Source organism: Astatotilapia calliptera, chromosome 9 (genome assembly GCF_964374335.1).
Source record: "Astatotilapia calliptera chromosome 9, fAstCal68.1, whole genome shotgun sequence".
In the NCBI taxonomy this organism is placed as follows: Eukaryota; Metazoa; Chordata; class Actinopteri; order Cichliformes; family Cichlidae; genus Astatotilapia; species Astatotilapia calliptera.
Window position 1 is genome coordinate 10,997,243 of NC_137430.1, and position 144,179 is coordinate 11,141,421.

The 144,179-nt window shown below is 41.6% G+C and overlaps 1 protein-coding gene across 2 annotated transcripts; it reads left to right on the forward strand.

Annotated features, from left to right (window-relative positions):
- The first annotated feature begins 23,476 nt into the window (after positions 1-23,476).
- On the forward strand, positions 23,477-99,051 carry mmp16a (matrix metallopeptidase 16a (membrane-inserted)). Of its 2 annotated transcripts, XM_026179200.2 has the most exons (11): positions 23,477-23,999; positions 44,823-44,971; positions 46,174-46,188; positions 46,471-46,593; positions 52,679-52,983; positions 72,319-72,480; positions 76,772-76,983; positions 88,754-88,892; positions 94,037-94,187; positions 94,738-94,853; positions 97,273-99,051. In XM_026179200.2, the coding sequence occupies exons 1-11, from the start codon at positions 23,874-23,876 to the stop codon at positions 97,605-97,607; spliced, it is 1,833 nt and encodes a 610-aa protein (XP_026034985.1). In that variant the 5' UTR covers positions 23,477-23,873; the 3' UTR covers positions 97,608-99,051. The 2 variants fall into 2 exon arrangements, with proteins under 2 accessions (XP_026034985.1, XP_026034986.1); XM_026179201.2 differs by lacking the exon at positions 46,174-46,188.
- Positions 99,052-144,179: the final 45,128 nt, after the last annotated feature.

Consider the following 144,179-nt stretch of genomic DNA (forward strand, 5'->3'; position numbering starts at 1 on the left):
ATCGCCATGGTGATTCCACTTTAGAAACATGAGCAGGTAGAAATGGAAGCTGCAGCCTGACTGCTCATCAGTTTGTTATCTGTTGAAGTTCAGGCTCTGGTTGCCGGTTTGGGAACAGCATGCACTCAGTTTTAGCATAACTATGGGTTCTTGGCTAGCTTAGCATTAGCATGCTGACTGTGCAGATGGCTGCAAAGAGCCAAAGTTGCATTAGCAGCATAATGTAGTTACGTCTATTTCAGTTTAAACTTCATCATCGTGCTTTCATCATTTTGTGTAATAAAAATCAAATTAATATCCATCTCCACACTGTAGAAATTTGGCTAATAAACTGAGAGGTGAAGTATTTAGCGTGTTATAATCACTATTTCCTCTGCTTTTTCCAGTTCAGTATCACCAGTGTATTTTCTTTAATAAATACATACATTGCAGGAAACATGTTGAGAAAGTCCAGAGGAACTGCATCCAGGAGTTGACTGAGCAGTGCTCCTTCGAGGCCAGATTCTTGGCCTCGGTTTAAAGTTGCATGTTGTCGAGTGAGACGAAAAAGCTGTGCGGGACTATTTTTCCCTGAGAACCTGGGACGTACAGACTGTGAGGGAGGATATGTTGTGCGGATGACCTGTAATCCAATCCAAGCTCCTCGGTTCCTCCCTGATGGGATTCCTTCGATGGGCCTCTTGTTGTTTTTGTTTCTGACAACATGCTGAAACACATTTCATCTCCACAATGAGCGACCCCCCTTTACAGGATCATCCAAATCAAATCAAATCAAATCACTTTTATTGTCACATCACATGTGCAGGCACACTGGCACAGCACATGCGAGTGAAATTCTTGTGTGCGAGCCCCACAAGCAACAGAGATGTGCAAACACAACAACACAAACGAGCAAAATACAAGAATGGCCAACCTGAAACTAATAAATATATGTACAATATATAATAGTGTATGCATTTCTGGATGTGTATGCTAAATATTTTCCTACGTGTGTGTGTGTGTGTGTGTGTGTGTGTGTGTGTGTGTGTGTGTGTGTGTATACACATTTTTACAAATTAAATAGTAAAAAAAAAAAAAATAATAATAATAATAATAATAATAAAATATATAAAATATACAGAGTTGAATATGTGCAAAACAAGTGGCATTTATATACAGTGTGGAGTGCATAATGTTGAAGTTCCAGTAGTGAAGCTGAGGTGTCTATGACGTGTTCAGCAGTCTGATGGCCTGATGGAAGAAGCTGTCTCTCAGTCTGCTGGTACGGGACCGGATGCTGCAGAACCTCCTTCCTGATGGAAGCAGTCTGAACAGTTTATGGCTGGGGTGACTGGAGTCCTTGATGATCCTCCCCGCTTTCCTCAGGCACCGCTTCCTGTAGATGTCTTGGAGGGAGGGAAGCTCACCTCCAATTATCTGTTCAGAGCACCGCACTACTCGCTGGAGAGCTTTGCAGTTGTAGGCGGTGCTGTTGCCATACCAGGTGGTGATGCATCCAGTGAGGATGCTCTCAATGGCACAGTGATAGAAGGTCCTGAGGATGCGAGGGCTCATGCCGAATCTTTTCAGTCTCCTGAGAAAGAAGAGGCGCTGCTGCGCCTTCTTCACTGTTTTGTTTGTGTGTACTGACCACGTAAGATCCTCAGCCAGATGTACTCCAAGGAACCGGAAGCTGCTCACTCTCTCCACAGCAGCGCCGTTGATGGTGATGGGGGTGTGCACTTCTCTGCACCTCCGGAAGTCCACTATCAACTCCTTTGTCTTTGCGACGTTGAGGGTGAGATGGTTGTCTTGACACCAGTGGGTCAGGGCGCTGACCTCCTCCCTGTAAGCCGTCTCATCACCGTTGGTGATAAGACCCACCACTGTAGTGTCGTCCGCAAACTTCACAATGATGTTGGAGCTGTTAGTGGCTGTGCAGTCGTAGGTGTAGAGTGAGTACAGGAGAGGGCTCAGTACACACCCCTGTGGAGCACCAGTGTTCAGTGTGATGGGGGATGAGGTGATGCTGCCCAGTCTGACCACCTGGCGTCTGTCAGACAGGAAGCTAAGGATCCAGCTGCAGAGGGAGCTGCTCAGTCCTAGATCCTGCAGTTTCCTGTCCAGCTTCGAGGGAACGATGGTATTGAATGCTGAGCTGTAATCTACAAACAGCATCCTCACATACGTGTCTCTCTTCTCCAGGTGTGACAGGGCAGTGTGTAGTGTCAGGGCTATGGCATCATCAGTGGACCTGTTGTGGCGGTATGCAAACTGTAGAGGGTCCAGTGAGTCGGGTAGTGCAGAGCAGATGAAGTCCCTGACCAGCTTCTCGAAGCATTTGCTTACGATGGGGGTCAGGGCTACAGGTCGCCAGTCGTTCAATGAGGAGATGGTGGAGGATTTGGGTACAGGGACGACGGTGGCCATTTTGAAGCAGGCTGGGACTACAGACAGAGAGAGGGAAAGGTTGAAGATGTGCGTGAACACTCCAGCCAGCTGAGCCGCGCATGACTTGAGGACGCGGCCGGGAATCCCGTCCGGACCAGTAGCTTTGCGCGCGTTCACCTTCCTGAAGCACTTCCGCACATCCTCCTCAGACACAGTGTGCGCACTGACGTCATCCGCGGTGCGCACACTGTCCGGTCTCATGGTGTTCGCTGTGTCGAATCTAGCGTAGAATACATTTAGATCCTCACACAGAATGTTGTCGTGATGCTCCAGAGCCAGTTGCCCTTGTTCAAAGGAGAACATGCATTTTCAGCGAAGCTGTCTCATGTGGTGAACAAACCACAGGCTTTACAATAACAAGCTGTATCGACTGAGCTACATGGAGCAAGAGTGTTCGTAGCTGTGTGTTTGATTATACTGTTATTAGCCTTTCACACCATAAATGAACAGAAGTAGAAAAAGGCTCTGATCTTGTATTTAAGGCCAGGAATGAGAATGAAGAATCAGAACAAGATAGAGAGCCTTATGAGATAGCAAAAAGTTAAATATTCCTGGAGCTCTAAATATCTTCCTTGAGCAGCCTCTGTGTTGACATTCTGAAAATGTTCAGTATGAATTGCAAATATTACAGTCATGCATTCACACTTCACAAATTCACCTAGAAGCCTGATTAAACAACCACTCAAACAGTTAGTCATCACATCTAACCTAGAAAATGATATAATGTAATTATACAGTGACACACACCGTGTAACATTTACTCCTCTGTGAGATTTAGTTTGTAGCCTGCTTAGGGAGGAAGGTTTAAAAGTTTAAAACCTTCTCTCATGTATATGGATGAATTATTGTGCAATACTAAGGGCTAAAATTTAATAAAGCACTATTAACACAAACACAAAACCCAGGGAATGAAACGGTAAGTACTAATGCACAGTACTGCATTTCTCTATGTGAAGTCTTGAATATTAAGGTGGAGCGCCATATGACAGATTCGGAATTTCACCATTAATTTATTATAAGCCTGTGGGAAGAACTGTGGCACCAGTTTGAAAAAGTGCATGCAACTCCTTCAGAGCTGTTTGCTGAAACAGGTAAATCTCATAAACTCAATTCTCCGTGTAAACCTAGAGTCTTTTCGTGTGCAAGTAGCGCCTGTAGAAAGCACCGTGTGGCATGTTTATCTTCAAGTTTCTTTGGTAAAACTTTCATTTCAAAAGGACACAGTGGAGGTTCTGAACCTAACTGCTTACCCTACTAGACACAGCACTAAGTTTCTCATTGATGTTGCCCCCCACCGCCCAAACCCACTCTTCTTTGCCTTGCAGCAGATTCTTCATGAAAAAGTAGGATGCACAGCTAAAGCTTCCTTCGCCTGCAACGGCTCCATCTGGGCGCCAAATGACAAGTGGGTGGAGAGAGGGGGAAAGCGAGAGAGAGAGAAAGAGAGAGAGAGAAAGTGTGTAAAGTGACCAGAGGTCCTCCCCGATGTCAGCCCTGTAACAGAGACAGATTGCAGTGGGAGGGACACGTCCCATTTCTGAGTGTGAGTAACACTGAAAGCAGATGACAGCATGATCTCAATCAAAGAGGCTGTCAGGGATGAAGAGATGAGCAGAGAGACTCAGAGCCAAAGATCCCAATGTAACACCAGACACACGGAAAAAACAAAGTGTTTGTTTCTATTTTTTTGGATCCCTGTGAATGTGGTTCATCTGACAGCTCCTTTTGCCTTGACATCGACGTGAAACTCTGTGTACTGTACTGATCTGGCAGCTGTTGCTATCATAGTTCTGTGCTTTTCAAAAGAAGATGCCATTGTTTTTGGACACTTTTCTTTCTTCTTTTCTTTGTGAAAACTGTCTAAACCTTGAACACTTTAAAGATTGTGTTTTCCAAGGCAGCTGTTGACTGACACTTGAGATCTCATGTTGCTAGGTAACATGCTGTTGGCTTGTTAGTGTGCTACTGACTGAAGCGTGTCAGACTCTGTAGCCTGTGAGTGTCACAGGAGCACTAGCTGACAAGTTTAAACTGAGCGGCAGCCTTAAGGACTGGAAAAACGAAGCTGGGGTGGAAGTGCAACATAAACTGCAGTTTCAATATTGACCACACGAGCCTGTCTCCAAAAGTGAGACGATCCATGACAAATTCCATGTGTCCATCTGGCAGGCTTCTCCCCACTTGAGCAGTTTTGAGGATAGTTTCACAGGTTGAAATTATGTTTAGTGGGTGAAATTATTTAGGCTGTTTTGTGATCAATTTGGCATTTTTTAAACATAAATGTAAAAGTGATGTGGAAACCCAAGAATCCATGTTTTACACCCAATTAGACATCATGACCTTAAAGATAGACGCACCCACTCAAAAGTCTGCTTTCCTACGGTTAAGGTTTTATTAGTGAGAAACAGTCTTTAGTGAGTTTTAGTGAGTGAGTTAGTGAGAAACTCAAGTTTAAAGTAAAAACAACACAAATAAAATGAACTCTTCCTGATATAAAAGCAAAAGAATAAAAATGTTTTTTTCAAACGTGTCTAATGTTGGAGAGGTCCTGATGTGAAACGGCAGTTTATTCCACAATTTGGGAGCACCATCTGCAAACAGCCGATCTCTGTGCTTGAATCTGGACCACGGGACAGCCTTTGCCTTTGCAGAGCTGATCTCAGTAATCTAGAGGAAATGTGCAAACTTAAAAGATCAGAGAGATGAGAAAGCGTTAACTCTTGCGGCATCAAAAAATAAAATAATTAAAATTTTAAAATTTTAAAGACTGTCAGCTAGTGAAGTGTAAGCTCACATGGGGCATGTATAGTTTCATACGTGCGTGCCAGTTAATAACCGGGCTGCAGCGGCTATGCTGGTGAAATATGACATAAAAGACCAGGTTACATATGTGGGCAGGGGTACAATTAATATACTGCATTGTTTTTTTATATTGAAGGAAATTACAGATTACATCTTTTTACACCAAAGCCATACAAATTCTGCTACTGCTGCTGATCTGACCACATATGTTGTGGAAATACACACAAAAAATGTGTTCATTTGAAGAAAAACACAGCTTCAATCCTGGATTTTAGTACCTGTGTCCAGTTTGACTCTGTGTTTGCATGTTTTTGAGCTTATGACCTTTTGTATCACAGGCACCCACGCATCCCCTGAAGCACCACTAGAGCAATTATGCTGTTGCCACTTGGAACATACACCCTGCAGCTGGCTAAAGAGCTCACCAGCCGCCTAGACAAATTGCAAACGACCCAATCAGATAATCCAATTGCACCTGGCTGTCCAAACGACTGGCTGGGCTGGCTGAACGGTTATTAGCCATTGATTACAGCTCACACAGATTGGCAATCATAGCTTCAGATAAAACTTTAAGCTGTCATGTGCTGGAAGCCCATACTGGGGTGACGTGGATAATAATGCAGACAGCAATGTGGGGCAAAGATAGTATGATAGCAAGCTGATGGCAGCAGCTGCTTGGCTCCGCATCAGGCCACCAGTGGCGGATGACATGGACTGGATTAAAAGAAAACAGAATGGGAGCTATTGAGCATTGTTTGCTCTTGTAATGGGGATTAATGATGATGACGATCTCAGCGGGCCTTATAAGTCCATCAAGTGTGCACACAGAAAAGTCCAGACTCACACAGATTTGCAATATCCTCACATGCCTCAACAAAGAGGCCAATAGGAGATGCATATTGCTTAAATGAGAACTATTCCTGCTCTCATTAGGAAGTAAATAATAAAAATCTAAAAACCACAGTGTTGGATCGGGACATGGCATCCCCAGGGGTGGATCAGCCCTCTTCAAAAACAGACAGTAGCTGTGGTTGTCTGCAGATGTTTCCATACATTCTAATCTCCAGAGGTGGGACCAAGTCATTGTTTTGCAAGTCTCAAGTAAGTCTCAAGTCTTTATCCTCAAGTCTCAAGTCAAGTCTCAAGTAATGTCAGGCAAGTCAGAGTCGAGTCTCAAGTCACTGGTGTAAGAGTCCGAGTCAAGTCACAAGTCTGAAATTTAGAATTTCAAGTCCTTTCGAGTCATTCAAAAAAACGAAAAAAAGCATGTTGCAGTTATGCTAAATGTAAATATTAGACCATGTAATTTTTTAATCTGTGTTTTTCTCAACACATGACAAAATAGTGAACTTAGAAAATATACACAAATTGTGAAATTGCACCTCTTTAAAATGCAGCTCAATTAAACCTAGCTCCAAGAATAATTTTCACCGACAGTTCTGAGATAAGCTGCATGTTATTCTTGGATGCGGTTGTAGGACCGGCTTTAAAATCGCATGACAAAAATATCATACACATTAAAAAAAAACTGCATCACCAACGTAGCCTGGACAACATTTGCTAGTTAGATGAAGTCAGCTATCTCATCGTAGCATATTTATATGCATATTTATAATCATACGGTTCTTGGAGTGAGTGCATACACTCGTGAAGTTTAGTAACTTCAGGTCACTGCAACAAGCCCAGGTACAGTTTACCGACGGATGGGTGCAGGACCTTGAAATGCACCGTGTAGAACGAAAGACCATCGTACGTATCATAAGTTTACCAGTCTCACAAATCGTCTTCATAAATATACATTCCTTAACCGTTTATTAATAGGACCTTTGAGCTCAACGGTAATTAATTAGCAGTGGAAATAATTTCTGGTAGCATCACAGAAATGTAGCAGTGACAATAATATTGTATGCTGTAATCGTACTGGGCAATTAGTGATACAAAAAACCTGTTTTATCCTGTGAATAAAAGTATATGTTTTTGTCAATGTACCATAATAACAGAAGCGAAACGCAATATTGTGTCAGGACAATTCACTATTTATGCACAATAAATAAAGGAGCATAGCGCGACCATTTCTGTTCAGCGCCAGACTTGCTTGTAACCTATATCACTAATTATGTTATGAAAATGACGCATTAACTACAACAGCAGACTGACCTTTGTGTAAATGCTTGGAGCAGACTAACCTGTGAGCTGGAGTGTTCTGGGACGTTATATTTGATCTTTGAATGGCTGCAATCCAGGCCACCCGTCGCCTCTTTGTTACTTCGGAAACATGGCTCGAACAATTTCTCTTCAACGACGTAATCCGATAACAACCGATCTCTTTACCCGTCGGCTTCCCGTGGCTGTCATGCGACCGGCTATTGCAGTTAATAATACAACAGCTTCTTGCCATTTTTGTGTTTCTTTTTATCGCTGTGTGACTGATTTCAATTGAAAGCCTGCGTGCGCTAGTACCTCTTGCCACGAGTTCCCAGAATCCTTTGCGGTTCTACCCGTGAATGACGTCACATTTTCAATCTCTATATAATATGCATGTTAAATTTTATATTTGGGGTGAAATATCAAGTCTTTTCAAGTAAACCGGTTCAAGTCCAATTCAAGTCCCAGGTCATTGGTGTAAAAGTCCAAGTCAAGTCACAAGTCTTAGAACGTTTTTTCAAGTCAAGTCTAAAGTCATAAAATTAATGACTCGAGTCTGACTCGAGTCCAAGTCATGTGACTCGAGTCCACACCTCTGCTAATCTCCCTTTTCCTTTCTGTGGACTTAAATAAGAAACAGCTCAAACTTCGAGCCTCCGTCTGCACGCAGAGGCCCACCGCTCGATCGGTTGACTGCACATTTGTTTATCCAGCGGACACCTTCCAGCATCAAGTGTTTCAATACATGGATAATGTAATATTTGCAGATATCTTCAGCTGCCTGCTTCAGACAGGTCTGACCTTTAAAATTAATATATCTTCTTATCGTGAATATGTTTTCGATAGATTTGTTTGCTGCTACAGAGAACACAAACAAGAAGCCTGAATTTATTTGCGGTGACATTTTGATGTGCCCCTGCCTCCACGCTGTGAGCTGCCCATCAAGGGGAGCTCATTATCCTCCAGGGGAAGATTGCTGACCCACACCACGCATTTGAGACAACCCAAACTGAGAGTTAAAAGTCTGCTTTCCCACCTGTGGTAAACCTCTATGGAGTTACATAATGAAAGATTTACAGTGTGAAATCGACTGTCTGTCTGCGTGTAAACACATGGTTTAGCCCGACACCAGCATCTCTCCTATCTGCCCTTCAAAAACAATCCTGTTATTTATCCATATCTAGTGAAAGGGAATGACGTTGAAACTCTACTTTTCGGAGTCTGTGGAGTTGCGTAATTAAACACCGGAGATGTGTTTCATCTTAAAATTTCATCCTCTTCTCCCGGATGATTGTGTTAATGAGCTCTCTTAAGCGTTTACAGCAATTAGCCTTAATGTATCATACTCATGTGTATGCAGCACCTGAAGATCACACTAGCTGTATATGACTTAGAATTAAAGGTCAATTTATTGCAAATATCAAAGGATGTGACCTATAACAGCCTTGGTGCAGGAATCCAACTGGTGCAGCACACACATACGGAGGTTGTACATCATCCTCACCCCAGTTGGCAGTTTGGTTTATGGTTCTGGTTTATGAGTCAGGGTCAAAAGCAGCAGGTGAGCTTCCTGTGATGCCGTCACATGTGTGTGTAGGAAGGGTTGCCAGGAAATGACATGTTGTCCGGGGGGTGAGGCTGCCAGGTTGTTCCCTGACAAGCACGTACACTTTGTCAGTTTGTTTGTGCATGTATCTGTAAAGCTCCCATATGTTTCTTAATACGATCCCTGCCCTTCTTTTTATTCATGTCCGCTCCATATGGACCCTGATCTCAGGTACTTAAATGTTGTGGAGGCCATTGAAGGGCGTTTAAATTAATAGTGAGTTTTTGTCTATGCAGAGACCAACTGGCACATGATTTTTGATGATTTACCGCAGTTAATTGCTGTATTATCAGAAACAGGTTGCATGCAATTACCATCCTCTTCCCATTCAATTGCAGACTGGTATCAACCTGGCTCCGTCTTATGACAACAGGTATTCATGACAGTGTTGGTGTGCTTGACAATGATAACTTTTTCTTATTGGATCAAACCGATATAAACAGTGTGAACTATGAGTACATCATTCGCAGTTGAAATGTGATAAACGACAATATTGTATATGTCCTTGCAATAGTCTGCAATGCAATAGTCAGTTATCATGCTTTCTTATTTTTACTTCAGATGCTAACAGATAAAATTCATTTCCAGCTTGAAGTGATTTGAAACAGCTGTAGATTGGCAGTCTTATGTCCAGTTTAATGTCTGAGCTGCAGGTGCACTCTTTAAAAGAGGCATTTTTTAACGAGGTTACATTATTTGGTGTTAACAAGCGCAGCAAGCCCACCTCTTTTCCTCTGAACGCTCCCAGTTGTGTTTCGTGCTGCACCGTACAAAAGACGGAAACGTTCTTGCATTTGCTGCCCAGTGAAACATGATTCCTCTGTCTGCTCACCAGAACTCCCAGTTCACTCAGCCTAATAGCAAGACTCGTTTCCCTTAATGATCGCAATCTGAAAGTCCTTCTGTCTTCAGTTCATATCAGCTATACTGTACGTCTGTGGCCTTCCTCATGAAGAGTTTGTTAACCGCTGAAGCAGATGTGCGTTTAGAAGCCCAGGGCTTTTTTTTGCTTGCAATTAACATTTTTAAAGGCCTCTAATGTCATAACCCTTTTGTTTAAATATGGTCATTCATCTGAGAAGCATCTGCGGGATAATGGTTTACCCCACGGCATATTTCAGCTCATGCTTATTCTTGGCCTAGGGCTAATTTACCCTATCATGTTTTTTGGTTGTTGTTGGTTTTTTTTGTTTTGCTTTTTTCATTTACATACATTAGATGTACTGTTAAAACTTGTACCTGCAGCTGTGCACAGTGTCCACTGAAGCAGGGTTAAATTGTAAGAAAACCAACAGTATCAGCAGCAAATTAATTGTAGGCACTGAATACGACTGTCATTTTTATAATACTATTGATAAAACTTGTTGCCTCAGGATTGAGCTTAACAATAGCTAGATCAAAGCTGCTATGATCACAATTTTTTTTATATTACATAAACAATTTTTCACTCAGTGCTGTAGGTCCCATCACCATTTTAGCTCCTTTCAGCCTCTTATTCTGTTCTGCAGATGGAAAATTCCAGACTACCTGTAGGCCTCAAAGGAAAGACATACTGCACAGTTTTAGTGACAGAGGTAAAGCAGTTAATTGACTGATGTAGGAACAACACAGACATAGAATTTCTCCTTGGAAGCTGGTGGAAATGAGGCTATAAGAACGTAAATGTTAGACTTGAAACACAATTCAAAAGAAATAACATTGTAGCTCTGTGTCAGCAAGCTGTTTAAAATGGACACCTAGCTAAATCTATAAGTAATATACAACAACAAGTTGATGTTATTGCTGTTAATTGCTTGTCGTGCCTGCTGCAGTTCGGGTTAAAATGGTTATTGATTCAGTTGAGGCAGTTCTAAAGAAACAGCTTGCACTGATGGATTTTCAGAGGCAAAAAACTCCAAATGATGCAGAAATTAACACGAAATTTGTTGAGAATCTCAGCAAAATTGTAACTTGCGGTAAAGTACAGTGGATACCGATGAAGAACACTTTTGTTGTAGACAAATGTCTAGGATGCTCTGAGGCTGCTCTTTTCTGTGCAGCCTCCAGGATTCTACTGACGCATCAAAACAAAAAAAGGTGTTTTACGGGAAAATGTCAAAATATAACTTGTGCATGAAATGACTGACATTATTTGAAAAGTCATTTCTCCACTAAGGCAAGAGCTAATACGGAATAAGTGATTGTAGTGTGATCGTAGTCATTTGTCTGTTAATCAGCAAGTCAAGACTCGGTGAAGATGTGGAGGATGTGCAAAGGAACAAACTATTCAATTTTAGGGACATTAGCTGTGGTGTAGAACGCGCTTTCTGAGTTACCTTTATTAAGTTTAATGCAGACTGGAGCAGACAAAGCTGGTTCAAACTTTCAGTGTGAGTAGTACTGTTAAAAATAAAGTCATTTTTTTCCCCTCCCTTGAGCTGAATGGACAAAAAAACTTGCTGACTGTTAAGTCTTGTACTTCACACTTCACGACCCCAGCCAGTCTGAGCCAACAACTGAAACATTCGAAAAATCTTATGGGGCCCAGACTGGCCCCAAGCTTAATCAGCAGTCCGAAGGGTCTAGGTGTTCACTGTTCAGCCTGTTCAGTCCACAGACCACAGTCACACTTAGAATAAGAATAAAGCTCATCTAACATAACGTAGCAATAATTCATATGCTAACTGCGAATGCTCTGGGCTTACCCAGTTCTGTAGGCTACAGTCACTCCTAAAGTGGCCCTGTGTGACATGCTGCTTTGCCCAGAGCAAAAACCCAATTTAGTGCTTGGAGATGACCGACACGAGGACCGCTTTAGGAAACTATAATCAATCATAATTACTCACAGTAGCGTGGTGAGTGCCTTGCTCAACTTTCATGCAGTCACAGTTCTCTAACTGCTGAACTTGCTTTAATCCAGCAGTTGTTTTGTGCTGGACAACAGGCTGGGAATATCATCCAAAGTCACAGCCAGCATATATACTGTATTAACTGGAAATCAAGAATGTAGTGACCAGTGTTGTGCAATCCACATTATGTCTTGTGCAGTGCAAATATGCTTAAAGTGATTTAAGTGATGAAGTGAAAACAATGTCCAGAATGTCCAGTGTGTGTGTGTAAGAACTGTATGTGTGGGTCAGTACTGTGTGGTGGTGTGATTGAGAGACCGTATCGCCTGCGGGAAGAAGCTCCTCCTCAGTCTCTCTGTGTTGGTCTTCAGGGAGCGGAATCGCTTTCCTGACCTCAACAGAGAGAACAGTCCATTGTTGGGATGGCTGAGGTCCTTCACGATCCTCCTGGCCTTGGTCCAGCACCGCCTGCTGTAGATTGAGTGCAGGTCAGGGAGCTCGGAGCGGATGGTGCGCTCAGCTGACCGCACAACCCTCTGTAGAGCTCATCTGTCCTGCATGGTGCTGTTCCCGAACCAGGTTAAGATGTTCCCCGCCAGGATGCTCTCTATGGTGCACGAGTAAAAGTTCCTGAGCACCTTGGAGGGCAGTTGGAAGTCTCTCAAGCATCTGAGGTGGTAGAGACGCTGACGGGCCTTTTTCACCACGGTGTTGATGTGACAGGACCATGACAGGTCCTGCGTGATGTGAACTCCGAGGTATTTGAAGCTGTCCACTCTCTCCACTGGGCACTCGTTGATGACGGGGGTCTGGTAGTTCCTCTCCTGCTTAGTGCTGAAGTCCACTATCAGCTCCTTTGTCTTACTGACGTTTAGAAGGAGGTTGTTCCTCCGGCACCAGTTCTCCAGATTCCTAATCTCCTTCACGTAGGCCGTCTCATTGTTATCAGAGATCAGGCCCACCACGACGGTGTCGTCAGCAAACTTGATGATGGTGGTGGAGCTGGTAGTGGCCACACAGTCATATGTGTACAAAGAGTACAGCAGGGGGCTCAGAACACACCCCTGGGGGGCTCCAGTGCTGAGAGTGGTGGAGGCTGAGACACGTCCGCCCATCCTTACTGCCTGTGGTCTGCCAGTTAGGAAGTTGGAGATCCACTGACACATAGATGAGCTGAGTCCCAGATGCTCCAGCTTGGTGGTGAGTGTGGAGGGAATTATGGTATTAAATGCAGAGCTGTAGTCTATGAAGAGCATTTTAACATAATTCCCCCTTCTAGTGTCCAAGTGAGTGAGTGATGTGTGGAGGAGATGAGAGATGGCATCGTCTGTGGAACGATTTGGACGGTAAGCGAACTGTAGTGGGTCCAGTGTGTCTGGTAGTGAAGAAATGATGAAGTCTCTGACCAGGCGTTCAAAGCACTTCATCACTACTGAGGTGAGGGCTACAGGGCGATAGTCATTGAGAGAAGCAGGGTGGAGTTTCTTCGGGACAGGAACAATGATGGACTCTTTGAAGCATGTGGGGATCACCGACTGAGATAAAGAGATGTTGAATATCTCAGTGAACACAGGAGCTAGCTGGTATGCGCAGTCTCTGAGGATACGACCTGGGATGCCGTCTGGTCCTGCTGCTTTCCTGGTGTTCACTCTCTTGAAGGCTCTCCTTACTTCATGCTCGGAGATGACGAGCACGTTTCCGGTGCTGGCAGTATCTTCCTGTCTGCAGCCGTTAGCACCGCTAGCACTAGCATTGTTGGAGTCCTTAGCTGCAGCCTCGAAGCGAGCATAGAAAGTGTTCAGCTCGTCTGCCAGAGTCACGGCCGCGTTCGTCATACTGGTTGTTTGACGTTTTTCTTGGTTTGACCTGCAGACAGAAACGGGCTAAAAAGGAGAACAATCTGTACTACTTTTACAACACATTTTATAACGTTTTATAATACGGCAACAAATAAACAACTACAACATTCTCTGGGGGGTGGATACCTCATACATACTACATACTCTAACTCCCCCACCTAAACTGTTGAAGCTGGAGGGTGGTCTCTGAAAGTATAACTAACCACACCTAGTTCTCTTTTCATATTTGCAATAATAATTGTCAGTTTATTTCAAGACAGCCTTACTAGTCTTGAAATATTACTACTTTAAGTACTAAGCTAAAGTTAGCTGCTAAGCTACTGTTAGCTACTCTGACAGTAGCATAAGCTAACAGCATGTAGTTTAGGTTAATAACTGCAACAGGTCCTAAATATAACTTATTAAGGGGAAAAAATGTTTTACTTTCCTTGCAGTCCTACAGCAGTAGAGCCTGAAAAATGTAAATATTTTCTACACTCATTTGGTTCATTTTATTTATTTCAAATATTCTGATTTCCTGTCCTCACCGAACCCTTATTTTTAAAAAAATCCTCGAACCCTGGTGGAAACACAGCACTCTTGTTTAATTTTCTGGGGCATTTTTCTCTGCTTCTTCATTATAACATATCAAAAGTAAACAAAAAACTCTATCAATAAATAATGTATACAATTCTTTTTTGTTGTGTCTATACAAAACACATTCATTGGTGCTGTTTGCAATATTAATGGCTCAGTATGAGAATAAATATATTAACATTTTTTTGTAGCAATGATGAGAAGCAATACAACTCTGGCCATTTATGACAACACTACGCCAATAACTGGTTACAGTTAACATTCAAGCTGGAAACATTGGGAAACACCCCGGTTCTGTTCACAGTTAATAAAATCTACCGACAATAACAGAGGCTTAATCTGTTAGATGTTGTTCTTGTTTCATATGTTCCCATTAGTGTCAAAAAAGATGTTAAAGCAGGGCTTCCTTGTAATTTATAGGGCAGGCTTGGCCATCTCCAGGCCTCGAGGTGTCCTGCAGGTTTTAGATCTCACACCTGAATCAAATGATTAGTTCATTACCAGCCTTTGGAGAACGTCAAGACATGAGGAGGTCATTTAGCCATTTAAATCAGCTGTGATGATCAAGGACACATCTAAAACCTGCAGGACACCAGCCCTCCAAGCCTGGGTTTGGACACCACTGTTATAGGGTTTTACCATATGAACATGCAGTTTTCTTTGGTCTTCAGTCAAACCTCATTATATCCACTTTCAAAACAACAAGATGGCAACAGCTAAAAGGCTCAGCTCAAGGCTTTACAAGGTCCATCTTACTGTCGCCAAATTTACAGTCATCTTTTAAAATTTACTGACCACAGAACACAAACTAAATATGTTTTTCATATACCACCATTACGTTAATCCAGGAAATATGAAGTGGCCTTTGCCTTCTTGAGTGTTATGCTTCTGTTCCAGTTTTTGACACTGAACTTATTAACAGCTCTGTTATGATGTAAGTCTGCCTCAGTCCCAAAAGAGCACGTTTGACAAAGACATTTTGGCTACTCAGAGCATGTTTGCCAACTGCACCAACTGACCCACTTCCAATTTTATGGTGAAAATAGGTTTGAGGTTTTTGGCCCATGGGTGGCTGCGCAGTTGGAATTATTGCCCCATAGAAGAATTATGAAAACACTCGGTGCAGGGCAGGTACAGGATTTCAGAGCTGCTGTAACCACAACCAATCACAAGGGAAAATCTCCCCAAAGCCATTTTTGTGCTGTGTGTGCATTGTAAGCTTCCAGTGCTGGGACTTTGAAGATTACAGTGTCTAGCCTTATCAGATCCAAAAATAATTTTTTAAGTACTGTTTAAAGTTAGTCTTCAAGGACAATTTAAAGTGGGAACCCCAAGGTTAGGTGCAGTAAGAGCCTACTACATTTTACAATATTTAGACCCTTGTTACATTTGCCATTACTGGAAGTGGAAATTGGCAAATGTTACTAAAGAACATGATGCACTTAAATTCAAACTCATGACTGTTTCTAGAAGTAAGACGTGCTACATCTGAGCACTAACATTTGCACCAATTTCACTGTCACTTAGCGAGTAGTTTGCAAGTATTTACCCTCTGTGCCAACTACTGGTCACTATGACAACCCTACTATCATCCCTGTATATGACTGTTAGCATCCTCCAGCAGCCACTCACCATCTGATCATGAAATATAAATGTTATTATTTTTTCTGGTATGTTTTTCCAACATTTTTCCATGGTGAGGTTGCTAGCCCCACGCCCAATCCTCCTTTCTCATCCTGGACTTGGAACCAGGCAATGGCGGTATGGGAGTGTACATCAGTGAAAACATTCTAGATTAAAGGTATGGATGTCCTGTGTCCATTTTTTGGTAAACTGGATAAATATAATGTATAGATGTGCTGTCTGTACTTCACAGATTAAAAGGTAATTTGAAAGTTCTTAGATAATGGCAATGAAGTCACAGCCCCAACTTGCGTTGAAACATTAAGTCCACACACAGCGTGCAGTGTGTGCTATCCCATGCTTTGATTTTCACAGCCCTCCTCCACACCTTCTCTTTCTGTCTCTCTCTCACTCTCTCTTCTATCTCCATGTCCCTTTCACTGGGGTTTATGCTTTTATCAGTTTAGACTGCCAGGATTCAAAGCCAAAAAAATCATTGTCCTCCCAACTGACTCACTGCCAAATCTACTGACCACCCTACGACTAAATAGTTGATCTCATTCATAGATATCCATCAGGTTATGGTTTTTGAGTCAACTGGTGAAGCATGCTGCACACATGCACATATTTCATATGTCTTAATACAGATCGCTGGAGCCCTATCATTTCTTGGTGGTGTGAAGCTGACTGCATGACTACATTTATTATGCAAATATCCAGTCTGTTTTAGCGATGGCAATGTGTGGGCTGTAATCGGGTTATTTTTATACCAAGCTGACCCATTTCTACTGTTTGCCTGTGTCCAAAGTTTAAACAAGCCAGTGCCCAGCTCTGATGGAGCCACATGGCACGGATAGTAACATCACGGCTGGGTTAATGGAGATCAGCTGTCTGCCTTATGTCAAAACTTCCTAGAAGGAGGTGCAATCACATCATTGATGGGCTACGACTGGAGCCAAGGACCCAGATGTACTGCTTTCCTGTGTCATTTGCTCTTGAATGTCGATCTAGGCCATAATTTGCAATGGTAAAATTAGAGGTTTGGTGAGCATAATGTGCAATGTTCTGTGCAACTTCCTATGTAGGCATGCTGCCTACGTTTGTCTCACCAGAAATTTCTAACTGTATCTTTTTTTCACGGGGGTGGGGGAATTATTGCTCATAAAACTAAGCTTTCAAGTAAATTAAGGCTCTTTGTGGATTTCGAAATATCTATCTATCTATCTATCTATCTATCTATCTATCTATATATATATATATATATATATATATATATATATATATATATATATATACACACACATATACACTAGGGGTGCAACGATACACAAAATTCACGGTTTGGTTCAGTTCGATACTTTGGTGTCACGGTTCAATATTTTTTCGATACAAAAAAATGTTCATGCCTTTTTAATTTGTCATTTATTAAAATTATAAATATATATATTGACTCAAAAGTACAGTTTTTAAATTTAATGTTGCTGAAACAAGAAAATAATGAAAAAAATAAATCTATCTGATCGAGAAATCACTCATCTCTGGAAAAGAGAGTTTAATTTCGTTTAGCGTTGAGGCAGTTGCCATGTTGCAACGAGCTCTCACTTGCGCTGCGCTTAGTGGATCTGCGCTCGACAGTGCAGCCTAGGCGGAGTAGTCGAACGCAGATCCACTGAGCGCTCAACACAGACAGCATCGTCAGAAGAAAAGTTGATCAAATAAATTTAAAATTTTGTATTGTTCGATATATATGCATACCGAACCGAAAACACTGTATCGAACGGTTCAATACCGATACGAGTATTGTTGCACCCCATATCTCTGCTAATTAATGCTAAGTAACAGCCTAATAAAATACAAGCCTTTCACTCAAAACTGAGTTTATAAAAAAATCACCATACACTTGTTATGCTTCATTGTGCTTAGGCCTCAGTCATGACATCAGAATCAGAATACTTTATTGATCCCTAGGGGAAATAATTTCAGTCAGGAACCCCCTGGAAACTTCCAGTCTCTAGGGAAAAATAAATGTTCCCGATGGAACTGGGTCGTGGTCGCTGGAATTTGTTGGCAGTCGCTGAATGCAATCAGTTGGTTGTGGGTGTTGCACCAAAAACCTGTTTATGATTGCTTTGGCCACTGGAAAACTGCAACATTTGACCATGGTTTACATGGAAGATGCTGATTTGTCTACGAACACTTTCTAGCTAATCACCAAGTACGAGCATCCTAGAATATTTCCTTTGATTGTTGGGTTTTCGCTGGGCTTTACATGAAGGTGACAAAACCAATGTACAGTTAACATGCATTTATTCACACACCTGCCACAACTATAAGGCAACACAGCAGCTTAGACAAAAACAGCAGCTGTATTTTATGGTTGTAATGTGAGATGCATGAGATACTCTAAGATTAAATGAAGTAATGCTGACATTTGTTTATGAGTCGGATCAGTTTTCATTCAAAAGAAAAGTAACTGTGAGAAACACCCCAAAATGATTCTGGGTTCAGACACTAGTAAATTGGTCCAACTGTGAAATAGACTGTTGTTGGAACACATGAGTTATTTCTCACTGGAGAAGTTTTCCTTCTACTTGGCTTCAGTACCATATGATAACATAGTAATCAATTTGAGAACTTGTTGAAGAGTCGAGTCCACGCTGTGCTAGGCTGACCCAGAGTTTCATCTGGAGAGGGGATAGGAGCCAGTGTGATCCCACCCAACATCAGGAAGCACATCACAAATTAAACATGTCATGAATCCCAACAAAGTGAGGGAAATACCTGTTTCAAATTACATTTTGCTGATGAACTGTGGTCTATTTAACGTCTTGGCCAATTATCCAATGTGGAAGTGTAATGGGATTACTTATCCCCAAAGGAGATTAGAAACTCTTTAATTACCAACTACTGCTCTCTCTTCATCATATCTCTTTAAAAATTATTATTATTGTTATTTTGTTCCTTGAAAAAGGGAGACAGACGGGCAGCTTTAAATTCATGCTGCCAGGAGATCCAGGAGGTCTGACTGGGAGCAGATGCAGCAGTTATGAGACATAGTCGTGTTTGCATAGGGAGGCTTTGAGGAGCCTGGCAGGGCTTTGCGCTGGTGGGAGGACCAGTTGGAAAGGGCCAGAACCTTTCAAATAGGGTATTCAGGATTATTGAGTGAGAGAGGAAGTCATTAAGGAGTGGAGAGGAAGAGAGACGTGAGTGCGAAAGAGTTAGCCAAAAGAGAGAGGAAGTGTGGATGAGCGAATGATTTCAACCATCCAACAAACTTCTAGATGAGCACAAGGAGGACAAAGAAAAGACTTCATATTTTTAACACGGTAAAAATCATTGTAAATTTGCATCGTTACAAAGTGAGCATGAAATGAGGAAGTTATTTAACTCCCACAAAGAATGAGTGACAGAGCAGTTCAGCAGGGTTGTGCTTGTGCAGTTTATTCAGCATCGACTATCACATGCAATAAAAATTACACGTCTTCACTGATTACACGAGTGGTTTTGAGTTGTGGAACATACAGTCAATATATTCTAGGAAAAACATGTATTCATACTGTTAGTAAATGACACCACAATGGCCAACGAGAGAAGTTGTTTTTGTGCTAATAACTGCACAGTGGATTTATGAATGGAAAATGTTCAAATTGAGTTCAGTTGAACTCATAATTTGCCATTCATCTTTAGCAATTTTGTCACAGCCCTGGATTTTCAAAAAGAGGTGGATCCTATATGAACAGAAAAAGATAAACACATGTCTGCTACCCAAGAAAGGACCCAGATACTGTGGAAAGCCACTGAGTTCAAGTTCCACTGTCTGTGCTCTAAAGATCGCTTGTATTAGTTTAAAGCCTCGGTAAAAGAAGCCTCGACTGGTTACTTTGTTATTATCAACAACTGCATTTTGACACCTCTTTCTTCTTTACTGTATTTTTCTGTCAGAGGCAGTGATTACTGCCTTCATTACTAAATGAAGTTAAATGAAGTTAACCTCTAGCCCACTGAATGCAATACCATATTATACTATAACTATAACTATACGTATACTATAGTAGTAACTATGGTTTTTGGTGATGCCAGGGTGTGCTGTGATCTTATTCTAGAGAGGTTTTTACCAAACAACAAACTGAAAAAAAGAAAAAGAATATGGGAAGGAATAAAATAACGACACGTTTAAGTCAGAGCTTGGGAGGTCGTCTTCTGAGGGTTTGCAAGATAGATCATCACCTTAATTAATTTCATTGACTGAGGTTTCTTCTTTTGTTCTGTAGGGTTTTCATCAGATTCCTCTCCGCTGTCCTGTGGTGTCCAACAAGGCTCAGTTCTTGGGCCTTTGCTGTCCTGTATATGTCATGATAAAAAGAAGGCACATCTTCTGTCAGTTCTAAGGTTTCTAACATTGTTGTGGATTAATTTTTAGCCCACTCTACAGCTTTGGTTTGGTTTGCAGGACATTATTTTTGCACAGTTCTAACAAGGTCCTTCCACAGCATTTAAGTCAGAATGAGGTCTGGATTTTGACTGGGCCTTTGCAACAACTTCATCCTTTTTTGGGGGGTAATTCTGTTTTATCTTTGCTGATGATCATTTTCCAGTTGCACCTTCAAGTTTGGACAAAGCTTTAACTGTCAGATTTAGCTAGGATGTTGGCTCTACATTCGACTTTATAATACTGTGGTGAACAGAGGAGCCTCTGGAGTGAGAACGGGCTGTCTGAGGAGTTCATGGCTGACTCAATAACTGCAAGGTGCCTAGGTGGCCTTTTTCTGTTGCCTTTGAAGTACTCATTATCAAAAATTTAGATAGATATTTAGCTTTATTTTTCATCAAAGTCATTGCAGCTTATCTCCTATCTTGGCTTCTAGAATGCCTTAATTTTATGATTTACCATTTTTTATGGCCTACCGCTGAAAAGACGGAGGTTCAGATGAACATAACAAACCTCAGAAAACTGAGACTAGAGCTTTAAATGTGCAGCTAAAGATGCTCGTGTATGCCTTCATATTGTTGTTTATCAACAATCGTAGTATGCTTTTACTCTCTTAGGCAGTCTTGTGGGTTATTTTAAATACTTCCTCACGTTCAGGATCCAGTTTAATATTTTTATTCATGCACACAGAGCATTGTAGTATTGTCTTTTACCCTCAGACAAATATGCTAAATTTGCTGTTTGTCCCACACACCTGCTAAAAGACTTGGTTTCATGGATTCTTTTAAATGGAAGATAAAAACATATCTGTTTAGACATGGGACAGCCTGGTGGCATAGTGGTTGATACTGTTAGTACTGCCTTAAAGCAAGAAGGTTCTGGGTTAGAATCCACTCTGTCTTTTGTGTGGCGTTCTGGTGTCCTTCCACAGTCCAAACACATGAATTAAGTGGGGTTAGGTTAACTGCTGATTCTAAATTGGCCCTGAATGGTTGTTTGTCTCTCTGTGTTAGTCCTGTGACAGATTAGCGACCTATCCACTTTGTAACCCGCCTCTCACCCTGTGACAACTGGGCTACACTCCAGTCCCCTCATCACACTGAATTGGATAAATGGAAGAAAATGGATGGATGGATGTTTAGACACGTGTGGCAGATTTGTTTTTTTTGGGGGTTTTTTCCATGTATTTATGTACTTTGTGTACTGTTTTGAAATAAAATGTTACATTTAAGTGTTTTTCAATGCATATTTTTTCATCTCTGGATTGATTTTTATTACATTTTATGCTTTGTAATCACACTGTGACATCTGGCCAAATGTGCTCTACATAATTATGATTACATAAATATATTATGTTATCTTTATCTAAATAGGAGCTATACTTTTTATGATTTTATGCGACCTGTAGAGACTTTAAGTACTCTGAGTCAGCTCGTCTTTTTTTTAACATTCTCTTTTTTATTGCCACTAGCTAATTCTTCCTGGAATTTGTGAGTCACATTAGGCATCTACCATAACTGTGCATCTAATTTTATCTTTACCTGGTAATTTCACTGCTTTCCAGGAAGCTGCTTTTTTTAAAATTTCATAATATACATGCATGCTTTCATGATGTTTCTACAAGTTATTAAACAAGACGTCTGTCTGTAAATTAATAATCGTCATCTCTAAAGTTTGCAAATTAAAGCTTGTTACATTAATTTTAAAATACTCTACTGGGTGTCTACATTCTCATCACTGACGAGGCATCCTAACCACTTCAGAACAGAGCTGTGCAAAAGAAGAATCAATAATTCATGAGTCCGAGCTTCACCTTGTTAGACACACAATAAATTTTACCCTTTCCTATGAGCTGACACAGTGCTCCAAAGTGTTTGTCATTTCCTGTCCAGATACAATAAACTTACATCTGCAAACTATAATTAATACTTCCTCCATGAAGTGTAATAAGCAAGATGATGTTTTTTTTTAAGAGTTAGCGTGACATGATGCCCTGCAGAACTCACGTGGATCACACGGGGTTCAAGCCAAACTGTGCCTGTTCTGACGCTCCTAGTGTTTTTCAAAACTTTAAATGGAGTTTTATCCATTTAGTGTGAGAATTTGTCCCAGGATAAAGCTGGAGTGTGTGTGCAAAGTCAACTCTCATTAATAGCCTAATAGTGTGGCTCACCTACCTTTTTCTGTGGCACACATGCTGCTTGTTCCTCGTCCCCTGGTGTTAGTTTAAGTAGAAAATCATTGACCTGGGTCATTATGCCTGCCCCTTCTTTATTATACGAGGAGATTAAACAGAGGCTCTTTAATGTGGCACTTTTTGTGTATTAGTGAGGACCCAAGTGCCATTGCAAAAGCAATATAACTCTGTTTACCAATAATAAATGACACAGATTTGTCACAGTCTTTTATTAATGCAAAGATGAGACTTTGATGAAAGGTTTCTTTGTAAAAGGAGCGCTCTTAAACCGTGAACACATCACTTTCTCTACGGTGACAACACTCCTGATGGCATCATTACCTTATACTGGAAGCCAAGTTGACACACAGGAGATATCGGAGTAGGATTACACACCCACACTGAGGGTGGTGGTTGAACACTGAGCCTGTCATCGCCCTCTATTGGCAAAGGAGGGTTTAAAACATGGATACAGAAATCCCATACGCATGGGCACAGGAGCACATTACATGTAGCTTGGCTGTGGCTGATAGAAATCATAAAAATAAGAATGTAAATCTAAATATACATAGCAGTATAGGGAGAAGGTATTAAAAACGATATAAAAACCATGTAAACATTTTATTATTTTTAAAATATATTTAACTTGCACTTTTATGCTACTCAGTTTAATATTTACATAATAAAAGCTTATGGGGCATTTATGAACAGTCACAATTTTCTACTCGTCTCAAGTTATGAAATAAAGTTGGTTATATTAGCACAATAATAAGCTGTCCCTGCTTGTTGCCATGTGAAAAATGCCATGGAGCCAAATACGGAAGCCTGCGTGTTTATTTACCCAAAGAGAAGAACAATAGCAGAATACGCTGAGTGGGAAAATAGCGCTTCTTACGTTTGTGTCAAACTGCACTGGCAGGATGAGGACTGTTATGTTTTTATCTGGGATTTTGATGAGGATGGGGATGGGAGGGGGCGCTCGTGCCAGTGTGCACATGCGCATTCGGTGGGAAACACGATTGAAAACGGGCAGCTATGCCGCGCGGTGCAGAAAACGGGCTGGACGCGTCCGCTTGGAACAACGGCCGGTGTACCGGAGGACTGACCCGGGGACTGTGGGACCAGGAGGCGCCTGAGAGGCGTTAACAGCGATTCTTTCCCCGGGGATAACCTCCTCCCGAAACCGCGGCGAAAGCAGCGGGTGCAAGGGCTCGACGAATCCGCTCCTTCGCCCATTTCACTCCCCCGTCCTCTGCTTTCGGCACCGCAAGAGAGACAGCGAGACATCAGCGATGTTGCTGCCAAATGTGTAGGATTTATTCCCGCTGCCCATTTCTCTGTGTCGCCTGTAAATAAAACTGAGCGCAGACAATAAGCTCCAACAGCGGGTGTCACTATGGTTTTATTGGCGCTCCGCAGTAGGAGATGTCTTAATAGCTGCTGTATGGGGACGTTATGCTTGCAGTTGTTGCTGTGGATTTTATGTGCCGTGAACGGAGAGGAGCAGTCTTTCAGTGTAGAGGTAAGAGGACTGATTTGTTGACATCCAAGAGATTTTCCCGCACAACAACAGCTTCACGGTTTTTGTTAAATTAAACTGTTATTTTTATCCTCATTTAAAAGAATGATAATAATAATAAAGTGTTAGAGTTGCTCTGTAACTCCAGTCCCTTGTGCTGATGTTTCACCGACCACAACAACAGAGCCTTTGTGAGATGCCCAGCTGGCTTGTAGTTCTACCCAGTTCGTTAGCCGCTTTTAGACAGTTTCCCAAGGAATGTGCATTTCTGAATGGAAGTGCAGGTATTGTTAGAGGGTTTCAAAGCTTTATTTCCCTCCCCAGCTTGTGCTTGTTTGTGTTCTCAGAGTGCTGAAACATTGAATTTTGGATTGAAACAAAATGTGGGCTACCTTAATGTAAAAAAAAAACAAAAAAAAAAACCACACACAAACAAAATAACATTTCCACTCTTATCTAGGTATGTAAACAATGCATAACCCTATGATTTTAAAAACTGAGCCAGCATGAGCAACGATGTCAGAAGTCAATGGGCAGACATTCAGAGTGGGTATGTGCGAGATTATTGTGTTTTAGTGGTTTTACTGCATTCGCATACCCCGTGTCTGCAAAAACAAACAAAAAAACAAACAAACTCAGGTCTAAGGCTTCACTCTGCAGGAAGGAGATCTTATGGGGTCACAGAGAACAATGTGGGCAGCCAGATGAGAATTTAACAAAGCAGGGAAGGTTCCTTCACAAAGGCAGCTTGTATTCTGAAACGACCGCCCGGCTTAATGGGTAGTTGAACGTCTTCAGGCTACAAGTGTTGTGCCAATGAACTCTGAGACTCAGACTTTTAAAAAGAATCTCTCCAACTTCTGCTAGTGTTTCTTTCAAGATGGTGTGCAACTTAATCTGTGGCTTTTGCCGTGCACGTCTGCCCCTTTTACATCCAGAGAAGGCTGTGACACTGCGCTCAGCAGCCCCTTTCCTGTCTGTCTCTCTCACACATGCACACACATGCAAACAGGAGCCGCTGCACAGGATCATCCTGGCATGTGTACTGACAGTGACTCGAGTCCCACATCCACATTTCCACATGATTTGCAAGCTGGGCATGCCAGAGGCAGAGAGGCAGCACTGACCTGATCTCTGGTAAAAAAATAAAAATAATAATAATAACCCGTGCTGCTCGGTACCATTTAACCTGGTGAAAAACGCATTATTAGCGTTAACATCATCGTTCTCTCGCAGAGCGTTCCCTTCTCCCACGTCGTCCACCTCCACTTGAATCTTATTATCCACCTCCAGCCCTTGCATCTGTTGTTTCTTTGTGTCACTGAATTGTGAATGTGCTCAGCGGTCGTGGCTCTCTTTTTCTTTTTTGTCTTTTTTCAAAGTCTCTCAACTTTAATAAGTCATTCTCAGGAAGCCAAATGGTCTGGAGCTGATTAACTTTGACAACCTACAAATAAATGCAACAGCACCAGTGTGCATATTAATGCAAAGTACCTCAAGATGAGCCCCTGCTGTGCCTGTCAGGTAAAGATGCCAGCGAGCTCACAAGCGTGCTTACAGTAGTTTGATATCTATGATTTCTGTGTTTTCATGCACGTGTGGAGGACTGAAAAAGCCTCCACACGTTCTCATTCATTTGCTAGTGAAAAGTGGGCTTTCTGCTGTAATGCGAGACATTTTCTGGTCCCTAATTTAGCTGTCGTCTTTGTCACAAATGAGACGAGAGAGGCGTCGAGGCTGCCGAAAGTTGCACTCTGCTATGCACAACAACAACAAGTTTGATTTAAGCATCAGGTGGGCTTTAAACTGACAAGTTGCTTCAATTGGGAATGCCCGGCATGGGAGAAAAGAGCAATGAATGAGGCTTAAAGAAAAACCCCCAAAAGAAAGTGTTTAATTTGATCCTAAGGGGTATTCAAAGAAAAGCAAAGTCACAGTAAAGCACATGCTGTGCAGTCCCACTCCAGGCTGGTAGAATTTGGCTGCAGTTTCGCAATCTTTCTAAACAGTTTCTGTTTGGAGACTGTGCTGCTTTCACTGGAGCCACTCGCTCAGCTGTTAGGGCTGTGTTTACTCCTACACCAAGTGTTCTAGAGAGTAGACACAGATGAGTATTTCCTCTAATTAACAGGTGTGGTTTGAGGTGGGAGGTCATCCTGAGCCTGCCCTGTGATTACTGGTCAGACTGCGGTCTTTTAGAAAACCTCACCCTTTTGGATGGAGCCTTTGCTGCCGACCTTCCTGGATTTGTCTTCACAGACAAAGTGGCTGTAATGCTGTCATTCCCCCACTTGTTTCTCCTGTTTCCTCTTGCTTTGGATGACATTTTCACAGGAAGGACAGCCTGTCACTCGGTGATAAGAGTAATTAATAGGAACGTGTAACACCTCACTTCAGCACTATACATGGCTACTGCAGAAAGATTTCTGAAAGCTCTTCAGCTTTCGTCCATTCGATTGTCTCCCCTGAAGTAATTCTCTCTGCAAATTGGACAGCGCCATTAACAATGGCTCAGGCTCGACTTAATTTTGTTTATCTCCTTGTGAGTATTATTTTCTGTTTCAGTCCAGATTGATTTTACATGGATGAGCCAACGTTTTTTGTGCGACAGCCAATAAAGTAAATGCTTTCTCTGCGAGGCGTCATGCTGTAGGTGGGCCTTGCAGGCAGTTGATTTATCTCAGGTTATTTTTATCATTAGCTCTTACATAATTCAGAGTAATTAAAACAGAGAGATTTCCCCCCTATCCCTGTTTGACAATATCAGACAGTTAGAGGGAGAAATGTAACTTAATATTTTATAAGCGTTTTCTCCACTTAGTGTCACAAATGCAGAGACATGCCGAGCTGTGCTCGGCCACGCTCCAAGTTTGTCTGAAGTAGAGATGCACAGATCGATGGGCCAGTCGGCTGTTTTCAGCTGATTGGCCATGATGGATGACTGGCTGATCAGCCTCTGGTGTATCTGATTTCATGCTGATCTTCTAACACACATACCAAAATGTAACTACACTGGAGATACTCATTTCAAGGAAATGTATGATTCCATTTTACACTGTTATACTTCCAAGATCACCTCCTACCCTTAAACCCCCCTTAAATGACTATGTATAGTTGTGGTACTCTTGTCTTCTGCTAGCTGTACCTGACACAGTTTGGCCTTGAAATAATTTTCCTTCCTTTTCTTTCCTAAAGTTGAAAGTAGCTGTCTGTATAGTCTCACAGATGTTTCATCAATCTGTCACTTCGCAGTTAATCGTGTATTCTTCTTCTGTTCTGTTGTTTAATAGTGGTCGGTAAATAAAGCCTCTATATGCTTTACCACTACCTTTTAGTGGCAGTGCTTAGCATGCTACCAGGTAAAGTAAATGTATATCATTTAAACAAAAAATAGTTGCATAAAGTAGCTAGTTTTCTTACAACTCGATGCTTATTCAGATAATCAAAAATCATCTTAGCTAGGGATACACCAATACCGATACTGGTATCGGGTATCGGGGCCGATACTGTAAAATGTGTGTGTACTCATACTCGTAAAAGTTAACCGATACCATGAACCGATACTAACTTATTTCGTTAATCAGAGGGTGGCTTGTCATTTTTGTTGTAGTTTTCTAGATTGGCCACTAGGGGGACATCCTGCATTAAACAGGCACAGGGTTAGACGAGTCAGACTGGCAGCTCCAGATAAAAAAAGAGAAACTGGAGGCTGCTGTAGCTAGGCTAAACAAAATGTCAGCAGTGTGGACTGGGAACAGCCAACTTTAACTCAGGTTTTGGAAAAGCGATGAAAAATGTCAAGAGAAAATCCACGGGCAGTTAAAATAACAGAGGCTCTGACTCATTTTATCGCTCTGGATGACCAGCCAATGCCAGTCGTGGAAAACATAGGATTCTTCTCAGCATACCCGAGCTGCGATATGAAATTCCCAGCCGCCCACACATCAGGGAGATAATGGTGCCAAAACTTTCTAAAGAGGTAAAGACAAGCAGTGTGTGCGCGATGTCAGTCCTCGGTTTAACGGCAGAGTGGACTGATGATCCACGGGCAGATGGGGAGTTCGTCAATGCCAAATACTTTCGTTATTTTGTTTGTTTGTTTACAATATGGACACTCTGCAACAACTTTAAAGTTTATTTTATTCTCAAACCTAATTTGTATTTATTTTATTCCAAACAGAAGTGTTTATTTATTATTCCGAAAGCTCGAGACAGTGCCAATAGTTCAGTGATATTTTGTTAAATTTCAATTTGGAGACTCTGCAATAATTTAACAGAAGTGCTTATTTGTCACTTGAAATTTTTTTGTGGTCATTTTTATTAATATATTATTTATCGGCAGAGAATAAAATAAAACCTGTCTTCCAATTCATTGCATTTGTGTGTGTGTGTGTGTGTGTGTGTGTGTGTGTGTGTGTGGTAGAAGTATCGGTTTTTGTACTCTGTATTGGCAAGTACTCAGATCCAAGTATCGGTATCGTATTGGTTTGAAAAAATTGGTATCGTTGCATCCCTAATGTTAGCAACATGGCATGCAAGCCCCTGAGCCAACTTTAACATGGTATGCTGGAAGATATATCCATGACACAAAGTGCAGTATCTAAAAGGACTTTGTCTGGGTTCCTTATAATGCTAATGCTAACGTTGAAGCCAGAAGTTTGCCAGTGTAGCATGTGTTGATTCCTAATTTTCTTTGCTAATCTACATATTTTTGTTATTTAACCACTGTGAGATTAATAATCTGTTTAGTTTCACAGTACATTTTCAGTTGAATTATACTGTACAATAAAGCTGTAATATGGAGCACTACAAATAGTCACTCATTTATTATGTACATAACATAAGTTTCCACTGGAGAAGCCTTACAAAGATGATTATGTGTCCTGTCAGTTACAGGAAGAAAAGCAGAATTTTGCCGAAACACTGGAACAACTTTAAGAGAAAAGTGTGTCTGAAACATTTCCTAAGTGTTTGTTTTTCCTCTGGAATTTGAATACTTTGAATATGTTTATATGAATATAAATATGTTATTATGTTATAAAAACATGACCATATATATTTCCATCTGTGTCCAAAGATGGCCGAATCACTCAAAATGTTAATTGTATTGCTTGCAGGTATTTCTGTGATCTGTGATTTACATTTGAGATTCTCTTGGAGCACAACAACACCGATGTGCACCCACTAAAGCCTCGTGAGCGTCACGCTGCCTTGGTTACACTCAGTGTTTCACTGGGAGGCATCAGGTGCAGAGCTGCGCTCTGAGTGTTTGAAGTGTTTGAATCATGCCACTGTGCAACTAGAGACAAAGACAAGTTGCTTAGTCAAAGATAATCTACTGTAAAACAAAGACAGCGCAAAGTTGTACTCCCATCTGTTAACACATCCTTTCTCAGATGGATGAATGAATTAATAAAAGGTGGTTTGGCTAGACTCTGCTGACTGTCGGCTGTGATTATTAACTCCAACCAAGAGTTCTGTCAGCTCGCTCTGTTTGCTCACCTGTTAGTGAGGAATCGTGAAAGAGCCGATCATCATCAATCATAAGGCAGAACCGAACTTTGATCTTTTGTTGCACAGTAATGGACCGGCCATAAGTGTAAAACAGAAGCATACACTTTACATCTTTGTAACAAATATAAACGCTTGTTAGCTTAGCATAATTGAAAAATGAAGATGGCTTGCTTTGTTCTGTCCAAAACTATAAATGCATCAATCAGCATCAATAAACATCTGTATTTACATGTATATTAATTATCCTACAAACTTGAACTGGAATGTATTGTTATACCTAGAGCTGGGCGATATAAGATTTTTTCATATCACGATATGTTTTTTTCATTTCAGGCGATAACGATATCTATCACGATATAAGCCAAATAACTATATTTGTAAGATTTAAATGTGCCGTTGCTCACAAGTAAAATGTGAAATAATCAGCAGCTTGTTTTTATTTAAATATTTATTTCCCATAATAAGTTCAACAGGGTAGATGTACTTAAGGAACATGAGACTTTTTCAGATAAATAAAGGCAAATATTGCAAACTACACAAAAGGCAGCCGCTAAAGCGTTTAAGTTTCAAAATAGAACAAACGAAACAAACTAAATTGTCAATTCCACTTAGAAACAAAATATTAATTCTAAAAATAAATCTTAGTTCGTTTTACAGAAGAACAGACAAAATTGACTAACTTTTGTCAATATCAAATAAACTGAGAACTAAAAGGAAATTCTCAATCTCTCCTTGTTGTATAGCTGAGCTTTTCAAACAGTTTTAACAGTTACTTTAGTCTGACAAAAGCCGAATGACGAATTAGCGCTTCCAGTCAGAGACTGAGGCTACGTCCACACGTACACGGGTATTTTTGAAAACGGAGATTTTCCGTTTTCGTTTTAAAAAATAATCCCGTCCACACATAAAGGCAGAAATGAAGGAAAACGCTGCTATGAACATGCCAAAGCAGCAGGTGGCGCTAGATTCCTAACCGTGCAGAAATGTTGGCCAATCAGAAGTCTAGAAGCCTCGGTGGGAAAAAGTAAACAAAGCTGCGGCATAGAAGCAGAACCGAGTCGTATGTGTGGAGGGACAGTAACTGTGTGTATATGTAAGCATTTAAACACTGCAGAGAGTAGAATTAACAGTAACAGTATTGTAGAAATTCATTTCACTGAAACAATAACGTGGCGCACAGTGTGACGTCAAAAAATGCGCACACCTTTGACGCTGCGTTTTCTCCGTTTTTCTAGTCCACACGTAAATGCAAAAACTGAGTTTTCAAAAATCTTCGTTTTCAGTGACCAAAAACGCCGTTTACGTGTGGACGAAAGGTGCAAACGCATAGAAAAATCTGCGTTTTCAAAAATACCCGGGTACGTGTGGACGTAGCGCATGCACCAGTTTATTGTATTTCCAGACTTGCTTTCGGCACAATTTACAGTGCACGCTACTCTGTTTTTTGTCAGACTTGAAATAGCCGAAATACCTTCACACTACGGAACTTCTATGGCTCTTCCGTTCGACAATCTCTCCGGCATTGGAACCATCATCAGTTTTCTCTTCGGTCACGCTCGGTTGATTTTTCTAGTCGGCGCACTCATTTCCTCCATTACCCGGGCGGTACGGTGGCTGGCTGCTTCCCAAACAAATACACATGTGCGGCTTGGCACTTGTGCTGTACGTAACAAGTCACGTGACGTGACGCTGCGGCTGTGATTGGTTCGGCTCTGCGCTACGTAATTTGGATTGGCTGTTCTTTTTTTTTTTTAAGTGGACAAGAGCGGCGAGGTCTATCGCGATAGTTTAATTTCTCTATCGAGAAAAAGTTATATCGCGATACATATCGTTATCGTTCTATCGCCCAGCTCTAGTTATACCTATGCAGTGATTAAATTTTTTTTAATACCAACTTGCTAGTTTAACATTTAACAACATGGCTGTTCTGAATCAGCTTCAAATTCAGGTCAGACTACATGAATTGAGCCTGATTATGACCTGCAACAAACAAAGTAGGGTGTTGCTTTGCATCAGGAATGAAAGTGCAACTTGATCATTTTGTATTTCATAGTGTGTCACAGCAAGTGAAAGTCAGACCTGCAATCAGAGGAAGTAGCTTCTTACAAGTTTTCAGAGTCTTCGATGGCAGTTCCTTCAAGTCTGTGACTGAACTGACCGATGTGGTGATTGGCATTGGTGTTGGAGCTGAAATTGAGCACATCCAGTGTCACTTTGTTTTCTGCAAATCTCTAGCTAGAGTCTCCTTCCTGATGACCATCGCACGTGTCCTCAAAGACAGCGCGCACAGAAGGTCACAGAAAGGAAAGATTTTCAGATACACATCCCCCCCCCCCCCCTAATTATAAAGGGCAAAAATGTTGTGCAGTCTGGGCTAGGCATTATGCTAATCAAAGCTTATTGTCTTCTGTATTTAGCGTAATTTTTAAATGGTCACAAAACAAGAATGGGATGAGAAGTTCTCATCCAACTGTGGCAACAAAATCATGCTTGACAAACTATCCCTTGAGTAAGTTTACAATAATTAAATAAACTATTACTGTGTTATATTCTTTACATAGCTATGTAGGCAGTGTAGCTGCTTTCAGCACTGGGCTAAAGCCAAGCTCAAGTGCTGCCCAGTGCAAACTACTCAGTGCTGTTGTCACTGTGTGAGGAATGGGAGAGCTTCATCCCCACATCTCAGCTCATGTTACCAGTTGGCATGCTCAGCCCCTGAGTGGCATCTGAATAATGGAAAACAATTGATGCGAACGTGTGTGGATGACACACCATGTGCCTGTGTGTCCTGCAGGTCATAGAGAGAATTTATGTTTTAATATAACACCATACACTAGAAAACAGTGTTAACAGACCTCATTTGCTATTTTTGGTGATAATCGTTCACTGTGTGTTTTTTTTTTTTTTCTTTTTTTTCTTTTTTTTTTATTTCCCAGAAATTGCTTGGCACTCAAACAGTGTGCTTAGTACTTTGGTGTGTTTTTCCTTGACTTTACAGTTAATGAAGACTGAATGTTTCTATACTTTCCCTGCGCCACGGTGGTTATCAGCACTGATATTAACAACTTAACTACACAGTTCTCCAAAATAGCCCCCAATTGAAAATGCATCACGTCCTTTTGCGGCACAGGCTTCGTGTTCCATCAGTGGCTGGGCTGGCTATTCCTTAACAATTTATCTTTAACAAAGTCAATATTAAATTGTTGCTTTTGTTTCCCTGCAGCCGTATTTTCCTCCTACATACAGTACACTTAGTGTGCATGAGCTCACCTCCTGTGTCTGAGTGCACGCAGGCATATTTATGAGTGTATTTATATTGGTGCGCTTCGCCCTCGTTTCTCACTGAGGAATCATATGGATTACACACACACACACACACACACACACACACACACACACACACACACACACACCATTTCTTGACGTCATTTGGCTTTGGTAAGAGAGCAGATTTGTGAGCCACTGGGGTGTCTGTGTCAGTCTGTTCACCCAATCCTGGAGAAATACAACAACACCTGCACAGACGTAAATGATTCATAATCATGCACACGTACACAAGCAGACACACACACACACGCACGCACACCTGACTTTCTCTGAGCAGCCACTTGTTATTATATTTTGTTCAGAATTTTTCCCTGCATGTCAGTCTCCTTCTTTCTAAGACACGTCTTTGGTCACAGCTTACTGAGCTGTTAAATCTTTAATGTCACTAACAACAGCAACATTAGATGATGCCAATGGGGCATCACGTGTAAGTCTGTCAATTAGGCTTTTGACAAACGCTCAGGGGTGTGTTGGGGTGTGTGTGTACATATAAACGTACGCATAGTTTTGTGAGTCATGACAACTGTTTCAATCTGTTCCTGCGTGCATGTAATCACATTTCACTGTGTTTAAATTAGCGATTGGGCTTCATCGCAGAAATTAATGTACTTTGAAACCTGAATATCAAACAGCCTCATGGAGGTTTTTGTCTTTTAGGATTGATGTCATACTGCAGCTCCTGTCACATGCCATAATCTTGATGTTTCTTGCTGTCATTTTTCATTATCTTAAGTCATTAAAATACTTTGACAAGCTCCCAAAAGATTATCCACTTAAAGCCCGCTGTTCTGATCAGTATGTATGATCAGACTCTGACATTTTTCCATGACATTTTTGTGACATTTCATCCTAATGGGGCCACTGAGAGGGTGGACATGGCATGCATAAAGCCATTGTGTGTTTGTGTGCGTGTGTGTGTAGGCACTAGGGGCTAAATGTGCTGCAGCGCCCTGCTAAGCCTCTGCAGTCATCGCATCGCATTGGGGTCATGAGGTGCAGACGATGGTTTTGGTTTCATTAAAAGTCAGGTTGATTCTTTTTTCCCTCGTTTAAATTTTACAGTATGAATTTCAGTACGGCACTTTGAATCATGTGGGTATGTGGTTATTTGTGTGGGCAGGAAAAGGCTGCGGTTGCCTTGACGACCCTGGCATACTCGCAGTGGTCCGGCATGTAACCGATGAATAATTCAGGGCGGTCAGAGGTGGCAGGCTTCCCCAGAAGGCTGGGATCTTGTTCCCACAAGTCACCTGTGCTGAGAGATGATCACTTCTAGCAGCTCTGCTCCAACTTGCAGCACAGATTGAGCCACTTCATACCATCATCACTGGGTATACTCACAGGACATTTTGATGTAATGTCTCTACTCTGCTAAAATTTTATTAATGAATCAAGTGGCTGGATGTGCTCAACAGTAATGCTTGGGCACAGGCTTTCTTAACAGTTGCAGCTGAAATCATTTTAAAAAAAGTACATTCATTCTCCTTTTTAAAGTGTAGAGTAATTGGTCAGCGTGTTATTTGTAGTGTAGAAAAGGCTCTGGGCAAGGTCTTCCAATACTGTTTTTCTGTCCTAGCAGGGAGCTAATTGAATTCTGTCAGCATGCCGGGGTGTAAATCATTCACATTAGACGAGCAGAATAGAAAATAGAAGGACTTTCAGTGTCTGAGGCCACAACTGACAGGTGCTGCCCTTTAACAGGTTGTATTTCTGTCTCGGCAACAATTTAACTGACACACAGAGTTCCATTCTGCTAATGCAGCTACCTATTTGTGAAAAGACGGGTTGGCCATTTCTTGACAGCTAGATCTCAGTTTGATCACAGTTTCGACATGTGGACCTCCTGAATAATTAAAGACTAGTTCAGCCACCAGAAAAATTGTTTAATTATAAAATCTAATTTAAAAATAGCACTACCACATTTTAAAAAGTATCTTCAAGCTGAGGCATACTCTGTGTCTATCCATGGGCCAGACAGAGGTGAAGGCTTTTAAGTTCTGTTCACACAGACTGGTTGGAGACTAGCTGACGACCACTGGTTGCAACAAGAGAAAAATGAATATTCTCTCACTAGTTGCAAATGGTTCATGGCAGCTGCTGTGAATTTGACTGCTAGAGCCTCGATTATGCAGGCCTAGAGATTGGTCAGCAATGCTATGGTAACCACCTGTCGCTAGGAAAAAAAAAAGTGACTGATTGACAAGTGGTTGGTGAAGGTTGCTGCCAGCCGCTAGCAGGAAATTAGTGGCAAAGCGATATTGGGTGTAATACCTAAATTCTCCTTACAGTGTCTTTGACTGTTAGCAGGTGGCTACGATTGCCATTTCTTTGCATAGAAGACTGCAGACTGAAAACTATAACCCCAAACTGGAAACCGAGACCACTTGTCTTCAAAGTAAAAGTTGCACTTTTTGAAATGTGTTGATTGTGTTGATGTGTTGACCTCCAGAGTAAAGTTGTGCCTCAGAGATCTGAGGCACAACTTTACTCTGGAGGTAGATATTCTCCATTGGCAGGAGGGTGCAGACCGGTCTCTAGGCCTGTGTAATGAAGGCTAAACACATAATCAGAGAACAGTAGTTATATCCAGTAACAGCTGTTTTCCACGAGTAACTTTTAGTAACCATTTCTCTGCAACTCTCACTCCCATGTGGACACACTTGATGAGCACAATCACTCAGCTAAATTCTAATGCGCTTGTGCACTTTATTAATGCTTAATAACAACATTTTCACAGCTACTGATCATAAAATAAAATTACTAAATGTTTCTTCGTGGTATGTTCTAGATGGATGTCATGCTTGTATCACCAAATAGTAAAAGTAAGTGACCAAGGAAATGCGTTACTTAGCCTACAGAAAAAAAGATAAAATTAATATAAGTGATGTCCCACTGCATTGTAAGAAATGCTCAGCACGTTCTTGCTTCGATTAACATATTCTGGCTCTATCACTGTCTGTATATAATAGAATATCATTTCTTATAAATCTCCAGCAACAGCATGTGCACTCAGCCTGACAAAGCTCAATTAAAATATGATGAACAGTTGATCTCTTCTGTTCCATCATGCCTGTGAAATTTCTCACAAGCTTGTAAACAAACTCTCTGGCGTTCGCTGAGGGTCTGTTACAAGCCTGCTCCAAGTAGGAGTGTAATTCAGAGATTTGCAGACAGGCTGAGAAAATGTTGCTGTCCCTTTATCACAGGGACTAAGGTTGAGAAGCAGAAAAACCTACAGAAAGTTAGAATACCATGAAATCCACGTGGGCCATATCTGTAAATTGTTCATGAGACAAAATCAACAACAACAAAAACAATTGTATTGCACACTAACTGTAGCTATTCTACAGCCCTCATCCTCTGACTGAAGCTCACAGTGAACAGCTAATGCAAATGTGGTCTCCAACATAGGTCACATGCCGTCTCTGTAACCTGAGGGGACCAAGCCCCTATCAGTTGATCAGTCACAAATGCCAACATCAGCAGCTGCTGTGTGATGGCGGTGTGTTGCCATGACGACCGGGCTTCCTGAGCCACATCTCATCCATAATGGAGTGATCCCGTCGCCTTACAAGGTGGCCTTTTGATGGCACCCATCGGCTAATTAGCCCGCCTTCTGCTCGTTAAGTCACAGGCCAAGTCAGCTCGTTGGAAGGTGGTCTGATGAGACGAAGTTCACCTCGGTTCAGCACTCGTGTCGAACATCTGGATGTCTGAACCTCTCCTGAATGCTGCCCAAATTCACCTGAGATGGCTTTACTAATGATAATACAAGTTTTAGTCTCTGTTTGAGACAATTCTCTAACTGAAAAGTGTAGTTGAAAGTAGTTGAATGAGAGGCGTAGAGAAACAGGTAAAGGTGTAAAATGGGACAGAAGAGGCTTTTTAGGGCAACTTTGAGGATGGAAATTTGAAACCGTGAGATGTGTGTGTGTGTGTGTGTGTGTGTGTGGATTTCTTTTCCTCATAATGTGACAAGGGTGAAAAAGAAATGCACTTACCGTGAAGAAGTGTGCAGGCAGGTTAGGGGAGGCCAGGTTCTTCTCACATCTGAAGCATGAGAGAAATCTACTTCAAAGTAAAGTGAAATCAAGTGTGGAGAACCCAAAAATAGACACTGATGCATTTCAGAGATTTTAGCCTCTGTCAGGGCACTGCTGGTTGACTCCTTATCCTTCCACTTCAAGAGGGACTTGATTTGTGAAGAAGTTTAACCTCATTATAGCGCTTCTGCTGCCTTCTGCTTTCAGGGTGCGCTCAGTTAGAGCGGCACGATTAATCGTTAGAAAATCGCGATCTCAATTCATACTTATGTCCGATCTCATTTCCAAATGACAACGATTTAAAAAAAAGAAAGAAAAAAGACGATGACAATTGTACCACATTTTGATCTGGGACGTAATCTGCATGAAAACAAGCGCTCACAAATGACAAGGGCGGAGCCTTATACCACGTGATAAAGAAGCTGGCTGCTAAAATTGGCAGGGAAAAAAACAACGGAGAGCATGTCAGGGATGACGAGAAAGTGACAGGAGAAAATCCGTCCGGTCAACCACCCAAACATCAATAACGGGAACCGTATACAGCGCTTCCCTATGCACGTCGAACTTCCGCAGGCACAAAGAAATTACGGAGGCTATCACTTATCACCTGACTAAAGATATGGCTCCCATCAACACTGCAAAATGAAGGATTTAGGAAAATGATCAATACCCTAGACAAACGCTACACAGTGCCGTCCCGCAACTATTTTTCTATTGTTGCGCTACCTGCTCTATACACGCAGTGTCGAGCAACGATGGAGACGGAATTTCAAGCAGTTCAACATTTTGCGGCAACAACAAAATGTGAGACATTTGTTGTTTTTATGTTTATTTATTGTTTTTATGTTTAGTTTCAACTGTTACGAAGTTGATGTGCAGTTAATAAATGCAATAAATATTTATACTGGAAAAGAAAATCGTGAGAGAATCGTGATCTCAATTCTAAGCCAAAAAATCGTGATTCTCATTTTATGCAAAATCGTGCAGCCCTACGCTCAGTACTTAAAGAACAATGCTTGGCTGGTTTGGAGTGAGTGCTCAAATTGATCGACCAGGTATGATGATTAATTCCAGTTAGTTTGTGGTGAAAACTGTGAAATTATCACCACAGTGCACCTCTTGAGCTTTGTAACTTGGAGCTGTCACAGCTGGGGCACGAGTGCACGATCGTGCCGGTTTTACATTGTACATACCGGTACATTGGCACCTTAAAGCTGCCAAATCAAACATGCCGAGCTAGCCGTGACGGTGTCCCCTTGTTAAGGGGAGCAGCCATAAGTGGCTTGTTTGCTAAAAGTATCATCTTTTGCCAGGATAAACTTGACTCTGATCAGTCACGAGGTCCAGTCCAATAACCTAAATTAGCTGATTAGCACAGAGTTGTAATAGAGGTGGTAATTAGCTGTACACACCACTTTAAACAGTTTAGTTTAAGACATTTTAACATAGGGATCTAATATGAGAATTGACTTTGTGTTTACGCCCCCTTTGCGCTGATTCTAAAACTGTTAGTTTGATCTCTCTCCAAACAATATTGACCGAACCAGCAGCAAAAGAAGATCCAAACTAAGCTTCACATAAACATTGTCATGGACTCCCTCTTACTTTTGCTGTTTTGCTTCCACCACAATAAAATCACACTTCATGCACAGCTCTCTCTCTCTTTCTCAGTGTACTTCAAGAACAGTTTCCCGTCTATCCCCGAAATATGTTTTCTGCATTATTCGCTTGCTTGTTACGCACAAGACTACCGTTGTTTACAGCGCTGTCGGCCAATGTTTTTTTTTTCCTTTTACTTACTTCCGAAATGAAAACCTAATTTCTGCCGTTCAATAAACTTCTGAACAAATTTAAACTTTTTAAAATTATACAAAATGCAAAACGCTTAGCCGTGTCTCTAATAAAACCTCTGTAACTTCAGAGGTAATGTTCATAAGTTGATTAATGATTTTCTTTCGTTTTTGATGTACTGCAGAATATTTTTATAAAATTCCAGGCCAGGAAAATCACCATGTTTTTCTGTGATTTATCTTCAGCTACTTTGACACAAAGGCATCTGCTGTGATGCTCACACCTTTGATAAAGTCTCGAAAGTGTCAGCTTCCTTTTTATAGATACAAAAATATGTAAATGTCCTGATCTGAATTATAATATTTCTGACTGTCTGAGGCAAAATTTCCCAGATTCAAATCGATTTGAATCAAATCGAATCGTGGATCGAATCGATTCAGGATCTCGTGAATCTGAATCGAATTGATTCTAGAAATCAGTGACGATACCCAGCCCTACTCCTGAGCTCAGAAGGTAGGGCATGTCAGCTCCTGATCGGAAAGTTGGTGGTCTGATTCCTGGCTCCCCAAGTCTGCATGCCTGGGAAGTTACTAACCCCAAGTTTCTAACCGATGCATCCATTCGATGTGAATGTGTGTGAATGGCAGATAGAAAGCACTTAAAGCATAGAAGAAAGTGCTTGTGTGAATGGGTGAGTGTGGCATGTTGGAGAGTAGGAAAGCTCTATATAAGAATCAATCCATTTACCATTTACTCTCTTTTGGAGACGGCAACAACAGACCTCTAGGGGAACTGGGCTCCTTTTCTTTTTATTAGCTATTTGGACATTTTTAGTCGTAAAAGATATCTTGCTTTGTGCAAAAAATAACAAAAAAATCCAAGTTGAAAGGTGTATTTATCACAATTCAGAACTGTTCCATCAGTGCTCCAAATATTTCTTTGGATTCTTTGTAGCTGCCCTTTCTTGAGCTCCCTTTGCAAACACTAAAAGCGTATGAAGTAAAAAGTGTTGATGCTTTGATCTGGGAGCTGAATTACTGATGTGTTCATGGTTTTACCATCTCCTGCTCATTTGTCCTGGGCTCTATTTCTATCTGCAATCCCTGTGACTACAGAAAGTACGGTTACTGTTCTGTGTCCCTGTTATTACACTGACAAGAAATCCAAATTGCAACTTTATTGAACCAAACCATCTACGTTCACAAGCTCCCTCGTTATCCATTTTGCAGAGAGCAGGACGGGGAAGAATTTCTGTCTTATTGAATAAAGGATGCTGTCGAAGTGGAGCCTCCTGCTCTCAGGAACCCTTGCATCGGCAGAACCCCGGGAACCATAGATCACAAAGGGAAAGAGTAAATCGATGAGGATGAGAAGTGGGCAGCAGCAGAGAGGGAGGATAATGAAAGAAAACAGAAAGAGATAAGGACAGATGGGAGAGTGAAATGTAGAAAAAGTAAAGTGCTCGGCACTGATTCAGCAGAACACGTCTTTAGATCTTCAGTTTTTTCTCTCTCTGATTATAAGATCTCCATCGTGAAGGTTGTAAAAGTCAACTCTGAATGAACGAATGGACATAATACTCACGGTTTATTATAGCTTCAAATTCTGCAATATTGGAAATACTGGAAATAATTTATACTTGTGCTTCCTCCATCTTTAACCTCTCTCCCAACGGAGTCACATAAAGTTTGGCACGATGACGGAATTAAAGATCAAAGCCTTGGATTGAATCTTTGAACGTGTGCAGTTTTAATAAATGTGAGCCTTGAGCTCGTGCTTCTCTTTGATTCCTGCGTTGCAGCGTGTGGATTTTGGTCCTGAAACTGCAACTGTCGCAACTTTTTTTGTTTGACTGTGGAAGTTTCTGGTTTTCCGCGTGAACGACGACACGAGGAAATGCGAGCAAAAGCGGCGGTTTGAGGAAAAGCTTTGAAGTAATCTGAGCTTTTTTTTAAAAACTACAACAAACAGTTTGGAGTGTTTTTAGCTTAATGAATGAGACTCTATGAAAACCATCCTGGTGATGTCAAAGCGACGTATCAAGAGTATAAGTTCTAAAAAGAAGTGAGGCTGCGTTTTGAAGCGGATGTCCAGAGATTAGAGGAAGTGGACATGAACCAATAGCCCTTATTTTGGTTATTCTGCCAAACGTTGCAGTAGCAGAGACACAATGACCGAAATGACTCAGCTGACTGTTTTTGCTGTCAATGCGGAAATTTTCATTGGAATTACCGGCCGCCCTCTGCTGCTATATTCATCCTTTTGTGCTGTCGTGCTGTTTCCCCACGGTGGTGTACATAAAGAACCGGTATGACAGCTACACCCTCCACATCCTGCCACCATGTTTCATTCTCATATGGGACGTCGAACAACCCTTCACCCCTCCTGCGCGCTCGAACTGGCACCATCCAATATCCCCTCAATGTTTGAGTGGTAGACAGCGACAGCCGCAATAACTCAAAGCACAAACACATCACTTAGTTCTTGCATCCCAAAAAAAAAGCGAGTTTTCTTTGCAGCCTTTAATTTACATAATCGTCACGTAGCTCTGTAAACATCGATGACATCCGCACACCAAGTGTTGGTCACAAATTGACAGTTTCTTTAAGTTCATGAACATCTCAGTTTCAGAAGTAAATATTTCCTCTGGGAAAACGAATACACTGGCCTCCCTAGCCTCTTTTTATCTCAGGAGGAAATATATGCCCAAAATTTTTCAAAACCCATCCAGCCAATTGAAGCTGGCGTCGAATTAAAATATCTCTCTGCTGATGAAATCAGGTTTTACAGTAGTCTCTTAGAACTGCAGAAGAAAAAGAAAAAGCGTTCTGCTACAAATATGCAGTGCCACGTCTGAACTTGTGTGCTTTTCATCTGTATCGTCTATTTTTTCCCTTTCCTCTCTCCCTTTTCCCTCTGAAAGCACTAGGGCAGTGGTTATAGGACAGAGCCAAAGTTTGGTTACCAAAGGGAAAAAAAAAAGAGGAGATGAGAGGGAGGCATAGAGATGATTACAGGACAAGAAGAATTAAAGCAGACATTGGAAGGAAAAGAGAGTGCCATGAGGTGGAGAAGATGTGGGCATAGAAAGAGAAGAGAAGATCTTACAGTGTTTGGTACTCGTGAAGTCTGCTGGGAAACGCAATGGAGTAACTGTAACAAGTGGCTTGATGTGTAGTCAGATTTGCAGATTTATTTATTCATTTATTTTAACTAAAGTTGAATCTAGTAAATCTGACACACATTGTAATGTTATCACCCACCCACTCACAGCGAGAGGGGGACGAGGAGAGTGCGGCTGCAGGATGGGCACGAAAAGCACCAAAGCGTGCAGTAAAGAAAGGGAAGAAAGAAAATACACAAAGAGAGGTTTGGGGTTTACAGGCAGGTACTTGGAAGTGTGAATCATGACACAGGTGTAACATTTTGGCATCTGCCAAAGTGATGAGAGTGGAGTTTGATACTGTAAGTCATTGATGCAGAGTTTGAGTCTCTTCATGAAGGTCTCAGTAGATGTGCCAGTCACAACACAAACTACAGAGAGAAAGTCTCGCTTATTCTAGAGTTAAGACTTCAATGAGAAGCCGCTTTTTTAAATGTTATTTATATTCCAATGTAATATAGACATATTAGTAACTGGGTTTGTCATTGGCACTGTTAATATTTTCCTTTCATCAAACAATTTCAGGGTAGAGAAAGTAGAAAGTTTAGAAATGCTGTTTTGCTGGCTAGTTCTGATCTTACTGAAAGAATGTGTCTTTATCTCAAGTGTAATTAACAATGTATGAAGTTACTTTAATAATTAAATAGAAAACATAATTTCCACATATTTTGTCAATATAATTCTTAGCTTTATTCTCATAAATTACTAAAGGAAAAGTCTGGGATTCAGAATAACTGGCTGTGTGGAAAGAAAAGAAAGTTATTTTTCCAGGTCACCTTTTTATGAAAGAACTTAATCCTGTGTTGCGAGAAACAATATGGTATATATAGTAAGGCTGGTAATTAAGTTGGCAGCAGTTAGCTTAGCTTAGCATAAAGACTAGCAGGTTTAGAAGTCTGGCTTTGCCTGAAAGGATCAAGCTGCCTTAAAACAAAGCAGGTTATATATAAAATGTTAAAGAGTGAGCTTTAGGCAGGCTGGTGGACATGTATTGTTAAATACAGCAGGGCTCCAACCAGCTCATTAGAAATGAAAAAACAATAAAGAAATCACTTAAAAATTGGCTGAAAGTTCAGTACAGATCTCCTGTCTCCACAAACATATCAGAATCATAATCAGCATACTTTATTATTCTATAAGAAAATTATGTGGGTTAGAGTTGCTCATATATTAAAGAGATGTAGCTGCCCTGTTACACTGGCATGCACCACCCTTTAGCTTCGCCCTTGCTTTGGACTGGAGTGGGCATTAATTTTCCCAAAAGGTGGGACTGTTTGGAGGGCCACACTGATAAGCTAATATAAGTTAATTATTATTTATTGGTGCAGCCACTCACAGCAGTCCCAATTTCTCATGTGGCCCTTTGGGATAATTAATTGCCCACCCCTAGAGTCTGGACAAACATGGGCATTATCTGGATCTGAAGTCAAGCTAGGCTAATCACCCTTCAGTTGCACAATCACCTAATGGAGAAGCTTTATGTAGTTCTTTAAAAGAAATGTATTTCAATGATCTTGCTCGTTCTTCCTGCTCATAAGATGCTTTGTTAATTACCAGTAGGAATCCCCATGTTTGCATGAACTATTTATGAAATCACTCACATTCTCAGCTAGGATCTGCTTTGTGCAGTTGCCACCACACTTACCCACAATGCTCAGGCACCTGGGCATCCTCCCGGTGTCATGATTTTTTTATTTAGTGTCCTCATTTGCACATTAGCTGAGTGACATGTTCAGTTCTTCTCACCTTCTGAACAGTCATACATATCAGCTTGTTTGCACCGCTGCTACAAACAGCATATACAATAAGTTTCAAAAGAGCTCATTGTTACTGCTTGGATGTGGAGCGCAGTCACCGTAAACGAAGCTATAGACTCGCATTTCTTGCTTTTTATTGCATTCTCCTCTCGCTCTCGCACTCTGGGCTTTCCTCCCTGTTTAGTAAATTTCATTCTCAGTGTGTATGCTATCCTGAGCAGCGGGCCTGAAGCAGCTTGAAAACACTGTGCACGAGAACGGCGCTCAGGTTTCACAGCACAGAGTTGCTGAAAGAGAAATAAGAAGGTCTGAGGCAAACACGCGGCAGTTCTGAGTTCACTGGATATTTGAGATTCCGGGCCAACGTTGTGTTGTTTCACTTTCCCCGCTCTTCAAGCAAAACAATTTAACCCTCGTTTTGCTGTTGGCTTTGTGTTCTGATATGCAGCAGTTAGCTAATCCCACATTTGGCATTTTTACGATGAGGACTGAGTGTATACAGAGAGGCTGAGACTATCCAAATCCCTAAAGCCTCTTCTGTGGGGACGCCCGGCCGATTCCCGCTTCTCCTGCTTGGTCCAAAGATCTGAGCAATGATTCCCTCTGGCTGGATTTTATAGGGACACTCAAAGCTTTATTACACCAAAGCCCTTTCCAGACAAGTAAAATGACATGATAACGGATGACATTCTGCACTATAGACTGGTATGGAGATTTCTCTCTCTCTCTACTTATGCCCTTTTACAAATGTCTTTTCAGATGTGTCCTTAGACCAGTTACTAGCTGATCTTTGCTCTGTGTAGCTTAATGCGGAGTTTTATCTTGATGACATTTAAATGTTGTTCTAGGTCGTATGGAGTGTGCTTTCTGCTTAAAATGCTTCTCATGCACAGGAAAAAAAACAAACTACACCATAAATTTACTTGTAGGAACTCTGGACTCGCACTTCAGCACTAGCAGCTCTGCGCTGCTCAGCTGGACAGTTTGCGGGTGAAGTGTCTTGCCACAGCGGAGGCGGTTAATGAGCTTTATAGCTGTTGGAAGAGCCAAGCTGGATATTTCCCCACCTTTTCAAACTTTATACTCAAGCTAAGCTGCCTCCTGTCTTCAAATGTCTATTTATGATTTTGAGATCATGTTTAGCTCCTGTCCAAAAATCAGTCTTTGCAGATTATTCCTTGGAGTTTACAGTGATGTCTAACCTTTTTCCTCCTTGTTTCCTTGTTTATAGGCATGGCTCCAGAGGTATGGCTACCTCCCTCCTGCAGACCCCAGAATGTCAGTGCTGCGTTCTGCCCGAGTCATGCAGTCTGCTATCGCTGCCATGCAGCGCCGCTACGGCCTAAATGTCACAGGCACGCTGGACAGCAACACTATAGAGTGAGTCACACACACCTTTAAAAATACCCTTAAAGACACCACAGTATGAATTATGCACAAGGTTCACGATGGGTTTATTCCCAAAATAAGAAAACACGGGTAAGAATACAACAGGAAGCGGCTGAGTGTGAAATTACAGCTACAGAGAAACCGTGGTGTTTGCTTTGGTCATTTTTTGTATTCGCCTGAATACAAGTAATTACTTGGGATATGTTGAATTGCTTATGTGGCTTTTAAAAAGAGAGAGATGTGGATCTCAGATTGATTTTTATGATTTGATGAATAGTCTCAGACTAAAAATCTAAATTTGCTGAGGGCCTCGGGCATACTGTAGGTAGATGTTTTATTAATTTGAGGAGGGAAAACACACTGCGAACTGTGTTGCTTGTGTTTCTTTTTTGTAGGACTCACAGTTCAAGTGAACTAGACATTTTCAAAAATGGAGGTACAGGCTGTTTGTGTTTCTTTTCGCCCCGTCTTACATTTTTAAGGCGACCAGAGTCGTTTTGCCAGACGCAAAGTTGGCGTAACGTAGACTAAGTGGGGCTTATTAATGTGATCAAAGAGGGTTTTTGCAAGAGTACACCTCCGATGTCAGATCAAAGACTTCACAATGTTTTAGTATTGATAGACAGTGGAAGAAACAGAAGAGCTGCGACTCTGGTTGGCTTTGTCCTCATTTGAACAGTCCAACCTCAGCCCAGCAGCTACAAGCAATCAAGCAGGTCATGTTGGTTTGGATTTTCTTTCTTTTTAATGGAAAGACTCATTGTTATATTATATTTTGTCTGCACACAGGAGTGTAGTGGAGTGAAAACCCACCTGGGGCTCTCATAAGTCTTTAAAGAGATGTTTTTAAATTATTCATCTGTATGAGAGCGGCAGTGGCACGAGGACACAGATCATCTGTGTTTTTAAAGCAGCCCTGGATTTACCCGGGTTTAACCTCGCCGCATTATACCTGCAAATCACTAAAACAGTGCTCGCTGACATTTGTGCGCACCAACAGCGAAATACCATCCATGCCACACGCAGCAAAAGAGCTCACATTGGTCACTGAACTGTGATGTGGCGATGTGGTGGCCAGCTATGTGAATGCAGACTAACAGCTATCCAACCGCTGGGCTGAAACAGAGTGAAATGTGATGAGCTAACAGTGCCTGTTTCTTTTTCCCCCCTTCTGCTTCTCTCGATTAATGTAGGGATAACACGATAAGGTGAGGCACCTTTTTTTTGTACATTTAAATACATGTAGTTTTACACTGTGTGGGTGTTACGATGAAGTACGTGTGTTCTGTTATCAACACGTTGTCATCTTTGCATTTCGTTTACATATAAATGTTCAAAAATTACATCATATTGAATTATTTTGCACATCTGTTCTGTGTGACACTGGCTCAGAGTTGGCTCCTGTGAGCCAGTGACATCACTGTGTCAGGGTGGGGGAGGTAATGTGCTGCTGCCGATATAACTTTTTTCCTCCCCGCCTTTCTCCACAGGTGGATGAAGAAGCCCCGATGCGGGGTTCCTGACCAAATAGGGGGTGTGTCCAGGTTAAGTGTCAGGAAACGACGGTACGCCCTCACGGGACAGAAGTGGCAACACAAACATATCACATACAGGTGGGTGGATTCAGCTTTTCTTTTGTTTTCAAGGCATTTCAGTGCTACCTAGCACTACAGCATGTTCAGAAAACCCCAGAAACACACCCCAAACTGCGAGGAGACCCCAATCACCCGAGCAGCCGTGTGGGAGACATAGAGATAGGAAGAAAGAATACTTTTTTCTTCAGTAGCTCCTTTATTTCCGAGTCGTTTGAGCTTTTGACCTGTCCCTGCCTGTAAGCTTTATAGCAGGGCTGTCAAACATAAGGCCTGTGGGCCAGAATCATTCTAGCAAAGACTCCAATCCAGCCCATAAGATTTTCCCTCTGCTAAAGACTTCCCACATGCCCATTCATGGTACATCAATGTAATTAAGTGACAGATTATTAACTGACAGATGTTTTTTCACTAACTACCAAAGAAATTTCTGTGTTTTGGTTTTTTTAGTTTTGTTTTTCTTTTAGAAAAGCCTACAGAAAAAAAGGGGACATTTTCTTTGGATTAACCAAAATCTGTGTAATAATTACAGGACAGTCTGGGCAATGAGCTGCCAGATCCTTCTTACACATTCATTTCTTGCAGTTAAAGCCCAAAGAGTCACGCTGACAGATGTCTTACCCCTACTCTAGCAGCTTCTTTATCATGTGCAAAAACTGTTTCTTGTATTGAGACAGGCTGTATGTGGCCAACCAAGTAAAATCACTTTGACATCCCTGATTTCACTTCCTCATTTCCACTGAAAGAAGCACAATATTTGAACTTGCGTAATGGACGCGAACCTACAAAAGCAAAGGTCAAGTAAAGTTCCACGTCACTCAGAGCCTTAAACATCACATTAACAGCAGCACAGGCCGTGTCCATCAAACCTCTCACTGCCGGAGCCGTCTCGCTCCTGACAGAACATGTAGCACAAATGCAAAAAGAGTGTACGCGCACTGGTGACCTCACCGATTTCATAATTCACCAGCGCCTTTTCTGACATCCCGCTACATGAGTAATAATGTACAGGACAGCTTTCTGTGGTTATATAATTTTTCTCTGCTAAGATGTAGTGAGTAGCCCAGATTCTGTAATATTTCATGTGTGTTATACTGTTGCTTGCCTCAGCTTCGTGTTTTATGGACAATCCTCAAGTGCTGTTCTTGTTTTTTCAGTTATTATTCTAGATTTTTAAAAATGTTTTGCATAAGCGGTAATTCCTGCTAAATATAATGTATGGCTCAGTGGCCTCGAATAACCTTTTCTTTTTTTGAGATTGAGTTGAAATTGAGCACGTGGTTCATTTGCAGCACCACTGATAAGAAACCAAACCAATGAGGCGGATCGATGCAGAGTGGAGGAGGAGAAGGGTGGAAATGAGGAGAGAGGAAAGAGAAGAGAACAGGAGAAGCAGATTCAGAGAGAAAGACATGAGCTGAGAGGAGGAGGAGGAAACCCTTGTGGAAGGCAGAGGGTACTCTCTGACAGATTAGGGTTATGTAAATGAATGGGAGCATTTTGAGTGTGTGTATTTGTGTGTGCATATATATTTATATATATGTGTGTGTGTGTGTGTGTGTGTGTGTGTGTGTGTGTGTGTGTGTGTGTGTGTGTGTGTGTGATGTGTACATAGATGTGGCCTCTAGTCAGTTGTCAGATGTGCCTTCAGCTGCTCCTTTTATGTCAGATTGCAATGGAGGTAGTTGGAGAATGCAATCGTCTAACGACTCTTTTAATCTGCTTAAATGTTCTTTATGTAGTGTTAGAACGGGTCACCTCATTTAAATCTGATTCAAGTATCAAAATCTTGTCAGTAATTTAAGAAATGCTGCTATGCATTCGTGTCAGAATAAGAAGCAACATCTTTCCTTCTCAGTTTGAAGAAAAAACGTTTTCAAGTATAACTGAGGTTCACCGATGGACGGTGGTAAACATAAAATTGTGCTAACTGCAAGGGAACTTGTAAGGTTAGGTGCTGAAAGCTATGAGTCACAGTGACGGTAACGGTTATCCAAAGCACCTTATGCCCATAAATTATTAGGATGCTGACTTTTAGGAATATTGTACCTCAGTCATAAAACATGTTCTCAGAGTTCTCAAGAGTCGCAGATCTTTAAAATTCAAATCAAAGTAAACACAAAAATTAGCCAGTAGACTTAAACTGTTTTTATGTTTCGTATGACGATGGTAAAGAAAGTAAAAGCATACATGAAAATGTGATTAGCATTAGCTAGCTAGAACACTTCTGAGTGTTTGATACAGAGGTTTTGTCTATATATATAAAATGCTGGAATAAACATTTCCCCACTTATAAAACATAATATAACATAATATGTTATAACCTCGAATCTTTTTGCGAATCTTTACCATTCTTCTCTGCACGCCTTCCAGAGCTTTGTCAAGTTGGGCCAGTATTCGCACAGTATTTATACTTCCTGAAATATTTGATAGGTTCAAGCCAGAGCTGTGACTTGGCCACTTTATGTTTATGTTAACCGTTGGCCCAAAGATATTATGCAGTGCCATCTGACTGTGGTAATGCCTGGAAGTGTAAAAGCTGAATATGAAATTGGGTCATCTAACAGCTGTCAAAGGCTGCACATGTGCCGTCATTGTTAATTACCCAATGATTTGTTGAGTAAAAAGAAATGTAAAATTAGACTGACTAACAAGGAAGTTAGTAAGAACATCCCTAGTCACTAAGCCCCTTAGTCAATGTCTTGACTGTGTGTTGAGGGTCATTGCCTTGATGGAAGAACTTTCTGCTCAGTCTAAGATCATGAGTGCTCAGGTGACATAATGAATTTTAAAAACACACACCCAACAACATGATGCTGCCACCGCCGTGCTGCACTGCACGGATGGTACTGTGCAGAGGATGAGCGCTGGCTTAATTCATCATATATAATATCAAACTTAAAACTGCATCTAAACCATTCAATCCCAGATCAGGTGCTCTTGTTGCACACAGTCACTGGACTCCCAGGTGTCTTTTGCGAAAGGAACAGGCGCTACCTCAAAACAAACACTATCTCTACAGACACTACAGTTAAACTGTAGCAATCTAACTAAAAAGTGGATATCTTGTTCTTGTTTCTCCCCGAAGAACCTCTGCCTTTCTGTTACAGGCTTCAAGCATTTAAAATAGTCCTGAAAAAAATAACACTGACATTTGGAAAGTATAACAAATGCATGCAAGCCCCAGGTGTGTGCTGGTCTCGGTGTAGCCACATACAGTACTTTCTGTGGGGAGGCACTAATTAGCTTTGGCATCCCTACTGTTTTCCCTGCATGCAGGTACTATTACAGCACATGAGTTGCATTCGGAGTCATTATCACCTCGCAGTATGGAGTTTAATATGTGGTGTGGCCTCAGAGCAGGCAGGGATTATTTCCATTTGTTATTGTGCAGCTTCGCCCTGCATGTGTTACCCTCTTTATCTGGCTTGTCCTTAAAATAGGACACATACAGAGGGTTGGGTCACAGGCTCGTATGAAAACCATCTTTTTTTTATTCCTTGAGTGGCCTCAGTTGTTGATAAGGCCTTTCAGAGAGAACAGGACAAGGGCATGTATTCACACAGAACCCTGGTGGTGCTACAGTGTTTATGTGTTACTTTTAATAACAGGGAAGACGTTTGTACCTTTGTGACTCTCTCTGGGTCAGCTGATATTGATTCAAAAGACGGACTGTTTCCCTGTCTTTATCACGTTTGTACTTCAGTCTGCTTTACATAAGCCCTTTAAAAGACAAAGTGGCTATTCATGATGCCACTTTAAGTGGTCTCAATTAGGTAGGAATAGTTAGCTAATGCCACTTCTAGATGATGTTCAAGATTATCTCTGGAATTTAAGGCTTTGTCAGCTCCCAGGTTAAGATAACAGCATTTAGTACCTGCACTTTAAACTGTAGAACAGTTCAAAATTTACACAGTTTTAAGCTCAACTTAATATCAGCTTCAAAGACATTATTGTATATCTTTGAAGCTCATATCATTAAGAAATGGGGGGGAAAGAAATCCAGCAGAGGCCTGAGAGATGCATCAGTGAAGCCTCATCAGGAATGGTCTCAGTGGAACGTGGCTGTCAAGAAGCCATTCTTAAAGAAGATTACACAAGAACTGCACTGAAAATCAGTCGGGTTGTGATGCTGCCTCGCTTTTCGCTTTTTAGCCAAGATATTGAGCGTAGGGGGAGAAAAGTGTATCGCGTTCCACAGTCAACTTTTTGACCAGTGTGACTGCATCGTCTGGACGCTTGTAGAGTTTTGTGGCTGTACTCGACAGTGTGAGACGCGACAGTTGATGTGAAAATAACAAACAGAATGGCGGTATTATCAGTTAAAGATATATTAGAGACTTGTATTTTGAAGAGCTACTGGGAAGCTGAAAGGAGGTTGAATGTTCTTTTTTTTCCTTTTTTAGGTGGATAAAAACACTGCTCTGGCTGCTGATTCTTCTCAGTCTCGGTTCAGTGCATGCACCAGCTGCTGTTTGCCTGACAGTGGAGGTCTAAATGTAGGCTAACAGGAAGGATGCTAGGATATCAAAAATAAGACATAGCTCTAAAAAAAAGAATTAAAAGCATCCCTGCTTCTTCGTCTTTTATCATGACGTATGTTCTGTTACTTTCTTACTTTCGCTCTGTGTGTGTGTGTGTGTGTGTGTGTGTGTGTGTGTGTGTGTGTGTGTGTGTGTGTGTGTGTCTGCAGGCCTCAGTTCTGAAATCATTATCAGAAAGAGAAAGTTTTACAAGACTTTTGAGAGTGCAATTAAAGCGAACACGTCTCTGGCAGAGTGGTGGTCGGCCGCCTGCGAGTCAGTCTTGAAGCGGCCGACAGAGAAAGAAAAGCAGATTGTGTTTTGCTATAAGTGATTAAGAGCAATTCAAAGGAATGTAGCAGGTGATTCAATAGCAGAGTATTTATAATTCACGACCAGCCTTTGTGCTTCCCTCTTCACCAAATGTGATTCAATAATGAATCGGAGCTTACGTGTGGTATCAATTTGCAGTGTATATAAATGTGCCTCGCAGTGGTAGACAAAGGCGTTCTGATAATATTTATTCCTATTATGGAAAACGACAGCGCTGACAGCCAAACACAGAAACTGTGAAGAACTCAAACAAAAACGGGAACAAAGGTGACGAGGTGACGGAGGGTACACAAATGAGACGGGATGGATGCGAGGCGATAACAGGGAAGTTTCGAATAAACCTGAAGCAGTTGAACAAGAAAACAAAGAAACTGACGCGGAGCTGTTTTGACTCCCACTTTTTTTACGCACTTAAATTAAACATCATCGTTCCTCCCAAATCAGACGCAGCAGCAGAAGAACACACAGAGCGGCTTGTGTTTACAAGTGTCTTAAGTTGACTGATGTAAGCTACACCTATCTGTCTATCCCTGGAGACGAACCAGATTTTAATAGAGCGTGACACTGAGATATTGTCAGACTAGAATAAAGCGGAGAGAGGTTTTTCCTGATTGCCCGAACCAGACTGTGGCTCTCAGCAGGCAGTGGACTGTTGATAATCCTTAATTAGAAAATAAATTCCAGAGGCAGGAAATTGTCCCATCCTCTCCACACCTGCACCGACTCAAAGCCGGCGGGGGAGGACTCAGCTGTTTTCTCTCACAAATCGCTCCATTTAGCTCTCTGTTGGCGAGCAGGACGAGCGTGAAATGGCAGCGTGCAGGGAAAAGCGGTGATAGTTGGGTTTTTTCCTCTTCTTGTTTGGCGTAGTGAGATCACATAGATTGACATGCAGCGATGTTCGCCTCTTTCAGCCGTTGTGCTTGAACTCACTGTCAGTTTCTGCCTTGCCATGTCTCAGATTCACAGGACTTTATTTTCGTCCCTGATTTGATTCTGTTCTTTAATTTTGTCTTTTTTCTTTTTCCTCTGAGTGGTCATCCAGCACAATAAGCCACTCTTCAGTGTGTTTATTTTACCCAGTGCTGTGAGCTCCTTATTAGACCAATTTACAGTGGATTTGCTCATCTTGACAGCTGAAAGAGAAATCCAGATTTGAGGCTTGATGATAAAAAGAAAATGATCTGGCCTGCGTGCATTTCTCCAGTCTAACTTCTTTACCCCCTGTCTTTTATCTCACATCTCTGCAGCATAAAGAACGTGACACCCAAAGTGGGTGCTGAGGAGACCCACGACGCCATTCGGCGAGCCTTCGACGTGTGGCAAAGCGTGACGCCACTGCGCTTTGAGGCTGTGCCCTACAGTGAGCTGGAGAGGAGCAAGAAAGACGTGGACATCACCATCATCTTTGCTTCAGGTTTCCACGGAGACAGCTCACCCTTCGATGGCGAGGGGGGCTTCCTGGCCCATGCCTACTTTCCAGGGCCGGGAATAGGAGGCGACACACACTTTGACTCAGACGAGCCTTGGACGCTGGGCAACCCCAACCACGATGGTAAGGATGGTAAATACACTGTTGACCTTCATGGTTTCATCAGCTTGTCGCAAAAATACAACAAAACCAGACGTCAGTCATAAAACAGTGGCTTTTATTGAGTATTTACAACAAAATAGTCCCAGCAGCTCGACCAGAAGCCAAACTGCTGACCTTACGCATAATAAGCTCCTGCTGCTAATTCGTTTTCTGCAGAGACATGGCAGCCAATAAGGTTTAAAACGAGTTTAATTCACACACAGAATGTCCATAAAACACAAACTCGTCACACTGTTAATTAGTCCTTGGCTGTGCGTTCATTTTTAGTTAACGTTAAACAATGTGTAATGCTCAGAAGTTGCTATCGATTTCAGGTAACCTGCAATGACGTTAAACACACATCCTTACTGTGGAGTATTCTGCCCTTTTTTTTTCACTCGCCTGTTTTATTTCACCAAAAGTGGACAGAAATGATCGACACAGGATATCGTGATCCCTGAGGTGCGACACAGGATTTCCCGCGGCCTCGCATCCAAAACAGTAAAACAGGAAATTGTTTTCCAACCTGTCAATGTGGCTTTACAGATATAGTTACAGGTTTAATACTTTTATCACATTTACTACATATTTACTGTGGTAATTGTAAAGGTAAAAGTGTATTTTATGTTCAGTACGTCTGCACGGAGCCATGCGTCGTGATGCTGTTGGTTTTGCGGGGTCAGGTCACTACTCATTCCTTGCTCTGCTGTGATTTACAACTGTGATTTGCTGAGGCTTGTTGCTTCATCTCGCTTTCTCAAAGCAAATACCACCCTCATTGAACAACAGTAATCATATCCCCTCTCACTCTGCGCCGATCTCAAGCCCGTGCCCTTGCTGAGTACCTGCCCTTGGAGCCTTGCAGCCCGCCTTTAGCGGGGTCTGCATGCCATGTGTTCTGCATGGTGCAGTCTGAGCAGGCGCGTTGCCGTCCAAGTCGTTGTGCTGATATGCAACAGGTCTCCACTTGTGTTTTTTGTGTATTAGTGGCAGACAGTCCTAGGTGAAACTCTGAACTCTGTGCACCCTTAAGCGAGAGTCAATGAAGAGCGAGAGAGGGTGGAAAGAAAGGTCTGCAAAGATGATCCAATCACAATAAGATTTGTCCGAGTTTGCAAAAGATGGACGTACCTCTGCTTGAATCCCTCATTAAATTCTAGGAGCTGATCCGCCCTGCTGTCAGCGAGTCATGAGCCAAAAAACAATAGCAGTGGTAACCGATGCAGCGCCAAGGATGAGGGACACAGGGACACTTAAGAATGAGGGACACAGATGAAAAAAAAATATAGATACATAAAAACAGATGAGATTCCTAGCGGGAAGGCAGCGGAGATAACAGCAAGCAAAAGAGAGGATAACAGAGAGAAACACAGTGTCATTAGACAAATATTGGAAGTTCAAGCGCTCATAAGAGAGACAGAAGGAGAGGGAAAGACTGAATGAGCAGCGTAGTGAGGAGTAAAGAAAACATTTGAAGAGGAAAGGCAAGAGAGGGAGACGAGTGGGAGCTGGTGAACACTACTTTGGAAATCAGAGTAAGTAACTTGCTGTTGAAGACAGAATTTTAAGTTGGAGCGGAGGGGCATTGGCAGGTTCAGACAGAACAGAGTGAACAGCTTTTCTTTAAGCTTTGATCGATCAGTGTGACTCTCTATTTAGGATAACGATAACCTCTAGTAACCGTCGACAATGCTGGTTGTTCATTCTGCGCCACTCTTTGACATGATACATATGTATTAACACGCACATGAGCACACGCGAAGGTAAAGACCCGCACGTTACCCACGCACTCACGCGCACGCTGACAAGCAGCTGTCACTGAAGGCCATGATTCTAGCAGACACGTTCTGTTCCTCCCCTCAGTGCAGTATTAATACAGCCCTGCTGTGGCCCACACTTCTGTGAAAACATCCCATAATGCAGGCACTTCTATTACGCTCTCTCCAGCTTTTTTTTTTTCTTTTTCAAATGGGAGTGTTTACTGGCTGAGTCCTGACTGCTCGCCATGGCGGGGGCTGCCCTTATTCCTGTATGACGGCTGGCGTTACATTTAGATGAGTTTTGAAGAAGCACACAGCTCAAAGCTTTTTTCTTTCTTATCCTGAAATGTAACAATCCCTATGCCAAAAACTATTGCAAATATCAGGCTCTGTATCGCTCTGCCAGATTGTTTTTCTCGTCTTGGCACGGTCGCGAGGCTTTGAGCCATAGTGTAGCTTTTGGCAGACGAACACTTAAAAACTGTAAGATAATAGTACCGCAAGCAATAACGCTACAACTTCAGTACTAATAATTAAACATAGTCCTGTTTCATTGCACCGCGTACTGTTGCAGCCAGTGTAGCTGTGATCAGATTAATGTATCATGACACAATCTCTGCAGTATTGCTTCAGTTAGTGGTGTTTTTATTTCATCTCGTAAACACATAAAGTCTGAACTCTTTTGTTCTGGCCATTTATTTGCTCAGCTTCCCAGAGATGAAAACAAAAAAAAAGAAAAAGTAAAAGAGAGCATGTACTGTATTTTAAGGCATTTACAGTTACTCCCGTGTTTTTGCATCCTTATACAGTAGATGGATGGTAATGGATTATAAAGTGTCACGTAAGTGCAAGGTCCTTGCTGTCAAATAAAGGCAAAGAAATGATAAAATGTGTTTGTGCTAACAGCTCAATGAGACTGAAAGCTCCTCAGATGCCAGAAAAACTGCACAGAGGTTCTAATGATGGAGACTAGAGAGACGAGGCTCTGTGGAGAGTTGTCATAATCTTGCTTTTACATGGATTTTATTGGCCAGTGCAGTACATTTCTGAGCTTTCTGCACTGGCACTGCTGCTGTGTCGATATTCCTCCTCAAACAATAGGCAGACAGGTGGTCTTACGCTGAAGTGATGCTTCCTAGATTATGACTAATGTGTAAAATGGAAACGATGCAATGCATTTACAAAGAAATATCTCCAGAAGCATTTTTTTTTCATGTCATGTCATCGTAAGTCAGCCTGTTGGCTGACTTACGATTTAAGAGCCAAAGATGCGAAACTCAGCTCGCTTTTGTTTATCTGGAATCGGCGGCAGTAAAATCACGCACGCAGATGTTCATTTTAATCTAGATGTTGTGGCGGCGGGGATGGATAATTCCATATATTTCCAGTGCATGCTATTTCAAGGATTTGTAATCCATCTCTGATTCATCCCACACTTTGTAAGAACAGCTGGGAATGATGTAATGTTTGCTCAGACCAGCACATGATTTTTAGCTTTTCAGTTCCTTTTTTCATCCTATTTTCTTTCTTTCAGTCTCCTCTCCCTCCTTCTTTGTTGTGTTTCAAAGTTACAATCCCACACAGGCACACATCAGAGATGAGCTGCTGTCTGGTAAGCTGTCATACCTAATCCTCCCCCTGCACTGTTGTCGAGAGAAAAGAAAAATATCAGTCATCAGGGCGACTGTTGCCAGCGTCACACCGTCAGTGTTATTGTTGTTGTTTTGGACAATGGTGTCACAGATGCACGCTGAAGGATTAATCCCTGTTTGCGCTGAGACAAACACTTGCATACATGTGTGTTTAAGTACTCACATGTACAGTTCCACTCACACTCCAGCACAGGTGTTGATGGAAAAGTTTCATTCAGTGTGATTTTTAGCACATGTTGGAGAGTGATTTATTCAAGACTAGACACTGATTGGTTGCTGTCTGACAACCACTGGTTGCTAGGAAAAATTGGTATTCCCTACCCAGTAGGCGCGTGTTTGCTGGAGGTCACTTTCTGTTGCTACTGAGGTATGTGGTGCAACACCGAAAACCTCCTTGTGATTGCTTTGGTCTCAAGCACACTTGCCAACTTTTTGCTAAGTGGTAGAGAAACTGCAAAAAATGTGACGCAAACTGGAAACAGAGACCATTTGCTTTCAATGTAAAAGCTGTGCCTTTGAGGGATGTTGGTTAAATCATTAAGACACAACTTTAAAGGCGAACAACTGCATCCCTACCGCTCCGTGGTTATAGCAAGGGTTAGAGTTATCAGTCATAGCATATACATTTTATGTGCCGACTTGTCACTAAGTCTTTGTAAAGTATTTTGTGTTTGGACATTGGTTGTTGTTTTTGTGATCAAGAAATGTGTTCAAGTTTAGCTAGCGTTAGGCTACCATGACCAAGAGTTCTTACAATAATCTGATGATCAAATTTGTGTTATAAGTACTACACCATAAATGCTTTGGTCTATATATTAGTATATGGTCTATATGGTAGAGTGCCATAACAACAGTTCAGTGTAATCTTTGAGGGAGTCTTGATATACAGTAGCTAACATGCAGCTGTTATGTGTGTTTGATTTTGGTACATTTATCACAAAGGAGAGAAGGTGGCGACTCTAAATGAAAACACACTAGAAAAGCTACAACCACGGCAGCGTGACAAAAGAAAAAAAGAAAACCGTGTTGTACCTGAAGATGTTTCTGCCAAAATTTAAATCTGTTTTTCAAGCTAAGAATTCTAAACATCTGCTGCCTCAAGCTTCCCTAATATCAGTTTTTGCGCTAAAAAGTAATTCATTAAGAAAGTGATTTATACATTAATGGATCCTGAATGTGAAAGTAAACAAACCAAGGCTGTGCCAGACCATCTGTGGAGACTCCACTTTCACCCACTTATTAGCTGTTTGCTCGCTAATAACATCATGTGGGGGTTTTTGAGAGTCGTGTAAGTGACCACTTAAACATTTGCAGGTCTAGTTTTTACTTGGATGTAACCAAAATCAAAAATGAGAGATTTTCAGTTCTCATTTTCAAGTCTAATGCATCTCTGAAAGAGTTGTTTATCACATTTTAGAGGAGCCAAATGCTGCGTTCTGTAACCAACAGTGCAACGCTGTATTAAAAACTAAACGGTACTTTGAGAAATAAGCAGAGGTCTCCAAGCTTCCTTTTAGTGTGGAAATGGACATAATATTAATTACAGTCATAACGCGAGCTTGTGGTTGCTTTTTGGAAGAAGGCATGTTCAGATACAGTTTAGGATGATGAAAAAGTGAAAAGGCATTTTGAATATTAAGATCTAAGGGTTTTGAGTTCTTTACAGTAGTGCTGTGCCATATCATATTGTCCATGATGATATAAAAGTGCCATATTTTCGTGTCCTGCTATAGCAGTATCATGTGTTTTCATGTTCCCAACAACAAGACAAGCCCTGAAATGTCTGAGAGCGAGAGCATCATCTCAGCCTCTAATAACAATCTAATAAAAACAATCCTCTCACACATCACAATACTGCAAAATATGCAGGAGAACTGTTCCCACCAAAGGCGAGACAACAAACACGTGGTCGAGTAGAACACGGCTGCGACATAAGGAGGACATGCTAGTCGCCGCCGACGTGCAACCCAAAAGTAAACAAGTGACTCAACCGTGCATCTCTGGAGTTGCGCTGCTTAAGAAAGGAGGAGCCAAACGGTGGAAATTACTGATGCAGTTACACGGTGGCAAAATGAGGGCTTTAAGCAGCTGGATAAAGAGCTCGAGACAACATACAACATCCCTGATTTGCTTACATTTATTAATGTTTCTGCCTGAAAGCTGCAATCCCTGCTAAATATTGTATTTTATTTTTCTACATCATCATAAATGTCAGTACCACAAATTTCCTTTGATGCTGGATCACCCATTCCTGCTTTATAGTATTAGCATGGCCGCAACATTTTTATAGTGTTATGTTTGTAACTTCACGCTGACCTGTGTCGACTGATGAAAGAGTTCTTGCAAGACTTAAATGAATTTGTTTCCCTTTTTAATTTTTCATCCTTATAAAGGTGCTATGTCACAACACATGAATTGTTAGCATACAGATATTTGGAAATTAGACTGTGTTTGCTTGTAGCGGGATTCATGTCATTGATTCAACTCTGGAGAAGTTACTCTCATCCGGCCGGTGTTATCGCTTTTTTGCTTCACCCTAAACCCTCTCCTCTTCCTTGCAGCGAGCAGACTCAGACACAGATCATATCGCACCTTTACGTGCAGGGTGTCGTGCCTTAAAAGAGCGCGTGAAGGTTGTTTGACACGGCGCTTTGGTGAGATCGCTTTCCTAGAAGCCTGTGTTTAAAGGGCGTGTCTGCCTCTTGTGCTGCTTTCAAACAAACATTGCTTGATTTCTTTAAACAACTCTGGTTAAAACACCTTAACAATCACCTCTAACAGGGACAAACGGTAAATTGGACATATGCAGCCTGATGATTTGTGTATGATTTGATTAGTGTATCCATCCTGGAGTGCGGCTAGCAATGCTGTTATGTAATTTTACCTTAAAGTGGGATACTGGAGATCTCTTTCTCTCAATTGGTGTTGTTACTATCTCTGCTCTGCTTTGCAAAAACCCCGTGGCCAAAAACAGAGAGAAGTGCTCCTGGAGTTCCTGCAGCTGCTGTACACTCCCCAAATGCCTGGCTTAAGAGCCCGATGGATGGATGAATGGCTGTAAGAGATCGATAGATGCAGGGATAGATGGAGGCATAAGAGAACGGGCTAAAGATGTCATAGGGTACAATCGAAAGGAGAGCGGAGGGTGGATGTGAAAATTATGCCGGGAGGATAAGAGGATTGCGTGAGACATCATGGAAAAATAAATAAATTTAAAAAAGGGGGGGGGGGAGTGCTGGAGGGCAAAGAGGAGAAGATTGGAGGGATTTGGTATGAACACATGATAAGGAGTAAAGAACTAGAACTGGAGATGGAGATGATTAGATTGTCTCTTCAGCAGATCTCAACATGCCGTGACCACATTTGCAAAAGTTGTTTTATTTACTTATTTATTTATTTTTTGACAGTTTTTCCATTTGTGCACCAGGAAAAAAGAAAGATGAGGCAAATAAGCATCAACACTCATCTGTGCTTTATCACGAGGTCATCGTCGTGGGCTGAGGCCGCTGTGTTTTCCTTTGTGGAAAAACCAAAAGCGATTGATGCAGGAACAGATAAGATGTATTCCATTTAGACTTTAAGTCGCAGAGAGGCTGACTGGATTTGAGGGGAAAAAACCAACAAAAAAACCCAGCCTGGCACTAAAGAAACATTTCATCACCTTCACTGCATACCATGACTGTACACAAACACCCAGTTTCACCCGAGGGTGACTTATAAGGCCTGGTATGTCTTCAAGGACCTCCAGCCTTCGCTAATATCAGGGGAAACTATGTAACAACACAGCATGAAGGCTAGACCTACACACAGGAAATGAGAGATTCCAGCGCATTATTATGTTCTTCACCCTTACCCCCCAAAAATGAACCGGAGGTTAGAAAAACACACCCTGGCCAAGGAAAAATACACCAAGAATTTACATTTCCAGGTAGGAGGATTAGAAAATTTGGGGTGTTAGTGGGGCACTTGATAACCGAGTGAAGGTTGGTTGATGGAGTGGACGTCGGGATCGACACATTTGATTGATGGTCTTGGAAGAAAGCTCAGATCCCCGATGACATTCGCCAAAACAGTTTATCATCGACGTCTGGTCCTTGTTATCCAGTGGTGCATTCAAAGCAGATGCCATTTTGGGTTTTTTTTATTTGTTGTTGTTGTTGTTTTTACCAGCTGACGATGAAAGGCGATAGATTTTTAGGCGTCTCCACGGCAGGCAGAGCTGGCATTGTTATGTGCAGCAGCCCCTGTTGAGTCAGGGTACCGTAACGAATAAGAAAACAGAAGAATACACACACACACATAGAAAAAAAAAAGAGATGTTAGAGCAGGTAGAGTACAAGAGAGAGAAAAGGAAGAGTAGTTGAGGAACTGAAGAACATATGGTGTCCTTGCAGGTTTATTTTTAGGCTACTCCTACTGGGTGATGAGGAGGAAGCGGTGCGCTCTGTCTTTTCCACCCCGTTTCTCTTGTTCTCCTGTTCCTCGCTTTCATTCTTGCACTGGCTCTGTCCATTAGGTTCAGTGGGTTTGGCTGGCGTAGCACTTGATGTGTTTCCAAAGCACTGTTATAAAGCTGTTAAAATAGTAATGGCTACAATACAAATCAATCCAACAACAAAAATAAAAAGCAGTTATGATTCAGATATATGGGTGATTGCGTATCCCGAAGCCAGAACCCGAGGAACCCAGTTTATTTGCTTGATTGACTCGCTGATATTTCCTTCTGGCTGTGGCGGCAGAAACATGCTTAATGGGCAGCACTTGCCGGGATTGAAGAGTCATTTTGCCTCGTTGTCCAGACATTAAAATGACAATATATATTTTTCCAAATGGGGAAGTTCTCTGCATGTTGTTTGGACAACGTTTTGGGAAGGTTGGCCTGTCTGCTGTCAGGCTACGGTCTTTCAGTCTGTACGCTCCTATGGTCTTATTTTAGATTTCTTATCGGGTTTTTATTTATTTATTCTTTTTAAGTCTCCTGCAGCATGTTTGGATTTGTCATTCCACTCCAGCAAGTGATGTATTTCTATTTTTCTTCCCTCGTAATTTGGTCTAATTTCCAAAGTGGCGTCTCCTCTGTGTTTTGTGGCTGGCTCAGGTTTGTGATGTCAGGAGCTGGCTCGGGGATTCCTTTGCCTGTTTACTTCAGAGCAGGAAAGGGCGTAAAGTCATTCATTTGATAAATAACTTTGTTAGTTAAAAGTGACATGTAGTGGCTTTCTTCCCTAAAAGCGAAGTGTGAGTTTGACACTCGAAAAAATATTTAAGTCCGAAATGCTGACTTTATGTCCTTAAAACATGCAATAATTTCCAGAATATTTCAGCAAAAATTCCAAAAAACTATTTGAGAATGGAGTGTTTATTGAACCTTTTGTCAAAAAAGAAACAAAATGAAATAGTAATTTGCACATATGAGTTTTAATTTGGTATGTGTGGTAAAGTATTGTGCAGATTATTCAGATTGTTTTAGAGGAGGGTGAAAAATGATGCCGTAGAAGTCTCAGAAAGTCACAAAAACACAAACACTACCGTATCCCATATGATACATTTGGTCTTATAGGGTCAAGGTTTTAACTTTTTTTCCATGTAATTCTGTCATATAAGTACAATCTAAAAAATTACAGCCGTCAGATTAAGGAATCTGATCAAATGAAATGTACATAATTGGTTTACATTCATTTTACACCGAGCATCTTTTCCATAATTATTGATAAATCAAAAAGTTGATTGACCAAATACCCAACACTTAAAATGCTAGGCCTAAAGCAAGTAAACCAGTTCTGACCAACTAATTGATTGAATATCAAATCACTTGACCAATCATTAACACTTAGTGCTGTAGGCCCCACCCCCCAAGGTTGCTTAACTCTGGTTCCTGATGGATCTTCTGCGGAGGCGGGGTAAGCCTGCACAGATTTCCAGCATTTTCTCAGCTGTTTTATTTCTTCTAAATCTGAAATGAAATGAGGTATGATCTGAAACCTGTTCTTCATTTTCTCTCCCTTGAGCAGCTGCTTTTTTTTTTTAAAGGGTCAAATTATTTACCTGGATCTTATTTTACCTCCCGTTCCTGGTTCCAGGCCAAACTCACCGGGTTCCTCCAGAGGTTCCTCGTCCTCCAGAGACGAAACATTGATTAAGCCTTTGGATGCTTTGATTTGTGTCCCACTGACTTCACCGGATAGACTAGAGGCTCGTTGCTGACTAAAACACGGAGCACTGTACGCCGAAGCAAAGGACAGTGGCTTTCACGGTCCATTTCCAGCATGAATCAGAGTCTGTTCTCGTTGGGCTCTGGTGCTCTGCAGTGCATTGTTCAAGTAAACGAGTAAATTAATTGGCAGCATACTCCTGTACTGGAACCAGACGCAGCTCTGAAAGTCTCAGGAAAAAAAAAAGTGTTGTTTCCTCAGGATCGCTAATAATGTGAAATACTGTGAAAGCCATTAACTCGCAAGTGCAATTTGAATTAGCGTTGAAGCCCTAATGGTGTAAAATGACCATTTTAGCCTTTCTCAGCAATATTTAGTTAAATGAAAATTCATCAGTTTATTTTTTTCCTTCTGTATTGTTTTGTTTTGTTAATAGGGGCTGTTTCTTTTTAATTACACAACTTATGTCTGATATTTACAGGATAGTCCAGAAAAGTTCTTTCAAGGTTGTCCCACTCACAAAACTGCACTTCATCATCTGCCAGTTTCTATAAAGAATTGTAATCTTTCCTGTGCCCTTCAGTCTCTGTCTTTGTCCTATCTCCCCTGCTCTCCTGCTGCCGCTCTCTATTTCCCAGATGGAGAAAATAAATGGGGAGATTCAGATGTGGGTTCTTTTTTTCTTACCCGAGGAATAGATCTTTATCTTTTTACTGGAAACACGTGTACTCGTGAATCTCGAGGACATCAAACAGGGCTGTTTGGGCACGTGGTAGGAACTGTATCGATGGCTGGGTTGCTAGGTTTGTGGGAGGACACATGCTGTAAAACAGAAGAACAGAAATGTCCACACACATATACAAACCCAGTGCAGTGGTGCTACATATGAGGCAGTTTGTCTCTTGCATCATGGACGGAATGATTTGACAGTATGGTTTGAAACGGTTGCCTGGGAGCACGATGAATAATATATAACCGAATACATGCATATACACAACACTGTGCGAGGCATATCTGTGAAATGTGATGTAATACATACAGATGAGTATGTTAAAAGAAAAAAGTAAGAGGTTAATGGGGTTTTATGCCCCCGGCTTTGGCTCTCAGGCAACAATAAAGCTGGAAGGAAGTTGGCACTGGGTGAATGTGGCACACAGGAGCTAATAATGCAGCGAAATCTCAAGTTAATTGTCTTGTTTTACAAAAGCGTGTCACTTATATAAGCGGAGTTAAGTGCAGAAAATAACGTTTGCAAATTAAAGCATTTGTCTTCATTTTGTCCAGCCCACTTCTGAATTTAAAGTCAGGCCACCGGAGACATCAATATGACAGAAAGGACTGGGATCCTGTATCTGTTTTAGTCTGACAGATTAATGTACAGCAAGTAATTAAAGAATGCCATGAAAGCTGCACTGCACTGTTACAACCATGGGCTGTAATACAGGCGTTAGATTATGTAGCCACCTCGTCTCTGGATCTTCTTTTTACTAGTTCTTGAATTTGCCAGGTGCAGTATCTTTAGCACACCGAATATTATGTATCTGTTTGAAGAGGAAAAAAAAGCATTCACCGAATAGTTTTTCCACTTTTTCCCAAAGAAAATGAAATAGAAAGACAAAGACAGCAGAGAGATCACCATGTGTTCCTGCCCACTATGGCTGCCACTAGAAATAGACGGCTGCCTACTGACAGCAGGATAAACTTCTACGTGGGTGGCTGTGCTCTCTTCTGCCCCCACACATGAATACGCTCACGCACACACTTAACACTCTCAGAGGCAAACAAATCGCACACCTCGGGAGGCTCGCCCTCCCACAAGTCAGTCAGATGCTGTCATAACCTCATACCCATAATCCTCGGTAAACAAAAAGTGTAAACAAACCTGGCCGGGGTTCGTTTTGTTCTGAAGACACTCTTGAAACAGTACCTCTTGCGTCTGCTCTGATGTGCTGTGCACATTTTCTTTGTATTTTAAGGATGGGAGTAGCCGTGTCGCCATCAGGGTTTCTCAGGGGAGGTTTTTTTGTAATGTGTGGGTATGTTTTAGGATGGCTCGTGCATCAGTGCATCTCAGGCTTTGTTACCAAACTTTTGAAGAAGGTAAAATGCTGCAGCAGGTGAACTGAAAGTGCTGAAGTGTTAGGCCTGACTGAGTTGGAAGGGAGGTGCCAAGCTGAAGTGTAAGGCATTAAATAAATGATGGGGATTTCAGTGTTTGCCACAGAGTTAGTCCTTGTTTGTGGTAATAGTCAGCTGGGTGTACCTTTGCTTTCACAATTGAATTAATCATTTATTATAAACTACATGACAACTTCCTCTCCAGCCAGTTCCTGGTCCTGTGGACGGGCTCCACCGTCTTGACGTGCAACTGTTGATTTAAGACCTTGTTCTGGTCTGCAGCCTCGGTGAGCTCAGCGCTGTGGCACCGGCTCTCCATCTGCCTCAGGTTCTGGATGGAGTGGCCCTCAGCTCGCAGCAGACCTCCAGAGCAGAGCAAGGACTAGTCTCCAGCTGCAGTCCAAGATGGTGGTGCTGGAGTCTGTCCAGCTGCTGGACGACAGCTACAAAACAGTTAGATGACACTGAGGACCACCACAACAGCTACTTGGAAAAAAAGTTAGAAAATGCACTCGGGCATGTGTAAAAGTGTGTAAAATAAGACAAAGAAGAGCGTCAGGTGAATATGCAGAGGGATGGCAAAAGCGACTATTGTGCCTTCTTCTTCTTTAATCAGGAATTGTGATTACCTGCAAGGCTACAAGAAGGGCATGTTTAAAACACTGTAGGCATGCTGATGCAGCCAGTATTTTTCTAGTGTTTTTTAGCTTTATTTCAAATTGCAAAGCGAGGTCTGAAACTTGTTTGCACCATTTTCATGGCTGTTTGCCGCCTGCAGTGTCTATAGGAACAGACCGCCAAAGGATGTGCAAACACACACATGCATACACCATCGCTGCACTTACCATGGCAAATGCATTATTAATGATTAATGATCACAATGAAAATACACACGCATCCCCGTCTCACTCACAGGTGCTGCACAGAGATAAACATGACACGAATAAAAGATGTTTTTCTTTGGCAGCGTTTTTGTTTTTTTCTTCCTCCTTTCAGCTGGTTTATTTATCTTGAGTCCACTGGAACGGCCAATTTTTTGGATCCCTGGCAATGTTCCCAACACCGAATTTCAGTCTGTAGCAGTCTGTAAATAAATAATTACTCTAGTGTACATATGTTGCTCACGTCAGCTGGGCTTTGTTCTCTGACACGCTTGTGAGAATTAAGGGTAATAGATTCAAAAGCACAAGTGTTGCTCAGCCAGGGTGTCTACAACCTAGAGAGAGAGGACAGACAAAGAGAAAGGCTAGACTATAGGAGTGTTTGAATAACTCAACAACACTAACATGGAGGTTAATCAGTTTCCACTGCTCTTTGCAGTGTTTTTTAAATATGAAAGCAGCTCATCTCATCATTACGAACAGTATTCAGATTGTGTTGTGGCTACTTTGGCTACTAAACAGTCTCTTTCTGTTATATAATTGAGTACTGGAAGAGTGGTGTTACATTTTATTTGTAAATTGTACCCACAAGAAACCAGCATGGGGCAAAAGTTTCAGTCTGACGCTTTGAAATCTTGTTTTCAAGTGTTTGTATTTGCAATACTTGTGAGCTGATTTGGTGAAATGCACAGAGTGGCGCACAGCGTGTTTCTGTATTGTCCTGCGAGGGTGTGTTGGAAGTATTGAGGGTGTGAATGTGAAGTGAGCAGAATGCAGCTATTGTATTTTGGCTGCATTCTTCACAATGGTCACTCTGTCAAATCAGGCGCACAGCTCTGGCTTGACAGCCAGCAGAGGTCTGCGTGCCCCAGGCCCTCTGAGCCAGGCACTGAATCACTGGGCTGAGATCCTCTGGCAGCTTGTCAGCACAGCATAGTACTCCTGGACAGCCAGTGCTCTCATTGACTCACACTCGGTTTTACTTTCTCTGCTGCCTCTGTGGACTCGCATTTCTCCAGCTTGGTTCCCTGTCAGGGCTTCTCTTGTTTCCAGTGACGTACTGAGTTGGACAAACAGCATCCTGTGTCGGTATCGTGAACTTCACCCCAGCTGGAGGACAACAGCTGATTTCTGTTTTTTTTCCTCCTTTCAGACAGTAAACTGTACCTGTTCTAGTCAAGCACTTTTTAAAAGGCTAAGGTTTTTTAATAAACCTTATTAGGTTAGCATCTTTAAGGGTCTGCATGACTAGTATTTTGACACAAACGCAATTTTGTTAGTACAGCTACTTGACAATGCGATTGTATCCTCTCTCTACCTTACATGTTCATGAAGGCTGATGACACAGTACACCCTGCATCAGTACCTCATTGGGTCTCCATTGCAGTTGTTGAAAGTATATGTAGCTCTGTTTGAGTCTTTATGGATGGGAGAAATGATTAAATGGTTAAAGTCTTGTCTGATAATGTCACCTTACACATGAAACATGTAGTAACCACTACATCACATAGCTACTGATTTTATTGTAAGAAATTGATAAATAAATAGTTCTAACAATTCTTAGTTAAAGTATAAAGTCATAAACTTATGGGTTAAAATTTAATGGAGAAACATAAAAATGATGGATAAACAATTGAAATAGTCAACTAAAGGTCACGTAACAGCTAGTTGATGGAAATGCATAAATCGTTAGAACACCTAAAGGTGATGCTTAAACTGTTGAATACTAATATATAGTTAAAATTAGCAAATAATTAGCTAAGAATTAATGACTAACGAGCTGAATAAACACATAAACGCATAAACAACAGAAGTAATGAACTGCAACAGCACTGAATAAACAGTTGACACGTTTTGCTAAAATAATGCACAGACAGTTAAAATAATAATAAGCTAAAGTCATGCACAAATAGCTGAACTATTAAAATAGCTAATAATTAACTAACAGTACAGTAGTGCTTAAGGAACTGAAGTAGTTAGCTAAAAGTCATAGCTAAACACTGATGAATAGTTTGACTGTAATGTAAAAACAGTTAAAGTCAGTAGAAAAAAGCAAAGGAACCAGAAGGGATTATGCAGCCAAGAGATGGCAGCTAGGATGAGCTAACGTACGCTTAGCTTCTTTTGTTTAAAACAGTGTTTTTCTTACTTCATAATTGCGCAGGTTCAGTGTCACACTTCCTTGGTTAACTTCTTAGACCTGGACCTACAATTTAGGCTTAGACAAGGCTTTAAAAAAAACTGGTGAGGGCTGCTTTAGGTTCTGCTGAGACTTCCGTATGAAACCAAGGAACCAGTGTCCTTGCTCTTGTTTCTTGTGCTCTGTCAATCCACCAGAGACGCTCCTGAGGTGGCAATTAACATCCTTTTGCATTTACTTTACTGTGCAGTGCTGCTTCTTCGAACACCACTCTTGAAATCATAGTGTCAGCCATTCAGGGCGCTGTGGGAGCTGAACAATAGGAAACATTTGTGATCCCCTGAGACAAAGAGAGTGCTTATGCTTGCTTACACTCGGACGGCACAATAACAGCTGTGTTTTCTAAAGAAAGGGTGGGGGAGTTAGAATTTTGTTCATCTCTGCTGGGTGCCCTCTTCACTGTAATAAAACAAGTGAGAGTTGTAATTGCTTTGTTTGACACCTTTCACTAGCTTGATGTTGATGTGTAGTTAGGAGTCACAGGGGATGCTGTGTTTTTGAAAACTTGGTCCTTTGGTGGCGTTTGGGATTTGTACAGTAAAAAAGAAGCACAAGAATGTGATAACGTGAGAGCTGGGAGGGATAAAGAACAAGGTACACTTACAAGTGGGCTGACTGCTGGTCACCCAGGCTTGTAGCTTACATCAGATGTCATGTATTGAGTGAACCACGGGCACTTAGTTAAGCAGTAAGCAGGCAGGAAGGGTTATGGGCCCCTGGAGGCTTTTGCTGACAACCTGAGCTATTACTGCAATTGAACAGTGGTGACCATAGTGTGTGTTCATCTCCAACCCTACGCAGTCTCTCTGCACTCCTCGCGGTAAGTTCAGGGAGAGCAGGTAGAGGTTTCTGCGTTTTAATCAAAGCCCCTGCTTACTGCACATCCTGTGGGCAAAGATTGTAAATCTCCACTTTCATTCCAATTTCAATTTTTTTAATTTCATTTTTCTTTTCTTTCTCCTCGACCCTCATTAGCAGCAACCTTGACCCTATCCTGAGCAGTGTGGGCAACACTGCAGCTGCCGCTTGATCGTTGCCCACTTAACAGGACAAAAAACCAAAAAACCTGCTGAATCATTTAACACAAGCAGATTTTTATTACTTAAAACTCATTCATGTGCTAAATAAATACTTGTCTTTTTTTGTGCTGAAATCTTGCTCAAATACGCAAACGGCACACATCATAACGATGACTCACCGCACAATGAAAATACAGGACTCAAATCCCCCCAATCCAAAAACTGTGACCCTCTGTGGATTATCGCACAAACCCTGCACAGATTTGTAATGCATTTCATCTCCTGGCATTGTTTTCTTCAACTGCATCCTCTATTTTCTGCGTTATTATTTTGTGTTTGGGGTTGCGATTGGGCCACTGACAGTAGAGCGATGTTATAAATGCCAAGGTCAGAGGTTGGAGTCGTGTAATTCATCATTTTCGTCTTCTGTGATTGAACGAATACTGGAGCACTCTTACACGATAGTACACTGTCCCGAACCTTATCGTTTTCCTCGCCTCAGGTTTTTTCTATTTCTTTTTATCATCCTTCTCCCCCCAGTTTCCCTCATGTAGCTATCACTCCAAACGCCCTTTCTCCTTGGTTTACTTCACCTTTTTTATCTCTCTATGTATCCACTATATCAAATCTTTGTCTCCCCCCCTCTGTTTCCCCATTCTATAACTTTTTCTCTCACCTTCATCTCGCTTGGTTTCCCTCCTTGTGCACTGCTCTTTGTTTCTTTCATCTGGCTCCATCCTCTTCATCTACCCACGTCTGTCTAGGTGTCACCATTTTCTCTCTGGGCTCTCTGTAACTTCCAGCTGATAATTAGCCAGGCGGTACAAACTGCCTTAGCTTTGTTTGTGGCCCCGGGGTCGACAGGACATCCCCATCTAACACAACGTGACTTACATAAGCAGCCGAGTCAAAGCGACGACACTGACCTCAGAGGGACCCGGGAGGCAGGAAGGCTGACTCAAGATTGAGCGATGGAACGAGATGGAGACGGAAAACGACAGAGACAGTTCTTCACTTAAGTCGTGCAACTGATGACCTGAGCATCTGTAGTGTCAGAACTCGTTGTGCAATAGCTCTCATATACTGTATTTCTCAATAAAACAGTCTATGATATATATATATATATATATATATATATATATATATATATATATATATATATATATATATATATACATACATACATACTGGGACAACTTACTACAGTCAATATTTTTTACTTTGTGACTGCCTAGTCTGTGAAAAGTTCCACATAAATAAACCTTTACTTGTTTACTAATAACCTTCTGGGTACTAAGGATCAGGTACGATGAGGTGACAGAGATCTGGTGTAAATGTAGTCGCATTAATATTACATATACAGTCAATAATTCCACTTTACTCACATATGATGTCAAAACGTGCTACACACATTTTTTTAACACTCCTCTGAGCTTCAAGTCTTTTTTGGTAAGAAAAGAAAAAGAGGTCAGTGAGTCAGTGAGTGCTGATGCGGTCAGTGAGTTATTAATATGATTTATGAAGTCAGAAATGATGCCAGTTAGTGTGGGTAAATCAAGCAAGCACGTGTACAGCTACACTAAGATCAAAATCTCTTCACAGACCACCATCACATTTGTGTGCTGTAACTCTACCGGCTATTTTCATAGAATTAATTTGATTTTTTCATTTTTTTTTAGACTTAATTGTTCACTCTTACCCTTCTGCTTCCGCTGCTATCCCAGGAAACAACTCGGGCGGGGGGTGGAAGATCTTCAGCTGCAGAGCTGGCTCGCCCGATTTCCTCCTCAAATAATTCCTGAATCACTTAGCTGTATCTCTCTCCTCTTTATCTCCTTTCTTTCTCTCTGCCTCTCTTTATTTGCTATAAACCACATCTTCAGACACTTGTTCAATATTACAAGCTTGCATAAATTTTGCCTCAATTTCTACACTTCTCTAACTTTTACAAGCCATCTATTTTCATTGGACGACTTGGACTGAAACCCGAAGCTGTTTCAGCGAAAACCTGGGTATTAACGCAAGAGCTTTCCATCACGCCTATAAAGACCTGCTGACATTTATACAGTCAAATATCATTCATGAGGTCCCAATTAACCCGTTTCTCTGTTGTAGCCTTGTCCGTAAATTCCTAAGTATCGCACTGTACCTGCGATGAAGAGATCTAAATCTCAGTCTCTGTATCTGCTGATGCGTTATTCATGTGACAGATTTGCAGCAGATAAGTGCCTCACTTTCATAGGAACACCAATGAATAAGTGATGCTTATCCCCACTGAGTCTTGTTGCGATAAGGGGGGAGAAGAAAAAAAAAGCAAAGGTAAAACTGAAGAGAGATGGCAGCTTGGAGAGTGCAAAAGAAACCCCCCTCAAAACACATTAAATCCTTTTTGTTTTTTTCTTCCAGCCATTTTCTTCCACTAATCCAGGTTAGCATCGCAGGACGAGAGGCAGGGCACACCCTGGCCAGTCTGTCGCAGGGTTAACACAGACAGACAAGCTCAATTTAGAGTCACGAGTTGGCCTAACCCCATCTTTGTCTTTGGACTGTGGGAAGAAGCCAGAGTATCCAGAGCATACCCTTTTTGCTGCGAGGTGATGGTGCTCACCCCATATTTTTTTGTTTTTGACCAGTTTGACTCTAAACTCCAGCCGACCTTTGTCTAACTGCTATTACATTTTCATGCATAACGGTAAACCATAACTTTTTGTGTCTGACAGCTAGGAAAAAAAGCTTTCCTTTGAAGTTCAGCAATAACATATTGCAGCGTAAGACGTCTCATTGGAATCAGGTTAATAGTTTCCCACAGACAGCCCGTGTATAGCCACAAATAATAGAAGACGTAGCAGTCTAACCCTAATTGTATGATGATGAGCTTCTTTATGGGTCAGATTCAAAACGCTGGCAGAACATCAGAGAGGAGGATGAGGAGGACTGGTTTTTGTTGTTGTTTTGGTTGCCAGTGACGTAAGTTGAGGAATAGGAGGCTTTCAATCCCAAATATCTCAGCTTTAATACAGCTAGGGTTGGGCTGGGGTTTGGCTGTTAGCCACAGAGAGTTTCTGAGTCGAGAGGTCAAGAACCCAGTGTAGTCTTCAGCTTACCGCAGCTAGAGACTAATTACAGTTCGCAGGGTTGCCTGTGCTCTTTGAAGTGCACTTGTATTTATTACACGTGTATGTGTACGAGCCTGTGTTTCTGTCTGAAGATGGACTGATTAGGAGCGCAGATGGTGGATTATCTGTGCTCATGCATAGACCCTTATATATGTATGGATGCATATTGTAAGACACAGTCAGCTTTTCCCCTGTAGGGCTGCTGCTTATTTAAACACGACTGTACAAACTTTCAAAACTTGGCCTTATTTTGAGGGAACCTCTCTGGCACTAGAACAGGTGGACCATGACAAGCCACAATAACCCGGGGCTGACAACGTTTTCTCTTTTCTTTTTCTTTCCGAATTCGCTTGTTTTCGTTTACGTCCAACAGCACTGACAGAGCTGCTCTCTCCTTCACTCTCTCTTCGTGTTTCTAGGTAACGATTTGTTCCTGGTAGCCGTCCATGAGCTTGGTCACGCACTGGGCCTCGAACACTCCAACGACCCCACAGCTATCATGGCTCCTTTCTATCAGTACATGGACACGGATGACTTCAAACTACCAATGGATGACCTGCTAGGCATCCAGAAAATTTATGGTAAGCCTTCCTTTTTTTCTTTTTTTTATTTAAATTCAGCAATTTGTTAAGCAAACGCAGGACACAGCCAAGTATTAGAGTTTATCAGTGTGGTCTGAGGAGTTAGTCTTCAGGCTTTAGCTGTCATACAAGCAAGCCAATAACATACTAAGCATTCATAGTCATCTTCCTGTGACATATCAAGTCAGTAGACCATGTAAGAGCTCAACTATAAGTACACTGCCCAACACACCTAACCATATGAAGCTGGCATAGCTAAAGTAAGTCATCTTCCTTCACCTGGAGCTCTTGTTTTCTGCGTTATTGTAACAAACTTTCACAGTTACAGAAATAAGATTAAGACCAAGATTCAAATTAAGGCTCAAATACTTAAATTGAATTCAATTAAGACCTACATTTCCGATCATACTTCATCATCAGAGCGCCTACAGCACGCATCCCTCATCGACACACATTTGGAGTTGACAGACGCTGATTGCACAGTGCTTTGTCTTCTCATAAAGCTGATATAGCTCTGGGGCGGCAGTGTGAAATTCAATTTGACGGCAAAGGATTTATGGAAGCACCCACAGAGTTTGCTTCTTCGGTTTTTTCACTCGTAGTTGAATTAGTAGATTGCAGTGACAAAAATCAGTTATCAGTCTGGATACTTGTAATGATAATTCAGACGAGGCTGGCTTGTGGAGGCGGAAGCCTTAATGTTTAAATGTGTTATCGGGAGTGCCGATGCTGTCGTCTCAACCTCAGCTTGACATCTAAGTTCGGAAACGACTCGTTGGCGAATGACAGCATCGTTCCTTACTGCTGTCGACACTGTACACCAGTCACACTCTGCTGAATGGCTGCATGCGCGCACACACATAGAACCTGCCATCTGCTTACATGGTCAGGGCACGTCCCTCTGGGAGTGACAGACCTGGGCAAGCGATCAAATCTCTCTTCATCCCTCTCGTGTTTTATTCCTCTGCATTGCCCCTCCCTCCCTCTCCTCTGTGTCGTACCAAGAGTTGAAGGGCAGGACGACTGATGACAGCTCTGCTCTCAGCTTCGTACCCCCCACCCCCCTCGCAGTAATTGGCCTCCATTTTTTTTCCACATGCCAGTGCCGGTGCTAGATGTGGTACTAAACAGGAGAAGAGGTGGGAGGTACACAGCTTACATCGAGTACAAGGTGATGCACTTAAGGTTGAGTAGGAAAAAAGTGCGACTTGGTTCTGTGTGAAGGTGAAGCGGTATAAGGAGATGTGAAGGAAATGCGAGTGAATTGGCGTTCATTTACAGCTGTTGGCTTGCAGTCTGGGAGAGTCGGGCACAATCATACGAGGAACTGTGGGAAGCTAAGAGCTGCTGAGGATCAGTTGACCTCTAGAGTTTTTGGACGTTTTGGCTTTGCTGCTTCTGTTTATTCCTTCAACTCTTTGAACCGTAGTCACAAAAAACACTGTAAAGTGCATTCGATATGTATTGACTTATGTGAATAAAAAGTTTGGCAGCTTGAAACTGTAAAGAATGAAGTACAGATCACATTCAAACCTATAGATGTGGCATTTCTGTCATGTAATCTTTTTTTCTTCCTGGACAAATCCAAATGTTCCCACTGGGCTTTGAACTTAATGACTTCCTGCGTTCTCAGAGCCCACTTCCTTTTTACAGAAGCAGCAGAGCTCAGGCACCATGATGTCGATGACTGGGATGACAGAAACAAAAATCATTAATGTTATTCAGGCCATAATTGTATTGAAATTCAGCTGAAGCCCTCAAACAGTAAACATGATTTAAAAGTTGGGCTGGAGTTTATATTTTTAGGACCTTTTAAAGAAAACAAAATGAGCTAAATCTAATTTTACATAAATAACTAAAGGGTAAATCTGCCTTAAACTTCTAAATGGCCGGATGCCCAACAAGAGCTGCATTAAATTTTAAAAGTCTCACATGTCTTATCTTTTAGGCCTCGTTAAATCTTTGTTTGATATTTTTCCTTTTAAACCATGACCATTAGCCTGTGTCATAATTCCATTATGAACAATAAAACACTCCAATATTGATATTCTCATTTTCTGTATATGTTCACTCTTTGCACATTTATATCTTTAACCACACTAGCATGCTAAAAACAGGCGTCAGCATATCCACATTGCTAGTTGGTATGTCCACATAGATTGGCTAACATATCAGTAGTGACCCTGGAGTCAGCTACAGCAATAACACTATCCTTTACTACTCCACCATGACTGTCACGTAATACTTCTGAAGTTTCTCTGTCACACAGGCCTCCTGTTTCTGCACTTACATCTCTTCACATCCTGCTAATGGCTTTAGTAGTAGGGATGAGAGGTCAGCAGCAGCTGAGGTAGTGGTCAGGGAATTGCAACATGAGAAGGTGAAACCATGATGCAAATCGAGCCAAATATCAATAGTATCGATACTCATGCTGGTATCAGTATCGGATCGATACTAGTGTGATAGGATTGATTTTTTTTTTCTTTCTGTGCTCTAAATTCAGTATGTAGCCCACTAAAAATAAAATAAGTACCTCAGACATGCACTATGAAAAATGTCTGAACTTTTTGTGTTGAGTGTTTTACATAATACACAGTATTTATTTAAATCCAAACAGATCAGCAATATGAACGTGAACTACGAGTGGTTCATGAATGAATTCTGTGGTTATAAAGGCTCTCCAGCTCCTTTGTTCTTAGGCTGCATTGCTGGTTTTCATCTGTGTTCCACTAATATCTGTAAGTGTGGGAAGTTTGTCTCCCACTCCCACCCACAGAGTTCGCTGATTAGATTCCTGTTTCAAGTGCACAGATCGGTGGAATTAGCTGATTGGTCCAGCCAGTCACCACAGTACTGGTGTAACACGTGGGCCACCTGGACATCTCCAGTAAATTAACAACAGCCAGATGCTGAAATTACAGGGTGACCAAAAGAGCCAAAATCTGCCCCCAAAAAAAGCTGCGTTTATCTTTTCTTGTCGTCGGTTTACCACAATGTAGCTGCAAGTACACATTTGCCTGTTTGTTTACACGTCCATCTGACTGTGAATCTCCCCCATGCTTACATAACTTCAGAGTACTTTGGCTCCACTAATCTGGGATGTATTTCAGGGGATTAACTTCAGTCAGTGAATGGAATCACTCTCGTGTAGACCCGCTGATCAGTTTTGTGGACTGGGTGATGGCTTAATCCTGCGATTGTCTGGTTTGTCAACTACAGATGGATGACACATTAAAGGAAGAGCCAACGTAAAATGTCTAAGTAGCCACTATATGTTGCCAGGACAGCTTCAGTGGGCCTTGGCATTGATTCTGCAAGTCTGTGAACGTCTGCTGAAAGAATGGAAGGCCATTAAAATCATACATTTTATCTGATTAAGGTGAGGTCTTTCTGTCACGTTATGGGCTGAATATTGGTCTCTGTTGGCAGACTGTAGGGATGTACGGATTGAAACGTCTACCTGCAGAAAGCGTCTGCTGCCAGATAGAGGCTAGCGTGCCAAGTATGTGGTGTTATTGTTGGTCCAATCAGTCAGCAAAATTATAAGCACAAAGAGCTGACGTGAAATGAGCGTCTGTACTTTTAAGACTGCAATTTTCTATCTTTGGAAGTCTGCACGGGATCTCGTTAGCACAGGTTGAAAACAACTCTAGAAAGCTCTGCGCAGGCAAATACCTGCGCAAACGTGACACAGGCGCAGTACCATGGAACAAGCGTTAGTCTTGTCACAGTCTTGTCTTCCTCAGTCTGTCTGCACCTCATCCCCTTACAGTCACAGAGTGCGTTAATCATGCAGCGTCATGCGTTATTCATAGGCAACGCCCATTTGTTATTAGCCACTGCCTCAGTGTGCATAACTCCTTTCCCTTTATCACGTACAGTAATTCATGAATTTGGCATGAAATCACATGATCTACATTTATTAAACCTAATTCTGCTCTGATGTTTTTTTGTGTCTTTATAGCGTATGATATTATGCTTTGCTAAGCTGAATCTCTAAACTTGGCAGCGTTAACATCTACCCACTGATTTCTACCCACTGACCTCATCTTGTTTATCCGTGGACTCCTTTCTCTCTCATATCTTTGTTGAGTCCTCGTTGGCAGCCTTCATCACTTCTTACCTTTGTTTGTTTGTTGTTGTTTTTCCAAGTGGCACCACCAAACTTGGCTTGAACATTCGTTTCTCCTGCAAGATCAGAGTGCTGGTTAGCTTCAACTGGTGAAGTAATGAAAAAGCAAAACAACATGTTGCGGAGACGTATAAGATGTATTTCTCTGACTCCCCGCAGGGCCGCCCGATAAACTCCCCCAGCCCACCAAGCCTTTGCCAACGGCGCCCTCTCCTCGCTCCCATCCTCCTTCGGACCCTCGTAAACAAGACAGGCAGACGCAACTCCCAATGCTGCCTACGCGACCGTCGCAGCCCAATGCTAAACCCAACATCTGCGATGGAGGCTTCAACACCCTGGCCATACTGAGAAGGGAGATGTTCGTCTTCAAGGTAAAACAACAGCATGTGATATCACAACAAAGCTAGGGGCTCTTCACGTTTGGTTTGTTTCCAGCAATCTCAAGTTTTTAACCCAAGAGCTGTTTTTTTCTTTTACCAATAGCCTGGATCTCTTAGCTGTGTGGGAGCACAGAAATCATTGTTCCCAGTCCAAATCACCACTGAGCTAGAAGAGACTTCATCCCTGCACCATACGTCTGGGTGTAATACATAACTTGACTAGCTGATAACACCAACACAAGAACAACCTGGCCCTACAGTCCATCTCTGTTAGTCTTAATAAAGACCAACAGAGAAAAATTGTGATAAATATTTTATTAAATATATGAAAACACAATTAATAATAAATACATGAAAATACACTGGGAATCCTACTAACAAGAGGGCTCAATTTCAGACTGATAGCAGCCCGGCTCGGTCTTATGGTAGGATTCATGACAGGTCATAAGGTCAGTGTTAGCATGCTCAACAATCTCATTTTGCAGCACGAAATAACTGAAGTAGAAAACTTTATCTAATTGGATTAAACAGATATTGACAAAGTTTAGCTTTGAGGATATAATCTCCATTTGAAACAACAATATTGTAAATATGTATTATAAATCTGTGTAATATAAAATGTGTAATCGTTTAATACACAATAGTACATATAATAGGATCTAATATATACATGATTTTAAATTGATTGCATCCTGCTTGTTATCATCAGCTACTTTTTTGGTTTTGTTTTTTAAAGTTGGGTTGTAGTTACATGCAGAATAAATTGCTGTAAGTTTGGAGGATTATCTAAATATTATTACCTAAATAAGAGCTTTTTCTGTTATTCTGCTTCATGTTTGGCATGTGCATAGTGTGGAAAAACTTCACTTGATGGTAATATAAGTTATTTCACAGTTTCACAGTGCGGTTCTAGCTTGTGGAAATACTGTGGAACCTGTTCTGTTCTCTTGAAGCTGTTGCCTCTGTATTTTATCCCATTATTAAAGAGGCTATTATGTCTGAAGGAAGACTTCCTAGTTAACTTGGGGTCTATTGAACTAGAATTTACAAAGAAGGAAAGGCATGCAGTGCACAGTAGAATACAGTTTCTCCTTCTCTAGAGAAGCTCAGCTTGGTTTTCATTCCAGTACAAGAGAAAAAACACACATCTTTATCCTTGGTCTTAGCTTGTGAGAGCGAGACCTTGGCAACATGCAGTAAGGAACAGAGAAAAACCCTGGGGCTGCACAAAGCTGTCCTGTGTTCTCCACAGAAAGGAGAAAGAGTGCCTCTAATGCTTTATGTGAGTGTGACTGTATTTTCTGTGGATATAAGTAGACAGTATTCATTGGTTAAATAAGAGACTTGTGGAGCCAGAGTAAAACCAGTTTTCGTCCTCTCTGCACCCCTCGCTGCAACTTTCTTCTTGTTGACTCAAAAAATAAATTAAAAAAAAAGGACTCGTGGAGCTGAAGCTGCTGCCTGTAAGGATATTTACCCAAAATTAGACTGGAAGCCCACACTGAGCCTGGTTTGGCTGTGGAAACAATACCTGCTTGTCACAGTAGTCTAGTCCAGCCTCTCTCTTTCACATGGTGCCTGCAGCAGCAGCTACTGTCAGCCTTCATTACTCCCAGGGCAACAGCCTGTCCTGATGGAGTGATGAGGATCATGGGATGTCTACAGAGCTCAGAGGTAGTGCTGAGATAAAAAAGATGTTCAGCAATCAGCCAAATGTTTTATGACTTTAGGAAGTGAAGGAGAAAGGCTCTAAATATCTGTCCCAGTGATCCCAGCGTCTGAAATTAAAATGTGGTTCACTGCTGCAGAAGTTTCCTGGTCTTAATTTATCACATTGGTCGTCTCAAGCATGACTTTGATATTGTTTATATCTAATCTGTTTATATATCCAAGCATTGTTTTTTCTCAGTTGTTAAGGTTCAAAATTGGGGATGGAAACAAGAGAAAAAACCACAATAACAACACTGGTCCGGTCGGGTTGAGTCAAACGATGATTTTAATGAACACACGCGTGGGAGATGGACACTGATGCAGACAGCCTCAAAATCTCAAAATGGTGGAGCATTGCTCAAACTTTTATAGCCTCTGGTGCCTCCACCTTATCATAAAAAGCCTAAACATTTACATGCTTTCTCTCACACAGCGCCTAAGCTACGACCTTGGCTCCCTGTTTCTCTGCTCCTGCTGAGATGGGGCAGAAAACTCCAGCATATTCTGTTCTCTTCTAATCAGACAAATAAGACAATAACTCTCTGTGAACAGTATTTCTTATAACTCAGCAGTATAATGCATCATAAAGCAATGTCATTCATTCACAACTTGTCAGCAGTTTAATGTAATGCAAATCAGTTTAGCTAATGCAATAGTTATCAGCTTCTTCTAATTCAGGAGAATAATGCAAACTAATCTACATAATAATTCACAATCTTTAATTCGGGGTATAACATGGCATAAAATAACACTACAATCCAACACAGTCTACATGAATATTTTTTTTTTTTTTTTTAAATTTATGGCTACCTATATATTTACCTTTGCCAAAGAGGTTATGTGATTGGTTTAGTTTGTTTGCAAGATTCAGGATTATTGAAAAATTATTATTCAGAAACAACAGTTTTGCAGAGGTGGGGCTTGACCCACAGACTATATTTATTTATTACAATTAAATATCAATTAAAATGGGAAAAAAACAGTGAGGTGAGAAATCATCCTTATATTCACAAGAAGGTTTCAGACACAAACCTGGATTCTTCTGGATCAAGAGACTCTATTGATGCTCGGTGTTGAGTGAATTTTCAGCCTTGGTGGAAGGATGCTGTGTATGTGCTCCCCTGCTTTACTGTGAGGACCTAAAACAAGGGATGTCATGATTTTATTGTTATGAGCCAACCATTTCATATAACTCACACCTTACAATTGTAGGATATTGTTGATCTCAGCACTGTGCTGAAGATGTGTAAAGCACAAAAGAATCTGCTTCTAGAGGCTCTTTAAAATTAGACACTAGTATGTTTAAAAGGCAGGGGTCAGTGTAAATATTGGAAAGATGTATTTCTGTAAAAGGGGTAAACGTCCTTGGCAGTTGTGATGAGGACACACGATAGCTCCGAACATTGTGAATGAATTCTGCTAGAACTTTGTAGGGGTGTAGAGGGGGTCATGCTAAAATTTGGCTTCCATCCACCGACATCTTCAAGCTCATCCTCACGATTTATTGGTGGAAAACTGACAAAAAGGCTCGTAACTTAGAAAGTACGATTCTTAGTGTGGTGTATATTGTCAGCATATAGTAAGTACTGTTGACAGATTTAAAATAGCATGTCACATTTGACCTCTGACATCTCCTTTAAAGCCAATAGATTAATCTGAAGGTCAAAGTGATAATAATGCTATTTGGAACTATTGAAACCTGCCATTGTTTGCATTGACAACATACAGGTGATGATCTATGCTGATTCTAAATGCCATGTCACCTTGGACCTCTGACCTCTTCTTCAAGGTCAAATAAGGTCAAACTTTTGTAAAAATGGCTTTTATCTTTAAATGAGGCTAAAATTTTACTGCCTTTGTTTATGCTGGCAACATTTAGGAAATGATATTGTCGATGCCTTCTGCTAAGGTGATCCCAAAATGTGTTATATCTTTAAAGTATCGTCAGGAGAAGGAGAATGAGCTTCCTAGTTATATAGATAATAATAACAATAAGCTGAAGTTAATAATGTCCAGTTATTTATAAATGAATACCTGTTATAAAAGGCTGTAAGTGTAATAAGCTAAAGTTTTAGCCTAAACCCTTTGCTCAGTAATTTTTTGTATTGATTTCATTTTTGTGTATTGCTAGGATTTATTTACTTATATTTACACTTTCAAAATAAAAGAATCATTTTTATTATTGTATGTTCCAATAGTTCTCCAGGATGCAATGGACCTGCAGAGATGTGATGGTTTGTGGGGAGAGAGCCCATTTTAGCAAACAGATATTAAAACGATAAGGAGCATTTTGATGAAGTCATATTTCAGCTGTTTCTTTTGTGTCGCACTTGCTGCTCATCTGTACACTGCAGCCTTGTTTTGTTACGCATCATTTGGCTTAGTCCCGTCACTTTTCTATTAAGCACTGTATTATCAATTGTTTCATAATTCACAAACTCTGTAACGTAAAGCTGTGATGTATGATAGCTTATGTGCACAGTGCTTGAAAAACAACCCGTATGCAAAAGACATCATGTTTGCAATTTGTCTTAGTTAATGATAGTGTGCTAAATAAGCAGGGGAACCTGTAATTGCTCGGCTTAAGTGGGCATCCACTTATGTTAAATTGGCATGGTGCTTCCATTATTTTGTTGGCTTTCAGCGTTTCGCTGGCACCGCCTCACATTTTCCTAAACATCCCGGGGAGCGAAGGGGAAAGATTTGCAGAACACATGTAAGCGTAGCTGTAAATCCACTGTGTTCACATCGTTAAGACCACCAGCAATATCAGAGTCATGATGATTTGTTCTCCCCTTAGAGTAATCTGCGTCTCAGCCCGTGAATCAAGTGTGTTTAGTGAAGTGAAATGAATAAGGGAGCACGGGTTTGACTTGGATTCCATCTCCAAGTGTGCTTTTCTGGAGGAGCAGGTGGTCCTAATATTTCTTGATTCTCAGTGAGTATTTTGCCAACTTTCTGCGAGCAGACTGACGTATCGTGTTAACGCCTCTTTCCTCCTGGTAGATGAAGCTGCCCAACTGTAAAACAGTTTATCTGGAATCATAATTAGAGATGTTTGGATTACTCCGGACTCTGATAAATTCCCTTCAGAACCAGCCAATGTACACGCACGAGTTTACAGACTGGCTGCAGCGATGGCTCGCTGAGTTTTCAGGGGGTTTTTAACTTCACAAGGCTGATTTGTTCTTTACTTGATTGTTCGATTGATTCCTTGCTTGGTTACTTTGCTCTGCGGGTCCATTTGGCCCCGCATAACTGGGTTGTATTCACCATCCCAGCTTGATTGTTTTGGAAAACCAAAGGCCAGTCGATGCCAAGTCATTATAGCAGAGATCTCAGCGGTCCCGCCGCCCCTGACAGGTGGTCCAGCAATGTAAAGTAGGGAGCTTTAAAGTGAAGGTGATCTGGTGAAATTCACTGGGAGCAGTGGGGTTTTCAGTGCAATTTCATTGTTGATATGCATCATAGTAGGCTTTTGCAGCTCATTGTTAGAGCAATTCAGAGCTTGGATTTCTTTTCACATGGACCCGCTGCTCTGCAAAAGGAAAAATAGGCTGCAGGAAAAAGTATTGTTGTATTTAAAATGATCATTCAGGGCAGAACTCTGATGAGGATGTATGTCGAAACTTTGGATATCGCAAGTATTCTGTTTTAAAACATATAGGAGGCTACAGGTTTGTATACGGAACATCTCTTATCAAACCAGGATATTTGGATGATTGCTGTCGGATACTCATCAAATATTTTTGCTGTTCTAGACCTTCAGATGCTCACAGAACAGGTATTCTTAACGAGTGGCACTAAAACAGCAGCAGAAAACAGTGAATCAAGAGCGACAACGTTGCCGTGCAGAGACAGAGGTTTCTGTTTTTAGAAAATATTCACATGTTCCACCTGTGAATTTAAAACGGAGAGCAGATTATCAAAGACTCGCTGGGAAAAATGTTCCACTTTCACGTAACGTTACAGATTCAGGATCGATGAGTAACATTCAGGGCTGAGACGCCCTGATTGTGGCTCTTTATGACGCAGAAGTCCTTGTTATAAAGAATGCTGGGATAGACTAGTCTTTCAAGCAGTGCTGAAAGATGTCTGATTTATACGGGTTAACATTAATCTACACAGCCAGGCCGGGAGTCATGCTTGTTAAAGGTGGTTTTTTTACGGTGGCTCATTTTTCTTTCCTAGTGAGGTGACACGGGGTCACCCGGGGTTCACCGATGACTTCACAGATCCAGTGTCAACGGTAAATGCCCCGTAAAGCTACAAAGTTACTGTTGTTTTATGGTCGCAGCCACTTCAGGTTCAACTTTCTGTGAACCCGCAGGCCATATGCTCTCCCACCGGAGCTGGAAGCAGCACACACATTCATGTATATGCATGCGTACACTGGTGAAGAGTGCTTTCTCGGGCTTTAATTGCAACCAGTTTTTTCCCGCTGTACCGCAAACGTGCCCGCGTGTGACGCTTATGCTGTCTGACAACAAGCAGACCAAAAAAAAGTTTCCAGGAGTTCATTCAATTCCCATCAGGCTTGGATTGTAGTAAAATATGGATGGAGTCTCAGACATCATAATTAAAGTTTGGATTTGGGTTTATGGCTCACTGCTGTCTTGTCAGTTTTTAGAGGCAGAAAATCCAAACAGGGATTTGAGGATTTTAACTAAACATTCCCTACAACATGCTTTTCTTATAGCTGCAGTATTGCCTTTATGGAGCAAGAATTCAAAACAAGGATGCAAGGATTACAAAAAGGGAAATTACTGTGCTCATGCTTTTCTTTGTGCTATAAGGTTTCTTTTTTTCCCAAAGTAGTTTTTATCCCTAAAGCTAATTTTTTTTATTAAAGCTCACTGTTCAGTAAAACCTCTCTGTGAAAGCGGTGCTATAGAAATTGTTGTAGCTCTTGTTAGGTGATAGTTTAAATCTCCAAATTCATTTCACCCACTATGTCTCTGCTGTCGTTTAACAGTGACTCATTATGTTCGGACACTTGTAGCTGCATTACACGGACAGGATTAGAGCCTTTTGTTGTGCCCACATGCAGGTATACGTTTTTTCCCCTACAGGTCTATATATAAGCTTCCACCCAACACTCGACACACTAATGCTTTCATCTACTCTAGCTTCCATTATTGGTGCGTTGCCCGTTATATAGACATATAATAAATGGAAACTACCACCCCTCTCGCCCACTCACTGAGGGACACTTCCTTCCTTCGTGTGGACAGATATAGAGCAGGGGATTCTGCCGCGGGGCGCCTCGCTGTTCAGGATTGCCGATGCCGGAGCCACGCTCCTTGACTATGACATCCATTAATGAGAAAGCAGTTGCCAAATGGGCAGTAAGCTGTCGTGTCTTCTTAATATCTTTTTGAGCAGTGGAATGAAAAGCAAGAGAGAGAGAGAGTCCAAAAATAGCGCACGTCTGGAGTGGATTTTTAATGCCACCAATTCAGTTTTTGGACAATTGTAAGACTTCTTTTTCAGGTGTCCTGAGAATTCAAAGAGAAAGAGAGATGAAAAGCTGAACACCACTCTCGTGTCTAATTTTAATCTAAAGCCTCTGGGTGATTAGCTTAGCTTAGTTTAACTGAGCAGAAAGATGAGAAGCAGGGGGGAAGCAGCCAGCTTGGGCATGCTCAAAGGTAACAAACCCCCTACCAGCACCTCTGAATTTCACTTAATAATGTGTTATGTGTTATCATTTGTTTTAATCTGTACCCACATTCCAGTTTGAAATGTGCCGGCCGCTTGCCCATTTTCTAATCTTTATGTTAAGCTAAGCTAACTCTCTGATCCTTTTCTCTTACCATATGTTTAATGTCCTCCTGTGAGATTGGTACCTAAGTGCTTCAGAGCAGGAATGTCAAACTTATTTTATATCAAGGGGCCACGTACAGCCCACTTTGATCTCAGGTTGGACAAGAGGAGTGAAACTTGACTTTCTGTCAACCTACAGACATTTAACTACTAATTTAATCCCTGTGATATCTTAATATAAGATGAAAATGTGTAATTTTAACAGCACATCTCAGCTTTTTTGCATAAAATTATAGAAAAAGTTCTGCTCACTAAGCAGAAAGTCATTCTGTGGTTTATCTATTCTATCTTTGGTGTAGCAAATACAGGTACAAATTTATGCCATCCATCGTATTTTCCATTATAGCCATTGCTCGGCCAATTCTAGTCCCTGGGCCTTATGTTTGACACCCCTGCTTTTTAGCCTTTTTAGCAGCGGCAAATTTCCCCATGATGACATAGTTTTTCCCGAAACATAAACACACCTAGTTAAAATAAACAGTTGCAATTGTTGTTTCCCATGAAATCACTTTTTGTTCTCTAAAAAATACGACTGAAGTTTATTTCAGAGTATAAAATTGCAGAAACTGATAACACAGCCAGTCATTTTGGCAGTTTGATGCCGGAGCTGCTAAACACCGTTCTGCACTCTTGACTTTGGGGATGGAGGCTTACATCGTGCACAGAGCGCCACGCTGACATTTATTGGATTGGAAAATGTCCCCACAAAGATGAACTGTAAAGCTGGCGTATTAGAATTAAAATCTAACGGAAAGAAAGAGCTGCAGGTTGAGAAGTGAAAGCTGCCGTGTTTTGTTGCGCTGATGAAGGTCGCGCTTCATTATTTACAGCAGTTACAGTTACGTCCCTGCAGTCTTGCTTCTTGGCCTTGAGCACATGTATGAAATGAATGAATGAAACAGCTTTTATTTGTCACTAGCAGGTTGCCCTGCAGCGAGATGGAAACCTCCCCATTTCCATTTCCATGTAGAAGGTGTACAAAATGCATCAGCGCACATGTATTTAAGAAAAATCTTCTAGAGTTCAGTTCCTCAGCGAACAGAGTAGACTTCAGCAGATAGATAACTGTGACCTTAATCCTCATCCGTCTGAAATATTTGCACCCGTGCTCTGCTGACGACTCAAGCCGAGTGCGTGCGTCGTGTTAGACGAGTGAGAGGTCAACGCGGCTGTCATCCAGATATCACTGCCTGTCATATTCTCACCTCTTCTCTCAGCACATAAACACAAAAGGCGGCAGCAGATGCTTACCCGGGGCTGACGTGGGTGTCGAGGTTTTTAGGTTTAACCTCATTTTTACACAACAAATTCAAAAAAGCGTTGATCTCTCGGAATAGCTTCATTGTCTCCACTTGTTGTTCTTTGCTAATAACAGGGCGGTCTACTTGCTCTTTTGTCCTTTGCAGAAAGATTTCACGCCGGTTCTTTTCATTTTCATTGATTGATAAGTATTTATGCAGTGTTCAACGATTTGAGTCACTTCTTAAATGTGCCGTGTTCTTGTTTTTCATTCCTGTGTTGGCGCTTTACGTCGGGGCAAAGTCTGTAAGTCATCAGCCTCGAACTTTCTAAGAGTCTGATTGAGTCATGTACCCAGCATGCCGCTGTGAAGGGTCGGCGTGTGAACGCGTAGTGTAATTCACACCAGTGTGTTTCAGCTCGGCTCACAAAGATTAGTGATGCTGAGTTGTTTTGAATCTCTGTAATCGTTTTTTTGCCCCTCGCTTTCTAATCGTCTCGTGTCACTTGGTTACCATTTTATGTTGTGATTTTATGGTCGTTTGCATCGCTGGTCTTATTATGATTGTCTGGATCTCTGTACACGTCTGACGCCACTTTGCTGGTGTTGTTGTTGTTGTTGTGTTCTCTTTGTGGTCATTTTGTGTCACTTGGTTGTCATTTTATGGCTGTTTTGCATCTTTTTGTGTAACTTTGTTCACTTGCACGCTTTACTAATCATTTTGCCTACATATGCAATTGTCTTGGATTTCTGTACATGTTATTGCATTTTTTTGTTCTTTTGCATTTCTTTCTCATTTTTTGGTGTCACTTTTATGATTTTTTTGCATCTCTTTGTAGTCATTTCGAGTTTTTTTGGCTGTCTGGGCACATTTGGCTTCACTCTGTTGTTGTTTCGCCTCTTTGTAGTCATTCAGTGTAATGTTATGGCTGATTTGCGCCTCATTTTAGTATTTTGCGCCACTTTAAATCTCAAGTGATACTTGAGGCTGTTTTGTTTGTTGAATCTATCAGTCATCAATAATCTTCCCCACCCCTACTAGTAGCAGACACCAAAAGATATTCCCACAGGTCAGGTGTCAATGCTGCGGTGGTTCAGAGCTGTTAAGGTGGAACGAGGAGGATCCGAGCATTAATTAGGCACACGGTTTTAGTCGGGATTGCTGATTGGTGTCTCTGTGTAATGATTATTTGCCAGTCATCTTGCGGCAGAATCCTCATGAATTAATGCGCTAAACAGATACCTGTTCATTTCAGAATTAATGAAGTGCAAAGTGCTCTCCATCGTGTGTGTGTGTGTGTTTTGTTGATTTGTCAGCTCAGCAGGTCAGGTACTTCATGCAGTACACCAGTGTGTTGTGCAGTATTGATTTTGCCAACAAAACACTCGGTTCAGCTGTCGGCGAGGCAGTTTGGGATCCGCTTCGCAAACTTTCCTCAGCACAAAAACTCATCGGTAGAACCAGATTTTTTTTATTTATCCAGGAGGGCAGAATTTATATTCCTGTAGAAACCAGATTTGAATTCAGCCTCATCGCTCTGAATGCATCGTCATGTGCCACGAGACTGTATACTTGATAAACTCGGTACCGCCCTTTTCCTCAAAGCGGAGAGCGGTGTGATATTTCCATCTTTCGCTAAGACTGAACTCGCTCTGATTATTCTGAACGTTCCTGTAATTGAGAAGCGCCTGCTGAAATTTTCTACAAGTCGCCCGAGCTTTGTTTTCAGAGTGGGAGTGGGAAGTTGGGGCAGGCGGGAGAAAGAACATTTTCCCTTTTTATAAAGTCAAAAGGACTCAAATGGCTCGGATTTCACAGTTTTGATCTGTTTTCAATTACTCGGCCGGGCCGCGTACAGAAGAAAATGCTGAACAACTGAAATCTATGGAGGCAGTAGGTGTGGAGCGAGAGTGGGAGAGGAGAGGAAAAAGCAGAGGAACTGGAATGAGAGACAAGGGGGAAATGAAAAGAAAGAGGAGGACGAGTCCAGGGAGAGTGCAGAGTCCCAGAGAAACAATTGGATTAGACAAAGAGAGAGAAAGAGAGCTGTGCAGAGAGTCTTTGATAAATTGGCTGTTTATTTAGCTTTCGCTGTGAATGAGGCAGGGTGCGATGATGTGCTGTCTCCCCTGCATCCCTCGCTACGAGGTCGGGCTTTTTTGGCCCGAGCGCCCAGCGTGTTAAGGAGGTGCAATTGGCCATTCATTGCCAAAGGGTGGGACATCTTTCTGAGTCCTAATGGCTTTTGCAGCTGTGTCTCTCCCCGGCTCCCTCTGTCATCAAGTTTCATCCAACATCAAAAAGACACACCTTCCACTTGTCCCCCCGCCCCAAAAAAAAAAAGAAGTCAGCCCCTTGGGTCCTCATAAAGCTCCTGACTATCACTTTTGCCCCTGTTACTTGATGGTTTTCCCAGCATGTTCTTCAGGCTCTGCATGTGTAGCGACAGTCGCCGAGGCTTTCCAGACAACCTGAGAAAGCACATGTGTGTCTTAAAAGCATCACGGCTGTCACCAGCAGGCTTTGTTGCATGAGCAGCAAAGCAAGGCGCTGGCCTGAATTCAGCGTATCAGATAGATTCACTGCCAGCTGTGTCACTATATGCAGAAATTCCTTATAGCTGTAGTTTGTTTCTGTTCTTAGATCAGGGCAGCGTGTTGTTTGGGATCTTAGAAACATTCATGTGCATTTTTTCCTACTTGGTCTTCTGATGATGTTTTTCACACATGCGTGCGTCTTATTCTCTAGAACACACTGGATTCTTCCTGTGATTGCTGCTGCACTGAAAGAGGAAAGCTAAATCTTCGCTAAGCGGGCTTTTTGTTGGGTTTTTTGTTGGGGTTTTTTGCCAAAAAGGCCTTTATAGGATGACGGCAGACATCATGCTTTCAACTTCTAAGGGTATATTCTACCTCTGACAATCTGTGTGTCAGACCTTTAAAGGTTCTCATTTATTCCTAACATAGTCCTCTGTTCCCTTTCAGGACCACTGGTTTTGGCGGGTGAAAGATAACTCTGTAATGCAGGGATACCCCATGCCCATCCGAATGTTCTGGAGAGGCCTGCCGCCCAAGATAGACGCAGTCTATGAGAACAGCGAGGGCAAGTTTGTCTTCTTCAAAGGTGAGTCCTTTACACTCCACCACCATCACTGTTTAGTAAAGCTGTTTTTCATTACAGGCAAAGCATCATAAAGCTTTTTATCTGATCCTGCAGTGCTGTAGCCCAGTTGCCTCCGTGCAGTCCCGGCTTACAGTAGCTCCATGTCTGCTCTGTTATCCCTACAAGTCATCGTCTTGTATAAGCTGGACGCTCATTCCTCCTATATTCAATTTCCATGTGTGTATGTTGAAAATAGAGGGATTTTTTTATGTTATCATGCTCCCTCTGAGCACTGCAGAGTTTAGTGCAAGTCTGGGGAGGATTAAAGCAGTTGTTTTGCTTTGGTAGGAAAGTTTACCACAAACAGTTTTGCCTTTTAATAATGCATGTGTTGCATTTTTCTGCTCCAGTGATATATTTTCATATAAAATCGTCCACTGCAGTTAAACACAATCTGTATGCACAGGTCTAGGAAATCACTGGAACAGCATGTGCAAGGAGAGCCTCGCCGCTTGATGAGACGTGATTTTAATTGTTCTTCTTTCTTTTTTTTTTTGCTTTGCTGAAAGATTTGTCTTCACATTCAAATCTAGACTGAGCCCCCAAAACACAGCTTTACGACTAATTATGTCTGAAGCTGCAAAGCCACTTAAAAGAAGCAGCAAACAAACACGGCCCTCGTATTTGCATACACACAGAGAGGACGGGAGGCAGGGAAAGGCGGGGAAGGAAGTGTGTTGATGAAAGGAGACGTAGGTAACAACGAAACTCTGCTGGGATGATAAAAAAAAAACTACAAATCTTCTCTCAAACTCGTTTCTATTTCCAACACCAAACAATTCCTGGAAATGCAGACTGCTGGTCCCGGGTGTGCCACGAGCTCTGCAAGTTTGATTTCGCTGCCTTCTCCTCCACCCTGCTCTTTACTGGGCAGCGGTGGAGTTAGAAAATTCATACTAACAGAATGCCTTTTTTCATTTGAACACATGCAGCTGATTTCCCAGAAGGCCTTGTTCTGACTGTCACCATTTGGAAGAAAAATTAGGAAGAAAGTCGGTCAGAAAGCAGAAGGCGGCACGTTAACTCCTCGTCTAACCAGGCGTTTTGAATATACTCTGAACAGCTCTCGTCTGATGAATTCTCTTAAAATACATCCACAGATGGGGACGTTGGAGTCTGCTTTGGCTGTCATGGCTGAGACACTGATTAGCTTAGTGCTTTTTGGGCAGGTCTGGAAACAGACACAGTATACATTAAGAGTGTGCTCTTCGTTCCTACGCCAATGTCAGTGTATTAGTTGTTTCCCTCGCTGAATTCTTCAGAGACGCAAGAAGTTCAGCATGAATTTTAAACGCATCAGTCGAACCGGGCCTGCTGTGTGGATTGCTAATCAGGCTATATGCCCTTACAGAATTACCATTCACAGTTTGGCAACACCATGCAGGCAGATTTAGAAGAAGAGTGTTTTACATGGAGAAATGTTGATTAATAAGAAGCTGTGTTGTGAATTGAAATTAAATTAATCAGATTAGCATGGGCTTTTGCAGCTTTACTCGGAGGCGCCCTGCATATGCACAGCACACATATAGGGGTATGTATCTTCCTCCTGGGAGGCAGGATCCAATCAGAGCTTGATTGAGGCTTTTGTGTCAGAGGACAGACAAAGCTACTCCCTACATCTAAATTATGCAGACATGGCTTATATTGTTTTATTTCAGATTAAGAGCAGAACAATACGCAGGCTCGGCTAATGTGGTAGGTTAAACTTGCATTTTTTCTAATGACCAGCAGGGGGCAACTTTTATCGTTGCAGAAAGAATAAAGGTTTGTAGAAATCTATGGGAAAATTATGACTTTGATTGATAGTTTCAAGTCTTTCTAAATATAACCTGATTTTCATTTGGCAACCCTATGGTCCCCTCCAGAGTCATAAAAGATCAGTGACACTCACCACTCGCTCATCACGTCCAATTTTAATCACTTAGAGATGATCAAAACTCTCACATTGAACTCGAGCTGTAGGCTGGACCAGTATTGGCGTGTACATTGAATTTTAAATTAAAAATGTCATTGAATTCACTCCCAACCAGTTTTGCCTGGTTCTGCTTTGTTCTTGTTTCTTCCTGTTAAAAGGGAGTTTTTTCCTCCCACTGTTTCCAAATGCTTGCTCAGAGGTTTTCTCCGTATTCTTGTAGGGTCTTATTTCAAGTTTGAGGTCATGGTGCTGGTTACAGTTATACACAGCCACAGGTATTTGGTATCCTGCTTATGTCTGGCTCTCTTCCTGTGTGGTATATTGTGTCAGTGCAGATATTCACGGTGGCCATGAGAGGTCAAATGCTCTGCAATTTAAGAAAACACCGGCAAATATAAACATGCTGCAAAAACACTCAAAACTTAACAGAAGTTTAATAAAGCAAAACAAAGTAGAAAAAGTGTTTTTTTTATATAATACTCTACAGTAACGTATGTTTTCTATTAGCCACTTACTGTTAGCCACTTACTGTTAGCCACTTACTGTTAGCTTGTCACTTCTGCATCAGAGCTAGCTACCAAGTGTTGCAGCTAATGTTAACTCCATGAATTATATAAAGTTTTTATTAACATTTTTACTGTTTTTGGCTGTTCTTTGTAAAACTGTTGCCCCATGAAGAGGTTTTTGTATGTACTCGATAGCTAAATGCAGGATAAAATGTCTCAAACAAAGATATTTTCAGCAGCAGATTCTAATCTGAAACATTAAGTAGAGAAGAGGGGGCGGTATAATGAATTTAGGTATGAATGCTCATTGCCCCAGACGAAATAAAACATTTAGGACAGAGCATCTAATTTTAGCCAAAACATTAATACCCTGGCATTTTGGCTCTGAAAGGGTGAATGCTCGGGTCCTGAGCAGGAACTCTTCTAACACAGTGTAACCTTTTAGTACATTTACTGTTCCCTACCTTATAACACAGGGTTACAGATGGAGGTATCATGCAAAATAGCAGTCAGTTTACACTTCTGTTTTTTGTGAGAAATGGGGGTTATGTTTGGTTTATGTTCAGTAGTAGCAGTCAGCACGGTTCGTGCTCCATCGGCGCAGTTGTAGCAGTTTTTAGTTTTATGGGAGAATATCTGACAAACTTAGAATCTCCATAGGCTGTTTGTTGTACGTGGAAAAGCCTGCGATGATTTTTGCTTAAACGCCGTGTCGAAGAATACATTTCCAGATCTGAACGCGATGATTTCAAGCAGACATTAAAGCCACGGGGTCACACTGGACGTGCGTATGCATAATAAGTTAAGTACTCACAGGCGCATGTGTGGTTCCTGGTTTTCCCGTTTTTGTGTGTGGCCTGTGTAAAGAGGAGGCGTCTCCTTTTTGGAACAAATCTTCATCCTATATAACACTTTTCATACACTGTTGAGGCAGGCGGGGGGAGGATTAGTCGCTGCAGTGCAGCAGATGCCAGAGCCACCACTACATCAAAGCAGCCCTCACAGCTCTGAAGATGAAGCTCGACTTTTATGTGGAGGCCGATGCAAGTCGACTCCAATTTAAAAAAGAAAGCGAGAACGGAGAATCCCATTCTATGTGGGATTGGGGGGAAAAAAGAGTGAGAGAAGGGAAAGTTTGGGAGTTTTTTTATGAATCAATTTGAACTCATTCTTTCTGGGGACGGGTCACTATTAACCTCAGGGTGTGGCGTGTTAGCGTGGCGTATCAAGGCCGGGAGGAAGCGTGACCCACGGTGAGCGGAGCGCTGAGAGAGAATGACTTGAAATGACAGGAATTTCCTTTTGAGAAAAAAAGAGGCCGTTGCAGGTCTCGCCTTCCCATTTAACATTCAGCCAACACCCTGTCCTACTGTTCCTTCCACCTTTCCATCTCTAAGGTATCCGTATTGTTTAAATACTTTAGGGTGAAATGTCAGACATGGGGAATTTGTGAAGAAAATGAATGAGGCCAGATATTGCTGGGATTTTGCCTCCCTTATTTGACATCCATTTCCTGCATTTGTTAAAAAAAAGAAAGAAAGAAGTTGTGTGGTCATCTGTAAAGCTGACCCTGCAGAAATTCCATGTAGTGTTTCAGGCTGATTGGTGTTTAGTTAGACACCAGGGAGACTCGAGGATCCGGCTCTTTAAACACAGCCAGTTAATCGGATTCTGCAAACACGGTTTGAATCTTTGATTCTCTGTTTTTGTCTTAAAAACAAGCTTTAAAAAACTTCAATTTACTTATATTCAATGTCTTGAATGTTACAGAGTTTCAGAGGCGACTGAAGCGTACTGTGTGTGTGTCTGACATCTGCACATGTCACACACTCCTCCTTGTCAGCCCTTTTTTATGTTTTCCTCCAAACCCTGATTTATTTTTGTCAGCGCCGCGATTATTGAAAGAAATACTGTAAGTATTTTGCAGATATTAAACCGATGATTGTTCTTTTCCCGCTCATAAAACAGCAAACATTCATAGCCTCAGGCTCCGTTTCATTTGATTTAATCATAAAAAGGGAATAATAAAAACGCCATCTGCTCTGCCTTTGTCATTCCTACTCCTTCTTTCCCTTTTTCTTTTCTGCCACGTACCTCCCCCCACACACCCCAACACACATTTCCTCTTGACCCACCCTACGCCTCCACCATTGATGAAGAAATGCACTTCCTGGGGTCACGCGGTGTCAGAAATGTGCTGTTTAACCTAATTACTCCACAGGAAGGAGGCTGTAGAGAGGAAAAAATGGAGGCGAGGAACAAAGCAGAAAAAGATATATGGTTTTTAATATTTCAGCAACAATATCACAACCCAAGTATTTTCTTGGCTTCATGGATCCAGGAAACTTTTAAAAAATAAAGGTTTTAATTTGACTGTTTGGTTGCCAGTTTTCCCACAAGCTTTGCAGCTTTTTTCCTTTTATCACAGCTGAGCAGTTACCAGCTCAGTTTGCCAGCGCCAAAAAGTTCCCAGAGCACCTCTAAGCAAGGGCAAGGAGAGCTTGTCACCATTTCTGTTCCCTCTTTCAACAGTATCAGCATCAAATACAGTAATACAACGCAACAGGTTATTGCCTGCCGTGTGTTCAGTGCGTTTTGGGGTCTTTTGCCCCCCTGTATGGTAATCCCCACGGTTACTCGTCCTCCTTCTAATTTGTTTTCTCACTCTCTTTCTCGATATGCAGGAAAGCAGTTCTGGGTGTTTAAGGACACGGTGTTGCAGTCCGGATACCCCAAGGACATCTCCCAGTTTGCCCATGGCATGCCCTCACAGAGCATCGACACCGCCCTGTGGTGGGAGGATGTGGCCAAAACCTACTTCTTTAAAGGGGACAGGTGGGTACGAGTGGAGGTCTTAGATCAGTTCTGGACTTTCTTCCTTGAAAGCCGTGTGCAAATTTAGCCTGCAAAGGTCTCTTAAAAGCGAAGCGTATGATCTTAAATTGGTGGATATTTAGTATAACTAAACAAGAACGGGAAGAATGTTTTAAAGTAGCGTTTCTGATCTGACACAGAGTCGCTCTCAACCTGATTTCATTTGACACTTGTGCTAAAGAACCATCTGTAATATGTTGCTACAAAATCAGGTCAGCGACTCCTCTTAGAGGACGGTTCATTAGTTTTCTTTGTTTGTCTGCTGTCCCACATCATCAGGGTGAAAAAGGTTCAGGGAAAATGTGGGATAGAGTTAGATTTTCCCCATGCCTCTCACACCTGCTATGATAGGTATTATTTGAATTAACTCACTAGAGGAAGCTGACAGTGTGATAGTAAGATACTAGGTATACACATAAAATACCATCTGTTTCCATTTTCAGCCCTGTGTTCCTCTAGCCTTATAGTACCTGCTTTGTCTTCCCGTGGCTCATCGTTTGTTCCTGTTTAGGTACTGGCGCTACAATGAGGAAATGAGAATCATGGACCTTGGCTATCCTAAGCCTATCACAGTGTGGAGAGGTGTGCCTGAATCGCCACAGGGGGCCTTCGTGGACAAAGCCAATGGTACGATTTGTCCTGCACAATACTCTGGTTTGGCAAGCAAGTTGCAGTTCGTTTGCCAGGCTGCATTGATTTCAGATGGTCACTGGCAGGGTAGCATTGATTGAAATTTGCCCCACTTATTAAACTGAGTCTCAGTGTGTGGCACGCTTCCATACATGCAATACAGAGGGAAATGTATTTGCGTATTCCAAACAAAAAGCAGGTCAGATCATCCAGAAATACATTTTGTCCCTGTTTTTTATGAATTGTTTCACAAGAAAATATTGCGTAATCGGTCCATCCTGCTCTGAGTGCCATAAGACCCAGTCGGAGCCGGACTGTGGAAAGCAGAAAGGACAAGACCACCGCTGGGTGCTCATTCCGGTTTTAAGCCAACTGACTCTCTTCAGGCTTGGGTAGGCGGGATTAAAATCTCGCCGGGAGCTCAACGATAGGCCGCTCAGATGGCAAGGCTACAAAAATAATCTTTTCCCATTGGATGCACCGTGCCAGGTGGGTTTGGGGTCTGGTCTTGGCTGCAAGTCGTTTGGAAAAAACAGAGCAGGTGGTGTTGAAAGCTCGTGCCATCTGTGCCGAAGATCCCCCGCCAGACCTGTAGCTGGGCATTTCTGCCGGTGAGGCCAGGTGGAGCGGGCATCAATCAGAGCATGAAGGATGGACTGATATCCAAGCGGATGATGGCTGTTTGTGTATGTTTCTGCACGTAAATGTGTCGGCCTTCGTTTATTGAGAGAGCCGGCTGTTTGCCGAGACAGCGTGCCAAGTGGACCGCTCATAACACTGACCCAGATCGCCAGGCGTAATTGAGCACGCCACTGTAGCCCACGACAGTGTGTATGAGGCGGCACGTTTCGGAGCGGGGAGCCCAGGGCGACGTTGACCTGGTTCTAACCCACACAAGCTCAGCCTGTCTGACCTCTCATCTGCTCTCCCCCTCTGTGTCTCTCAGTGAATAGTTCTACTTGTTATGGAGCTGTATAGTTAGTCTTCATGTGGATCTTTCTATTTCTAACAAAAACCCCTTTTTCGCTTAATTTGGGTTAAATGTAGGAGAAAAGTGTGACAGAACCTGCCGCCAGATCAGAAAGAGGAGCATCCCGACAGTGGCTGTAATTCATCAGCTAATCACAATACTCAGCTGAGCTCTAAATACTAATTCAAAGAGCATTGTGTGGTTTGGCCTGTCTCACTATACGCGGCCAGGTTGTGAAGACAGAGCTCTGCCCGACAAGGTGATCAAGTCTCCCACTCGGCCAGGCCGGCCCCTCTTTCATCTAAAATCCCACCTTACGCTGTTTCATTTCCTCGCTCATACCATCTCCTACCGACACGTTGTTTAAAAAGCGCTGGCCTTCCTCGCCTGGAAACTTAGAACATTTCTTTCCTCATCTTCTCAGAGAGGAGTGCGCATAAATAACAAATGGGGAAACACAAAGTGTGAAAGGAGGCCAACGAGGGAGAGGAGAGCTCGAGGATTCAGCCAGGCTGTCCGGACCAGTTTTACACGGCACATTTTCCCAGTGAGCATTTGAGCGACGGTGGAGGCAAAGTTTGAAATGAACATATTGTGGGCATGGAACAACAAAAAAATAGTTTCTTTGTGTTTCATGATTTTTTTTTTCCATCGCTGGAGCCGTTGTGGAGAGGAGGGGTAAATTCTCACCTGAATGCACGGCGGCCGACTGCATTAGCGGATCTGTGCATCTTTGGGGGACGCTGGGACAGTCGCCCTCACGTCCCGTCACAAAATCGACCGTCGCTCTCGTGGCTTAGAAAGCGCCTTGTTTGCCAGTGACATTTGCTGCGCTTTTGTGTGAGCGTAGCTACGGGGCCTGACTCCCGCTCGGGTGTGTTTTCTCTTTCATGACCGGTATAATTAGTCCTGAGGGACAGGCACAGATATCCCAGCAGAACAACTGAACTGAAACCGAAACTGTGGCTCAGCATCAGAGCAGCACACACACTACTGGCTGGTTATCTTCATTTTGACTTCGCTTGAATAATTTTTTTCCTTTAAGATAAAAGGTGATTTCTTTTTTAAAGATTCAATTAGTAATAAATTCTTTGAACAGTTCGTGACTTTATTAAATACATGAAAGAGCTTCCTCCAAAGCAACAGTTGTGCCCGGTTACTTCAGTATATGTTAGCAGTAAAAATGATGCCTGACGTGTATCGATGAGGATCTAACAGCAAATGGCTTATAAGCTAGTAATGTGACGTATTCCTCACGTTTTAGCACTCGCCCTAGCTGGTGACCTTTCCGTCAGCTGAATGAAATTGTTATCATTATATCCAGTTTGATGGCTTTTCGGTGACAGCTTAATGCACATTTTGACAGTACTGACAGAGCTGAGCATTAGCTGAAAACGTGCTAAATCACTCTTTAACAACTTTTGTGTGCGTGTGTCCTTGCTTCAGGTTTCACCTACTTCTACAAGGGGAAGGAGTACTGGAAGTTTAGCAACCAGTTCCTCAGAGTGGAACCGGGCTACCCGCGCTCCATCCTCAAGGACTTCATGGGCTGCGAGCTGACGCCCATCGACCCCGGCCGCCCACCGGCCGACGACGGCAACTCGGACGTGGTGATCGAGCTGGACAACGAGGCCAACACGGTGAAGGCCATCGCCATAGTGATCCCCTGCGTGCTCGCGCTGTGCCTGCTGGTGCTGGTCTACACCGTGGTGCAGTTCAAGAGGAAGGGCACGCCTCGCCACATACTGTACTGCAAACGCTCCATGCAGGAATGGGTTTGAATTTTTTTGGAGGGGGGTGGGGTTAAGAGACGAGAGGGCAGAGCTAGGGTGGGAGTTAAGAGGATTGTGGAAAAACAGTACAACAGCCCCCCACTTTTCACAGAGAGGAGGACGGTGGACACTGGACAGCTTTATGGGAAAAACAACAAGCCACGCCTCCTCCTCTTCGGCGATCGAAACTTTCGTGCAGACCTGCAGAACCAGCCGAGAAGTCTGACGGTGATCCCGCGTTTAAAAAAAGGCGACTCCCAGGACTTTAAGCTGACTTTCTCCAGCCCCCAGCCTTTTTAACAAACGGGGCCCAGAGGGACAGTTTGTGGAGGGGGATCTTTGTCGGATGTGACCTTCGATCCCGGTCCAAAAATAATGAGAAAAAAAAAAATCAACAAGAGGGTCAGCATCACTTTGTATCTCAGAAACTCGACTTCCTATCCCCGTCCTCTTTGTTTCTTTGCCCGACTGCTTTTCAGACGGAGGACTTTCAGGGGAACAAACTCTTCCCACAGGGCACTGCATTGTCAACTGTGTCATATCAGGTTGTTGATAAACAGCTTTCTATTTTCTGATCCGCGTGCCCCTCCCCTCCTCCAGCTTCAGACTGGGCTCAGAAAAATAAAAAATAAAAAAATAAGTCTCAAATAAACACAACTTTATTACGTAACCAATCATTCATCTGTTTTTTTGTTTGTTTTTTCTTTTTTTCTTCTTTTTTTATTGGAATTCATGTGAGAAAAGAGGTCCTCACTGTTCCCTTTAAGACATCCCTGAAGAAGAGACCAAACAAAACCAAATAAAATCCATCTCTCTCCAAAGAGGATCACATTTTTCTTTCTTTCTTTCTTTAGTTCCTTCTTTCCCTTCTCTGGATCCTTGCAGCGATTACGAGTTGGGGGGAGCTCTGACTGTTGTGGCAGTCTGTTTGAGACACAGGGGCCAAATTATTCTGCAATATTTTAACTCGCCTTAATTATACATCATACTACTTGTGCTTGGTTTTGCTGTTCTTGGTGTTTTTCTTTTTTTTTTTATTATTTTAATTTGTATACCGCTATTATTTCTTTTTGTTTCTTCTTCCTTTTTTTAAAGAAGCTGCTTAATTGCTTCTTGTGGTTGGTATTTTATGAATTTTATTACGTTACTCAGAATCCTCAGCACTGGCTTGCTGAGCCATTCTGGACAGATTAATACAGTAGGTCCAGCCTGTACTGAAAGTAATGTATTGTATACTAAAAAAAAAAGATGTTGGAAGGTTCTGGAGTAAAGCCACTATTTTTGTGTGTTAAGGTATTTGTTACTGTTAGTTTTGATATTTCCATAAGACAGGCTGACAGGAGTCTTGTTTCTGGATTTGTCCTTGGCCCATATTCCTCTGTTTTTGTTTGTTTGGGTTTTTTTATTTCTTTTTTGTGAATGGACTTAATTAAAAATAATGATAATAATAAAATCCTGTTGACTGCCTTGTTTGAGAGAGCTCACAGTTCCCAGAATGCTCTTGTCTGAAGACTGAAGTGAGACAGCAAGTCAAGATCAGTGCCTGTGTCAACGTGCATGCAAGCATTTACTGTACGACCCTATCGGTTCTGCTCAACATGGCTTTGACCCCCTTCCCTCCCATCGAGCCGAGGAGGAAGTTTTCTCTTAAAAATACTGTTTATGTTCACTTTTGTATCTTTTAAGTGTACCCCGGTCCCACCGCCTGCCTTCCTCCAGCTACAATTAAATCCGAGACAAACAAACTGTAAAAGATTTAAGTGGTACATTTGGGTGATTGGCAAGTCAAATTGGCCTGAACCAAACACGTAGTGTCATGGAGACATGACGGGTAGTCTTTGAATGTGTGTTTGTTTTCATGATCACATACTGTTTTTTTTTTCTTTCTTTCCTGTTTTCTGGTCAAAACAACTTGGACATGTCACGATGACTTGTTTGTGTAAGACTTTGGGACAAGAGAAAAACATGTCCCGATTGAATGAATAAACTGATCAATATACATTGAAGAACCGCCTTCAAACTTTCTACTCGTTTTTTTAAACTCAGCAGGTAGACTGCATTTTGAAACCGTGTTAATTTTCATTCAGGCATCTAAATCCTTTTAGCTTTAGTGTTTTTTTTTATAGGGTTAAATATCATAAGATTATTGCAGACTCAATCTAAAGTGTGAAAGCTTCTTATGTTTTCTTGGTGAGCAAACGTAAAATATACAGTTTCAAAGTTTAATTAAATGTTTTGAAGGTTCAAGTTACACAGCGCTGTGGACCTGTCAAACACCCGCCCACACTAGTGAATGAACTTCTTATTGTATCACACAAATAAGATGTGTGTATGGTTGGTTAAAAAGTTGGAAAGGAGATGCAGTTTGTAGGGAAACTTGGCTTTCCCAATTTGGCACTTGGTCTGGTAGCTGGTTCATCTTACATCTTAACACCAGTCGGGCATCTTCTCCCTGTGAAGAGAAACAAAACTCCATCGTACCCACACACACCTCAGACTCTATGCCCTGTCCTTTGTGTCCAGTAATTTTCCACTACAGCCTTGTGATGTATGGGTGTGGCGTTTTCCTTCAACACTCTATATTATCCTGCAAAACATAAATGTGTGATAAAAGATTTTTAAAAAGGTAAATTGCCATCTTTAATGAAAGTTTCAGTACATTTAATCATAGTTTTTGTCCTCATGCATTCGCTTTTATTTTTATTTTCACCCTGCTTGAAACATTAAGTAAAAGGTATAGTGAGCATCGATTCTTGACACATACTGTTAATGAGGACATTTTTATTTATTTATTCGATATCCATCACAACAGAACGTCCTCTGTTTAAACCAGATATTAACGGCTTTCTGTTGCAATGTGATGAGTTAGTTTTTCATTACATTCATAGATCATTCACTTTGCCTCTGTACACCACTACAGTGGATTGTAAATCAGTCAGGTGTAGAAACAAAAGTTTTGTGATAAATGTTTAGTTTGTCATATTCATACCCTTTCTCATATCTTCCCAACCTCAAACGTAACGGGACCCTTGGCTCCCAAGCAGTCCTGTTCCATCATCAAAATTATATATCAGTGCAAAATCCTAGCAGAAAAACCTAGGCTAACTCAACACTTGGGTTTATTCTTAAAAAGAACGATGCACTAGCAAACACAGCAGCACCAAAAGGCCTGAAAGGCCAGAGAAGACAACTAAAAGTGCATGATGACAGAATTATTTCCACGGTTAGGAAAAGCAACTTCACAACATCTTACCAACTCAGCAAAGCACTCAAAGAGGCAGGCTTCATTAATTTAAATACACAGAGTTTAAAACAAGCAGCAAAATGGTATTTGTGTTCAAGATTAATTTTAAAAAGTCTTCAGGTAAGAGAGCATGTTATAGCATGCATGGCTACCAGTGGAAACAGGTTACTAGTGTTTAACGATGAGACTGCTGATAGAAGTAGGAGGCTGGATATATGAAGTGAAGGGCTATACTCTGCTCAGATTCAGCTAAATGCTGCAAAACTGATCGGACAAGTCACAGTGCAGGTGAATGGTCCAAAGCATGCTACAAAAACAAATTCTTCAATGGCCAACAGAGCAGGCTTTTCTTCCACTTAATCGGTCAGTCTTACAATTCAGGATCACAAAAATGGTAAATGGACTTGTTCTTGTACAGTGCTTTTCTACTCTACATGACCACTCAAAGTGCTTTATGCAACATAAAGCACTTTGATATTTGGTATGCAGACTGGAGCAGCCAGGAATCAAACCACAAAACCTCCGACCTGCCCCAGGCTGGAGCCTATCCCAGCTGCCATAGAGCAAGAGGCAGGGTCAGCCCAGGACAGGTTGCCACTTTGTTGCAGAACATAAAGAACAGTCACAGTCCCAACTATGGGTAATCTACTAACCTAATGTCTTTGGACTGTGGAAGAAAGGCGGAGTAACCGAGGGGAACATGCAAACTCCACACCAAACGACTCAAACTCACGACCTTCGGTGCATATCGCCGAGCTGCTTTTCAGTTGCTAAATAGAAAACTATTAATTAAGTGCAGACCCACATGCAAGAAGCAACATAAGGTGGCAGAACATCTAAGGATGGAAACACAGGACTATGGGTCCTAGACCTTAGGCCATCATTGCCTGCAGAGGATTTTAATCCAAGTATTATGAATAATGCTTATATTTAAACTAATGTTAGTTTGTCTGATTATTTTTAAGCCTCTCAAAATGGTAAACAATGCATATAAAGGGTTGTAATTCCTAAACAGTCCAATTCAGTCTCTGCTTCAGAGTGTTACACCCTTGGACTTGTGTAACAAGCCACAGGGTGAAATTATCAGTTATGGTTTTACACTTCCTCTACACTTAAGTTTTTTATGGATTAAACAGGAAGATACAACTTATCTGTCGAGCTCTAAAAGTGCTTGGTTTTCTTAACGTTGGAGCACATAGTTGCCATCCCCAGTGTGTGTATCCTAAGCTAAACTAATCAGCTGCTGGTTAGAGCGGCATGATTGCGGACGCGAGGGCGATATCGAGCTCATCAAACTGACATGAAATATGACTGGGAGCGTTCACTGTGCCCTCCCACACGGTGCAGTCAGAGGGCTGACATACAGTAAATACAGGTATTGGCTCAGCCCACGGTGCACTCTACACTCCAGAGATTAAACTTAGCCATCGGCAGGAAAGATATACAAAAAGAAATAAAAAATAACACGCTCAGAGAAATGTGTGTGCGTGCTGATCTGGGCTCAGCAGGCCTCTGGTATTGTGCGCTGCTGTATTTTTATGTGGCATGATTAAAATCGGCTCTTTGGATGTGCAGTCCCAGAGGTGCAGCATTGGCATTTATTGCGGACTGAATGTGAAACAGGAGCCGCGTATGCCTCGATACTGTTTATTCTAGCTTCGCTGGGACACATTTGACATATAGTTACTGACAACAAAGTGGGTGAGGTCACGCCAGTTTACTGACTGTGGTCACGACTCCGAGTGTGGGTGTGTTTGATGAAATTACACTCTTAGGGAAAACCCTTCATCGGTTCTCGTCATAGGCCTGTGCAATGGTGAAATTGCCTCTGCTGTTAGACAAAGGCATTATATGCTCAGCTATGTTTAGATCGGTGCTGTTTTTCTTTTCCGGAGGCTTTTAGTCATTGTCTCTGTAAATACAGACTTGGAGTATGTGTCCACGTCCCTGTTTGTGTTCTCCCTCAGATGGCCTGGGGTGTATTTAGTGTATGTACTTTCCTCTAGCAGCAATATAAGCTGTTCAGTCAGTCAGAAAGCTTCAAAGAAGTCTGTATGTGCAACACTACACACAGAGAAAAGTGCTTCGTGTGCATTAAACATGTTGCATCTGTGCCTAGATCCCTCTCTGGTCTCCATGCTTGGTGTACAATGCAAGAGAGAGTGAATATGTGTTTGAGGGCATTTAGTCTCACAACTGGAGCCTGGACGAAACCCCGTGGGCTCACCAGGCTCCACTGCTCCTGCCAGGCTGAAACACGGGTGCTAAACTGACCTACGCTGGACCCAGCGTTTTTTCAACAGTTCCATTTTTGGCAGCACTGCTTCTCCTCCTGCTGTCGGATTATTATAATGGGAACTGAATTCATGCTTTAACCCAAGTGCTTGTAATTCACCTCTTGATGGTTCATTCTAGGTTAAGGACCATATTTCCTAGTATTAGTGCAGAACAGGCAGCAGCTGAACGGAGCTTCTTGAAGGTCAGTCAGGATCAAGCTGTTGCTTTTAGCTGGATGAAAAAGGTTAAAACACATAACTGCACACATGCACACGCAGATCAATGGCTGTTTACTTGTACTGTCTTGCAGCAGAAAGGCCAGCGCATCATCTATATTGAGAGAAAGCAAAAAACAAACATTGTGTGACTCTCCCTGTTTTCTGTTACGTGCTCGTTGGGTCTTTATGGGAGTTTGATGACATTTCCTCTATTTGTGTCTGTGAGACTTGTCAGCACCACCACTTCCTCCTCGACTCTCAGCTCACTCATTGTCAAAACCCACCGTTTGTTGAACCTCCCCCAAAATAAATGTACCAAACAGGCTTGTCAAGCATTGCAGTTTTATGTGTGTGGAGCCACTCCAGATAATTTGACGCCCTTTATTGAAAACCTTTTCGAGACCAGAAACACAGAAACAGCGAACGTATAAACAGTGTTTATCAGGCCTAGTGGAAGCTGTCATCATTAGCATGCGTATATAATTAGCTCAGTTATGAGGAGTTACTACCAGAGACAGGCATTCATATTTAGGGTTATAGATTACATACAAAAACAAACAAACTTGACTTCTACTGCCACACATACACAAACACACGTAAAACGCTTGATCGTGGGTGGATGATTGGCCGTAAGGATGCTACCTGACACGATGTAGTGTTAATTCTGTTTTTTAAGCAAAAGATAAATACAGTGATGTGAAAGTATTTGCCTCTTCCTGAGTTTTGTGTATATTTGTCACACTTTTGAACAAATTTTAAGTAGACAATAACCAGAGTAAATGCAAAATGCAGATGAGAATTTTATTTATTATGGGTAAAAAAGTGATCCAAATCTCCCTTGCCCTTCAAACTCCAAACCAATAACTGCCGATAACCGGCAACGAGTCTTTCACATCACTGGGGACGAATTGTGACCCACTCTTCTTTGCAGCCTTCTTAGAGAGTTTTGAGGGTTTTGCTTTGGCATCACCTTAAATAAGACGATGAATGACCTGTTTAAGGTCATGCCAAAGCATCTCAGTTGGATTCCAATGTGGAATTTGACTAGATCTTTCCAACGCCTCATTATTTTATTATTTTATTTTGTTGTTTGTTTGTTTAGTCATTCAGTGTTGGACTTGCTTGTGTGTGCAAGTGCACTTGAGCTTCAGGACACGAACTGATGGCCGAGCCTTCTTAGAGAGTCAACCAGGTCCCGAAGTAGCAAAGCAGCCCCGACTCCACACACTATCACCACTGTGTTTGACTGTTGCTGTGCTGTTCTTTCTGTGAACTGCTGTGTTAGTTTGAGATCAGCAGCAACGGGAATTTTCATCTCATCAGTCCACAGAGTATTTTCCCAAAAGTCTCGGGATCATCAAGATGTGTTTTGGCAAATGTGAGACGAGGCTTTGTGTTTGTTGTGGTCAGCAGGGGTTTTCTTCTTGCGACTCTCCCATGGATGCCATTTTTGCCCCGTCTCTTTCTTATTGTTGAATTCTGACCTTAACTGAGACACGTGAGGCCTGGAGGTCTTTAGATGATTCTGAGTTGTTTTGTAACCTCCTCTTGTGCTCTTGGAGTAATTTTAGCAGGTCGGCCACTGTTCCAGGTTTTCTCCATTAGTGGATAATGGCTCTCACTGTGGTTCATGAGTTACAAAGCCTTAGAACTGGCTTTTTTGGACCTTTTTCTCTACTGGTTCTTTGGACTGTGGCATGATCTGACTTTGTTATTTGGGTTACTGTTATTACCTTATCTAATCTAAGTCACTCTACATGGACAGCAACTAAAGGCACAAGTGCCATAAATCAGTTGCTCAGTAGGAATGAGAAGCCTGCTTTGGTCTACCAATGTGTAAAATCAGGCACTTGCTGTTTCAAATGTTATCACGAATATAAAGTGGTGATTCTGCTGCTGCAAGGACTGTAAGGTTGATACAGGAACAGGGAGCTTAACAGGCAAACACAGGAAGAAAGGTGATTTCTTAACAAACCATAAACTGTCCGTCGCTTCATCATCTTTGAGGAGGCCCTGTGATAGCAACCATTAAAAAAAACCCTGTAGGCTCTTTTATGAACTCCCCCCCCCCCCAGCGCCTGTCTCTCTGAACATCTTTCTTCCTCTTTCCTCTGTTCTTGCCCGTCTTTCAACGCAGTGCTCTGTCGATCAATAAATACATTTGTTCAGACGTTTACATGCATCCCTGTCTTGTTGGTGCCTGTGTTCATCCATGCGTAGTCCTCGCCCGCCACCATTCCTTGCAGTATTAAAGTCGCGCTCGCGCAGTCGTGACACTACAGGTTGACGCTGGGAAAATTTTAAAGATGATCAAGGAACTTTTTTTTTTTAAACTTTAATCTATCTGCATTTGACTATGAATCAGACATACCTGTGAGATCTATAATGCATCCTTTTTGGCAATTTCACCCCCTCCAGTGCTGCATATGGAGTTTGATCATATGCCTGCCTTTCATGCCATTCCTCCCACATCCATTTAGAGATCCTTCATCACTCCTTCAGAGTGATGAACGGAGCCATTTTCACTTTTCTCTTTGTAAAGAAATAGAATAGTTACTGTCAGCATGTGGAGTGTGACAGATGAAAACCATCTTCCAATCTCCCTCAGGTCTATTCAGGGGGCATAGAGCCTTTCTCCTCATACCACAGAATAGACCATCTTCATATTTCTGCAGCTATAAACCACCTCGGAAAGGACAGGAGAATTTCAAACACAGCACCATGTAGAATGAGATTGAATGAACCAATCACCGGCACCTCTCGGCCGCAGCACGCTCAGCTCTGCATCTGCACAGAAGTGCCCATTTGGTGTCGGCTAGCTGTGCACGGACTGCTCAGACCAGACGGGCTCGTAATCTGTTTTCAATTTCTATCATTTCCATCATTGGTTCCAAATGGGATTTTTTTCCTCCATGGTGTACCTTCTCACTGAAATCTGCTTAGAATAACACCTACATGCATATGAAAACATACCCACGGCATAGTGTACATTCCAGACACTCAAATGAGACACATTAGGCCTTTGTTGAAAGTATTTCAGCACTGTTGTAACAGTATTAGATTTTTTTTTCTAATTGCTGACATTCTGTTTAGCCTTCCCACCATGTTATGACTGAAAGCTTTTGAGTTTGCGCTTCCCCGACTGTCTCCCGCATTGCTCTTATACGTGCCGTGTTCACATCAGTAGCTTCAATGGTATGGGGCTGATGGATCGAAACAAAAAGGAAAGTAGGTTTAATACAGAGCAGGCCTAAATGAAGTGAAGAAAAAGTTCTATGCTGTGCTTTCACTTGCTTCCTGTTGGGTCCATTTGCGATCCCTCCTACTGGAGTTTGCATTTAGTTTAATGGTACTGCAAACACAAGATGGCACAACCTACAATTAGGTATTAATGGAGCAGCAGACATTATCTTACTATGCAGATTAAGGTCATATAGACTCAGTGCATAGAACTTAAAGGCCATCTGCTTATCAATCAAACCCTGATCCTGCTTTCAGCTATGAAACCTCTGCTACTTTGAGGTCTCCATTACTGTCTAACTTTGCAAGCAAAAACCTTCCACTAATATTGCTATGGCTAATTATAAAGACAGCAACTAAGATGCATTTCAGCATAAGAACAGGCCTACAGTGTTTCTCTTCTCCGTCACCTTTTCTAACCGCGCTGCAGTTAATGTTTTTGGGGCGTTGAGTGTCCACCAAGTAAGTTAGCAACAGTTGTCAATCAGGAAATACACATGGGAAGAAATGGCTGGTTGCTTGTGGATATTCCAAGATTACCTAGGTAAACCTCTTGCGTATTTATTGCTAAGTTATATGTCAACCCTCTGTTCTCACTGGTAGCTGCTAACGTCACTCCCCTGTATTTGAAATGAACTTTTATCGCTTTATCATCACTTGTTGTCAGCAACAGTTGTTTCAGCCGTAGTTGCTGAAAGTTCCTGAATGTCCTTGACTTTGTGGGGTGTGTAGTCATCACTGCTGTGAATTGCTTCGAGTGTGCGTGTGGCTTTAGCCTGCGAGGCCCAGCTGGGAGCAACTCGAAGAAGCGTCATGGAGCTGTTCTCTTGTAGACTCACCACCTGCAGGAGGCGCTATAGTCGGCGTTCATGGGCATAATTCTCAGGTCTCACTTTGAATTTATAATGTTTTTTTTAATTTTTCCCGATGTCCCCAGTGTTTCTCTATCTTGTCTATTTATGTGTGCCATCATATGACAGAGTATTAGGGCCACATTAAAAAAAAAATGTAATCTACCATTATGAGAAATTAGTCAAAATTGTATTTTGAGAAAAACTCGAAACGTGGAGATTAACGTTGTTGTTTCAAGACAAACAAGACTTTGCTATACCCTCTGAGTTTATACCCTCTTTTCAGGGTCGTCGGAGCCTATCCCAGCTGTGGACAAGAGGCAGGGTACACCGTGGACAGGTTGCCAGTCTGTCACAGGGCTAACACACAGAGACAGACAACTATTCACACTTTAGAGTGAACGGGCACTTTAGAGTTTCCAGTTAAACTAACAGCATGTCTTTGGGAGGAATACATGCAAACACGGGGAGAACATGCAAACTCCACACAGAAAGAGCCCAGCCTGATGATGACATTGAACGCAAGACCTTCTTGCTGTGAGGCAACCACTGTGCCACAGTTTGTGAACTTGTACTTCAGAACTGGTTTTAGTTACAAGGCAGGAAATGATTTGTTTGAGCACATAAACACAGTGTGGTGTTAAGTGTGAGGACGTAGTAAAGAAGGTGTAGACAGCTGCATCTGGTCAGACGGAAGAACACACAATCTTGGAAGATTGAAATGGCTTGTAATGAACAGATTTAAGGTTATCAATGGTTATATTGTGCAAGAAAGAGGATGTATATTGTATCACAAGTCGGCTGATGAATTTGTTTCAGTTTTTCATCTAAGTCATTGTGTAGAGGCTACAGCAGCCGCGGCAGTCTGTCTTGAGACAACAACGGTATTCTCCACATTTCAGCTTTTCTCTCAAAAATAGTATTTCGACTTTTTGTACCCTTGTCTTTCTGCTTTGCGCTTCCTGTCCAGTCACTTGTGTGCTTTCCATGCTTTTACTTCCTGTCTTCTAGTACTTCTACATCTTTTTACACGTGCTTCATTGTCGTCACAAGTGTCTGTTTGACGTTTTAATGCTTCATGCGACTGTTGTGGATTTCTGTTTAGTCTTTCTACATGAGGAGACATTGTCAGTCGTTTTTATAGGGAGCGCTTGTTTGGTGTAAAGTTTTTCATGGTCATTAACATAATAAATGGAGTTCTTCGAAACACAATGAAATAAAACCCAAACAATTTGCATGGCAATAAAGACAAAAGAGGTTCCACACTGCTGATGAAGGGACACAGCACTCTTCAGTAGTTGATGGAGAGAGCTCACCTAACTCATATATACTGTGGTGTGAGCCTCTGTGGGCCACTTTTTTCTCTTCTCCTTCACAGGTCACAAGTTCGGACATTGTTGCAGTCATCCTGTTGAAACTGCCCCCACCAGCTTCCATGTTTTCAGTTGCATTCTGCACTGCAGCAGCTGGCCGTGGCTGAAGCTCACAGGGAAGGCCATTGCACATATGACCCTGTCAAACTCAGCATTAAGGTCAACTCTTACTTACTGCTGTTGATGTTGGATGAAAAATTCCAAAATGTCAGCTTTGCAGGGGCTCAGGAAAACTAAACGTAGCACTCGCACTATATGTTGACCTTATCTTAACCGCAGTGCATTTTGTGTTTTTAGAGCCACTCCACAAACTCGAGTGTCTGCCATGTGAGTTAGCTACAGTGGTCAGTTCATTCAGGAAATACAAATAGGATCACCCAAGTTCATTATTTCCAATTGTGCATTTTGCTGCTGTAATCAGGAATTGCTTTAATACCGTACGAGAATGGAAAGCTCAACGGGCAGCAACATTTGCCACGGGGAGGGGGTTGGGGATTTTAATTCTGTTCATGTTAATCTTTTCTGAGGCAAAAATTCCAGACTAATGAAATATTGTTACAAGACAGGTATGCAGGGTAACATTTGAGTCAGCACATTGTCAGTGGTGGAAGGTCACGACTCTGTAAGCTGTGGTGATGCTTTCAGCGACTGCTGCAGATATCATCTCTGTGCGGCGGGCCGCAGTCCCAGAGGACATGTCGTCCGTGGCTTTTACCCTCCACTGTCCTCTGCGTCTCTGCGGGGCTCTCATTAGAGAAGCAAACACATTATCCACACTGGCTTCCATATAGACAGGAGGAAGGAGGAGATGGAGAGCAGGAAGTAATGATCCACAGTGTCCAGGTAAAATTAGCTCCATTAATCACACCATTGATTTGGTCAGCTGCAGTAAGCAATGACCCTTCCTTTTTCTCCTTCACAAGGAGCACTTATGAACTTCTAAGAGACTGGCGTGGGTCTCTGGTTAACTATAAATGATATGTTTTGATCGTGAAGAAATAGTTTTTATTGAATTGTCTGATGTTTATCTGGAGGTTGTTTTCTTCTGCTGTTTACGTTTCTTTAGTCTGAGGGAACAGTCGATACCTGTCTACGTGTAGATTAAGAAGAATTGGGCTTAAAAACTTTTTCCATCCCCTGCTCATTCAGAGAAGAGAGACTCATAACTTACTTGAAAACTTTTAAATCTTACTCTTCTATTGCCACCTTAGTCCTTCCTCCTACCAATAGATTACCTGTTGTCTTCTAACCCAGACATGCGCTGTGAGATTTAAGAGGGAGATAAAAAAAATATTCACTTTGATTGATGCTCACCTTACCGAAGTGTGTCACACATAAACCGAATGTCTTTCCTTCAGTCACTCTGATGCTTTCTCCACAGAGGTTTCACTGTGTCTACTTGTGTTCGTGACAGTTTTCATAGTTCACAATGTGACCCAAAACCTAGAGGCTTTGTTTTGGCAGTCATGGCCCCCACAAACATGAAGCCATCATTGTTTCAATGATACTTCATCTACAAGATAGAAGCTGTATCTGAATACATTATCTGCATTTAAAAACACATTTAAATGCATGCATTGTGCGTAATAGTTGTGATCATCCGCACCACATTTGGAAGTGGTCAGGCTTGGAAATCACAACCAGTGTAACTCTTCTTATTCCTTCACTTACTGCTGCTAGCAGAAAAGTGAGATTTAGTCATGTCAAAGGTGTGCGCTGTTTTTGACGTCACGCGCCACGTTATTGCTTACATGAGATTAATTTCAACAAAATACTGTTGCTGTTGATCCTGCTATCTGCAGTTTTTACACGCTCACATATACACACACAGTTACCGGCCCTCCATTAAGAAAGACAGAGGTGTCAGAGTGAACTTAGGACGTGGCTTCTACATTCAACACAGATGCTCTCACAAACAAATCCCGACGCCAACATCGTCGTCGGTTTTGAATATATATATTTTTTCATTTATGTATGCTGTATGCATTTTGTTCATTCCTAAATTGTGAGTCTACACCAGCCAAAATACTGTTTTTAGTAATTAACATTTGAAATGATGAAGCCACTTGAACAATAACACAAAATTAGCTGCCTTCCCATAAAAACACAAAAACTTTTCAGAAGTACTTAAGGTTTTGTCCGGGCCCAAAACCCTGTTTACTTTTTCCCTCGCAGGCTTCTAGACTCCTGATTGGCCAACATTTCTATACGGTTAGGATTTGGCATGTTCTTGACAGCGTTTGACTTCGATTTTTTAAAAACTGCACATGTGGACAATGTAAAAAAACAACGAAAACGTAAAATCTTCTTGTGTACGTGTGGACATCGTCTAAGTCACAACAATAGTCACCTCAAGGTGCTTTGTATTGTAATGTAAAGAGCCTATAACAATACAGAGAAAACTCTGGGGGCAATCAGGAGCCCCCTGTGAGCAAAAAATTAGTGACAGTGGGAAGGAGAAAAATCCCTGTTAACAGGAAGAAACCGCCAGTAGAACCAGGCTCAAGTAGGGGCAGCAATCAGAGGTTGTCACTTTGCAAGCCGTCGTGCTGCCATCTTTATTTTTTTTAGAGAGAAGAATCTTTCCGCTGGCAGGACTTCCGAACAAATCAAATCTATTCTATATGTTTTCCTAATTGTTCTGTCAGGAACATTTAACATCCTAACTGAGTTCTAAAGTTAGCTCTTAGGTTTTTTGCAGTTTCTCCGAGCATCTGCGTTGCACAGTCTGCCTGTGTGGTGAATGTCTTGCGATTTTCACTCCAAGGAAAATTGCAGCATAGCGTTAACACGCACCTGAATTCACACCAGAAAACTGCCACAACTTCTGTGTTTATAGAGGTGCTCACACTTGCTGATGATCAAGTTATGAAGTGCACTTCATTAGCAGCACCTGGCTCTTACTTACCCTCTGTGCCTACAGTAAGTGGAAACTTTCTTTTTCACATGACTTTGTATGGTATTAAAATGCATCACAAAGCCCAAGCAAAGCAAATTCAGTGAAGAGCCTGTGTTGTATTATTATGGACATGGATGATATGGAGCATTTTTGTACTTCATATCTGTTTCACTTGAGCATTTTTAGAGCAGTAATATCATTTTATGTCTTATCCATAAAGTCTGGGGTTATTTCTATTGCTCTACAATGGTAGAAATGTTAGTGTGATTATTAAGGTGTTATGAACGGCTGTGTGCAGGCAGGAATAGGACCCAAGGTGCAGACAATCGGAGGCAAAACTTGAACTCAAAACAGCTTTAATGCTAAACTCAAATGTAACATAACTGGATATATCAAAATAAACTTACACCGGAAGACTGACAGAACGCACAGCAAGATAAGGGTAGATCATGACACAGACACAGAAACACAGGGCTTAAATACACAGAGGGAGCAATCAGGGAATAGGTAACAGGAGGGAAACACAGCTGGGGCAAATCAGGCCTAACGAGACAAGGGGAAGCAAAACCAGATACATTAATAGAATAGAATAGAATAGAATAGAATAGAATACTTTTATTTGTCAATTGCTTCAAATGTACTTGCCATACAAAGGAATTGAAATTACGTTTCACACTGTCCCATGCGTAGACATTGACAACAATAAGGTGCAGATGCACAACAAAAACAGCCCTAACAATAAGGTAATAAATAGTAATATAGTAATATAAATAGTGCTAAAAGAAATACTAAAAATATATATATAGCAGCAGGTGTGTGCAATTGCAATGCAAGTCAGGAATGTTTTCAGTTCTTGGTTCAGAGAGTGTTTCCTTGTTGGAGTTCTGCCAATCTGGTGATTCTGCTGGCTGGGAGCCGGGAGGGAAGAGAGTTCAGCAGTCTCACAGCCTGGTGGATGAAGCTGTTGGTGAGCCTGGTAGTGCGGGAGCGGAGACTTCTGTATCTCTTTCCAGAGGGCGGGAGGCTGAACAGACAGTGCGCGGGGTGGGTTGCATCGTTGACAATTGTGATGGCTTTGCGGGTGAGGCGAGTGGTGTAAATGTCTTGCAGGGAGGGGAGTGGTACACCAACTATCCTCTCAGCTGTTCTCACAATGTGTTGTAGAGCTTTTCTGTTATAGTCAGTGCAGCTACCGCCCCACACAGTGATGCAGCTGGAGAGGATACTTTCAATAGTTCCTCTGTAGAATGTAGTCAGGATGGGTGGTGGAGCACTTGCCCGCTTGAGTTTGCGCAGGAAGTAGAGGCGCTGTTGTGCTTTCTTGGCCAGTGATGCTGTGTTGGTGGTCTAAGAGAGGTCCTCACTGATGTGCACCCCCAGGAACTTGGTGCTGCTCACTCTCTCCACCGCAGCGCCGTCGATGGTCAATGGGGGGTGACAGGTGTGGCCTCTCTGGAAGTTGACAATAATCTCCTTGGTCTTACTGACATTTAGCAGGAGCTTGTTGTCTCTGCACCACGTGGTCAGGAGCTCAACCTCTTTCCTGTAACATCAGACATGGACCTTCAAAATAAAACAGGAAACATAATGCAGACTGAACTAAAGACACAGACTCATATGCAGGCACTGCAACAGAGGGAACAAAGACATGGGACCAGGGCAGACAGACACTGACTGGACACGGGGATATAGCAACTAAGGATTACACAGAGACATAAACCATAAGACATAAATCTAACGAAGAAACCAAAGAATAGAAATGATAAATAATACAATAAACTCAAAACCCTGGATCAACCACCCAGGCATCCTAATATAAGGCGGTTAATACATTAAAACAAAATCTTAATAGAACCCAACAGTTGTTCTCAGTCGTCTCCACTCATATGACAATGAATAAATTGCTGATATTTAAAGAGAAGCTTTCATAAATCTGTTTTCTTTGGCATGAAACAAATGCTCAGAGTTATTTTAATATTTATTGGAAACAAAACTCACTGATCCTGTGCATCAAATGCACTTTATAAATAAAGTATCCTGGTACTCTTACATGTAATGCAGTTCAAAAATCTCTTTGTAACTCTGCCATTTGCACTTTGCATTTGAACCCCTCGAAACCTGCCTTTTTGATAAATATCTTTCAGCAGCCATACCCCAGTCTGATACAAAGCTTTTAGCTTTTAGGGCCCAAACCTTGATGATATCAGCAGGGCTATTTTATTTCTTCGATGATGGAGTGCTCCCTTACAGAGCTGTAGTTGACATTATGTAACTGTTTTCATGGAGCAATTAGCACTGGTCATACTGAGCTCCGTGTTTAAAATAACCGCAGCAGCCTTTCATAAAAGTTGCCACGGTGGCTTTGAGTGCTACGAGTCCGCATTTTGACCCTTACGCGAGTGGATACAAGAGCGTGAGAACATCCCGAGAGCAAAAATGTCTGTTTATTTTTTCCTGCGCTGATTTCACAGCTTCCTTTGACAGTGATAAAGTTTTATCAGCAGGAGACATGGGATGCAATCTTTTCATGTTCAATGCTCCCATTTTTGAGGGCCTCAGCAACAAATCTGCTAAATCAACACACACCCCAGACATCCACCCCACCCCCGTCTCTGGCAATTATTTTCTGTGAGGGGAACCTCAGGCTCAGGAAGTTTTACGTATTTCAAGCAGCCCGCAGAGGCTGGCTGCACGGCTACTCGCTGGCAATTCATATTATTTGCTTTCTCCTGCTTTGTCTCAAACCTCCATGTGACGACGATATGACCGCTCTGGACTTTTTGGTACCAGCGGGATTATGGACCCTGGTTTGTTTCCAGAGATCGGTAGATCAGCATTTTTATTTTTTATTTTTTTGCTCAAATCTCAGGCAGTTGGGATAAGATCTGCAAAATTTTGCAAGCCTAAATCAACCACATCTATATCTTAATATCTAGCAAAAACGTTTTAGTCTTGTTAGGAAGCAGGCTTCGACTACACAGAGTCTCTGAGGAATATGTAAAGGAAAGGAAGTGAAGGTTAAAATAAGATGACAGCAGGGTGCATGAGATAAATGACTGTGGGAAAGAGAGGAGCTCCACGAAGCAGTCAACCTGATGTAAATGGCTCTTCACAAAGGAAATGTGGGGCTTTGTCCTTGTAACACAAAGTGCATGTTATGTATGCTGTACTGTGTGATCACACAGGAGCTGACAAGGAGCACTGAAGAGTACTGCCGCATGGTGCTCTACTTACAGGAGGCATGTATGGTCAGTGGCCTGAATAGTGTGAAATGTGTGTGTGTGCACTGTGTACACCAATCTGTGTTATGCCTGAGCACGGGTGTGAGTTCAGCATGAGTCATGGGCATACTGATGTGTTGGTTTCACACTCTAGAGCATCCAGTTACTGGGTCATACAATGCAGCCTTCACCTTTAGGGTGCATACAGTATATGCATGCTAGATCCAGCCCAAATTGGCAACTCACATTCAAACCCCAAGGTGCAATGGTAAATATTTGTAAAGGTTTGCACAAATTTACATTCTGACACCTGCGACCCTGAGCAAATAAGAAAACTGGTGGATACTCAGATACATGCACACAGTGCTTTCTTTCTACATTTTCCTGGCTTATTTTTCTGAAAATAGGAAAAGTAGGTTCAGCTATAATATTTTATTTCTGAACCAAATTCCTGAAAAGTCAAATCTAAGAAATAATTAGAGCAAATTATAGACAGAGGAGCCTTTCCCTAATTGGATGTAGGGGCGGTTTTGCTGATGGTTTTAACTAGGATTGAGTCGCTAAGGAAAATGTAAAGGATGCTAATCTCCTTTAGAGAAAAATATTGTGACTGTGTGAGCCGTGCTGGGCACAATTTGTGATAATTTGCCCGATTAATGAAATCTTATATATGATTTATAATATAAATAAACACTTTTTCCTGTTTCTTGTAATGAATGCCTGATAAATAAATAGGACTTTTAGCTAACAGTGCTAAAAACTTTTTCCTGTTCTGTTAAAGAATATCTGTGAAGCTGGTTATCCATGAGCAGTGTTGAGGTGGTTACTCAAATAAAGAATCTTATAGCACGTTACTCATTACTTTTCTTTAAAGTAATGCAGTGTGTTACTTAACTACTTGCCAGAGAAAGTAATTTGTTACACGTCCTGTTACATTACTTTCTCGTTACTCCATAAAGATGACCTGGAGCGCACTGTCACATAATTATCAGGCTACAGAGTCAGCAAACGCTCAGGTTTGTCATCACTCTGGGTTCTTGGGTAGCTTTGTGTTAGCATGCTATCTGTGCAGACACATGCGTATATATATATAATACATTTGATTCTGTCCTGAATGCAGTTTTACCTTTACCACAGCGCTCTTGAGCAATAACAATTAGTGTCCATATCTCCACTCCTGCTCCACAATTTTCCTCCATGTCCACAGAAACGCGTTACATTACTGCGTCACTGAAAACTATAATGTGTTGCACCCAGCACTATGCACAAAGAAGCTCTTTCATTTGTTGCATAAGTCACTTAAAGTAAACTTTATATATATATATATGAAATGTACATTTGTCACTCACCTCTTTTCACTCTCTGCATGTTTATACACCACTTTGCATTTAACCATTACTGATTATTAATCTCTGGCTCTTTTCAGCAGTGTCTGCTACTTGAAGTTTCTTCCTGTTAAAAGGGAGTTTTTCTGCCCCACTGTCGCTAAGTGCTTACTCACAGGAGAGCTGATTATTAGGAATTTCTCTGTTACTGCAAGGACTTTACCGAACGATTTAAAGCACCTTGAGGTGACTGTTGTTGTTATTTTCTACCTATATTAAATAAACTGAATTGAATGAAATAGTAGCAGTAGCAAGTAGCTCACATTTCTCTGTGAAGATGATAAACAGATGCCGAATGGTGTGATTTTAACATAACACAGGCAAGTGTGCGCATAGAACAAACTGTTTTTTGGCACAACGTGAGCAGCATTCAGAATAGTTTTTTTTATAACGCTATGATGAAACAAACTTACTGGAGTGGTGTCTGATGTAAATCATATGCTATAACCTCGCTAATCACTACATTTCAAATCAGGGAGATTGGGGTCAGCAGTGTTAGGAGGCGCCTCCGCCACCATCACCAAAGCACCGAATGAGGGGACATTGTTTGAAAGAAAGATGTTTAGTCCGTACAGTTACAGGGGATTGCCAAATCAATGCAAATTTGCATATAAGCTCTGAAAAGTTTCTGCAGCGGTTAAGCTCATTTTCTTTTGTTTGTTTTGTCTCATTATAGCAGTGTGGCTGGTTGGCCTGAATTTGTTTTGCTCTGCACAGAGAACACGTGCCAGTTAAAGGATGAGAAAGGGTTTGCTTCTACATACATATTCTTTTCTGGTAATTGGGAAGTCAATACGATATTGCTTTTGCCCCATTCAAGGTGATGAGGTTGTTGCAACCACATTTTCTCCTCATACTTTATATTCTGTGAAGCATAAGAAAATATTTCAATTCACTGCCTGCTCTATAATTCTTTATCTAATAGAAATTGCTTAGCTACAGTCTTTTGATTGAAGGTGCTGTCACACTCATTGGCAATCTAATTTAGCTTTTTGTTTGTTTTCATAAACCCTCTTGTAGATGATAGTTTGACAGAAACTGCACAACAGTTTTGTTGTAGTTTCAGATCAAATATAAATATAAGAAAGGAAAATAAATAATATCTCTAAGATATCAAGTTTAAAGGGTTTTAAACCGTTTTCTGCCAGAACACCACAGCTGTAGCACCAGATATTAGGACCCACTAAAAATGTTATCATCTGACATTTAGATATAAGACTTCTCACATTACTGTATTCAACTAATGTTGTCTTTTATTTTTGTGGTTTTTTAATAACATAAAGCAACTTTCTTCTTTTTCTCACCCTAAGCTTGTGCAGTCATGTAGGTCTCTTCAGAGCCGCTATCACACTAAATGCTTTCAGGTATTTTCATCCTTAGCCATTCACACTCCAGGCTATAAAATATACGTCTTATCCAAAAGCTACTTGAGGTAAGGTGTTCTAGTTAAGGAGATAAAACTGTCTTTGGGTTGTAGAAACACTTTTCCATAGAGACTCTAAACCACTAAGGAAAGGTGTATTCTTCAACTAGTTATTAGTGGTTGTGGGAGGTTGCTCACTGATGCAAGGTGAAATAAATAACAAAGTAGGGTGCAACATCAAAAACTTTCTTGTGATGCACTGGTTGTAAGCAGATTTCTGTGGTTGCTCTGGCTTGCATGGACAATTTCTACTCTTGGAGATGTGTGAGATTTAGAAGTGTAGAATAAAAGATGGAAACAGAAAACATTCATGGTCAAAATTAAAGTTGTGCCTTACTTTTTCCTAACAACTGGCAGGTGCTGATGGGTTACTGACTGTTCTCTTGGCCTGAATGAAGGGGCTTTAGTAGTTGATTAGCTAGCGACAGCCAGCAGGCACTTCCAACAACAATTGTGATCTGTGGTTGCCAGATTGTAACTAAACAGTGTCTAAGTCTCTGTGAATAAGGCATAAGAAGACTGGTCAGCATGAAACATACCAACCATCACTACCCTCACATGACTGTAGTAGAACCTTTATAAAGACCTGGAGGTTAATCAATTTAGAAAGAGAATGTTGTTTGTAAACTGTAGAAATCAACCAATGTTGGCTTTTATTCACTGACACGTGCAGAAATAATTACAACCTCTTTACATGAAGGAAATCACTCTTCAAGGTAGCGTGTGTAAAATCTCACCACTAGATGTCAGTAGATTGTGGTCAGAGGAATTCTGATTTCTTACCCCTCCCAATTCAAGTGCATAATCCTATCTACGGTGGCAGCTGTAAGACAAACAACTCTGTATCTACTCTGGAAGAGGCTGTAAATCTTCAAGAAAGGAGTCACATATATCTGGGTGACAACAGCGACACTAAGGTGAATTGTTAGCTGCTGTTAGCCAGCATTAGTCAAACTTTCTTCGATGTAGATCTATCAGAGACAAACAGTGATTTGTATAGGAAACCTTACTTTAGCTTGAATAACGTTATTTTATAACCAGGTGTTGCTTAACCCACTCGTTGTCACCTGTTCAGAGATGGGACGGATACACGTCTAATCTGCTAACAATAGGTAATTGTGATAATATCAGGATTAAATACATGAGCCCAGGTATGTTTTCATGTTAGACTCATGACTTAAGCTAAGGAGAAAGACATTTTATTAAGATGCCAGTGGGGTTGTCTCTTGAAGAGGGACCTATGATAAAACCTATGTTTTATATTTTGTGTCTGAAAGTGCAGACTTGCATTAAAATTTGCCTCCAAAGCAAACCTCTCCTCTGCCTTTGGCGTAATATGTATTTGTCTGTAGCCACATATATAATACATGATTGGGCGAAACAGTGATTTCCATCTCAGATACTGGGTTCAAGAGTGTGTGTGAACATGGTGATTTTCATATGATGTATTTTTAAAGGGTTAATTTAATAGAAAGTTTTGGAGAATTTTGTTGGAATTACACACAAATCAGTGCAACTAACTGTACCTTAAAAAAATACAGTGTAGGGTATTACAGGTTTGCTAAAGGCATTTAGATGTTCCATAATACTTCAGGTACAGTGTTCAGTGCACAGATAAATAAGTAAGTAAAACTTTATTTATTTTTTCTAGATCACAAAGTGCTTCACACAAGGATAACAAAGTATAAAACAAAACAGACAACAGTCAACAGATGTGACAAAAGTGAAAACAATTTGGCAAAATACATTTGCAAACATAATTTAACTGCACACCAAAACGCACAAACACACACAAAAAACCATAACAGCTATGGAAAATTATGGAAAGACTCGTGGTTTGTTGCTGCTTTACTACCCAAGGGCTGGATGCTTTGCAAACCTGGACCTGGATTCTATCAAGAACACTTCCAGGTGGATGCCAGAATAGCAGGTAGGTTTGGCGATGCAGCAATGACCCAAGACTAAAAACAAATTAACATGAGAAACAACAAGTTTTTTGGAATAAGCTAGTCAGAGAGATGCGATGGGAGTAGCACAACCTGAAAAAGATCAAGACGTAGCAGAGATAATGACTAACTGAAACAGTTTAATAGCAGGAATAATCAAAAATTGACCTCATTATTGTGTACAAGGCTCATAAGCAGCTGCAGGAAGCCTCTGACTGTGGTTCTAAGAGTTTACCTACTTTTTCCAGCCTGCAGTTCAACAAAGACATTAAAAATGCAGCTGTTTGTGTGCAATGAGTGTCTTCAGATTTGGCCACATTTTATGAGTAAAATCCAACTGTTCACATTTTTTCTCTTGAAACTGTAATGAATCACTTCATGTAATTTTGCCTTAGATAAAAACCATTCATGTAACTGCACTCATTAGAGCTCGTTCATGCATCTTGTCAGAATGGACACAAATGGCTTCATCTGCACCAACACAGTGGATTCTTTAAAAAAATGAATCTTTCTTCCTTATCAAACTCTAAACCTTGGCACTACTTGGCACCACTTTATGAATCGATTTAAGACTTCATAATGGAATTTTCATTATTAATGATTCAGTGGCAGGCATGATAAAACGGTGGCTGTGCACCACAGATGGCCCTTTGTAGGGGTATCTAAAAACAGTCATTCACTGAGCCTCTGCTGTAAGCTGGCTGTGACTCAAAGTTTTCACCTTTACAGTGAGGACACTGAAAAATGTCTATTTACAGTGTCGAGCAGAGCTGTGAAATGTGCTACTCAGCAGACAGTGTGTATTTTTAGTAAGTGGCTGTGTTAGTGGTGAGTAGCTGTAGCTCTCTGACAGAGTTACTTAGCAAACCCCCGTGGCCTCAGACTATCTATCCCTTTTACAGAGAAGTCATTATAGAAGTGGATTATACACGACAGCAGAATCTCATTTCCAAACCTCTCAGGAGCGCAGGCTGAAATGTTTGGATTAAAATACTCGGGAAAGCTTATTCCAAATATGAAACATAAATTTGCACTCAATTTAAAATGTTCTGTATGGTTTAATTTTTAACTCTGAGGCTTGTATCTATCAATAAGTAAGATGTAGCCCATTTTTCAGTGGACACACTCGACTATATGAATTCACTCTGGACTGTCAGCTCAGGCCTTGTGTTTGATAACTGAGGACGTCTCCGATTCTGATCAGATTTAATCTCCCCACTAATCCAAGGGAGCACAGACTAATGTACTTCATAAATTTATGAGATGGTTACCCAACAAGCCGTTTCTTTTTTCTTGTGTACTTGGGAATTAAAGCTTCCTCAGTGTCAAGAAACCAGATTTCAGCACATTTAAATAGGTTTCTGTCATTATCGTGTTAGTGGTGGGATTATTATTCCATCTGTAGTCATTTATATTTGACAGTACAGCTCTCTCCTCCAAGAACCTAAAGGCAGGGAGAGTAACTGCAAGGCCATGTTATCGAACACAGGGAGCTTTCATTCAGAAATAGCATGAATACAATGAAATGAAGGGGCTGCGGTGAAGGTGGGTTGCAAATGGGCTTGCAGATGTATTTTGTCTATAGGATGCATAAAGCTCTATTAGCTTAGTCATCGGCTGATGCTGGCCGGGTCTGAGATCGTCTGATTTGCCTGGATCATCGGCTAAGCACAACTGTGTGTCCTGCCAGAGAAGATGTTTATGTTACTTTGAGTGAAAACATGAGATTTTTTATTTTAATTCTGATATAAACAGTACAAGTAATGAAAATAAATAAATAATGAGAAGGAATTCAGCATCTGAGTTTGATTACAGTATATATATTTTTTTGTGTTCTTGTGTTGAGAAAATAGTCAAAGATTCAAGGTAAAGGCCACCTGAAAGTGCACCAAAAGGTCATTTCTAAAACGTTCATATTAATTGCCAGTATTTTAACAGCTATTATTAATGCAAGCTTGCAGCTCTTGAACATGTGGTAAAGTTAGGATTTTTAGAAAAGCTCTTATGAGCCCAAATTAAACTGAACAATGAGAAAGATGAATAACATGTGGGATATTGATGTGGTCGGTTAAGTAGCAGAGGGGGCTGTTAATCTGATTCAGCTGCTTTGGCATGAAGGGAATTAACAGGTGGAGTAGAGGAGCAACAATGGGAAATTCTGTTAAACAGCAATGGTTTCACAGGTGGAGGCTTCTGACATTTTCCTCCTCTTTTCTCTGGCTAGGGTCAGTTCCATGAGTGATGCCTGGACCCAACAGAGGTTGCGCAGGTAGTCCAACTCCTCCAGGATGGCACATCAATACATGCCACTGCCAGAAGGTTTGCTGTGTCTCCCAGCACAGTCTCAAGAGCATGGAAAAAATTCAGGAGGTTACTCTAGGAGAGCTGGACAGGGCCGTAGAAGGTGCTTAACCCATCAGCGGGGCTAGTATCAGCTGCTTTGTGCAGGATGAGCAATGCCCAAAGCTCCAAAATGACCTCCAGCAGGACACCGCTGATGGGAATGTCTCTGACCAAACAATCAGAAACAGACTTCATGAGTGTGGCTTGAGTGTGCATATGCCCAACAGCACACGTTAATAGCAATTACTATTGTTATATTACATCAAGTTGGTAAAATGGAGTTGCTGTTTTTTGGTGTGAATATGAGACCAGCTGCTGTGGAACATTCCTCCACTAGTTTGCTCAGTCTTTGTGAGGTTAAATGGAATTTACATTTCTGATAATTTTTCTAGAAATTAACATTTTAATTCTTTTCATACTATCAAATAACTACACGGTGGGCCCACACATTAAAAACCATTTATTGCAAAGTAATTTCCAGTACCAGTAGTACTGAAATGAAGGGTTCTGTCTGCCATGTTGCCATGTTGGAGGTCAAGACTGTCAAACAAGAAGTTGCAGATTTAAAACATTTTTATAGTAGAGGTGAATCTGAAGATTATCTTTTAAAAAAAAAATCTGTCCTTTTTTTTCAAATACTGTTTGAAACATTATAAACAAACGTGTGTATTTGTATTTCTGTAGGACGCCTTGGATATGGTGAACAGACCGTTTTCTTGTTGTTTTTATGTAAAAATGTCTATTTTGAGAGTTAACTGATGAATGCTCACATGGTAACACAACCACATGTGGGACATGCAAACAACAGAGTACCATTTCAAATTGCTGCAATGACATTGTTTCTAAATCTGTAGGTTGATCACTTTTCATTTCCATTAAACAGCAGGGCATCCTTTCACTCCTAACACATTATGGGCGACCGTGGCTCAGGGGATTGGGAAGCACATCTGTAACCGGAAAGTTGCCGGTTCGATACCTGTTGTGTCCTTGGGCAAGGACCACTGTACCCTACTGCATACTGGTATTGGCCAGTATATGGCAGCCTCGCTTCTGTCAGTCTGCCCCAGGGCGGCTGCGACTGTAGCTGCCTCCACCAGTGTGTGAGTGAATGAATAGTGGAATTGTAAAGTGCTATATAAATGCAATCCATTATTATTATTATTACCCAGTACATATCAGCAGAGATGGGCAGTCACTGTGAGCCAATTACTTTTTTCAAGTAATGAGTAAAGTGAGGGATTACTATTGCAAAAAAGTAATTACATTACTGTTACTGTTACTACCGTGATTTTGTTTGTGAGAGTTTCTCATGACAGTGACTTAAGCGCGTGTAACGTCTGTGGCAGCAACAGACGTGTGTAGATCAACAACGGATAATACTCTCATGGACAGAGTGCGAAGTACTTCCTTTACTTTGAGTTTGATTCTGTAAAAAGTGACAAAAACACTAGCGTCTGTTGTACACTCTACGTGGGAAGAAACTTCTTTCTACAGCAAATAATTAAACTTCAAATCTGAGCAAGCACCTAGCACGCTGGCAAAACTCCACCAGCCCCACTCCTGCTAAACAGGTGAAAACTTAGTGCTGCTGAATCTTTGATTCTATTTCCTTTTTGCTGTGTTTTGCTTGCATCTATTTGAAAGAGTGAGTGTAAACACATCAAGCATCGCTTGATGCAATGTGCATGAAGTTAAAAGATTAAAATGAATAAAACGAAGTTTTAAAAAGAGACTTTTTTAATTGATTCAATTTTATATGATGGATTATGCAGAAAAAATAGAATTTTATTATGTATTCAGGTCATGAATACGTAATAAAATTAGTTACTAATAAAGTAACGAATTACTTTTGAAAATAATTAATCAGTGAAGTAATGGGATTACTTTCTTGGAGAAGTACTCAGTAATTAGTAACAAATTACTCTTTTCAAGTAACTTGACCAAAAGTGCATATCAGTATAGGCAGTGTAGGAACTAACGCGTTATTAGGTAACGCGTTACAGTAACTACGTTATTATTGTGGTAACGAGCACGGTAACTAGTTATTATGCCAAAATCAGGAACGCGTTACTCGTTACTTCGTGTGGTGGTTATCGCAGAGCTTCCACAGATTCAGTAACATTAACAAGTGGTGGAGGCCAGCAGGTGGATGAGGGAAAGGGGAGGCAGGAGGAGGAGAGACCCGAGGCGGCCGCCGGTCCAAGTGTCAGGTGACTGAACTTCAGGTAAGAAGTTATGACCTGCAGTCTATCTGGGTCAGATATAAACCAAGTTTAGGTGGAGTTTATTTTCGTTATGCTGACTTTTTCCTACTGCGTGCTAGCTAGCATGACGGCGTTTCTATACAGCTGGGTGGTGCTATGATGAACTTTATTTTGTTCATAAGGTTAATTATTAGAGTTGCCAAACGTCCCGTAAAAAACAGAATCGTCTCGTATTCAGAGAAATTATTACACGTTTCGTATTGAGGTGAAAAGGAATACAGTTTGTCCCGGACTTCAGCTACAATGAAAAAGACACAAAGCTGGAGTTATTCTGTGTTTACGCTGCACAGCTGCCTCTTCTTCTCTCATTCTACTTCAATCATGAAACTGATCAATGATCAGCTGATCGGCTTTTCTCTCTTGTTTGTTTATCTCCCACTTTGCGGCAGAAAGAGGAAACCAGCGGAGGTCGCATTAAACAACAGCAGCACGTTTAAGCTTGATCAGCTGTTGTTAGAATTTATTTAATCTTACTTTCTACTATCAGTTCAATTCAATTCAATTCAATTTTATTTATATAGCGCCAAATCACAACAAAAGTCGCCTCAAGGCGCTTCATAGATACAGAGAAAAACCCAACAACCATATGACCCCCTATGAGCAAGCACTTTGGCGACAGTGGGAAGGAAAAACTCCCTTTTAACAGGAAGAAACCTCCAGCAGAACCAGGCTCAGGGAGGGGCGGGGCCATCTTCTGCGACCGGTTGGGGTGAGAGAAGGAAGACAGGATAAAAGACCTGCTGTGGAAGAGAGACAGAGATTAATAACAGATATGATTCAATGCAGAGACGTCTATTAACTCATACTGAGTGAGAAAGGAGACTGGAAAGGAAAAACTCAATGCATCATGGGAATCCCCGGCAGCCTATGTCTATTGCAGCATAACTAAGGGAGGATTTAGGGTCACCTGGTCCAGCCCTAACTATATGCTTTAGCAAAAAGGAAAGTTTTAAGCCTAATCTTGAAAGTAGAGATAGTGTCTGTCTCCCGAATCCAAACTGGAAGCTGGTTTTGTCACGGTCTGCGGATGCAGACCGTGCGGAAATGTGTGTGGTGGACCCAGGAGCGAACACAAGCGAGGATGCAGGAGTGGAGTTAAACAAAAGCGAGCCTTTTATTCTGGCTGATGAAAGGAACAAAACAGAGTGAGGGCAGCATAAGAGTAATAGTTCAAACAGAAACCTAAACTGGACATAAACTAAGGAAAAGCTATGGCTGGAGATACAGAACACAGGGGGTGGTAACACAGACGACGCGACACAGACTACATGAAACACAGAGACTAAATACACAAGAGGGATGATCAGGGGAAGTGGCCACACATGGGAACACAGCTGACACAGATAAACATAACAAGACATGGCAGGAGTAAACAACACTGACGGGAGACTGTCAAAGTAAAACAGGAAGTACACAGGTGCAAACAGGAGGAGAGAGAGAGCACGGGCATAGTGGGCTGGGGAAACATGGAATGAAACACAAGGAGGGGAGATGAGGGCTCACAGATACATAGAGGGGCACACAGGGGGTAAAAGTCACAAGGGGAAGTCAAATAAGGAACAACACAACAGGACAACTCAGGAAACATGGCCTAAATAAGGAACGAAATACAAAAATACAAGAAACTAAGAATACTGGGCCCACATGGCCCAGGACCATGACAGGTTCAACAGAAGAGGGGCCTGAAAACTGAAGGCTCTGCCTCCCATTCTACTTTTAAATACTCTAGGAACAACAAGTAAGCCTGCAGTGTGAGAGCGAAGTGCTCTAATAGGGTGATATGGGACTACAAGGTCATTAAGATAAGATGGGGCCTGATTATTTAAGACCTTGTATGTGAGGAGCAGGATTTTGAATTCAATTCTGGATTTAACAGGAGAAATCTGCTCTCTCTTTCTAGTCCCTGTCAGGACTCTTGCTGCAGCATTTTGGATTAGCTGAAGGCTTTCAGTGAGTTTTTTGGACATCCTGATAATAATGAATTACAGTCGTCCAGCCTGGAAGTAATAAATGCATGAACTAGTTTTTCAGCGTCACTCTGAGACAGGATATTTCTAATTTTAGAGATGTTGCACAAATGGAAGAAAGCAGTCTTACATATTTCGGCTGATGTTTGTTGGAGCCACAGCTGTAAAAGCTGCTGGTCATGATGTCGGTTTGGTTATCTGGTGAGAGGGAAACATGAAGATGAAACCAGGAGATGTCCTTACTGAATCATAAGAGCTGTGATGGAGAAACAGGTTTACCTTTTAGGTGACATGAATGAGTTGAAGGGAAGTTATGAACTGTTTCTGAGAGACAAATAACACCAGGATCCTTTTTTAGGTAGCTGACAGCTGGTAACTGTGCAGGGGCGGGTCTAGCAAAGTTTTGCCAGGGGGGCCAGGTAGGGCATTAACAGGGAGAGGGGGGCACAAAGAAATACTTTTCTTTCTTATTCTCATTTAAAATATCTCGCTTTTAAAAAATAATTATCTGAGTCTTACACCAAACAATTGATAGATTGATACATACCATCAAAACAGTGTACATCACTGTCACAACAGTGTTTGTTTTCATTCAAAGGCTTTATGATTTTTGGCAATCTGGCTGGGTATCCAGTTACGGAAGCAACACATTAACAAGAGAATTCTGAGTAAAACCAAAGTTACTTTCCCTAATAACTAGTTACTCTGAAAGTAACGAGTAACTTGAAGTAACTGAGTTACTTTTGATAGAAGTAACTAGTAATGTAACTAAGTTACTAATTTAAAGTAACTTACCCAACACTGAGTATAGGTATTCAGCATCATTTCAAAGTGTTCCTTTTCCAGCAGTGTAATTGCTTTAGCATGACTCCTTCCTTTCACACTATTGCAGGACATTTGAGCATCATGTTAGAGGCAATGCGTTCATATGAATCAGGTCATACATTCGGTTGAGTGCTGCCTGAAGCTGAGCACTCTCAGTGGTCGGGAAAACTCTCTGTGTGTCTTTCTTGGTGCCTCCATGAAAATTACTTCCATAAAAGAGGCTAATTAAAAATTGTACTAACTCTAAAACTGACTATGGATCTTATCTTTGATCATCTGTGCACTGTGTCAAAAGCAATTAAGGAAACTGGATGGGCTAAGTTGGCTTTTGTTCCCCAGTCAGTTTAATTAGTGCGATGAATAGTGTTAAAAAAAAACAGGATCTAAATGCCATTCAGCACAGAAAGGCCGTTACTTTCTTTTTTTGTGGAGTCAGAGCAAAAATCTTTGTCTTTGTCCTTTATTTCCATTTTAATTTTAATTTTCCGAGGTGCAGCCGCGGTTTAAAAGCTGAAAAGTCAACGTGCCGTGATTGAACACGGGCTGTCTTAAAAATAAACATACTAACTTTAATTCATTTATAAACGCCATTAAATGTAATTGGGAAGATTGTCTCATTCATAACATACAACACAATCTGCCAGCGGTAATAACACTGTCACTTTGTGGTGTTTAGAGAATATATACAGCTCATCCGTGTACCTTTAATCCTCAAACAGGATGTTCACTCTCACAGTCCCATCACCTCACAGCCTGAATAATTTAAGCTCACTGATTCGTGATCTTGTGGCCACTGTGGCCCTGAAGTGGATTCACAGCCACTATTATTCATGCTGTTGTGTCATAGCTTTTATAACTACAATTCTAGCACAATGGGCCTTCGCACTAAATGTGTTTATGTGTGCTTCAGTGCATTCCATGTGTGTTTGTGTTTCAGTGAGATATTGCAAGAGGAAGACGTCTCATTTTCTATTTTCTTTAGAAATATCGATCCAAACTGGGCACAGGAGGGGTTTCCATATTACACGAGTCGTTCTGTGGAATCTTGCTTTCCTGGCGTCATGTTTCTGTGATTCCCCTCAGTGATATTTGAACTCTCAAAGCTACAGCGTAAACACGGTGTCTCCCACCAATGAGTCAAAAATCTCTATAGATATTTAACATGAAGCTGATTGGCTGTGATAAGGCTTATTTTTTTTACACTGAAGCTGTAAGATGCCATAAACACCCCCAAAAAACAGATTTTATATTTCAGTATGTTTCCTAGGGCGACGTGGTGGTGCAGTTGTTAGTATTGTTGCCTCACAGTAGAAAGAATCGCTCTCATGTTCTCCCTGCGCCTCTCTGGTTTTCTTCCTACCCTCCAAAGTCATGCTTGTTAAGTTAATTGGTTATTCTAAATCGACCCTAGGTGTAAATTTGAGAGTGTGGGGTTGTCGGTCTCTCTCTTTGTTTTAGGTCTGAGTTGGACTTGCGATCTGTCCAGGGTGTACTCTGCCTTTTGCCCAATTACAGCTGGGATAGCTTCCAGCTCCCTCTGCAACCCTATTTTGGATAAGCAGCTAAGAAACCAGATGGATGCAAGCTCTGGGTGCCCATACTGATACTGTACTTTGGGTCCATGCATGGGTTTGTTGAGCTTTCTTCACAGTTCCATCTTCTCAGATTTGGTTCTTATTTGTACAAGTCAGAATTATTTTCCGGGGGGGGGGGGGGGGGGGGGGGGGGTTTGTTTCTTTGCTGCATTGTTGCTGTTTTTAAGTTGGTAAGATAAATGTATACAACCCACAGAGCAGATCCGAGCTGTGTAATCTGCTGCAGAGATCTCAGTATAAATATACCTGGTGATTTTTGTTTTTATCTGTTTATGTACTCTGGATCACCTTAAATACTCCTTTCCAGGACAAAAAAAACCACACTGTCAGTATTTATCTTTAGTTTTAGTGAAACTTTGTGGTTCATTTAGGGCACAACTCTCATGTCCTTTCAAATCATTGTGAAACGCACCATATTGCTGCATTATTACTAATTCATATGCATCTTTATGTGTTAGGCTCTGATTTTAGATATGTGTGAAGTCGTCCCTAACAAGGAAAAAGAGGGACAAACTTGCACCACGTTTGACATTTTCTGCCAATCAGGTTGCAAATCATCCTGAAATTCCAGTGGTTTCTGCAGCTCCCACATGAGTCAAGTCCTTGGAAAGTCAATAAAATAGTAAAGAGGTGCAAAACAGAAGAATCATTGAATAGCCGTCAAAAAAAAAAAAAAAGAAAAGAAAAGAAAAGTCATTGCATATAAGCCTTTATAGTGTTAGAGCTCATTAATGCAGCACATGACTGCACGTCATGTCTTGGTCTTCAGCAATTTGAATCCACACTGTTTAAATTGTACTTCCTAAATTGAATAGAGTAGTTTATATCACGCTGACTCACTTCTACGCTCAGCTCTGTTTCCTTATGTGCTGAATAGCTGGTGTATAGATAGCTCATGTCGATTTCACTTCTGAGGTCCTTAAAGTGCTTCAGTGAAAGGATGCAGAACTCGAACAACTGAAGCTGATGTGTTCTGATATCCTTAAGCTTGAGCTTTTTAAGACTTTATTCATTTCTGCAGGAATTTTCCTCCATATTCACTCATTCTTTCGACTACATGGTGTCTATATTATATTACTATTATATACTACTACTATATACTATTATATGTAATATGGATACTATATACTACAACTACTACTACTACTATATGACTTTAATTTGGGACATAACTTGAAATGAAATGAAAATAAACATTGTGTTCTCTTAGGAAAATAAATAAATAATCAGAGGACTCGCCCCCTGCTGGCCAGCAGAAAGAACGCAAGTATAAGATAACTTCACGTGAGCAGTTAGACACAATCTATCTTTGAAGTGTGGCCGTGTCAGAAATCACCCACTTGACCTGTGTCAGGGTGATGCTGAAAACTTAGTACATGTGTTTGTTACTCTGTTGGGAGGAAGACAGGACAAAACACTCACTGTGGGAGACAGCCAGTGATTTATAATAATAAAAAATGATTAAATGCAGAGTGGCATGCAAACATGCAGAGAAAGAAAATGGCAGCTCTATTAGGGTGATGGTACTTTGGAGTCTTTAATATAAGAAGGGGTCTGGTTATTCACGACTTTGTATGTGAGGAGAAGGATCTTCAGCTTGATTTTGGATTTAACGATGAAGAGAAGCCAATATGGCCTTCTCTTCCTTCCAGTTTAGACCTGGGAGACCTACACCCTCTCTACTTTTAATATTAGACGTACAGCTTTCCTTTTGAGAAGGCTTATAGGATCCATGTCTTAGAGGCAGTATGCTGTTCCAGGCTTAGGCTGCTGGAGGACTTCCCATGATGCAATCAGCACTTCTTCTCCATGTCTTTCTTTTTAATCCTCGTGTGTTTATACACCACTACTGCATGCCATTAAACTGTGTCTGCTCTCTCTCTCCAACAGTTTGTATTTTATCTCTCATTTTCCTCTTTGTTTTCATTTGTCTTCTCTTCTGCCCCTCCCTGAGCCAGGGTTTCCTTCCTGCTGTCACAAGGTGCTAATCAATTAAATTCATTCAGATCATAGTATATAGCACTAAATCACAACAGCAGTTGCCTCAAGGCACTTCAGATTGTAAGGTAAATACAATATGACACAGAAAACGGCAACAATCACTGAGCATTTGGCGACAGTGGGAAGGAAAAACTCCATTTTCACAGGAAGAAACCTCTGACAGAACCAGACTTATGGGGATTGTCAGATTGTTAAGGTTTTCCATCTTACATTTGTATTATCTTTATCTTTACAGTATGAAGGGCCTCACGTTGACTTTTGTTTGGACTTCTTTCTCTAGAAAAAAACCCCCAAACTGAATTGAATTGACCACTCCATGGCTTTCTGCTCCTTACATAATGGTGACTCAGTTTATTCAGTAAAAAGGAGTATTTTGAATTCAGCTTTTGGAATCTTATTTATCATAATTTTGTGCAATTATTGACAGCTTAAATGCAGCGTGGCATTTAAGCTGTCAAAAGAGACAATCGATTCAGCCCGATGCACTGCCTCATTGTTAGAGGAAACGTGTTTTTGTTCCATTATGGAATTTTTGTTGGCAATATTTTGTGGAGAAAGAAATGAAATAAAATAGCAGAGGAGATGGTGAATGGTGTGCACTGTATGACAAACAGGGAGTGATTAGGACTCAGTGTGTGTGGGGTACTTGTCTAATCACTAACACACATATGCAAAAAACGGCTGCAGAGCTGGCCGAGGAAGATAAAAGGCACAGATATCCTTTTATTATGAAAACACCAAGACGAGCTTCCACAAACACATGCATACAGACATTCAGTGATGGCTAGATGGCAGCTGCGTTAGAGCTGCATGCTATCCTCCCGCAACACATTTCGGTCCATGAAACCTCACCCAGAGGGTCAACAACAATCTAAATTTCAATTAAAGTGGAAAACGCCGCTGATAGAGACTGAATGAATGTCGATGCCACTTTGTCTGAGGGGGTTCAGGTTTCAGCGACTGCTTGGGTAAAAAGCGTTTGGGGCAATTATTTCATTATCTCAAATCCGCTCACAGCAGGTTAGGGTCACAGCTCTGGCCGAGATTAGCCGGAACCACAATTATTATTACAATTAGAAAGCAGACAGCACTACCCTAAGTGCTTGGCCCTGGGAAAAACCGAATGTCAACTTAAGACTGTTATTAGAGAGCTGAAGGTGAAGAGAAAATTGAGGGATGCAGATGGGGATGGAGCAGGTTTGGGAGGTGTTTCTATTAATTGTCTGTTTTCCATGTTGTTCACGTGCAATTTGGGCTTCACTGCAAAGTCCGAAACTTTCACTCTGAAGGCTTCAAAGAAAAATGAGGGAAAAGTCAAACATTTCTCCATATATGGGACAGAAACTACATTTGTGTGCTCTGGTAGAGGACTGCAGATTGATCGCAGCTCGGATTACCTGGTGATATTACAAGCTGTGACACAGTGATACTCTGAATGTTAAACTGAACTGGTGAACTTTGACCCACCGAACTGGCTTTGATTTCATAAATAAGTCATGCTGGATCGCTTTAACTCATTAACTATTTGGAGAAGAATAAGAGGAGACATCTTTGATGCCAAGAATGAGACATGCACGCTGCTCCTGAGGAAATGAAATTTGCATTTGTATTGCAAATAGAGTCCAGCTGCATTTTGCTTATATCATGCTTCTCCTATTAACAAAATGAGAGCACTTTGAGCCAAGCAGGCTTCAGAGTGAGATCAAAGAGGAAAAAGAACACGATGCAGAGAAAGTAGAGGCAAGGAGGTGAAGAGACACACAAGACACACTTTGCAATCATATATCAGAAACCATAAAATACAGTCTTAACCACTGTAGTACGTTACAGAGCATAAAGCTTGCAGTTTTATCTGTCTGCAGCTTAATGTTTTGAAACTATACCTTTTCCTTCCCACTCTCGAAAATAGGGAGCGCTTTGATTGTTGGGGTTTTTACTAATCTTTTAGGGTGTCTACCTTACAATATAAAGTGCCTAAGGATGACTGTTGTTGTGAATTTGTACTATATGAATAAAACTGAATTGAGATGAATGAATGGTGACAACACACCTTCATGTCTTCTTGCAGCCAGAGCAGTCACCTCTCACTGGCCATTCAAACAAAATGCATGATTAAGATGCTACTTTTACAGGTAAGTTGCAAAGTGGGAAAACCTATTCAGGGTTCCGGGGTGGAAGTAAAAGTCCACTTCATTTATCCCACAGGAAAAGTCACACAACTCACATTTGCAGCACTGCTCTGGCTTGGCTCGGTAGAAAAACACAATGCCAGCTAAAACACAGACCAATAATCCCAGCTGTGCACAAAAACAGCCGAGCTATGATGTAATAAAGACCTGCTGGACTTTCCAGGATTTTCAGTGTTTGTTATCCCAACTTCACTGTTTGCCGATATCTCTCAAAACTAGGTTTACTGAACACTTCCTGATGCATAAACTGCAAAGAGACGTTGATTACAGTGAGTGAAATCAGCTCCCTTAGCGATGCTGGAGACTGGAGACCTCTGTGGACTCTCATTGTTTGATGTTTCTTTATAAAGCTAGTGGAGTCTTTTTCATTTACTTTTATTTTAAGAAAATCCCAAAAAGCTGATTCTGTTAATCTGGACGTAGCGTTTTCAGTGGGACAAACGGTTTGTCACTCATTCCAGGGACTTCTTCAGAGTCCACTGCCTGCAGGTTTCCCAACCTTAAGGTTGAAAACGTTACGTCCGGATGAGCTGAATCCACTTCTTGGGATTTCCTTACCCAGATGATTGAGCATGCATCAAGATTTTTCAATGGAAGTTTAACCATTTACAAACATGCTACAGGTCAACATTTATCTATCTGCACCGTTACTAAACCACAGTAATTCAAAGACAGGGCACAGTTTGACACGTCCAAGTTAAAAGTTAATAGAAAATAGACAGAGATAAATGAAACCTGTTGAAAGTCTGGTCCCTTTTCCGGATGTTTCGATTACAGAATATAAGAAAACTGTGTATTTGTTACTTCTCTGTTATTATCCAGTCTGCTGCAGCAGGAGTCGATTTCACTGTGGTAACATTGTCTTTGGCTTGTAACACTGAAAGCTGTCAAGAGAATGGAACACAATCTGTGAAAACCAGTTTTTATCTCAGTGTGTATGCTGGGATGCATGTCCACAAAGAGCAGCTGAAGAGTTTTAAAGCAACATGCAACAGAGCTGTGCAAAAGTCTTGAGTCATAATAGTTCTCCAGCTTTCTAAAAGTCTTTCTTGATACACTCTCTGCATTTTTACTCATTCTCAATCCAGTTCTTGTACCTGAGCATTTTCAGGGGGATTCTTTTCTGAACCACTTAAAACTGACCTATGAATCATTCGAAAATAAAAAACTTGAAGGATGTCTTTACAACGCTGGCAACACACTTAATAGTCAACTTAGCAAAGAAATTGTGTAAGGTCAAGGTCAAGTTTATTTTTATTCCATATTTCCAACACCTCATGCTGCACAAAGTGCTTAACAATGTCAAATGCAACTAAAATAAGTAAAATGCACAACAATGATGCAATAAAATATAAAAGAGAAGGAATAATACAACAACTTTCCAGCCTGTAGCAAAAAACATATAATTAGTTTCCATGTCTTTAATTTTTGAAAAATACCAAAGATTACACAATTTGTCAGCACAAAACAGTATTTTTACACCAACAAGGTTATTCTCAAAGTGCTATTAGGTGAGAACTTGCCATATCTCAGCATGACATGTAGTGTGTGTATTTCCATCGTTTTTCCACCATTCTACCTGTCTCCAACCTGTCTTCCCAGTGTGATGTTTGTGCAATGTATGTATGGTCGGAAGGGATCAAATTTTCACTGCAGGTGACATGTGTGTGTAACAATGAATGTGACAAATAAAGGATTATTGACTTGACTTGTGTCCTTAAGAAATTGAGGAAACTAGGTAAGTGGACATTTTCGGTTTGAATCATCCTCAATACATACAGAGGAGATCAGGCGAGAGGTACAACAGCGAGTGTCCACAGCCACCTGTGAAACACGGTGGAGGCGCTGTCGTGGTTTGAGGCAGTGATGATGGAGATCTTGTTAAAAATTATCAAATAATGAACGCAGAAAAATATTCTCAGATTTTAATCCACCATTCAGTACCATCCGGAAAGCATCTGATTGGCAACAACTTTGTTTTTCACCATGATAATGATCCCAAACACACTGCCTATCAGCCTAGAAAAACGCACAATGGAGCCCAATGCACTACATTATTGAAGCTTTGTGGGATCAGACAGAGCTTTGAATTTCCTTCAAGAGGCTTGGAAAACTATTCCTGAAGACTACGTAAAGAAATTACATGAAAGCTGCCTACGAGAGTTCAGGCCGTGTTGAAGAATAAAGATGGTCATACCATCTGTATTTGTCTCATAAGCTGTGTTTCCATGTATGTTTCTATATGTTTCAGTAAACTGCTGCACCTATTTTCCCAACAAAATATAAAGAAAGGACGGGTGACTCGAAACTTTTGAGCAACACTGTGCATACACGCACATTTATGCTCTTTCATAAATGTGAATTAGCTCTACTGAGTAGCCGACCAAAGATGCTATTAGAGCAGACTAGCATCAACCAGAGAGTTTTTAGTCGGGGGTAATAATTGTAGATCTGAAGAGGTCGTCCTCCGCACTAATTGACTTCAGCTCAGAAGTGGGCCCCAGTCGACAGTTTCTCAGCCGGCTTCTATCGATAGTTGATATTAATGTCGTGGCGAGGTAGCGGCGATGGCGTTCACGGACGGCAGCATAACTAGTTTTTGATTTGTTTCACGGCAGGAAGGGAAATGGAATGAAGTCTCCCGTGCTGGTGTGTGTGTTTCCAGAACCAGGAACACATAATGATAATCATAGTCATAACATTAGCGTCTAGCCGTGATAATGTTTGGAGCAGCGGAGTTAGCGAGAGCTAATGGGAACATAATGACAGTGGGTCTGTTTGCTAGGAGGTGGGATGGGACTGGTAGGGCTGCTCGATTATGGCAAAAATGATAATCACGATTATTTTCACTGAAATTGAGATCACGATTATTTGACGATATTTATTTAACCCTTTAAGACCTACTATAGAACCAAGTCCGCCAGAGCTTTTTTTTTTTTTTTTACATGCTGTAGTGCCATTTGTGGGAGCATTTCAAATTGCTATACATCAATACAACTGTTATAGCCCATATTTTAATAATATGTATGCATTAAGTCCATAGTAATTACATAAATTGCAAAAAAGTGCAATAAACTACAAAAAAAATTGAAAATCGCTTTTGTTTTGTTTACATATATTTCTACTTGGAGAAATTTAAGAGGTTTACCCCTCAAAACTTTAAATACAATAAAGTTGCAAAAAATAGTTTCCCACCACAGGAAATTAATTTTGAGTGTCTTCATAGTTTTATTTTGGAGATACAGCAATTTTTATATACTGCAGGAAAAACAAAAAACAATCCTATGATGCAAATTTGCAAAGAAAACAGCATGTGCATCATTTCACTGTGGGAAGTGTTACGAACAGCTGATAGGAACGGCAAAGCGTGTTTCTGGAATATTATGTTTTTGTTCCTGCAAGCGCTTTTTATGCAATTTTTGCAAAGCTATATGTGGAACGAAACCATGACCGAGGACAAGCTGATGGCATCAGATGTAAGTACAACTCCTCCGGTTTCATATGCAAAACAAATTATTGCGCTAGCTTACACGGTTCAGGTTCTACAGGGATTTAAAAATAGTTACGCAAAACGGAGCGTGCTGCTCTGACCGGCTTTAAAGGGTTAACAATGACTTTAAAAAAATAATATAAAATAGTGTGCAACACCACTGAAGTTTTTTTTTTAAACTCTCTTTTCAACCAACGGCAGTCACTCTCCAACTAACTTCTGCTTAGCTTTCCGAGCTTCCCTCGGGTCCCCTTAATCAGCGGTCTCCAACCTTTTTTGCGCCACGGACCGGTTTATGCCCGACAATATTTTCACGGACCGGCCTTTAAGGTGTCGCGGATAAATGAGGGAGGGGCTAATTGTTATATTCTGGTCTCATTCACGACAGACTCCAGAATATCTATTTCCTACCCAACGGGGTAGTAAGTTTTATTAACAAGTCATGCGACTCAGATTGGTCCTCTGCCATGTACAATAGCAACATACAGCCTAACAATCCTTACTTGTGTGACACTCTAAAACGTCCGTGCAGCAACACAATCTATTGTGGAACAAAACATCTTGCAAACAATAATTCACATTATTACACTAATAATCGGCTCAGTCATTTTTAATGATCGTTGAAAGCCCAGATCATAATCGTGATTAAAATTCGATTAATTGAGCAGCCCTAGGGACTGGTGTACTGAAGAAGGCCTTTTATAAGGGCAGTGCAGCCTATTGGGAGATAAGAACCGCGCTCAGTGTACACGTTTATTCAGAAAAACCATTTGCACCATATCTGTGATAACATAGCTCATGATTTCCTTTCGGGACTGAGTAACTGTTTCCTAAAGGAAATTAAAAAATTCAGAATATCAGATTTGATATAATACTATGCTATATGTTATAATACTATCCAGAAATACATGTTTGAAGTAATTTCATTTTATTTGGCCATTCGGTCCGATCCCACAGCTTCTTCTCACATTGATTCTGAAAGTCAATCCTTCCTTACATCCTTTCCCTCTTAATTAGCACTCACTGTCATCAGTAGCGATCTCGGACGACATGCGGCGTTGCCACACTGCCGGAAATCAGCGCTGAGATAATCAAGCTCGGAGGAAGTGGGTGTCGCAGGTCGGTGGGTGATCAGCGCCTGATTAGGAAGCTCTCTGACTGAGTCGACCTCAGCAAACGAAGTCATTACCAGACTTTGGAAATTAGTTGTCCTTACTTGTGGGTAGGAGACGGACTGTTGAGCAAATTGCACCGCTGGAAATGATCGACTGTAAATGCATCTGGGAATAGCTCAAGTGCACTTGGGCAAATGCACGCGAAGAGAAAAGAAATCTAATGATTTAGCTAAAATTAGTTAAAAGTAGTGTATCATCTAATGACGGTGCGGTGAAAATGGAAAGGAAAAGCAGGATTGGAAACACTCTTCAGATGTCTTTCTCCTCCCGTCTGCAGCCTTAGAAAGCTGTTCCAGAAATTTCCGTTCAGTGATTTTGGTCTGGCAGTGTTTTAGCTGCAGTGCATTTTTAGATACTGATATTGCTTTGATTAGGTTTAAGGGTGCAAACCAACTTTGGGCGAATGAAAAGAAAACCCTGGCGCTCCCTGTCTCCTGCTGATTTGTCCAGCGTTACGTGAAGGGCAGAAACCTGTCAGCTGATTGTTGACTGCGTCTTTTTTTAATGATCAGCACACAACAGCTGATCAGCTGTGAAATCAAACATGATATTGTTTATAATGTTTGCCTTCACAGCTCACCACCAACATGTGGAGACCGAACTCTTCATCAAGTCAACGACCCTCATCTAAACGAATCACCTTTGTGTTGATTTTTCAGCGGCAGCATGTCTGGTTCCCCGTAGTGCTGTACTGCTAATTATAGGTCCTCAGCAATATGGATGTGAAGTGCTAATGACATGGCACCCCCTGCTTACCCCCTCTCTCCCCGGCCCCCTCCCATCAGCAGCAGACTTACTGAAGCTTATAAAAGTGTGCCATTGGCTCACACGTGCCACGGGCTCAGCTGCCAACGAGCCTGCAGTCATCGATTAAATGTGCCTGTGAAGTAGACTTTTTTTCTCAGTACCTCATAATAAATTCACCAGGGTAATGATAGGTGTCGGATCGGGCTGTAGTCACAGAACATGACTGCTTGTTCTTAATAGCCAGCAGTTTGCCCATATGAGTGCACACTGCTCAGTATAAACTAACATTACTCTTGGTGTGCCCATCTCTCCCCACCATTACTCTGCTGAGCATCGCTCCATCCTTAAATCTCTATCTTCTCCTTTCAGTAATCCATTCCTCTAGTTTTTCCTCTCCATCTGTCTTGCCCTCACTTCGTTTCCCGTGCGCTGCCTCCTTCCTTCTTTTTCTCCAAATGGTGCCATCAGTCCTTATTGAGGCTACTGCCCAAGCTCATCACGCAAAGTGCTGCTGGCTGCAGCTGAACGCATCTCTATGGGCTAACAGTGAGAGCCAGGGGACAGGCCGGAGGATACATCTGCCGTGACACTAATGCACTGACTCGACGCTCAGTGCTCAACACCGTGAGCCTGGACAGGCTCCTGAGGGGTCTGGACATACATGCAAACATGCACGCCCCCACAGGAAATCAGTCTGCAGACAGACAGAGAACCGTGCATACACATAAACAAGCGCAGAAAGAAAAGTTTGTTTGGATAGGCGTCCAGGGATTCCTATTTGCTGAAGAGTATAGAGTAGTCGTGTGCTGGGACGCCCCTGCTGTCTCCTCTTGTGCTCACATAGAAACCCAGATGACAGCCCATTTTCCAGCAAGCATCTGGAATGCAAAAAACACCATCGACCCTCCGGCCACCCATTCTCCACCAAAATAAAATGTTTCCATCAGAGTTGCGTTTGCCTCTGTTTGCCTCGGCTTTATCTTCCTCGCGTCATTGTAAATTGGCTCCATTGTAAAATATACAGTGTAAGATGGAGGGATTTGCAGAAACAGAGACACACTTGGGGGATTTTGCGGGGATACTGGGAGTGCTCCAGCTGTCGTTCTAACAATGATAAATGGTAAAGAGACAGGTTGGATGCTTTTGTCTCTGTTTGCGTCGCCATCAATTGGCCCCCTGAGCAGAACGATGATAATGCCTTTAATGGCTCAATCTCCATCAACTTCATGGGCAGAGCATGCAGAGGCATGTGTGCCGAGCACACGCACACAGTTACTGCCTCCTTCCCACGCTCCCTCCTTCTTCCTCCACCTGACTCTCAGCAGGCATTTATTCCTCAGTTCGCCTCCGCTGTTCCCTCTTCTCTTTCTTCTTCTTCACTTTTTGTTCCATTCTGCCGTTTGATGTCAAGGCCACCTTAATGAATGTCTCTCCCTTTGTGCATCCTGCTTTCCAAAAGCAACGTGGAAGGAAAGATGTCATACAGTAGCCCGAGGGAGAGAGCGCACTGTAAGAAATGTTAATTTTGATTTAAATTGATTTCAAATTTTTATCTCTTAACCCTTTTAAATTTGAATTGTACAAAGAAATTGTGTAAAAGGACAGGGTTGCAGTCACAACATCGTTTGATTTTGACAATTTAGCCATCTTGATTTAGCTCAAACCCAAACATGGATGAGTATTATCAGCTAACACTAGCAATGAATGGGTTGAGTTGGGTTCGCAGGCTGCATCTGTAAATCAAAGTGATTTAAAGTGACATAACTTTGGCGAGCAAAAACAGCGAGTCAAAGACAAAATGTAATAAAACTGAAAACACTTTAATATAAAAAGACAAAAATGTAATAATGTAAAACTAAATGGCTGAGTAAGATCAGATCTCACTCACCGGTTAGAAGCCAGGAAGGGTTATTTCTTTATTTTCCAGACTTGGACAGCATAGACAGTATAAAAGATGGATGATGACACCATGAGCTCAGTTACTGACGTTGGACTCCACATTGTGAAGGTTTATCGTTAATGTTTTGGCCGTCGCTACGTTGGGTATTTTGGAGTTACTGTAGATGAAAGGTGGAGTGCTCATTTATCTGTTAATGCTGGCTAATTTAGTCATTCTTAAAGTGTACATGAGCAACATGCAGATACACATATCAGAAAAACTAGAATTTCACTCACCAAAATGGAAGAACATACTTCTGGTACAGTGTGGACTACACAACAAGCCATAATATTTCTTAGGTAATCCATTAAAATTGCTTTGAAAGGAACCAACAGTGCACGCACAGACACACACACACACACTATGTGGTGAAAAGGTCCAGTTTAATAAATCAAAGCAGTGGATGAGGCCTAACAGACGCCAACGGAGTCCAGCTGCCTGTGTCAGACATCTGTCAATCAACACAGCTAAGCCCCTAACTCAATTATCCAGGTGGATGAGTTATAGAAAAATCAGCCCACTCTGAGTTATTATGAAGGGGGAAACTATCCGCAGAGCTCAAATATCGTCTACGTGGCTGCTTTTTAACGCTGGGAGACTAACTCGCTTTTGGAAGCAGCCTCTAGTGGTGCCTAGAGGAACTGCAGTTTTTGTTACCTTTGTGTTGTCTGTGAAGGTTCAGCCATCCAGGTCATTGTAGTTTGGAATAAAAGCTTCTGGACCTTCACCTCTCATCCGAGAAGCTTCTTCAGTTCTAAGAGCAATTGGTGGAGAGCCCCAGATTTTAAGCCCTATGGGAGTGTCCTAAATAGGGCCACGGACCCCCTATTGATCCTCTACCTAATCACATGAGCGAAGGTGTGAAAACAGGTGTGCATTGCAATCACCCAAGGTTTCGGGTGAACCCACTGTGAAGCCTAGCCCCACCCTATTTTGATTTACTGAGGTCAAATGGCCCTGTCCACCCATCGCTCTTAGAACTGAAGAAGCTTCTCGGATGAGAAGTGAAACGTCTTTAAAGAAACTTAAAGAGGTCCAGACGCTTTTCTTTCCAAGCTCCATAGACTACTTTTGTGTTGGTTTCATTCTTCGGCTCTGGAGATTTCCCCTATAATTTAACAAGGGGAAATGAGACTACAGGGACTGGCCTGATTTTGAAGCCAGCCTTAAGTGGACATTGAAGGAACTGCACTTTTTATCGACACCTCACTGGCTTCATTTCAGCCCAAAGGTTGGAATTGGTTCATGCGTTTTTAAAGCTGCCAAGAACTGAAGAATTAATCACATTTTTATTCAGTATATATCTAATCTGCTTCATTTGTACGAAAACAAATCGCTTCCTCTTCAATTAGGCAGTCTTGCTAGAAACTTACAAGTGTGACAATGTTCAGCTATGTTTTATTTTATTACTTACATTACCATTGAGTAATGTTCAGAAGATGTTTATTTTTCCAGGCGTGGTCTCGGAAAGTGAAATTTGTCCTGTTTCTGTCAGCTCAGGTTTCAGCTTTTAAATTCAACATTTCTAGACTGTTGTCCTTGTGTGTCCTGTGGTTCTCATAACCATTGTTGCTGTTTCTCCTGCCCAGTGAATAGTCATAACTAAGCCACTGAAACAATCTGTGTGAATGTGGGAAAGCACCCTTGACATCAGGTTACTGATGAGAAAATGCAGCTGCCTCACAGTTACAAGTGGTTGTATTTTTTTTGCATTTGGTGACCGACTGCAAGTATCTGTGGTGATCAGTTGGTTGCCCAGAGGTAAAGAGTGTAACACCCTCAGCCTCTGGGTGACCACATTGGACTGCAATGCTTATCCCTGTCTGCACACAGTCACAGTCTGACTTGGACTGACTGCAGTCACTCTCAGACAAATTGGCCAAGGTTTGCAAAAAATGTCGTTCTAATTCAACGCAGGCATTTTCCACCACAGTGAAATCAACTCGTCTACGATGCATCTCTTCGCAGTCAAGGCCTTGACTCATCTGGTCACCAGCTGGTCATATTCTGCTTGTACTGCTACATGCAAGCGATGCTATCTGTGTCATTTTGCAGTTAAATTGCCATCCTGCAGCAACGACGTCCCTAATTTTGGCAAAATCTCAAGATTTTTCTTTCAAATCTGTAAGGTTCTGACTGGACTACGAATTTATGTAAATTTCTGTGTAAAATATGTCGACAGCAACAGATCTGCAGTTTTGGATTATCACAGTTAATTGCCACAGATTGCAAATAATTGCCAACACGACTCTATTTAGTTGCAGACTGATAGCAGACTGACTTCTTCCTATTACTGTTTTATCGTTGTCTTGACGCACCAAAGTTGCTTTGAGGACAAGTGACTGCGAGTGGTTGGTGTGAATGTAGCATTAGCTTGTCACTCAGTGCGCTGCACAGTATGAATTCAAACATCTTGTCACATACTCCCTCAAACTCGGCTGTTTTGAAATCGTGATAGCTGTTGTCAAAACAGCACATAAAAACTAAGGTGGATACTTTTTGCAGTGCGACAGACACAGAGAGAATAAAGAAGGGGAGGAGGAGGAAATGTTCCCAGCTGACCTCTCACTCGAAGCCGAAGAGACAGTAAAAACTCATCTGTGTTTGTGTGCTTGGCAGCAGGCAGACCTTGTGTACACATAGCCATGGAGGCCTAATAATATTTTCCAAAGGAGATGAATCTGTTTTTCTTTTTGTGTCTGCTCAGATGGACCTGAAACCTTTTTTTTTTCTTTTTTGCTGAACTAGTGGAACAGATGGGATGTGTGTTGTTAGCGCTGGCTCCCAGCAGCAGGTTTTCACTTAGTTCCTAGTCATTTTCACAGGAAAGTGATGTTAGTTGGCCTCGGCACTGATGTAGGGATAGGTGCACAGACAGCTGAACAAAGGGCTCAAATAACTTCACTGTGCAGAGAACATGATCTAAAACTGTTAAACCTCCAATGGGAACTTTTTCCTCTGTTGGAAAAACAGCCAGTGCTGCAGTCTCAGTGGTGGGAATAAGTTTTAAAATGCAAAACAAAGTTGTTTTAAAGAGCTGTCTGTGTTTTCAACTCGCACCACCCACCAAAACATTGTTACAGACCATAGACTGTATAAAAAAGATGGACGGTGCCACTGTGACGTCAGCAACTGTCAGCAAGTCCGGCTTTTAAAACCTTCACCTTTATGTTTTCTGCTGTCTTTGCTTTTTGAAACCAGACGTTACAACCAGACCGATGTTACACACTCAAACAGCAGCCATGGAGTAATATACACACCCTAAAGCATGCCCCCCTTTATGATCCTTCTGGACAATAATGGTCATAATAATGTATAGTATAACAGTATAGTATATCCACTGATCAGTGAAAACAGAATGTCTTTAAGGCACATCATGTGGACTGAATCTACATCACACAGAAACCTTTAGAGTTCTAAATTAAACTTAGCTAAAAAAAACAATGTGCAGCTTTTCAAATTCAAATTTCCGTCAGACTCTGTAATTATATCATTTGGCTCCCAGGTGCTGTAAATAGAATCAATTGCATTCAACGTTGACTAATTATTGCAATTATTCGTTCAGCAAATTCACCCGTTGCCACAGAGTGTGACAGCGCTAGAGATTCAGATGGCTTCAAAATGATTTCAGCCAGTCGATGCTCTCTGACGAGAAAAAGTTTCCACGGAGAACGAGGCAGGCAAATTTACCACAGAAACACCAGCGTCCTGTCATCAGAGCGCCACGGAGGGGATGAGATGGTTTTTTGCCCGCGGGCCTTCAGACCATAATGCATCAGCTGCAAAGGCCTAGTTACCCTTACCCAGCCCTGTAATGAGTCAGCGGTTGGTGGCTGGTGGGGCAACAGGGGAACTCAGAGGAAGGTGATTGAAAGTCAATGGAACAGAATGAGTCCTATTGATCCCTGTCAGAGATACACAGCGGGAGAGCAGGCACGGGCTGCCAAATGACCCCATTTAACTATAATG

Coding starts and splice junctions, on each gene's coding strand:
- mmp16a (XM_026179200.2), top strand. CDS start 23,874: ATGGTTTTATTGGCGCTCCGCAGTAGGAGATGTCTTAATAGCTGCTGT. Junction 76,984..88,753: donor GGGAGATGTTCGTCTTCAAG/GTAAAACAACAG, acceptor GTTCCCTTTCAG/GACCACTGGTTTTGGCGGGT. Junction 94,854..97,272: donor CTTCGTGGACAAAGCCAATG/GTACGATTTGTC, acceptor TCCTTGCTTCAG/GTTTCACCTACTTCTACAAG.